This window comes from Chiroxiphia lanceolata, chromosome 6 (assembly GCF_009829145.1).
Source record: "Chiroxiphia lanceolata isolate bChiLan1 chromosome 6, bChiLan1.pri, whole genome shotgun sequence".
Taxonomy (NCBI): Eukaryota; Metazoa; Chordata; class Aves; order Passeriformes; family Pipridae; genus Chiroxiphia; species Chiroxiphia lanceolata.
Genome location: NC_045642.1, coordinates 64,681,720 through 64,803,615, shown reverse-complemented (window position 1 = coordinate 64,803,615; position 121,896 = coordinate 64,681,720). Strand labels below are relative to the sequence as shown.

At 50.4% G+C, this 121,896-nt stretch overlaps 1 protein-coding gene and 2 long non-coding RNA genes across 5 annotated transcripts; 2 read left to right on the top strand and 1 right to left on the bottom strand.

The window, feature by feature from the left end:
* Positions 1–340: 340 nt before the first annotated feature.
* On the bottom strand, positions 341–14,294 carry MIS18BP1 (MIS18 binding protein 1). Its single transcript, XM_032691302.1, has 17 exons — positions 13,693–14,294; positions 13,118–13,518; positions 11,757–11,876; positions 11,295–11,539; positions 10,093–10,169; positions 9,657–9,787; positions 8,662–8,752; positions 8,282–8,436; positions 7,442–7,608; positions 6,868–6,980; positions 5,123–6,127; positions 3,953–4,122; positions 3,511–3,650; positions 2,238–2,377; positions 1,580–1,664; positions 939–993; positions 341–796 (listed from the first exon to the last, which is right to left on the bottom strand). The coding sequence occupies exons 1-17, from the start codon at positions 14,292–14,294 to the stop codon at positions 696–698; spliced, it is 3,798 nt and encodes a 1,265-aa protein (XP_032547193.1). The 3' UTR covers positions 341–695.
* Positions 14,295–14,823: 529 nt separating this feature from the next.
* On the top strand, positions 14,824–83,054 carry LOC116788766. Of its 3 annotated transcripts, none has more exons than XR_004357759.1 (6): positions 14,824–15,042; positions 15,510–15,623; positions 42,514–42,628; positions 56,326–56,449; positions 70,909–71,023; positions 80,005–83,054. It is a non-coding gene; the product is annotated as an uncharacterized LOC116788766 (long non-coding RNA). The 3 variants fall into 3 exon arrangements; XR_004357760.1 differs by lacking the exon at positions 14,824–15,042 and adding an exon at positions 15,131–15,325; XR_004357761.1 differs by lacking the exon at positions 14,824–15,042 and adding an exon at positions 15,385–15,404.
* On the top strand, positions 72,764–75,748 carry LOC116788767. The gene is made up of 3 exons (XR_004357762.1): positions 72,764–72,788; positions 73,537–73,546; positions 75,687–75,748. It is a non-coding gene; the product is annotated as an uncharacterized LOC116788767 (long non-coding RNA).
* Positions 83,055–121,896: the final 38,842 nt, after the last annotated feature.

Below are 121,896 nucleotides of genomic sequence, written 5' to 3'. Positions count from 1 at the left end.
CCAGAGAAGCTGTGGCTGCCCCTGGATCCCTGGAAGTGTCCAAGGCCAGGTTGGACGGGGCTTGGAGCAACCTGGGATAGTGGAAGGTGTCCCTGCCCGTGGCAGAGGTGGCACTGGATGGGCTTTAAGGCCCTTCCAACCCAAACCATTCCCTGAGTCCATGATTCAAAACCAAGGGGATGAAGCCTTGAGGCCCCATCCCAAGCTGGGCAGGTCATGGATTCTGCTGCTCCACAAAGTCCAACGGATCCATGAGTAAAATAAGCTCATCCTTGTTTATTACATTAAGGAAATGTAAAAATTCAGACTCTCCCTCAGGGACAGTAAAAAGCAGTTTCAGTTACTTCCAGATTTTACCTGAATTTATTGTACATTCATATCCCAAGAGATATTTTATCTTAAAATGATCTTGCCAGTCACTGGCACCCCTGTACATTTCTCCTTCCCAGGAGAAAAAGGCAACAGGAGGAGAAACAGGAGAGGAGGAGCTGGGCAAGGAAGGGCCACTATGTACACATGGAAAAGCCAAACAGTGCCAGCAAGATGGGAATGGGGTTAAAATACATAAAAAACAGATCGGGGAAGATTTTCCAAATGGATCTTGCAATTCCAGCCCTTCCCTCCAGGAGGGGTGGCTGAACCACAGACTCGGAATGAGGCACCCAAGTGCTGAGCCAACAGATCCACAAAATTCATCACATGGAGAAATAGGAATCCTGGTCTTCCTCTTCCTCCTCTGAGGAGTTTGGTGTCTGAGCCCTGAAGAGCTTCCCCACCAGAGAGTCCTTTGCCACGTCTGCAATGGAAAACAGGGATCATCGGTGTGTCCAAGGGGAAGGCAGGGGGAGGACGCCCAGACAGCTGAGATCGAGGGCAGCCAGCAAGGTGGGGATGTGGAAGGAGCTGGGAATGCAGGAGGAGGAAGCAGGAATACTCACTGGTCTCCAGGCTGACCTTGGCCCTGCGGGAAGGTGTCCCCAGCACGGCTCCGGCCTGGGGGAGGGAGGGAAGGACACGGGCTCAGCTCGGGGTCCTGCTGGGATGGAGCCACACCAGCCCTGTGCTACATCTTCCCAAAAGTTGAACTGCTCAGCTGCCACAACTGCTCCCTCTGAACTAGGGGCACAAGCCACATTTCTGCTCCTGGGATTGTGGCTTTTCATGGAAAAGCCTGGAACTGCAAAACCTGGGCTAGTGGAGGAATCGATACCTAAATTCAGGGGGTAGGATACAAGGTGACCATTGCTAAGGCCGTGATTAGGAGTCGGGCTCCGTGATCCCTGAGGGTCCCTTCCAGCTCTGGATATTCCATGGCTACTCTTTTCCCACTGTTCAGAACAATGTTACGGGAACCTAAAGACCACAGAATTCCAAAGCAGTTACAAATCCCGACCCAAAGCTGTGGCTTTAATCCTGACAATAAGCAGCTCCTTTCTAACAAAAGGGACTTTTCCCCACAGCAGTAGAGACCAAACCCCGGGGTTTGGGAGGAAGCTGGGGAAGGTTCCTGCTCTCCATCCCAGGGATGTGTCTCCTGCAGGTCCCTGGCTGAGGTGGCACTGGAGGGAAGCAGCATTACCGACTTCTTCTGGACCTTGTCCCAGGTGCCCCTGCTGCCCTGCGTGTGCTTCTGCATCCGGAACACGTGTCTGTCCAGCTCCTTCCTGCGGGGCACAAGGAGCGCGTCGGTGGGGCTGCCACAGCCCCCGGGGAACCTGCTGGATGCAGCCACGGCATCACATCCAGCTCCAGCTCAGGGAATGGGCACAGCCAGGAAAACTGCTCTGGGTCAGCTACAGACATAGAGTCGGGTGAGATCAGTGCTGGAAATCCTAATGAAAGGGTCAGACGGGACTTCATCCTCTTCCCATATGGAGTTCCTGTCCCTCAGCCAAACCCCCCTGACTCCAGGTTTCCAGATGATTCCAGTGAGTTTATCAGAGCCTGAAGCCCTGGGTAACAGGGCCGGACTCTGCTGTGCTGAGGCCCAAAGCCCATCCCAGTGCTATCCCCAGAGCCCACACTGAGCTGGGCAGCTCCACCAGCGCCCACGGCCACAGGGACCGGAGCAGGGCCGGCAGGAGGGACACAGCTGTGTCCCACTTCCAGGAGCTGTCTCCCTCAAAGGGACCTTGGGGAAGAGCCAAAGGCCCAGGTTGGCAGACGAGCTCCTACCTGCTGCTGGGGGCCACATTCCCAGGCTGCTGTGCTGCACTGGGGGGTTTCCCAGCTCCTACCTGTTGACGGGGGCCAGCATTCCCGGGCTGATGTGCTCGCACTGGGGGGTTTTGGCCAGCGGGAACACGGCTGAGCTGGGGCTGAGCGAGAGCTCCCCCAGGGAAAAGTCCTCGGGGTCGTCGTTCCGGAGCGGCGGCAGCTGCAAAGCCACCCCAGAGTCATCAGGGACCGGAGCCAGGGGTGTCCCTGTCCCCAGAGACAGCCCAGGCTCTCCCCTCTCCACAGTCACTCCAGCCCTTCCTCACCGCGGTGGCTGTGACTCCACCCTGTCCCTGGGCAGGGACACGGACACGGCCAATCCCTGGCCCTGCCTCGCTCCACACGCTGCTCCCGCTGCTGCCCAGCCCCTGGGCGACAGTTTGGATGCCACCACACACTCAGAGAGTGAGCTCTGATTAGAATTCCCAGCTCAAAGCTGACCATGGCTGCTCAGAAGGAGGGTTACTCAGGGAACTTGTGGTCCTCGCATTTGGAACAGAGAGAGAGGCACTGGAAAGGCTCAGGGAGGAGCAGCACAGAAGATCCAAAGCACACCTGAAACTGGGAGCAGGGACAGGACAGGATCCAGGACAGGGTCCACGAGGAGAGGAGGACAAAGTCAGCAGATGGAAGTTCCGAACAGACAAGAGGAGATTGTTCACATAGCAAAGGATTTGGCTCTAGAACTTAGCACAGGAAATTCCAGATGGGAAGAGCCTGCCTGGGCTCAAGGAGGGGCTGTGCTGGTTCAGGGAAGGGGAATCCACTCCTGACTCCCATACACGGGATTTCTCTCTGGAGGTGCCACTGGACACCACAGGAGGAGTCAGGCTCTTTTGCCCAGCACAAGCAGAATGAATTTGAGGAACCCTTTGGAACCACTGGCTGAAATTATATTCTGTTAAAAGAGTCATGTCTGGAGAATCCCTCTGCAAAACCAGGGTGTCTTGGACATGGAAGCATCAATGCCCTCACAGCCAATTGCTCATCCCAGTCCCAGGAATCCCTAGTCCTGGGGATTTCTCTGTGCCATGCTGCTGGTCACAGCACATGGTGAATTTGACTGGGAGCTCTGACTTCCCAGGAGCCATGGCTGGATGTGTGCCAGGTGCTTCACCACAGCAAAGGATGGCAGCAGCACAGCAAGGGAAGGAGCCTCCTCCCCCCAGATCCACAGGGCATTGTTGCTGGAACTAGACCAGCCTGGTCCCACACCCACTGGGAAAGCACAAACACAGGCACCCCCACAAACACCCCCACAGACACCCCCTGGAGCTGTTTGCTTGGCTGTACCTTGACTCTCCTGTTCTGGAAGGGTGTCGTGGTGAACACGTCGTCGTGGTTGTCCTTGGGCAGGTGCTCCAGGAACTCCCTCATCTGCTGCTTCCGTTTGAGGGTTCCCACCCTGGCACTTATCACCAGCTCCTTCTTATCTGCAGGACAACAGTCACTGTCCAGAGACAGCCTGAGGCCGTTCCCTCTCCTCCTGTCCCTTGTTCCCTGGCAGCAGAGCCCGACCCCCCCCCCAGCTCCCCCCTCCTGTCAGGGGGTTGCAGAGCCAGAAGGTCCCCCCTGAGCCTCCTTTGCTCCAGGCTGAGCCCCCCCAGCTCCCTCAGCTGCTCCTGCTGCTCCAGCCCCTTCCCAGCTCCCTTCCCTTCCCTGCACACACTCCAGCCCCTCCGTGTCTCAAAACCATTTAACAGCTCCCAGACCCCCAGAATGAAGATGCCAGTACCTTTCTGCTCGGGTTTTCCTGCCTTGGCCTTCCTGGCCTGTGGTTTGGAGCCCTTGGCCTCTTGCTCCTGCAGGTACTTGCTGTGACACTCCTCGGCAGAGCGTGTCCCCACGGCCATGGCCACCTCCTGCCAGAAGCCGCTGCGGTGCTTGGGCAGCGCCGCGATGGCCCTGCAGAGACACAGCGGGGCCTCAGGAGGGCGAGCACTGCCAGCACAGCCCCACAGCCCCGCCCGGGAAGGGCCCTGCGCCAGGGACTGAGGGGATCTGGGCTCTGCCTCTTCTCCGGTGTTGCCCAGAGAAGCTGTGGCTGCCCCTGGATCCCTGGAAGTGTCCAAGGCCAGGCTGGACGGGGCTTGGAGCAGCCTGGGAGAATGGAAGGTGTCCCTGCCCGTGGCAGGGGGTGGGATGGGATGGGCTTTAAGGTCCTTCCATCCCAAACCAGTCTGGGATCACAGAATCAGCTGGGTTGGAAGGGACCTCCGAGATCATCCAGTCCAACCCTTGATCCAACCCCGCTGTGGTTCCCAGCCCATGGCACTGATGCCACATCCAGTCTGTCCTTAAACACCTCCAGGGATGGAGAATCCACCCCTTCCCTGGGCAGCCCATTCCAATGGCTGAGCACCCTCTCTGGAAAGAATTTTTTCCTCTGGTGTCTCCTCCAGACACTTGGAACATGCACATTCCTTAAGTTCCTCTCCCCTTTACCAAACCTGCTGACATAAACCTGGCACGTTAAACATGTCACTCCAGTCTGTGACCATGGTCCACATCGTTATACACAAATACTTCCACCATGTCATTTACCTACTCATGGTTTTCAATGTTACTCATAGGAATGAGTTTTTATTTTTAACGAGATCAAATATGTGGTTTTGAAAACCAGCAGAGGAGTAGATTCCACAAAATCCTGCCTAAGCAGTGCTCCTCTCCCTTCACACTGTGACAGGGGCTGCTGCAGGCTCACACACCTCCAGCTATTGTAGAGAATACCCAGCTTCTTTGTTTCACTGATGGTGAACTTGGGAAGAAGGAGGAACTAAAACATAAAGGAACCCTTGAAAATCACATGCAAGAGAGGGAATCTGGAAAACCCCAAAGCAGACCACCCTAACCCTGCCAGTGCCTGATGGGAACTGCTCCCTCTGAACACAGAGTGACCCCTTGCCTGTAAAGCTTCTGTAATTCCTTCTCAGACCAACCATCAGCTGCCCTGGGAAAAAGCTCCAGAGGTTTCTGCTGCTTTGCCCTCTCAGGCTCTCTCGATCTGGCTGCTGCAGACTTGGCAGTGCTGGGAACTCCAGCCCCTGGTTTTTTACCAGGTACTTTTGCATTCCTGTCTTTTGTGGGAAGTTCCTCCTTGCTGGTTTCGGGCTCGCTGTCGAAATCCAGCCAGTGCCTGGGGGGGTTGGTTCTGCTCCGTGTCCTCACGGCCTCCCCAGGCAGGAGGGAGTCTCTGGGCCCACTGGCAGGAGTGTTTCCTTCGGTGGTGAGCTCAGACTCGTCACTGGTCCCACTGAGCCTCACTGGCACATTCCGGGAGGCTTTTCCTGCCCTTGGCTCTCCCCACGCCCTGTTTGCACCATCCTGGGATCTGTCAGAGTCAGAGCGAGATCTGCAGGTTGGAGGCCCCGGTTTTAACACAGATTTATTTTTCCTTCTGATCAGCAGCGGGGTATCATCATCGCTGGATCCCTCTCCCCCATCCTTGCCTGAGGATTCCTCGGTGAAGTGCTTGTCTGGGAAAGGCTTCCTGGCTGACCTCAGGGAGTATTTGGAAGTCTGCTCGTACATGGGCAGCTCTGCAGCGTCTGCTCCTCGCTTCTCCTTTGCCATTCCCAGGATTCTGGTGCTGTGTCTGTTTGGCACTTTGCTGTTTGAGGAAGGCACCCTGGCAGGAGGCTGGGATTTGGTTTTTGTGCCCCTGGTTGCAGGGTCACTCTCCTCCTCCTCCAACAGGAAGCGCCGGGCCTCCCTGCTTCCAGCAGGCTTGGGTTCCCCTTTGGAGCTGGCTCCCTTCTCCCTGCTTCCAGCAGGCTTGGGTTCCCCTTTGGAGCTGGCTCCCTTCTCCCTGCTTCCAGCAGGCTTGGGTTCCCCTTTGGAGCTGGCTCCCTTCTCCCTGCTTCCAGCAGGCTTGGGTTCCCCTTTGGAGCTGGCTCCTCTCTCCCTGCTTCCAGCAGGCTCAGATTCCCACTTGGAGCTGGCTCCCTTCTCCCTGCTTTTCCCTGGAAGAGACAATGGCAGGGTGCAGGGTGAGTGGTGGCCGTGCTCTCAGCACAGGGCACCTGCAACCCCTGCCAGAGCTTTACCTGCCAGGCACTACAAACTCAGAGCTCCGGGAAGGGCTGTCCGTGACTACCGAACACTGCCTGGGCACACACCTCCCAAAAGCTCTGCTCCTGCTCCAAAGAGCCTTTCTGCAGGAAACATTGCAGCTGCTTTAGGAGAGAAACTTCTGCTTGACATTTCACACTCTTTGCAGGCTTCTACTGTTGCCCACATTTTATTAACAACAAATTTTTATCAAAAACTCCGTTAATAGACTTTTTTTTTTCCACGCCTACACAGGCATGTCATGTCTTTTATTTCATCCTCATTAAAAAGCAAAGCCAGGCCCCCAAGTCACTGGATTTGTGAACTCAAAGAAACCCTAATCCCTTCATTTCAGTGTGTGGAAAGAAATGTGTGTCCCAATTATGCAATTAGAGAACACTTTGACAAGCACAGTTTATATTTGGAGCTGTAAAACTACACATCAGTGCTGCTCTGATGACTCTGCATGGAAAAAGCAGCTGATCATTAAAAGACTTAAATAAATCCTTTGCATTAACAGACCCCACCCCACTGCTCCAGCACCCAACTCACAATCCCACTGATTCCCTCAATCACTTGAAAATAGGGAAAAAAAAGTTTTTACCTTTATTTTGGCTTTTTGGCATTTCCTCTGTTGTCTTCATGACTTCCTTTGGTTTGTTCTTCTTAGAGATGAAACTGGTCTTTTTGTGGGATTTTTCACTACTAAGCATCTTCAAAATAAAACAATTTAATCTAAACCTAATTTAATCTCCTTTGCTCCAGGCTGAGCCCCCCCAGCTCCCTCAGCTGCTCCTGCTGCTCCAGCCCCTTCCCAGCTCCACTCCCTTCCCTGGACACGCTCCAGCCCCTCCAGGACTATCCTGCAGTGAAGGACCTCAGGATTTGAGGTGGGACCTCACCAGCTGCCTGTCTGATACATTATCTTTCCAAAAACCCCAGTCTTTTTCCAGAACCAGTTCCCCATTGTCCCCATTTGACAGACAACAATTCCCTGATAGCACAGAGCTAAGGCAATTCTGTTAGTTTGTTCTACAATGTTTTTATCCTGCTCCCAAGGCTTCCTTCCCTTCCAGGTACCTCTGAGAGCTGCACCGGTTCCATTACACACCTTGCCAACTTTATTCATTCTATTTAAGACACACTTAAGCACCAACATGCAAAGGAACCTTACCAGGCTGAGATAATCCACTCCACCCTCTTCCAGGGTGACATTCAGGTTCTGATCCACAAAGGCTCGTTGCCCACACCAGAAGTTCATGGGGGGTCTGACCTGTCTCCCGCTGCGAGTGTAAACCCTGCTCGAGTCGTTCCCCTGGGAGCTGTGCCTTGGGGTGGTGTCTGCAGGGGAAAAGCAGGAAACAAGGGGCTTGTCCCAGACATTGCATGGAAAATTGAGCCTTGCACACTTCACAGGCAATGTGCTGTTCAAACCAGACTACACGGACAGTGTAAAACTCGGCCCAAGTGGTTCTTTTGAAAGTGTTCTGATTGGAAAAACAGCACTGAAGTGATCACCTTCACAGGTTACACCACCCTCTGTGAGGACTTTCACTCTGTTTACAAGGTTATAAATACTGGCAAAGTCATGGAGGGGGGGAGAATGATAAAGAGAAGTTGTCACACTGAACAGCTCCTCGTTGAGAGAAAAGGGAGCGAAAAATAAACGTGGATGATGAGAGACAAATAAATGGGAGTGAGGAGAGAGAAAAATAAAGGAGTTTTTATAGTGCTAGCAAGGAAATCTGATTGCAGCATCAAGAAACAGCACAGTGGAGCTTGGCCAAAGCCCACTGGACAGAGAACCCAGAGAAAGGTGTGAGTTAAAGGCCAAAGCTGTCACCATCCACAAGGCTGGGACTGCTCTCTAAGGCCGAGCAAAACCAGGGGGCTCCACAGGTTGTGGCTTTACAGCAATTCCTTGGAAACAACACCAACATAAGGAGCTTTTCCACAACCCATTCCATCCACCCCCAGTTGTCTTTTCCAAAGGAAATGATTATCAAACACTCACAAGTGTTTTCATCATTCCTTGGCAATATTTCATAGGTGGTGTTCTTCATTCCAGGTTTCTTCTTTGAGCCTTCTGCAGTTTCCAGCACATCACCTTCCACCACAGTGTCACTCTCTTCATCTTCATCCACACCACTGTTTTGTTTTCGCTCTTTCCTAATGGTTTGGAGTTTAAGAAAAGAAAGAATAAGCATCTAAAAGAGCTGTTCCTTAACAAATGATGTAAAAGTGAAGCCTTCCTGGGGGCAGAAGCCCCTTGGCACAGCACGGCAGTGGCTTCACGCACACATCTGCAGCCTTTCACACTTCTCTGGTATAATATTCTTAAAACCAAAACCTCAATGAATACTTTAAAGAACATTGCAATGAAGCAGAAATTACCTCCTCCTTTCCTCGAGGAACTCCTGGACATACTCCTTCCACCTCCTGGAAAAGCCAAACGTGAATCGTTTGATGAAGCGGTAGGGAAACCCTGGGGGGACAGAGGGGACATCAGCAACAGCTCAGCAAGACTTTTAATCACTGAGGGTAGAGAAAATATTCAGTCCAAAGATCAGAGGAACTGACCCAGCCAGTTCCATCCCAGCACAGTCCATTCACTCCCAGGCTTTAGGAAGCCTCTGCAGCACTTGAGCCACTCTGCTCACAAACCTACTGCTGTTACTTCCTCTCAGAAAGGTAAAATGAAAGCAAATACAAGTATTTAGCAGAGGAACCAACAAAAACTTCAAGTCAGAGAGCAGCCAGGTCAGGTGTTTATCAAGCAGGTATCCCAGGAATTAAGAAGGAAACACTGAAGACACAGACACATCTTTGGGCCTGAAAGAGCAGAGTGCAGGTGTGTTCGGTGAAAACCTGGGATCACACACCCAGGGCACACCTGTGTTAAGGGAAATAATGCCAAGGGCAGGGTCAGGTTGGATCTCAGGGAAAGGTTCTTCCCCCAGAGGTGGTTGGCACTGCCCAGGCTCCCCAGGGCAGTGGGCACAGCCCCAAGGCTGCCAGAGCTCCAGGAGGGTTTGGATGATCCTCTGGGGCACAGGGGGGGATTGTTGGGGTGTCCTGGGCAGGGTCAGGGGTTGGACTGGATGGTCCTTGGGGGTCCCTTCCAGCTCAGGAGATCCTGTGATTCTAAGAATTCATTCATCTGTGCTACAGCTGATCTCTGTACCCCCAGGGCTGCCTGGAAGCACTAACATGCAGCTCCTTACTGCAGAACATGCCAGAGAACAGGATCCCAGCCCAGTGCAGCCGTGCAGGTCCATCCCTCCCCTCCCCAGGGCAGCTCTGAGCAGTGGCAGTGCTGCTGTGCCCCATCCCTCCCCTCCCCAGGGCAGCCCTGAGCAGTGGCAGTGCTGCTGTGCCCCAGCCCTCACCCTCTCTCCTCATGGTGGCAGAGTCGATCTTGCCCTGCAGGAGGTAGAGGCTGCCCGAGGACGTCCTCAGCTGGTTGTGGGCCACGCGCTCGGTGATGGCATTGCTGTGCCACAGCAGGCCCTTCATGTCCCTGGGGAGAGACAGAGCCTGAGCAAGGGGAACACAACCTTTCCTTTGCAGAGAAGAAGGGGGTTCGACCTGGAGCTCTGCTGTTCCAAGGGGAGTGGCAGTGATGCACGTTTGCTGAGGGATGCAGGTGCTGGCAGGACGTGCTCTGTGCTGCTTTCCTTCCCTAGCCTGGAACAGGAACGGCTCTGGCCTTGTCTGGCCACCTCTTGCCCACACAGAGGAATTGCTCTGCACCAGCCCTGGGTGGTGGGTGCCCCAGGCTGTGCCTGTTTTACACTACACTTCAACCACAAAACGGGGTCTTACTGCCGTTTGCCCTCCAGAGAAATCGCCGTGTTGCCATCCATCACTTTAATCCTCCAGCTGCTCAGGCAGATGCTTTTCTGTTACAGAAAAAAAAAAGAAAATAAAGCATTTAAAGTTGTATTTATCAGCCAGCACCTCCTCAGTGCTCAGATCCAGTAACAACATCCCTTCTCCTTGGCTACAAATCTTGACTATTAAAGGCCATCTCATGCTTATCTCAGTCAAAGCTCACCACGAAGCTGAATTGTTTTTTTAATACAGGAGACACATCAAACACACTTGGCCACGTGGGAGAACAAAACAAGTCACTTGCTTAATTTGCAGGGACTGCAATCCCAGATTCCTCCAGAGAACAAGGGAAACTCAAGCCTCGGGCAGGTGTGCTCGTGCCAGGCTTCCAGGGAATCACAGGGATGCTTCCAGACACACTGCCTTCCATACAGAAAGGTGGGAATACTGCCAGGCTGCAGACTGCTCTCCTAGGAAAAGATTCTGGTCCCACTTGATTCAAAAGGAGTCCAGATGTTCTGTAGGAAAGCCAAGCCTTTCACCTCCTCATCAGCTGGGCACATTCATGGATTCATCCCTAGCCTAGAGCTGGGAAAGGTCTCTCCTCCTTGGGTTTGACTGGGCAGCCAAGAGCTGGAACCAACACTGGGACCCTTTCAGCCCACACTGTGGCTTGTGCACACTAAACCAAAAGGGCCTCTTTTACACCAAAAAAAACCCCCAAAACCTGACCATTTGGAGTAACTCATCTTGGAGTAAGGTAAAAAAGAAATCTTTTTGATGGGAAAATTTACCAGTAAAATCTAAAGAAATAGTAGTTTGCTCTCTTCTGAGTGCTCCTTGCTTTTGACAAGAAAAACCACAACCATGAGCTACACACAGCCCAGAGGAATCTCTCTTTCCCCTAAAGGATTAACTTCTCCCACCTCTTTGTCTGCTTTGCCAGCAGGTTGGTCGGTATGAGGTTTGTCCAAAGGGTCCTCAGGCTTTTCTGTCAGCTTCTGCTTCTTTGGAATGTGGACTGTGGGACTAGACAGCATAATGCTGCAGAAGCACTGGGAGGGCTTTGGGGAATTACTCTCCACGGTCTTTTCCACTCCCAGAGCAGCCTGTTTTTCACTGGGCTGCAACTCTCTTCTGTCTTGATGAAGCTCTGTATGTTTTGCTCCTCCATTTCCCCACTTTTCCGTTACCTGATCCTCGTTTTTCGAAGGGGTGGAATTTACATTCAGAAAACTAGTGCCTGCACTCTGAGACATTTCACCCTCGGCATCTATGGGTTCCACAAGGAAAATGTCCACATCATCCTCCTTGTTGGTGTCCACTTCCTCAGGAGGCTCAGTCCTGGGCTGCTCAGCACAGGCAGCTCTGACTAAAGGCTTCTCCGTGGCTGTGGAAGGAGGGATGTTCTGCTGGATGGGGTTTGAAGGTGTTGGATCTGCACATTAGGAAAAAAAACAAAAGGTGCAACAAAGAAGTTAGTGATATTCAAGCATTGGAACGGGCTTGTGGTGGAGCCCTTGGGGACATGGGGCAGGGGTGGCCTTGGGATGGTTGGACTCGATGGGGTCAGAGGGCTTTTCCAGCCTCACCAGTGCCTTGGTTGTGTGAGCCAAGGAAGGCTGTGAAGTGTTTCCCAGGGCAGCCCCACGTACCTTTGTGCTGCTGCTGCTGCTGCAGTTTCTCCTTTATGCGCAGGAAGAACTTCTGGGGGGTCTCCAGCACAGGGGGCTCTGTGGCAGGTGGGGCCTGAGGGACCCGTGGGAACACTGACCCTGCAGAGCAACCACAGGGAAAACCTCCTTGGTCTGGGGAACAGAAACATTCCCGGGGGGATGTGGTTTGTTGAGATGCTTATTAAAATACCCCACAAAATTCCAGAACTGTTTGGGTGGGAAGGGACCTCAAAGCCCACCCAGTGCCACCCCTGCCATGGGCAGGGACACCTTCCACCAGCCCAGGTTGCTCCAACCTGGCCTTGGACTCTTCCAGGGATCCAGGGGCAGCCACAGCTTCTCTGGGAATTCTATTCCAGGGCCTCCCCACCCTCGTTATAAAAAGGGTCACACTCAGCTCCATGTCACCTGCAAACTCCCTGAGGGTGCCCTGGATCTCACTGTGTCTGTAATGAAAAAACTAAAGGTGCACTGGCAAAGCCATCAGGGAAACACCCCAGTGGGATTTCACAGCCAAACAAGTTTTCCATGAACCTCCCTCCCTTATGTACCAGCTGTAGGAGCAGTTAAAGCAACTGTTTGGTTTGATTTTTAGTTACCAAGTAGCTTTGAAGGTGTTGCAGTGGGTCAGTCTCACTCACAGACACAAGGCAGGGAGCAGTTAGAGCCAGACTGAGGCGAAGGGAGACAGAACAGGACAGGAGGGAATCCTCTCTGTCAGGAGCAGGGAAATCAGCTGTGCCACAGACACCTTTCAGCACCAAAAATCCCACCATTCCAGCCTTTCTGTTTAACCCCAGCCATCAGGGGGACAACAAGTGCTGGTTGCCAATGTCTTCTACACCCACCAAGGTGCACTGGCACCTTTTGCAGAGCCTGGATGAGCCGTGAGCAGGACACACAGGGACAGTGTTCACACCTGGGACAGCTCTCCCGTGGAACAACCATTGTTTCCCAGGTGTGACCAGGCTCTGTTCTGCTGGTCCCTGGTTCATGGAGCTTCGCAGGGTTTGTCCTCTCCATGGTCCTTCCAAGGAGGAAGGATTCAGACCAATTGGCAAAGCATTTAGAGTTCTTCCCTGTAAACAGCTGACCCCAGTGTGTTCCAGAATAACCAAAACTCTTCTGGAAAAGGAACTATTAATAATTCCTGTCATTCAGGCTATGGATTGATGTAAGCAAATAATTAAAAGAAAGACTTATGAAAATGTGACAACCGGGGATGTCACTGCAGCACAAGTGAACTGAACTCAGAATTACAGCTCTGTACCTTCTATTCCAAGTGTTTTGAAGGAAAACAAACCATTCTCTGGGAGTCACTGAGAGCCCGTGGCACTCACCATGTCCTGGCCGGGCGGTGCCCCGGCCCTGCCCGGTGCCGGGGGTCAGGATCACGTCGGTGGCACGGCTCTGCCCGGTGCTGCGGGTCAGGATCCTGTCGGTGCCCTGGCTCTGCCCGGTGCTGCGGGTCAGGATCCTGTCGGTGCCCTGGCTCTGCCCGGTGCCGCGGGTCAGGATCCTGTTGGTGCCCTGGCTCTGCCCGGTGCCGCGGGTCAGGATCCTGTCGGTGCCCTGGCTCTGCCCGGTGCCGCGGGTCAGGGTCCCGTTGGTGCCCTGGCTCTGCCCGGTGCCGCGGGTCAGGGTCCCGTTGGTGCCCTGGCTCTGCCCGGTGCCGGGGGTCAGGATTACGTCGATGGTGCCCCGGCCCTGCCCGGTGCTGGAGGTCAGGATCCCGTCGGTGGCACGGCTGTGTCCGGTGCTGCGTGTCAGGATCCTGTCGGTGCCCTGGCTCTGCCCGGCGCCGCGGGTCAGGATCCCGTCGGTGGCACAGCTCTGCCCAGTGCCACGGGTCAGGATCCTGTTGGTGTTGGTGCCCTGGCTCTGCCCGGCGCCGCGGGTCAGGATCCTGTCGGTGCCCTGGTTCTGCCCAGTGCTGGGGGTCAGGAGGATCTCTTCGGTGGCACGGCTGTGCCTGGTGCGGCCCTGCTCAGTGCCGGGGGTCAGGATCCCGTCGGTGCCCTGGCCCTGCCCGGTGCCGCGGGTCAGGATCCTGTTGGTGTTGGTGCCCTGGCTCTGCCCGGTGCCGGGGGTCAGGATTACGTCGATGGTGCCCCGACCCTGCCCCGTGCCGGGGGTCGGGAAGATCCCGTCGGGGCCGGCGCGGCCCTGCCCGGTGCCGCGGGTCAGGATCCCGTCGGTGCCGCCCCCGCGGCCCCGCTGCCGCTCCGCCCGCTCCTTCATCCGCTGGAAGATCTTGGCCGGCGTCTCCTGCCCGGGCGGCTCCGGGGCGCGGCGCTTCGGCGGCCGCTCTGCCGCGGGCCCGGCCCGGCCGTGCGGGACATCCCGCGCCCCCCGCCACGGCCCCGCGGGCGGCGGGCCCTGCCCGGCCGGGACAGCGCCCTGGGCCTGCAGGAGCTCCTTCAGCGGCGTCAGCGTGCCCGCGGGGACGCTGCTCAAAGGCACCGAGCGCACCGGGGGCTCGCCGCGGGCGCGGAGGCGGCCGGAGGCGGCGATCATGGCCCGGGTCCTCCGGGTCCCTTCACGGCGATCGTGGGCCAGTCCCGTCCCCTCACGGTGGGTCCTTCGCGGCGATCCCGGGTCAGTCCCGTCCCCTCAGGCGGATCCCGGGTCAGTCCCGTCCCCTCAGGCGGATCCCGGGTCAGCCCCGTCCCCTCAGGCGGATCCCAGGTCAGTCCCGTCCCCTCACGGTGGGTCCCTCACGGCGGTCCCGGATCAGTCCCGCCCCCCCAAAGCGGCCCCGCGCTCAGATTCGAGCGCGGCCGCGCGCGCGCGCGCGTCATGGAGCCGCGACCATCGCGCAGAGTCAGAGGGGTGTTTGGAAAGGACCCCCTGGAGGGGCGCCATTGGAACAGCCGGGGCAGGAAGGGTCCATGCCGGGACTCCCCCCCGTTCCGGCGCGGTAGTTCGACCCGCGCTGAAGGCGGGCTCCGCGGCCGTTAGAGCTGAGGGGCGGCTCCGAGGGGCGGTCCCTGCTCTGAAGGGCGGCTCCGAGGGGCGGTCCCGGCTCCCAGGGGCGGTCCCGGCCCGGAGAGGCGGCTCCGAGGGGCGGCCCGATCTCCAGGGGGGCGGCCCGGTCGGGTCCCTCCGGCAGCGGCTGAGGCGCAGGCGGTGCCCGGAGGAGCCTTCCCCGCGGGCTGGAGCAGCAGCCGCGTCGGGAGGAAGGAGGGCGGGCAGGCGGGCGGAGCAGCGGCTGCTGACGCCCCTCACACAGACAGAGCCCGCGGGCAGCGTGTGCCGCCCGCAGGTAAATAAATAACTGACAGCCATGTGTGAGCAGCTGCCCGGCTGAGCCCACTGTAACCGCGTGTTAAAGAGGGGGGTTAATCAGAGCGCTGGAAGCCCGTCCTGGCTGGAAGATTCAGTAGTAAGGTCTCGTAGTTCCAAGTGGGAAACAAGGCAAGCTACTCGAATAATACACTAAAAACTACCCAGTACTACATGAGTAACACGTAATGAATTGGAATCACAGGTGCACCCAGCAGCCCAGCACTGACGGGCAGGCACAGTGGGATCGGCTGTGGGATCAGGTGGGTCTGGCGCTCAAATTAGTCCCATAAGTGGGTTAGAGATTCACCTCCGGGGGAGAAATTACTTTGGTGTGTGCCTGTTGGTAACAAATAGCTGCTTAAAAAAAAAAAAATAGTTAATTTGGATACTCCGGGGTGCTGTTGCAACTTTTTAGAATAATTCAAACCTTTGGGCTTCTTGCAGGAAATGCACGTGCTAATTAGCAGCCTGGTTTTCTAGAGCAGACAGGGATCCTTTCCCGGAATTCCTGCCCGGAGCAGAGCACAGGGACACGGGTGTCAGTGTTATGGATCACAGGTAGGTGTGTGTCAGGGGAGGGGGGCACGAGCTGGAAAGAGGAGAGAAGAGGTGTCTGCAGGCACCGGGAAAAGGGAAGGAGCACGTGGAACAGTTAAAACAGGAATGGAGAGGAAGGGCTGCGTTTAGATTTTACACGAGTTGTTGGGTGTCTGCCCGTGGTTTGTGATCCACTGGCTCCACACAGCTGGCACGGCTTCACTGGGTCCGTTCCTCCCTAAAAAGCACAAATCCCCCCGTTCAACCCATAATTTCCTCCTTATCTCTGGCAATAACTTAGTGCTCCTATAGTTTCTTGAGTACTTATCAACTCAGCTTCTGCCTGAATCAGCAAAAGCAAAGGAAATTTGCTTTGCTCCAGTTCTTTGCAGCAGCCACCACACTGCTTCCTTTCAGGAGCAAAAACGGATCCACAGAAAGTCAAGGAAGTGGAAATTCTTTTTTTTTCTGGTGACAGAGCATGTGTGTGAGATTTGTGGGTGTAATTTAAGTAGTTGTAGAATTCTTACTATAAATTTTTTTAGCATGACTAAGCAAGTCCCCTCCTGTTTGTACCACCTGATGCCAGTGGGGCTTCCTGTACAGAATTCCAGAATGGTTTGGATTGGAAGGGACCTTAAAGCTCATCCCATTCCACCCCCTGCCATGGGCAGGGACACCTTCCACCAGTCCAGGTTGCTCCAACCTGGCCTGGGACACTTCCAGGGATCCAGGGGCAGCCACAGCTTCTCTGGGCAACCTGGGCCAGGGCCTCCCCACCCTCACAGCCAGGAATTCCTTCCCAGTATCGCATCTAAACTTATTCTCTGTCAGAAAAACTCTTTTTTTTTTCCAGAAAGAACATTTCTTATATAATTTTTAAGCTTTTTTGCTGTTTTGTTGTTCCATAAAGGAAGAGATCAGGTTAATTATATGGAGAAAAAAGGCTAATCCAGACTAAGCAGAGAAAGCTGTTGAGGAAACAAGAGTTAATGTGATTGTTGAGTGTGTGGCTGGGGCAGCAGCTGTGTGTGCCCAGCAGAGCTGGTTCTGGGGAGAGCAGCTACACCTGGAGACAATTAGATAATCAGTAAAGTGCAAATTGGGTTCCAGGTCACACCTCCAAGTGACTTGTCAGCCTTCTCAGCTCGTTGTGCTGCGGGTTTAAAAGGAAACCCACTGTATTTTATTAGGGATGTATCCATGTTAATCTCAGGAATTGCCAGAAAGGACCTGAAATTGGGCATCCTGATGGTTCTGTTTGGGGAAACTGCTGATGCCAATCGAAATCTCCCTGGAAAAACGGGATTCATAATGGGACAGATCATGGTTGCATTACAAAGGGTTTTCCAAGGCCCTCTGTCACACTTCCTCCCTCTTCAGTTCCCAGTGGAGATGCACTCCACAGTCCATGCTGCTGGAGTTTCCTGACTTGGCTGGTGTAAGTTCTTTGGGCAGCAGTAACCTCAGTCAGGTCACTACAAGTGTGTGGGAAAACTGAAAAAACCCCACCAAAACAGCACTTGCATGCTGTTTGGCTGAGGGGTCTGTGCTTTTCCATGTTTTTTCATGGAAATATTTAAGGTTTTTTTTCTTTTTTTGGGGAGGCCCTTTTGACAGGTCCTGCCAATGAAGCAATCCTATAAATTATATATACATATAATAAGTATAGGGGCATAAGAATAAATGTCTGGAGTTTGCCCTTCTTTCAGATTTTTGAGATCTTAAATCCATTAATTGTATGGCTGGAAAAAAAAACACCCCTAATGCTTCTTTTGTTTGGGGTTGGTGGAAGAAAACCACATTTCATATATTTATACAGGTCTGTACAGGCTCATTTATTACTGGCTTTAAAATGCAGAACAGTCTTTGTTAAACCTGTTTAAACCTTTCCCTGCTCCAAATTGCTGATGCCAGTTTGGGCTCTGGTCTCACTCTTTCTGATATGACTGAGGGATGGTTTTGCTCACAGAGGTCATAATGCAGAGGTCATTATTTGCCAAACAAGCTGGGTGACTTTCTCCAAACAGAAAGAGCTGATACCTAAATGAGGTTTTATCTGTGACTTCCAACGTGCCTTTGGGATCTCCCGTAGCTGGGAGGACAGTCCTTGTTACCTTTGAGAGGTTGGATATTGTTTGTTTGGAAAAACATTGGATTTGTGAGCGGGTACAATAATTTTTATACCATTTCTTAATATTTGCTCCAGGTCTCTGAGCAGACACGTGAGGAGGCTCTGAGGCTGTGCTTTCAGCAGTGGGGATGTGGGATTTATTGTTTGGGGCATGAGTTTTGCTCTCAGTGTATCAGCAGTGAATCCATTTGCATTCATCCTGCCCCTGCTTATTTAGTCATTTTGCTGGGAATGCAAATGCCTTCGTGCAACTAATTTGTTTTGCTGTGCAAGGTTTGCCCTTTATTTGAACTTTATTCATGGCTGGAGAGATATTCTATGGAATAATGGACTGGCAGCTGGGATGCCATGGCCTGTGTTAACCCCTGAGGTCATCGAGCCCAGCCAGCACCCAGGATACGTTCACCCCTGAGCCGTGTCCTCGAGTGCCACATCCACACGTTTTTTGGACACTTCCTGGCCCAGGTTGCCCAGAGAAGCTGTAGCTGCCCCTGGATCCCTGGAAGTGTCCAAGGCCAGGTTGGAGCAACCTGGGCCAGTGGAAGGTGTCCCTGCCCATGGCAGGGGGTGGCACTGGGTGGGCTTTGAGTCCCTTCCCACCCAACCCATCCCGGGACTCTCAGCCCCGTGGCCGGGTCGCCCACTTGTCCTGCTGCCGCCTGTGGTACCTGCACTGCCGGGGGCTCCTCACTGAGGGCGTTTCCCGCTGCATCCCGGTGGGAAGGGCTGGCTCACGAGCGTTCCGGGGGTGCCGGGGTAGGAGGAGCCCCGTGTGCCGTGCGGGCTGTGTGATGTGGAGCAGAGCGCTGGTCTCCGCGAGATGGCAGGAGCTCCCTTCCCGCTTCCCGGCCTCGGGAGCGGGCGCTGGCCAGCACAGGCTCCTCCTGAAGCGCTCGTGTGACAGCATCGTTATCCACGGCGCTCACGGCTCCAGCCCCTCGCTGTGCCCCAGCTGCGGCTCTCCCAGCACGGGCGAGGCTGCGGGAAAACGAGCCGCGTGGAGCCCAGCTGAGCCCAGCATTCCCTGCCTTTGGAAAGCTGAGCCTCCTGCACACACACGGTGCAGCGCTGCTGCTCCCACTCTCACGGGTCCCCAGACCGGAGAGAAGCGTTCTGGCCACACTGTCGGAATTTTGGTGCCATCTGGGCCACAGAAGTGCCTTTCCCAGGGACAGGACCCAGGGAAGGGCTGGAGCTGTGCCAGGGAGGGTCAGGTTGGATCTCAGGGAAAGGCTCTTCCCCCAGAGGGTGGTTGGCACTGCCCAGGCTCCCCAGGGCAGTGGGCACGGCCCCAAGGCTGCCAGAGCTCCAGGAGGGTTTGGACAACGCTCTGAGGGACGGGGGGGGGTTGTTGGGGTGTCCTGGGCAGGGCCAGGGGTTGAACTGGATGGTCCTTGGGGTCTTTTCCAGTTCAGGATATTCCATAACTCTATGAATGATTTTTGATCTGATTAAGAAACCAGCCACAGCTCTTAGGGAGTTGTTCCAGTGAGTGTCACCTCAGTGCTCAAACTGCCTTCCCTCCTACCTGGAATGGCTTTGCTCCCTTCCTCAGCTGGTATGAAGAGCAGTATCCCTTAGGAACATCGAGGATTCCTGAATACCTGCTTTCAGTCCTATCCCACTGCTGCCATAAGCTCATTTTTAAACTACTTTCTTATCTTTCCCGTTGCCATACTGTTGCTGTTGGATTGCATTCCTTACTATTTCCTCTAGTGCTTGGCTGCTGCCTTCTTGTTTCAGTGTCAGTGTGTTCCTGGCTAATTCCTCCCCCTGATCTCGTGCTGGCCCTGCCCTTTCCCCCACCGATTGTGTCCCTGGTGTGTCCCTGGAGGGCAGTCACACCTGTCCCAGCTGGAAGCACTGAGCCCTGGCACTGCTGCTTCTGCACCAGTTTGTCTTGGAATTTGGGCTCTGAAGCTTTGCTTGCACAGGGGCAGGAGGAATTTCACATCCTCACGGTGAGCACCTTTCCCTGCACGCCCTCAGATGCTTGAATGAGAGTTTCCAGCTTGGTTATTAATTACAATTCTGGCACAGGATGTTTCTGTAGGGCGTTGAGGTCTAGTTTTTATTAAATCCAATCAGTTTTGCAATGTCCTGGTAATTAATTTGCCACCCAAACCCCAGCCCTCCCAGCCTGCCTCATGTTGCCTGTCTGGTTTGGCACATTAAATGTTCTGCAGCTCACGAAAATGGCTTTAAAGTTTCCTGAAAGTTATCTGTGATTAGCTGAGTTTGGGGTTGGTTCATAATCTTATTTAAACAGTCATTGTTGACTGGGAAATATCTTGCTACCATCAAAAATGAAGATCCTACTCAGCATCTTCACAAGCACAAAGGATGGATATTTTATGCATTCTCTAATACTAAAAGTTACTGTATTCCTTCCCAATAACAGATCCGAGCTATTAAAATAATTTCCCCATTATTATTCTTTTACAACATCCTTGTTGTCCTTTACCTTCTTGGGAAGGATTTATTTTTACTTGTCTCTGTCACTTTTCTTACATTTTGAGTGTATTTCATAAGTGATCCCTTTGAGTAACCTCCACTGATTGCAAGGCAACACATCTGATTTTTATTTGGGAGACAGATTTCTTATTCCTGTTGTTAGGAAACAGCACACTGGGGGTATGGAGTGTCCTGGGTTTGGCTGGGATACAGTTAATTTTCCTCCCAGGAGCTGGTGCGGGGCTGTGGTTTGGATTCAGGATGAGGATAAACCACAACACAGAGTCATTTCCCTGGGACATGGAGTGGCTTCCCAGTGTCATAACCTGTCCCAGGATTTGGCAAGAAGTTATGCAAGAGAACAAAGGAGTTTAAAAATTCTCGTGGCTCATAATTAGGGCTGAGTTGCAGAGTCTGAGTGTTGCTGCTCCTGGCAGGGTTGTATTGCAGCCTCTCCATTCATGGAAGAGAAATCACCTCAGAAGTCACAAATGTATCAAAACTCGTGTGTTTGAACAAGCCCCTGACCCAAAAAAGGGCAAACCAGGGCAGAGCTTTGGGCAGAGTCCTGTGTTTTTCCTGTCTTTTCTCTTCACTGTGGCCTAAGCCGCTGCTGGAAAGACTCCCTGTGTAATTCCCTGCCACCTCAGCTCTGCTAATTGGAAATAGGAATAAACCCAGTTTGCCTCAGTTGTTTAAGCCACGAGCTGGTAATTCCATTCTCTCTTGGAGTGTTTCTGCAGTGGTTATGAGGTTTAACCTAATCTGCATTAATGCTGCCTTTTAGCATTGGTTTAGGAAGGAGACCAAAAACCCACACAGAGCTCCAAAGGGCTGTTATGGAACAGTGGCTGGCAGAGCACTGGAGATCCATCCTTTATAGGGAATAATAAATGTTAATGCACTCCTTAGCATTTCAATGTCATGATTAAATATTCCAGAGCCTTCTTAATTGAATATTTTATATTCGTGCAAATGGCCTTGATCCTCACCACGGCATACTAATTCCAGGGGAAGGGAGGGAGCACAGGCTCCCATTCCTGCAAGGAGACCCTGCAAACAGGGCTTCTGCATTAATGTGCTCTTGGGCAAGTTCCTTTGCATGAGGCAGCGATGTGGAGGTGATGTCAATGCCTTTGCACTTGGGGTTGTGGGGTTCCAGGGCCATAGAGTTGGTTTGCTGTTGGTTCTGTCAGTAAGGAAGTGTCTGAGCGGGTTAAAATTCCACAGGTAGCAGCCACCATCCTGTCAGGGACACCAGTGGGGTGAATCTGGAGTGGGAGAAATTCACCTTTCTCCTCATGCTACAGTTTAAGGAAGTGTCAGACTTCTATTCCTCTAAAGCCACAAAGACTTGGAAGGTTTGACCTAATTCATGACCCCACTCAGGAGATGGTGGGGAGGGGCTGAGGGAGCTGGGGGGGCTCAGCCTGGAGCAAAGGAGGCTCAGGGGGGACCTTCTGGCTCTGCAACCCCCTGACAGGAGGGGGGAGCTGGGGGGGGGTCGGGCTCTGCTGCCAGGGAACAAGGGACAGGAGGAGAGGGAACGGCCTCCAGCTGGGCCAGGGGAGGCTCAGGTGGGACAGGAGGAGGAATTTCTGCCTGGAAAGGGTGGTGAGGCCTTGGCAGGGGCTGCCCAGGGAGGTTTGGAGTGCCCAGCCCTGGAGGTGTCCCAGGAAGGCCTGGCTGTGGCACTCAGTGCTCTGGGCTGGGGGACAAGGTGGGCATGGGGCACAGGGGGGATCCATGGGCTGGGAGGGCTTTTCCAGCCTCAGGAATTCTGGAATTCCAAATTTCCTAATGTAGTGCTCTCCTGGCAGAGCTCTAGTGCAGCATGACCGGGAGTAGATGATGTTATAAATTTCAAATGCATTCCTTCCTTCACTCTTCCTCTTCCTCATATTTGAACAAGAATAATAAATAAAAAATAACCAAGTCATTACGATTCTGTAGGAGGCCAATTCTACCCCTTCTTTTGTGAGGGTGAGGTTCATCCATCCATTCATGGTGAAACTTAGTGTCAGTTGTACAGTTTTTATATTCTAACCACAGTTTTATGGCTGCACCAGCTTTCTATCCAGCGAGACTAAGCACTGGTGGCATCTCCTTCCTTTCCATCTTTCCTGTTCAGATAAAATCTGATTTAACTGCAGCACTTCCGAGACAAGGAGAATAAAACCTGTTAATAAAATTATTTTCCGAGAGTGTTGACATCCCAGCTGGCTGGAGCTCCCTGGGCCTGGGAATTGCACAGGCTGATGGAAAATCAGGAGCCGAGAGGAGAGCGCTAATGCAGGGAGAAGGAAGGCAGATGGCACTGTGGGTTGCTATGGCTACTCCGGCCGTGTGGCTCCCTCTGGATGGCTGCATTCCAGAGCCGTGGGCGCTGTCCTGACCGGGAGAGGGCCGGTCCCCGGCACCCCTTGCTGCCCCAGTAGCACCAGTTAGGCTGGGAGGGCCTGGCAGGGCACTGGGGGTGCAGTTCCACCCGGGAAGGAGGAGCATTCCCGCTGAGGGTCCCTCGGTCCCACCAGTGCCACAGCGCCCTGGGGGAGCAGGGAAAATGGTCGGGTCTCTAGGACCCTCATGTTTTGGGGAACTCAGTCCTTAACTGTTCGTTATGCAGAATTTGGGCAGAGCCTGTGATTGCAGTGATCCCTGTTACTGATCCTTCTTCCTGTTAGTGCCTGGGGATCACTGTGCTGGAGGAGATAATTCTGACACTTGTGTTGCTAAAGAACTTCAGGAAGAGATGCCCCTGGGAGCTGGAGCAGTGACTTTGTCTGATATTACACTGCTGAAATACAGAGCCAGTGATCTGTGCCTTCTGTGGTGCTGACACCAGTGTGATCTTGTCTTCTGGAATGTTCCAGGCCAGGCTGGACAGGGCTTGGAGCAACCTGGGCTGGTGGAAGGTGTCCCTGCCCATGGCAGGGGTGGCACTGGATGGGCTTTAAGGTCCCTTCCCACCCAAACCAGTCTGGGATTCTGTGATTATTAAAACTAAGTAAAGAAAGAGTATCCACCTCTCCTGAGGAAACGCAAACCTATAAATTAGTTGTGAGGAAATGTCAGATTTCTGTACTTTGCTCAGCATTCTCTAATTAATTCTTGTTACTCCCTTTGCTTTCATAACTCATTTTTATTAAACCCAGCATCTGTTGTCTGTTTGAAGTTGATGAAAACATTCTTTAATTGTTTTCTAACATTGTTATTAAATTTCCAAAAGCAGCAGTAGCACCACAGAAATATCCTTCCTCCTTTTTCCTACTCCCAGGAGCCAGGAGGAGCTCCAGTGCGGGGAGAGGCTGCCCAGGGCAGGGGTGGAGTCTCTTTCCCCGGGGGGGATTTAAAATCCTTGTGGATGTGGCACGTGGGGACATGGGGCAGTGGTGGCCTTGGCAGTGCTGGGGATGATTGGACTCCATGGTCTCAGAGGGCTTTTCCAACCTGAGTGATTCCAACCCAGACCGGTGTGGGATTCTATGAAAGTCAGCACTGCTGATGGGCAGATAATCGAGAACAGGAAAGGAGCAGAATTTGAATATTAGACCAACTAGAGAAGGTTACTGGAATATTCTCTGGCTTCTTTTTGAAGAATTAGCACCAGGTGTAAAAGGAGACTGTGAAATTTTAGCCTTTCAGAGGGTGCAGAGGGGAAGGGTTCTGTGTCAGGAAGTGGCAGATGATGCTTCCTGTGAGTGCTTGTATTCTCTGGAGGGCTCTGGTGCAATAAAGCCAAGCCCTTCGCTGTCAGCAACGCCCCTGCCTGGCCTGGTGCTGCCCTTGGAGCCCCTCCCAGGGATCCCTCCTGGCCCCATCCAGGCAGGAGCTCTCCTTTGGTGGATCCAGGTGCTGACAGGTCTGGTCTGTGTTTGCCTGCCGAGCAGAGCATCCCTTGGAAGGCCTCTTTCCTCAGGGTTTGTGGGTTAAACTGGGCAAACAGCTCCCTGCCTCCACAGCTGGGAAGGATTTCAGGGTATTGCAGCTTCATGCTCCGTGCTTTTCCCTGGAATTGTTGCTTTGCAACCCCCTGAAATCTCCATGTAGCTCAGCTTTCACTCGCAGTGTTCCCTGTGAACGTGGGGAGCAGGGGAGCAGAGCTGAGGGAGCAGGAATGTGCCATTAGTTCTCTGCCCAGCCCTGAAATGTGGGATGCAGGCAGGACTGGCTGTGTGTTCCCAGAGCTGGGAGCTGAGCCCTCCCTGTGTGACAGCTGCCATGCTCTGGACTGGGATAGGGATCCTGGGACAAATCCCTGCCTGTTGGTGTCCCCCCTGGGCTGCTGGGGCTGAACTGGGTGTTTGAACATGCCAGGCCAGGCACCACTCCTGAGGGAACAGGGCCCTTTCCAAACAAAATAGGAAGGCACTGATGGGAATTGGATCTCTTGGCAGTTCTTCCCTCAGCAGGGAAAACCATCCTTCCCTGTAGTGTATTCCCTGCTCCTGCAAAAACAACATCACCTGAGCTGCACTGATGACGCTTCCTCTTCCAAGGTCTTTATTCAGAGTGACATCTGGCATGGTGAGGAGATCGTTTCATCCTTATGGTCTCATCTCAGTGTATTCTTCCTTCCCAAATCACGTGCAGGATGATCATTTGTAGGAGATCATCAGGGTGTTTGCCCCTTAAGACTGGGAAAGAGCTGTAAAACCAGTTCTTAGGGAGTGACACGGGTGTTCTTGTGGTGTGGGGAGGGAGGGGGGAACAAGGAGCTGACTCTTCCCTCCTGAAGTGCCATTGGTGCTTCTCCAGCCCCTGTATTCCCAGCTGGGCCTTCTGGAGCCTTCCTACAGCCTTGGCCACGGTAAAAATCAAAGGAAGAATCCAGTGCTCCCTGTCAGTGCTAAGTCACATTGCTGAGGGATCTCTCACCACCTCGTGCCATGAAATGACAGTAAGATCAGCCAGGTTTTATTTGCCCACTCTCTGGGAGACAAAGTCAGTTTTACTTGATATTCCATTTCTGCTGCCCACGTTGAAGGAATCATTAATGTAATTAACAGGCAGTGCTGTGGCAGTGACAGCTTGGAAATGCCAAACTGCTGAAGTTTTTATGGGAAAAATCCATCCCTGTGCAAGCTGGGGAGCTGCCCTTGCTGGCTGCTCTCCCTGGGAAAAGAAAGGCAAGAACCTGTTCTTGTGCCATAAAGGAAAAGTAGTTTTGTCGTTTGAAGGATTTGGGAGGTTTCCAAATTGTTCTGTTAAGAAGCAGGGAAAATAAATATGTATTGTAAAATGACTTGAATTTGGGCTGGCACTAAAACTCCCCATAGAGCAAGGATCCTAAAAACCTGGGAGAACTCCAAGCTGGGAATGGACAGGCATTGCTGTCTCCATGAGCTCCATTCCTCTGGGAAAAGAGGAATGATTTTGGCAATGGCACCATGTAATGAGCAGTTTATTGCTGCAAGAGCCCTGTAATGCAGATACTTGAGTGTGCATTTCCCACACGCATCCTGCCACAGGGGGATCCTGTTTCCCAGTGTCTTTGAGAAAGGGAGCCTGGTGAGGGGTACAAGAGGGACCATCCCAAATTCCCTCCACACCAGCTCCTCTGAGTCCCTGCCTGCCCCAGCAACTCCAGGATGCAATTTGCTACCAGTAAGTACAGGAGCAGCAAGTCAGCCTTGGAAGTTTATTTATAGATCCCTGAGATGCACAGTTCTTGCATTCTATTAACAAGGGCAGGAACAGGAGGAATGTTTGATCCAGGGCTGCAGAAAATGCTGTGAATTTTTCCTGGAGGCTGCACTGGTTTAACCACTGACAAGTGATTAATGATTCACTCCCGGAGCTTCACTGCTGCCTTGTTTAATGCCTGTGTGGAGCACGTGTGCTTGACCACCTCCTGCTCATGGGATACAGGCATTTGGTCTTGTTTGTGACAATTAATCCAAGTGTTCAGCACCCCCAGAGTTGCCATGAGCTGTGAAACAGGGATTATCCATCTGGAGAACATGTGCTGACACAGCCAGTCCAGCGAGGGGACGAGGCCAGTGCTTCCTTCTTTCTTCTCCTGGTCTTCTCTTCCCATTTGCAATTGTTTGGCCACTGCTTTAGGTTCCAGGGCTGAAATGATCTCTTTGGGCTTCCTGTCACTGCTGGTCCTGGGGAGCATCCACCAGTGACCCCAGGAGAGAGTGGAATTGCTCGAATTGTTGCTCCCATGGTCAGCACTGTACTCAGCAGGGTCCTGCTAACTCTTCACCTGAGTTTTGTTAACTTTCTAAAGGGTTTTCCTTTTCTTTAATGTTCTTCCCACCACTTGTTCTGCTCTGTCACAGATCTCTTGTGTAGGTGTCACAGACTCATGGAATCGCTGAGGTTTGGAAGAGTCCCCCCCATGCCCGATGCCCCCCTTGTCCCCCAGCCCAGAGCACTGAGTGCCACAGCCAGGCCTCCTTTGCTCCAGGCTGAGCCCCCCCAGCTCCCTCAGCTGTTCCTGCTGCTCCAGCCCCTTCCCAGCTCCCTTCCCTTCCCTGCACACGCTCCAGCCCCTCTGTGTCTCTCTTGTCTGAGGGCCCAGGTTGATGTGCAGTGTGCTCCCTGCTGCATCCCCCTGTGTGGGCTGGGAGGAGGAGGATGCAGCCTGAGGAAGGCTGTGAGGTCCCTCCGGGTCACTGGGGCCGTGGCTCTGGAGCAGCTCGTGGGGGTTTGGAGAAGGGAGACACTCCAGTCACACCACGTGCACGGAGACTGGGCCTCTGAAAGCCATTAATCATGTGGCATTAAGGCAGTTAATCAAGTCTCAGGAACTGACAAAAGATTGTCCCTGAGGCTTTTTACCTTGAATATCTTTGGAAAATGGTAGTTTCAGTTTTCCACTTGGCTGCTCCTGCAGCACCTTCATTTCCTCCAGCAGAGCCCAAGGTCAGCCGTGAGTCGGCACACGCTGAGCTCGGAGCTGGGGCTGGCACCGGTGTCACCAGTGCCAGCAGGTATTCCAGCTCTTTCCTGGGGGAAAAGAGCAAGTCCTGCAGCCCTCAGGTCTTCTTCTCTGGAGCCTGCAATACTTCTTGGCCAAGTGCACCACAGGAGGCGTTTTGGGCAGTGTCAGCGCTGAGCTCCAGGCACAGGCTCCGGTCATGCTCTCGCTGCTGAAACACTAATTCAGTTCATCTTCTCTCATCACATAATTTATGTGTGATTAACTCCAGATTGAATGGCTCCAGATGCTGGCTCTGCCCTCTTGGTTGGCTGCTGCTTCCTGTCCCTCAGACCCAGTGGTGCCAATGGCCGTGCCCAGGGCTGCTCCCTGCAGGGAGTTTTGGCTGCCCTGCCTGCTGCTGAACTCTTTGGAAGGCTGAGAGTGGGGAGGTGTGGGACAGCCCTGAGACCTCACTTGGTGCAGCCTTCCCAACTCCAGGGCCTCTGGAATGTGTGTAACGGGAGCCCTGGGGTCACGTCCCAGCTCTGCAGTCACAGCACAGAGCTCACTGTCACTGCGGGGAAGGAACTGGAAATGTGGAAGTAAAGAATCAGTGGAATCCTCAGGATGTCACTGTCACCCCAAAGGCACTCGGGGTGATGCTGAGGTGTTTCCCTTCACAGGGATGTGAAGCTTCCCTGGAAAATCCCACTCTGGGATTTGGAGACCTGCGGACACCATGGACATGGAAATGGCTTCCCACTGCCAGAGGGCAGGGCTACATGGGATATTGGGAAGGAATTGCTGGCTGGGAGGGTGGGCAGGCCCTGGCACAGGTTGCCCAGAGAAGCTGTGGCTGCCCCTGGATCCCTGGAAGTGTCCAAGGCCAGGTTGGACGGGGCTTGGAGCAATGTGGGCTGGTGGGAGGTGTCCCTGCCATTTCCTCCATCCCGAATGGAACGAGGAGCAGCTGGTTTGTGTCCTCTCGCAGGACTGCACCGGAGCAGGGTTATTATCCCGTCATTCCTGTGTGGAACAGGGCTCAGGCCGTTTTCTCCATCCAGTTCTGCTGGTGGCAGTGCCAGCAGCCCCGCTCCAGGTGCCCCTTTCCTGGAAGGCGGGTGGAGCAGCCCAGGGTTTCCCATCGCTGCTCCCTGTAATTGCCGCCGGGAGCAGCAGGTGGCGGGCCCAGCCTGGATTTCATCCCTGCTCCCAGCCGCGGGAATAGCCGGGAACAGCGACACGGCAGCCTTGGAACACCTGTTTAAATCGTGTTTCCTGCCTTGCATGAGCACCGCAGGGGGGTTGGGATGAGCCGTGTTGGCTCCTCGTGCGGGTCCTGGTGCAAACGCTTTCCCCGGGCAGGATATGCCATGGAATAGACCTCCTGCTGAATTGACTTCCCAGCCATGGAATAGACCTCCTGCTGAATTGACTTCCCAGCCATGGAATAGACCTCCTGCTGAATAGACTTCCCAGCCTTTTCTGCCTGGGGAGGGAATGTTCCAGTGTTCATCCTGCAAAGGACTGGGATTTAGGATCAGCCCAGGCCGTGGGTGTTCTCCTTGGCTGGGTGTCCAAAGTGCAGCGTGGTGGGTTCTGACAGATGCTCTGCTCCATTCGTTTCACCTCATGCCTTGAAGTCTGTGGCAGGGGTTGGAATTCATAAACTCCCAGAATGGTTTGGGTTGGAAGAGACCTCAAAGCCCATCCAGTGCCACCCCTGCCATGGGCAGGGTCACCTTCCACTGGCCCAGGTTGCTCCAACCTGGCCTTGGACACTTCCAGGGATCCAGGGGCAGCCACAGCTTCTCTGGGCAACCTGGGCCAGGGCCTCCTCACCCTCGCAGCCAAGAATTCTTTCTCTGTATGTGCTTCCCAGGAGAAACAGTGACTGGAAATTTGTCCCCAAATCACCCTCCTCTGGAGCAGCAGGAGCAGCTGAGGGAGCTGGGGGGGCTCAGCCTGGAGCAAAGGAGGCTCAGGGGGGACCTTCTGGCTCTGCAACCCCCTGACAGGAGGGGGGAGCCGGGGGGGGTCGGGCTCTGCTGCCAGGGAACAAGGGACAGGAGGAGAGGGAACGGCCTCCAGCTGTGCCAGGGGAGGCTCAGGTGGGACAGGAGGAGGAATTTCCCCCTGGAAAGGGTGGTGAGGCCTTGTCAGGGGCTGCCCAGGGAGGTTTGGAGTGCCCACCCCAGAGGGATTTCAAAGCCCTGTGGATGTGGCACTTGGGGACATCTGTCAGGGCAGCCTAAAGCCTGAGTGAGTGCAGGCTCAGTCCCAGAGGCCAAACCCACGCTGGTTTTTAGCACACAGTGTTTTTGTCTGTGCTGTGGCTCTGGGGAGCAGGAGGTGCAGCAGGAGGTGCAGCCTGCACTGCTCCTCACCAGAATGCCTTCCTCCCACCCCTCCCCTCAGCCCTGAGAGCAGAGCAGCACAGCAGCAGGAGGAACGGACCAGGGAGCCATTTGGAAGGATTTTAAACCCTGGTTTCACATCAGTCTGCAGTGTCCTCACTCCATTAATATTCCAGGAGAGGAATGTAACACAGCCATCTCCTGATTACGCTGCTGATTACGGGGCATCATTATCTGTCCCTCTCGGAGCTCTCAGCCAGCTCTGGGCTTTGAAGCTGCACACAAATAATGAAGGTGCAGAGCAGAGAGCACCTTCTCTCTCTGTATCTCCAGGTAAAATCCCTGCTTTGATTTATCACCTCCCCTAAGAAAAGCAGGACATAAATTACGGAGCGTTGCCGAGTCTCTCAGCTCTCACAGACAAGGCTATTTGCTAAATAGTCTATTTGAAGGTCTTTTTGATGCTGCCAAACATCCTGGCAGAGTTTACCTGGAAACAGGGGTTCTTGAGGAGTTTCACTATTAAAATATAAAGGAGTTTCTTTTCTTGCTCAGGAGATGTGTCCAAAGTGGAAAACCCAGTCCATGGTTTTCATCTGTAGCCATGGGATCATCCTCAGTGGGTACAGATTGAAAGAGGTGTGTTAAAAGCACTGGTTCTTCTCAGTTGCCTTGATTTAGGGAGAGATCCAGCCACGGGATTTCTGGAGAGGTCTGTCCCTGGGTTCAGTGTCAGCCTGCAGGACAGACAGACAAAGAACAAAGAGAGCTAAAAGTAAATTTGGAGCACGTGTTGTCCTTCGTGTGCAAGGGACCTAAAGCTGGACAGAGCCCTCAGTGGTTGAGGAACACTTGTGTGGAGCTGCTGGAACTGCTGCAGCCCAAGAGAGCCCCATGGACTCGTGTGTGTCCACGTGGGCTGTATGATCAGGGCACTGGAATGAGCCATTCCCCTCTTTGAGGGGGCTGCAGTGATGTCCTTCTGAAGCCCACAGTTGTATTTGCACTGTTTATCTTGCTTGTCCTCTGGGTCCCTTGAGCTCCACATTCTCTCGTGGTCACTGTGCCCAAGGCTGTGTCACCCAGCAACTGTCCTGTGGTGAGCAGCAGGTCCCACAGCACCTCCCCTGCTCATCCCATCAGTCACTGGCAGAAATGTCTTTAATGCCTACTGGGAATGCCCTGCAGCACTTGCATCAGCCATGGAGAGGCCCTGGCACAGGCTGCCCAGAGAAGCTGTGGCTGCCCCTGGATCCCTGGAAGTGTCCAAGGCCAGGTTGAACAAGGTTTGGAGCAACCTGGGCTGGTGGAAGGTGTCCCTGCCCATGGCAGTGGAACAAGAGGGTCTTTAAGGTCTCTTCCAACCCAACCCACTCTGGGATTCTGTTCCATGACAGTACCCATCTGTCAGCACTGAGGTGGTTAAAGCCACCCATGAGCCCAGGGCCCATTTCCCCTTTTCCCTAAAGACTGGGAATTGCTACCATTGGAATTCCCTTGCAATCCCTTGTAAGCCCAGTCCCTCTCTGAGGAGCTCCTGCTCTCCCATTTTCTCCCCAGCCTGTCCTTCTGCAGCGTGCCCTGCTCCATGGAATACTGGGCTCTTACTTGGTCATAAATTGAAGTATTTTTTGTTCAAATCCTTTTGCCACTTGTCACAATTCCCTGGAATTCTCAGTCTGTTTGCCCAAGCTGCTCACAGACCGCCCCGGGTCGGTCCCTGCTGTGCCTGCCATGCCTGGGGTGCTTCTCCTCACCCCGGCTGTTCAGGGAACAGCCAAACAATAGCAGCTGCAGGGATGTGCAGAGGCACACTCAGCTGTCCCTGGTCATGGATAACTGCTCTCTCACTGGGACGTTCTGGCTTCCTACCTCTGCTTTGTTCCATCCATGTTTCCCTGGCTCGCTCGGAAATGTCAGGCCAAAGAGCCTCAGAAGGATTATTAAAGTCAGAATAAATGACATTTACTGTCTGGTGCTTTCCCAAAGCCTGTTAGCCAGGCACAGGGAACATGAGGGATTTTAAATCCTGCCTGCCTGTTCCTTTCCCTTTTTTCTGCCGTGTCTCTTCCAAGAATAAATCCCCTTGGAGTTTTGCTGGGATAAATAATTACTGAGTTAATGTGATCATTACCTGCAGTGCTGGGCACAGTGCCCTGTGGGCAGGGAGGGCTCAACTCACACAGTGAGCTCTGCTCTGGAACAAACCCTGGGCACCCAGGAGGGACAGGGACAGCACTGGGAGAACTGGGAGCCTCACACCAAGAGCAGCCCAAGGATTACTGCAGTCGTGGCAAGTGTTTCCTTGGATGTGATTTCCCCAAAGCTTTCAGCTCTCCCGTGGCAGTTTGTCTCTAATTGCAGAAATAACGAAATGCCTTTGAGCATATTTATTCACTTGAGTTTTATTTTAGTTACTCATTACACCAGCGTTAATAACAGCCTGGAGGGCAGGAGCAGGATTGCATTTGAGCCACAGAGAGCCAGAGACAGGCTGGTTTAAAATTTTGCTTAATGGGCTGTTACATCCTCGGAAGAGTTTTCCTTTCCTGCCATTTTTATTTCCCCTTTTGCCACTTGATGTCTCAAAACCAGAAATAAAAGGCAACTGAGTTATCAAATGCCATAAGTACCAGGTTTGGTGAAAATCAGCCCTTCAGGGAAATTGCTTTTATTGCCAGTGAAATATGAAATCTGATGTTATTTGCTGTGGAAGGGGAGCTTTGTTAGCACGCTGTGGACTGGTTTCTCACGGAAACTAAAGGTTGGGTTTGGCTGCTCAGAAGCTGTTCAGAGATGGAAGAGAGAGAAAGGACTGGCTGGATACCCAGGACAGGGAAAGTGATGATGGAATTGCTGGTTTATGCCAGAAATCATTCTTAGATCCCCCCAGCCCTCATAGTCGTGATGACTCCTGTGTGTTACTGAGGGTCCTCAGTCCCTGGAATCAACCCTTGTTCCTGCTCCAGCCAGCACAGGGGAAACCCAGGATTATCCCAGTAGGTGCCCTGCCTTGCTTCTTCTTGTGCCATAAAATACGGATCCATCTGGGCAATTTGTCCTTCCCAAACCCAAAGGAGGCCGGAAGGGAGTTGCTGTGTCTGCTTTTGTTTCTGTCTCGTGGTGGAGGGAGGGAGATGAAGACAGAGCGGTCCCTGTTCTGAGGTGTGTTTCCCAGGAAAGGTGCCCTGTAGAATGCCAGGGGCTCACTGGGATGGCTCAGTCCCCCATGCCCAAGGTGGGTGTTGGGCTCCGATGCCAGGCTGTGCGATCCATCGTGCTGCTCCGCCCCCTGAGCTGACACCCAGAGGCTTTGGCACGAGGGGAACTGCCCAAGGATGCTCCTCTGGGATCTGTAAATCACATCCAGACCCCCTGGGGTACATCCTGCCCCCCTGGCACCCAGCTGAGCTGGGCCTGCTTAAGACAGTCCTGGCACCCCTTTGGGCAGGACGGGGCCCTGCTGGGATTGAAACCCGAGCGTCGTTTGCTCGGTGAGTTACGATGGTGAGAACGGGGCTGTTCATCTCCCTGCAAAGCTCCAGGGCTTATTTATTCCTCCAGCATTTGTCAGAGGGAGATTTCAGACTCGTTCGAGCAGACCTGTAATTTATTTGTGGCAGTGCAGATATTCTGGAGGTTTTAATTCCTGTGCAGATTGAACAGAGGAGGAGCCCCATTTATCAGGGTCACACGAGGGGTGATGCCATCCTGGGTTAAATATCACCCTGAGGTGAACCTGGTTTAAGGCACAAGGGCAGCAGAGGCAACTGCTGCTTGTTCCTGTTGTCCTCAAGCATTTGGAATGGGGTGGTTTTTCCACAGAGTGAAGTCACGAGTTGCTTTGAAAACAGACAGATGAATAAAGATTCCCATTTGAAACTGTCTCCAGTTAAAAGCACTTTTCTGAAGTGTATTGGTGAGGATAAGAAGCCTTTTCCTGCAGTTTAATACTGTTTTTTATTCCTGCTGTACAATAATGATTCCCCCCTGGGATATCTCTGGAGAGGTGATGGGAATAAATGACCTCAGAGGCTATAGCTGAAGCCACTCCATGTTTACAGGTGGGGGCAGATCCTTGGCACTTGCTCACTCAGAATCATTACTGAGAATTATCCTCTTTCAAGTTTGCCAACTCTTCCTCCAGCCCAAAAATGAACTGCAACAGTCAGTCCATCCCTGAGCTCTTCCCTTTGAAAACCCTCCCACTGCTGTTCCAGTGAGACAAGAGGCTCTTGGAGCATCAGAGTAACAGACTCATTTTATATCCAGCCTTCTTTGAGTTGAAATCTGCAAACTCTGTGTAAAACTCCATTTTCTGTTGGTTTGCTGGGGCAGGAAACCCTGTCAGTTTGTCCCTCCCCAGGGGTGACACAGCAAAGCAGGGTCTGGCAAAGGGGAAGCTGCAACTTGACTCTCCAGCCCTGGGAACATTTCTTCTTGTGTCCTTCTGCTGAGAAGGGCTGGGAGAAGATCTGCTTGATCCCCCCAGTGCTGGTCCAGGGTGATCCTAAAGAACCCTTGGAGATGGGGATGAGATCCCACCTTACCCCCCCAAACCTGCCGTGTCCCCTCGTGGCTCGGTGCTCTCTCTGTGCCACAAACAGAAAGGTTTTATGTGTCCTTTAAAAATGAAGTTGTTCTGGAGGGGCTCAGCCTTGGCAAAGATCTCTGAGCCTTCCAGGACATCCTTGCTGTTGATTCCATGAGGGACTTGGTGCCATCCTCCTCCTCTTGCAGGGTCAGGCTGGGATAACATCCTCCCCCCATGGATAAATCAGGATGGCTGAGAGTCTCCAAAGAGAATTCCCTGCTTACATGGCAGTGGTTCTGTGAAAGCAGGGGAACAGACAGCAGCACTCAGTAAAGATTTAGTGCCTGACAATTTTTCTGTCTTTCAAGTGGTCATTTTTCACTTCAGGTGAAGCAAAACTGGGGCTGAGTGACATTTCTCTAATGCAATTAATTATTTATGTTTTTCTGCAAGCAGCAATCAGGGGGAGCAGCTCTGCAGTGAAATTTATCTCTCAATTGATTTTTAAAAGCAAACCCTACAGTGGGTGCAGGGGCTGTGCCAGCCCCAAGTGGGGGCTCCCCGGGCACTGAACACCCCCCTGTCCCACAGGGACCCCTGGGCTCCATCACCCCAGAGAGGAGCCAGGTGGGACCACCCTGCGTGGATGGACTGCTGGGTCCTTGCAGGGCTGATTCCAGGAACCCAGACACCAAAAACTGTCATCAAATCCCAGACTGGTTTGGGTTGGGAGGGACCTCAAAGCCCATCCAGTGTCACCCCTGCCATGGGCAGGGACACCTTCCACCGGCCCAGGTTGCTCCAACCTGGCCTTGGACACTTCCAGGGATCCAGGGGCAGCTACAGCTTCTCTGGGAATTCTATTCCAGGGCCTCCCCACCCTCCCAGCCAGCAATTCCTTCCCAATATCCCATCTCTCCCTGCCCTCTGGCACTGGGAAGCCATTCCCTGTGTCCTGTCCCTCCATCTCTTCTCCACAGTCTCTCTCCATGTTTCCTGTAGCCCCTTCAGGTCCTGGAAGGCCACAATCAGGTCACCCCAAAGCTTCTCTTCTCCAGGCTGAACAATCCCAGCTCTCCCACCTTTCCTCCCAGCAGAGCTGCTCCATCCCTCTGATCATCTTGGTGCCTCCCTGGACTCTCTCCAGCAGCTCCATGTCCTCCCTGTGCTGGGTTCCTTAAGTTCATTACAAAATAATCCCAGCCTTTGGCAGGATAAATTTTCATTTCCATAGTTGAATTTGATGGGCCACTTGCACGTCTGGAGTTGAAGAAATACCATTTCTCCTCCCAGGTCACATGTTCTGCTCCCTTGGTTGTGTCTTTAACTCGTGGACTACAAGGATTTAACAGGCTGTCCAGAGAGGGGGGAATATCCTCCCTGGGGATATTCCAGAGCCCTCTGGCCACAATCCCTGTGCTCTGGGGTGGCCCTGCTGGAGCAGGGAGGTGGCAGCAGATGGGACACTGTGGGCCCTTCCAGCCTGACCCATTCCATGGTTCTGTAGGAGCTCTGGGGCTGGGCTGAAGCAGAGGGGAGGATTTGGGAGCGAGGTGATAAATCCTGACTCGGCAGCATTTCCAGTTGTGCAGGCAGTGCTGCAGCTGGGTTAGGTTTCAAACAGAGGCAATGCTGAAGGAAGGCTTAAACCCCCTGAAAGCCTAAAAGCACACACAAAAAAAGTTACATTTCTTGTGACACGAAGTCCCCCCAGCAGGCTGAGCACCTGTAAAATTCCCTTAGTTCTGGTGTTTCCACTGCCTTGCTCTGTTTCCCCCTTGTGCTTCTTTAATCTATGAGCACATTTAGAGTCATCACATTCCCTGCTGGTCTCCAGGATTTTAGGGATGTGAGGATCTCCCTCCTGCTGCCTGCCAGCCAGTTCTGGGAGCAGGAATTCTGCCACAGTGCTGTTCTGATCCTCATTGTCTGCACTGCTCTAAGGAAGGGTGAGCTCTCCTGTTTAACTGTTCTCTGGAACGGGCACAGCTCGTTCCTGTTCTCCCTGGACACAGTGATGCTGTAGCAAAGCCCACCTGGAGAACTGTGGAGGGGATAATTCCTTTTATTCCCTGAAAACGCCCTGAGCCACAATCCCAGCACAGATCCCCTGCTCCCACCATGAGCCAGGGTTTGGGTTTTTCTTTTCCCTTGTTTAAACATTTAAACACAGGCACTAAATCCCTTCCAATAAAAACTGCTGGGTTTTGGTTTTTATCTGAACTCAGTGTTGGCAGGATTAGGAGCAGGAGGAATTGCTTCCCTAAATATCTCAGAGGTTCTTCACTCACAGCCCGATTCCATCTGCATGGAGCTCTCCATTAGGGATGGAAAGCCCTGGAATTCAGTGAGTGGAGCAGGGCAGGTGTCAGGGACCAGGGGACATCTCCCCTCCCATTTCAGAGCCCAGCACTTGATTTTCAGATTCTCTTCCACATATGAGGGCTGAGTTTCCTGGGATAACATTGGTAAAACAGAAGGATCTCTTGAGGGCCAAGACACGGAGGGGCTGGAGCGTGTGCAGGGAAGGGAAGGGAGCTGGGAAGGGGCTGGAGCAGCAGGAGCGGCTGAGGGAGCTGGGGGGGCTCATCCTGGAGCAAAGGAGGCTCAGGGGGGACCTTCTGGCTCTGCAACCCCCTGACAGGAGGGGGGAGCCGGGGGGGGGTCGGGCTCTGCTGCCAGGGAACAAGGGACAGGAGGAGAGGGAACGGCCTCCAGCTGTGCCAGGGGAGGGTCAGGTGGGACAGGAGGAGGAATTTCCCCCTGGAAAGGGTGGTGAGGCCTTGGCAGGGGCTGCCCAGGGAGGTTTGGAGTGCCCAGCCCTGGAGGTGTCCCAGGAAGGCCTGGCCGTGGCACTCAGTGCTCTGGGCTGGGGGACAAGGTGGGCATCAGGCACAGGGGGGATCCATGGGCTGGGAGGGCTTTTCCTGTGCCTAGTCTGTCTCTTGCCTGGGATTGTGATCCATGTGTTTCTCCCTGACTGCCTTTTCCTCCCCCATCTAACAACCTGCATCAGCTTTTATTCCATCACCATAACACACACGTCCTGTTCTGCCTTTAAAACTTTCCAGACAATCACTTTAGGATGTCAAATTGGCAAAGGAGAGCCAATCTCCCCCTGGATTTTGATGTGTAATGTGCCCCTCTGTGGCTCAGCCTGGAATGCTGCATATGGAACCCTCAGGTTGGATAATCACTGTTGTTGTTGCGAGTGGCCCCCGGAGAACCCAAACAACAGAAGTGGGCAATTACCTGATTTTAAATGTAATTAAAAAATGATCCTCACAGGGACAGAAGTTTTCATGTGATCACAGGATTCATTTCAATAAAAGCTCCTGGCACTTCACTCTGAGGAGTGATGGGTGTTTGCAGCCTCCAGTGAGAGAGAGCTGAATTGCAGGGTGATTCCATGGCCTGGAATTAAGGAGGAAAGGCTGGGAGAGCTGGGGGGGTTCCCCTGGAGAAGAGAAGGCTCCAGGGAGAGCTGAGAGCCCCTTGCAGGGCCTAAAGGGGCTCCAGGAGAGCTGGAGAGGGACTGGGGACAAGGCATGGAGGGACAGGACACAGGGAATGGCTTCCCAGTGCCAAAGGGCAGGGTCAGATGGGATATTGGGAAGGAATTTCTGGCTGGGAGGGTGGGGAGGCCCTGGCCCAGGTTGCCCAGAGAAGCTGTGGCTGCCCCATCCCCGTGGATGCCGTGGGAGGGATCAGCTCAGACGTGGCTGTTCTGCTCTCTGAGCCCATGTGAAGCTTTCACAATTATTTTGTTCAGAAGCAAAGCTCCTTTCAGAGTTTATTCTGTCACGTGGAGCCAGTTAATGCCACGAGAGTGAGTTTAATTATCCCCCTGTTAAATTGCAGCAGAGTTGAGAGGTGCTGCTCTCTCATCCTCCCAGCCCCGGCTCTGCCCTGCATCCGTGTGACAGCGGGAAGGAGAGGCTGGGAATCACTTCTTTTGTGTCCACCGAGCTTAAATGAACCCAAAATTAACATGATGGGCATATCAGGGCTGCAGATTAATGGCCTCAGCAGCTTAAATGACAAATCTGTAAGTGAGTTAAATATAATCCAGGTTCCTTTTGCCTCTGCCCTCGGAGCCTGGTATTTTCCATCGTCTCAGGCACAGTGATTCCTGCAGCACTTAATGGAGCTGGAAGCACAAGCACAACAAAGGTGGATACCCCGGCAACCATGCTAAGTGAGGGAGTGGATAATGGGGTGGTTAATGCTGTTAAATACCTGGGGCTCAGGGCTGACAGGTCGATTGCCTTTGCCAATATAAAGTTTTAAGTGGTTGCAGGGCCTGACTGTTGGAAGCTTTCCCTGGAAATAACCCACCGACTGGGTAAATGGCACTGGAACAAACTGGGCTGGTGACTTAGTGCCCCTTCTGGTGTGTTGCTTTTTTTGGAAGGCTCTATTTCAAAACGTTCCACGTGTTCTCAGGACTCTCTGTTCTGCTGGAGTTTGGGATGAGGGTCCAGAAGTGGAACGAGGAGGAGAGTGCCCAGAGCCCTGGAGCCTCACTGGCTGCCAGGAGGGGGTTGGGACAGCCTGGCTGGGGACAGACTCACCTCTGGCTGCAGCTGCTTTGGGGGCTGGACGAGGTGACCTCTTGCAGCCCATCCCTGGCATTATTTTCCTTGGAATCACAGACTAGTTTGGGTAGGAAGGCACCTTAAAGTCCTTGGGGTGGGACTGGATGGGCTTTAAGGTGCCTCCCAACCCAAACCATCCTGGGATTCTGTGAAACAACCCCCCTGCAATTGCTGAGGGTGCAAATGTGGGAAGCTGGGGTTCAGCAGAGCTCTTGGAACAGCTTAAGCTGGGCTGAGTGGTGGTTTAAGTGCTTTGCTGGGCTGGGTGTCCCAAAGTCTGGGCTCGGGGAGACTCTGGCTGTAGGAAAGCTGATTGAGGAGCACTTACAAACGTGTCAGACCCTTCCAGCTGTTCCAGCAGCTCCATTCTGTGAAAAATGTCAAGAAATCTGCTCAGCCCTTGGTTAGTTTGTCACTGTGCTCGGAGGGGGAAGTGAGATGGGAAGTGAAACCAAGCAGCTCCATTTCCAGCTCCTCGTGCAAAATCTAATTAAGGGGTGTGATCCTGAGGCGTGGAGTTTATTGAGCACTCGGTTAACTATTCAATTAGTCTGTGTGTTTGGGATAATTCCAGTTCATGTGAGGATCAATTACTTGATTTAGAAGAAAATAAAGCATAAAACTTTAATTCCAAGAGTGGTAGAAGGTCAGTAATTATCACAGATGTATTTTGGTGCCATAATCATTACCCGTATTCTCCCAATTAGATAAATACTGCCCAGGCAGGCAGTGAGGGGGGAGCCAACTGTGTCACCTCAGAGAGGGATCAGAAACTTCCAAAACTGAAGGGTTTCTTTAAGGAAAAGGGCTCAATGATTTTGTTGGGCGCTTTTTTTTTTTTCTCTCAAGGAAAATATTGAACTGAAGGGCAGGAGAGATTTGGGAAATAATCCCCTTCTCCACAGGAGCTATTCCAGTGCTTCCTGTGTCCCAGCAAATCCCTGGGGATTAAAACCCCATCACTGTGTCAAACTTCCTTCAGGGCTTGGGCAGGAGGGATGGCTGTGACAGGTGCAATCCAGAGCTCTCCAGGGCTCCATCACACTGGGATGTTCCTCAGAGCCCCAGGATACCAGTGGCTAAATTAGCTCTAAACAGCTCCTTGTTCTGCTGCTGTGGAGTTTATTCCTGGCTGGGAGGGTGGGCAGGCCCTGGCACAAGTTCCCAGAGAAACTGTGGCTGCCCCTGGATCCCTTGAAGTGTCCAAGGCCAGGCTGGAGCAACCTGGGCCAGTGGAAGGTGTCCCTGGCCATGGCTGGGGTGGAATGGGATGAGCTTTCAGGTCTGTCCCAGGTAATCTCTCAAGCCTCACATGGCCTCTCTTTGTCAGGAGATGAGGAAGCAGATGGATTTCCAGTCTGGATCCAGTCTGATTCTGCTCCTCCCACACAAAATGATCTTGCAGCTCATCAAGGTCTCTGAGCTGATACTGAACCCAGAACCCACCAGTTTGAGGTAATCCCTTGATTAAATCTGATTACATTATCTCAGAGATCCCACAGCCCTGAATTCCTCTTGAGGGCTGGAACCCAGAAGTTGTGCTCCCCTGCTCTTCTCTTGAAGGTCAGTGACACATCAGCGAGTTGCTCTTCTGAAAATAGGCTTTAATTTCCCCCTTCAGCCCTTTGATTGGTTTGACATTTCACGGGGTGGGAGGTAATTGGGAGGTTTATTATACATTTCTGTGGAGCACAAGATGAGAACATTTAAATATCTCGTGTGGAAGGAGCAGCAAACGGAGACAGAACCTCCTTCCTGCTGAACAGGGCTGGGAGTGACTGACAGCCCTGGAGTCAGCAAAGGAGACACGGAATCAGGATACAGGGAGACTTTTCCCCCTCTTGACTGTGGTTTGCTGTCAGTCACTCGTTGCTCCTTCTGATTTGAGGCTGGGCAGAGGTGCTGGGCTCTCTCAGAATCCCTCCATCCTGCACAGCTTCTGTGACTCGGGGATTTTATTGGTTTGTTTTGATCCCACTCTTAAAAGCAATCCCTGACAAACACCTTCCTGTGACATCCTAAACTTCTGAATATCCATAAATCATTGAGGGTTCGGAAGGGAAACAGGAGAAGCTCCGTTTCACAACCCCTCTCTGCAGGGGTTATGAACCCGTTTCAATAATGTCATTGGATGGGGTTAAAACTCCTGTTATAATTACAGCTGGATGGGAGAAAACCCTGAAGATCTTTCCTTGAGCTTCAACAAATCACCCTCAGGGCAGGGGGTTGGAATGAGATGATCTTTAAGGTCCCTTCCACCCCAAACCATTGTGGGATTCTATGACAGGGTAGAATTTATACTTTTTCCTTGGCTATCAGGAGCTTCCTAAGAAAAGTGACTGCTCTGCTGGAGGAGGTACTTCCTGGTGCTGCCTGAGGTGGGGCTTTACTTACATAGAATTCAAAATCATCAATGGAGGATCACGCTTGGGGAACTCTCCTGCCTTCCCTCTCTTGGAATTCATCTGCCAAGGAAATACATGGAGAGGAAAAGAGAGTCCTGCAGCAGGTCCCAGGCAAAGGTGGCTCGTTGTTGGGTGCAAAGCCACAGCTAAAGCTTCAGCAGCTCCTTTTTTCCTCTTCTTTGGTGCAGTTGTCCTGACAGCCCAGTCAGTGCATCAGAGAGGCACAGATCCCAAGGAATGACCCCCAGGTCACTTGGACACCTCTTGTTTCAGCAGTTCCCAGGAGGGTTTGGGTTAGAAGGGACCTCAAAGCCCATCCAGTGCCACCCCTGCCATGGGCAAGGACACCTTCCACCAGCCCAGGTTGCTCCAACCTGGCCTTGGACACTCCCAGGGATCCAGGGGCAGCCACAGCTTCTCTGGACAACCCGTTCATTTCTGAATAATTTCCCCAAACCAAGGTGCAGTTTTACAGTCCTGAGCACAGCTTGGACATCTTAAAGAAGAAACCCCCCCCAGCCCCATGACAGTGTCCCCCACGTGCTGCATTTCCCACCTCGGGGTTGCTGCAGAGCCCACGGTGGGTCCTGCCCCACACACTGCTCCTGCCCTCAGGGGTGATTAATTAACCACTGGGCTGTCCTGGGTAATGAGGGCAGCTTTTAGAGTTACCTCGTGCTCCCAGAGGTGCAAACAGAGCTTCCTTCCTGCAGAGCTCAGCCCGTGGGCGGAATGGATGATCTGGGGTGGGATTTGGGATTTGGAGGTCGAGTGCTGCCAAGTGATGTGGGATTGCTCCAGCTCCAACCTGACCCCACCCCTGACCTTGGCTGCAGCATCTTTTATTCATGGCTGATGTATCTGGGAGTGACAGTGGAGGGTAACACAGCAGAGGTCCTGGGGAGAGGCTGGGAACTGAGACTGGGGTTGACAGCCAGCTCCAGTTGGAGCTGTGTGTGCCAGGAGAGCCCTGAGCCCTCTGCAGGATCCTGAACTTGTGACCCCTGGGGTTGTTTGCTGGGCAGCTGCTGAGGAAGGTTGGATTTGGTGTGTCTGGAGGGTGATCTAACACTGGCTCAGCACTGGGTCTGGCTGGTGAAGGCACCTGCACCAGGAGAGAGTCTGTGCTGACCTGGAGCACTGGGAATGTCATTGTCAGGCAGAGAAAATGCCTCTTGTAGAGTCAGGAGAGAAGATTATAGGAGATGGCATCAGCAGCCTCAAGTAATTGTTGTTTGGTAGATATTTGCCTTTAGAATGTAATGTAAGAGTTTCTGTTTCAAATAAGCTTCTTGTATGACAAGAGGTGTGTAGGGAAGTTATTACTCTCCTTAAACATTTCCATTGTGGCCTCTGAGCAGGAAAGAGAATGGAAAAAGAGAAAAATAAAACTGTTCTCAGATGTGAAATGTGGAGTTTATTGATTGTTGTTGTTACTATATTATTGTATTTTATATTATAATATTATTATATGATTGAGTGTTACTACTGAGTGTTATTGTATGTGGAGTTTATTCAGTGCAAACTGACCTGGGAATCTGTTGATCCTTCCCAGGTGCTGCTCCAGTGATCACAGCCCAACAGAAAAGTCCCTTTGCTGTGGATGGCTTGGCCTTGCTCTGCAGAGGAATGCCATGGAGTCAGCTTCCTGATTTTTCACACCTGAACAGGTAAGGGGTGTTTCTATAACCAGAACTGAAATCCTTCTTCTTTAACTAAATTCAATTATGGAAGGGCTGGAGGTACCAAGAGTCCTCATCTGACATCCTTGGAACTGGGAGTCCCCTCCAGCACCCAGCAGCTGCCTTGCCCTGCTTTGCCTGGGGTGCAGGACCCTCAGAGGGGTTGTGGAATATCCTAAAACCTCCTCTACAAGGTCCTCCTTCCTCTGGTGGCTCCTCCTTTTTCCACGACTCGCTGTGTGGGACACAGGAGTTCAGCTGTTGGGCTTGAGATCTTGTTTTATTTAGTGTTACTTGAGAGGCTTTTCAGGTGCTCTGTAACAGTCTCAAACCATTGAAGTCAACCCCCCAAAAGCCTTTGATAGCCCAGGCTGGAGATGCTGATGAGTTACAGTGAGGAATTGTGTGGGATTTGAGTGTTCCTGGTGTTCACACCATTCCAGACACAAGCACAGCCACAGCCAAGATTTATTTCCACAGCCTCAATGGCACAGTGAAGTGTCCCTTCACCACCCTGGAGTTTATTTTATTGGAGGGTTTCCATGGTGCCAGGAAGCTCCTTCCCTCCCCATTCCTGTGCACCTCAGCTGTGCTGCTTCCTCCTGGGATTCTGGCTCTACCTGACTCGTGCAGGCAGCAGATTTGCTGTCAGGGACTTGGTTTTTCCACCAGCACTGGCTGGTTCACACTCCTGGCACTCTGGGAATGCTCATGAAATCCCACTGAAGGCCAAAACAGCCTCCAGGGCTGGTGCTGAGCCTGGAGGGCACTGGGCAGAGGCTTCAAGTACCTCACACCTCAATGTTTGCTTTGTCCTCTGTGGGTGGAACTGGGCTTTAAGGTCCCTCCCAGCCCAAACCATCCCGGGATTCCATGATCTGTGGTTACAGCTTTAACAGGTTTTAGGGATGTCTGGCCAGCAGGTTCCTTTGGCTGATGAGGTGAAGACACCAAAGAGTTACCTCATGAATATGCTGCTGGCAGGAGATCCTTCAAAGGAAGGGAGAGAATCTGTCCTGGGGAAATCAATGTCCCCTTGTCCTGAAAATGCCTCTCTCTTGTTCTCCCGTGAGTCCCCACAAAACCAGCTCTGCAGCTGGTGCTCTTTTCGTGGTCTGTGACATGAATTAATCCTAATACATGTGGCCTTGGTGTTTTGCACCTCCAGTCCCCACATCCAGAGGTTTAGTTGTGGCTTCTGCCTGTGGTTTCAGTGACTGGTTAAAAACATTCATGGCAAAGGATTCTTGGGGAAGATCCAATCCTGACTAACCATGTGTCTTTAGAGACATCAAAGAGGAAACACTGCTCACTTTAATGGAGAAACACCAGCTTTATTCTGACCCTGGTGGCTCTGTCACTGTTTCAGGGCTTTTTGATTGAAAAATACATATATTCTGTCTCAGCACTAAAAAGGTTTCACTTGCTTTCCTGGGAAGTTTTTCTTCTTAACACGACTTTCTGGAGAATTTGACAGCTGAAGATTTTTTGGAAGCAAATTCCAACCCTTGTGCTGTCTTGCTGGGAATAACCTCCTGAAGTGCTGGGAACAGCAGGAGGGATTATTAATTCCCTCCCATCCTGCCCTTTCGGGAGCCTCAGCCACATTGGCTCAGTCCTTGGATTCGGTGCTTTGGCATCAAAGCAGAACCCCAGAGAACTTTGCCCACATTGTTCAGCATTCATTGGTTCCTACTCTGCCGTGGGGGTGGAGGGAGCAGAGAATCCCAGGAAATGCCTGGGAATAACTGCCCCTCCTCAGAGGCACGGAGAGAACTGCTGGGATGTGCTGGGTGAGCTCTGTGGGGTGGGTTATCTGCCCTCCCCAGGACTCCATGGGCTGGGAGGGCTTTTCCAGCCTCAGGCATTCTGGGATTTCATGCCAAAGCAGCAGTTTGAGGGTCTGTCCTCCTTCACAGAGTGTTTGAGAATGGTATTTTGGAAAAAACCAAGGGGAAAGTCTGGTGCATGTGGGTGGCAGACACTGCTGGGGAGAGAGCCCTGTGTGAGACTCGTTTGTATTTTGAGTCACCCTCTGGATTTCATTCCCACATCTTTGTCACCCTCTGGATTTCATTCCCACATCTTTGTTGCCTCTCTCCAGGCTGGAGGTGGGGTTGTGTTTGATCCACGGACTGTGGCAGGTGCAGGAGGCAGAGCTGAGTTCCACGGAGCTGGAGCAGCAGGTTCCCTTTTTAAAGAGAACAGCCACCTCCAGCAGAACTGTGCACACTCTGCTCGTCAGAAAATACACAGAGACAGGAATCTTTGGGATCACTGGCAGTTAAAATCCAGGTGTTGTTCCTGTCATGGTTAAAAGAGGGGCTGTTGTGAAATCCGAGGGCACTGGATGTGTCACTGAATAGCTCCTGGGATTAGATTTTGGAATTCGGTGCTAGGTCTGTCTGTAGTCCTGTGTTACCCACCTAGAAATGTGCCAGAGGGATAAAATGCCCTCTGGTAAGGGATTCCTTGGGTTGGATCTGCCTCAAAAGGGAGTGAGTTACTATCCAAGGCTTTAACCAGGAGGAGTTTGGTGACAGAGGAGCAGCCCAGTCCAGAGAGATGGGAAAGGAAACTTGCAGACTGGGTATACACTGGGCACAATTCCTGCTGGCAATCCAACTAAGGTGGTTATTCAGGGCCAAAAAGTGGGCAAAGCATCATCCAGAGTTGTCTCACTCAGGAGTCAGGAGTGGAAGTGCCGAGGGCTCCTGTCCACAGCAGCTCCACCAGACCCACAGCAAGGCTTTTCCTTGGGTTCCCCAGCTCAACATAAGCTACTGGAGTTGCATCTTATGATAATTTTCTGCAAACCTCCACCACCATGAAATAAATGAGGCAGGGTTTGGAATAATTGGTTCAGCTGCTGTGATTTTTAGGTTTCTAGTTTTGTTCTCTGAACAAATTCTTCATTATCTCCGGGCCATTGAAACGCTCCACAAACCTTGGTGCTGCTGGGGTTATTCCTGGGAATAATGCACAGCCCTGGCTCCTGGGAGGACATTTAGATTCCTAAGGGTTGCCAGTGGGTCATCTTTCCCACTGGAAGGTGCAGATTTATCACTTATGGCAGCCTTGCAGGACCTGTGCCTGATCCCGGAGCACCAGCAAGTGCTGCTTCCCAGGCACTGTGGCAGTGGCTCCCTGGATTCCTTCCTGGGCTGCCCTGTGGGTCTGCTGGGGGATGCCATCCAGGTTTGTTGGGCAAATCCATGGGCTCTCTGTTCCCAAAGTTAAACACTGAAGAGTTCAAGGCCAGGTTGGATGAGGCTTGGAGCAACCTGGGCTAGTGGAAGGTGTCCCTGTCCATGGCAGGGGTGGCACTGGCTTCAAGGTCCCTTCCAACCCAACCCATTCTGGGATCCTATGGAATAACCAAAGCACAAATCTCACATCTGATAGATGTGTATGGGCTTTCAGAGCATGAACACTTGTACCAGGAAAGAAAGGACAAAAATGCTCTTCCATCCAAAATCAGAGCCCATGTCCTTCCCTGCCACCAAGGTGCTCCCTCACCAGCACAGCCTCCACCTGCCCTTTCCCAGCCAGACTCACACACCTGAAGGAAATGGAATATCCTCCTTCTGGAATTCCCTGATCCAAGGAAGAGGCACCTGGAACCTCCCCCCATGTCCTTTGGTCACTGCCTTCCACTCTCCCAGGCTGCTCCAAGCCCCATCCAACCTGGCCTTGGACACTTCCAGGGATCCAGGGGCAGCCACAGCTCCTCTGGGCAACTGAGGTTGTGTCTGTGATGTAGGAAGTGTGAAAGGATTTGGGAACCAGCAGGAACTTTCCCATCTGTTTCCTGGTGCTCCTGTTGGAGGTGGACAGGCAGGGGGGGTTGGACCAGGATCTCCAGCTCCCTTTGGGAGGTGGGCTCAGAGCAGCTCCCCCATGGCTCATGCTGGGAGGGGCACAGGGAGCTCTGAGGGCTCAGGGTGGGCTCAGGGAAGGCACAAAGAGTTTGGGGTTTTCTTATCAGGAAGACAAACCCTTCTGTTCTGCAAGGCTTCCCTGCTCACCTGTACAAAGGGATGAGTCTGATCATGGAATCACTCAGGCTGGAAAAGCCCTCTGAGACCATGGAGTCCAACCAGCCCCAGCACTGCCAGGGCCACCACTGCCCCATGTCCCCAAGTGCCACATCCACAGGGCTTTGAAATCCCTCCAGGGATGGGAATCACCCCTGCCCTGGGCTGCTGTGCCAGGGCTGGACAGCCCCTTCCAGGAAGGAATTGTTCCCAATTCCCTCCCTGTTTCTGTACTTGTCCACACTTGGCCGGTGCTGCTGAAGGGTTCCCTCCTTATCATCCCTCTGGGAGCAGGAATTGGCTGGGCCTGCTCTCTGTGAGCCTCAGGAAGTCTCCTATTTTTATGGATCACTCTGTGATCTGTATGGGATACCAGTGCCCACGAATCTGCCTTTATTGTAAAAGTGTCTTCATCTTGTAGCCACTTCCTTCCTTAACTGAGGAGCAAGAAGGAAATACAATGGGCTGATTAAGAGTCCAATCCCTCCCAAATCCATCCCCATCTCTCTGTGTCAGGTACAGAGCTCATTATTTCCTGAGGGGAGGCTCCTGTTCCCGCTGATCCAGAGCAATTCCAGGGATGTGAGCGTGGTTTGGGGGCTGTGCCACTGCCACTGTGTGTGAGTGGAGCTCTCCATCACCCTGCTGGCCTCCATCCCACACGGATCCTGCTGGGAAACAGGGTGTGCCTGCTCTGCCAGGCACAGCTTATGGATTGCTCCCTCTTCAGCTCCTGTTCCCTGTCCCACCAGCCTGCCAGCCACTGGCAAACACTCAGTTTTAATTCACCAATTACCTGTCCCGGGGTTTGCACAAGTTTGTGGGATTTTGTGCTGCTTATGGTGGAGACAAGAATTTGCATAGTTGTGTGAGTGATATGTGTTAGAATTAAAGAATTATCTAGATATAAAGAATTATATCAGAGCTGCACAGAACTGCACAAGGAGTTCAATGATGGTATTATATAATTCAGGCTCAGAGGAGCCAGAATTAAATCAAATTCTAGCAAGAATTAACAACAAATGGCCAGATTTGAACCGGGTCCTGTAAAAACCCTGATTTCATCTGTAGGTTTTTCTGGGAGTTGAATGATTCTGGAGCAACCTGGGCTAGTGAAAGGTGTCTCTGCCCAGGGGACACTGGGTGGGCTTTGAGGTCCCTTCCCACCAAACCATTCCAGGACTCCATGAATGGTGCAAAGGAATTAAGAGGGCAAAAAGCACTATTTTATTGTTTTCTGTGAGTAGGACATTTCATTGCATGGAAACTGAGCTCACAGTTCCCCTAAAGCCTTAATTCCAGCCTGGAATCTCCTTGCAGGTTGGGAGGTTGCTCAAAGTCATAGAAGCATAACAGGGGTTCAGCAATAAAATAGGAAAAAACATGCATGTTATTATAACACAAAAAAAGTGCAATTATGTCTTGATCACAGCTCAGGGATTACATGTTTTTAATGAAGTGAACACTGTCAGCGTGGGAAGCAATAAAAATGAAAAAAAGCTACAGAGCTGAAAATTCAATATATATGATAATACACATAAATCTATTAGAAAAAAAGTAAAGCAGAATTAATTACATTGCAGTACCCGGAGGGTGAGTAAAAACGGTAAAGAATTAAGAAATAAAAAATTCATACTGTAATTAGAACTTTGCATACTAAAATTAGGGAAGGTGTTTTCTGATGCCATCCAGAACCTTCTTGTAGAGCAACCCCACGAAGGGAGCAGGGCATGGTAATTATGCACCAGGGCCTGCAGGTATGAAACCCTTACCCAGGCTTGCAGAGAGGATTAAACATCCAGTTAGGCTGCAAAACTTTTTAATTTTTCAACTTTTCATATCCAAATTATGAGGGGAGGGGAAAAAAAAGGCTCCCGAGCAGCACAGCAGTGCATTATTTATTTAGACATTTAATGAATAACAAAATAGTGTTTCTGTACGAGCTGTAGAAGCCAAGAAACACTTTCCCCACAGTCTCACATATCCATAAATTTAGGTGACAAACAGGGATTTGTTGAGGGAATATCTGAGTCATCTGAGAGGTGTCCTGCCCCTGGCAGGGGGTGGGAATGGATCTTCATGGGCTTTCAGGTCCCTTCCAACCCAAATCACTCTGGGGTTCTGTGAAGATTCCGTGATTTCCTCAATTCCCAAAGAACCAGCCTGTTTACAGACTCCCAGCATCCCAGACTGGTTTGGGTTGGAAGGGACATTAAAGCTCATCCCATTCCACCCCTGCCATGGGCAGGGACACCTTCCACCAGCCCAGGCTGCTCCAACCTGGCCTGGGACACTTCCAGGGATCCAGGGGCAGCCACAGCTTCTCTGGGCAAAGGCCAAATCATGGCTCTGGGGATGAGTTTGGTTCAGTGTTTGCCTCACTCTGCACAAACCTGTTTAACTGTTCCCTTTGGAGCTGGTTGGCATCCAGAGGGAAGGTGGGATTTGCTCTGTAGGAAGCTCCATTAAGAAATCCTGCAGTAATGAGAGGATGATCACAGCAACACCAATAACTGATATTATCAGTGAAGTGCCTTGGACATGGGAGGGACAAACACTGATGGCCCCAAGTCGCTCCAGGGCAGGCTTAGGTCAGATATTTGGGAAAATGTCTTCACAGAAAGGGTTGTCAGGCATTGGAAGGGGCTGCCCAGGGAGGTGGTGGAGTGCCCGTCCCTGGAAGTGTCCAAAACCACAGGGATGTGGCCTCCCCCCAGATTTTCCTGCCCACGTTGCTGTGCTGGGTTCTGGGCATTGTGGCACAACAGGGAGCACAGAAAGGAACATGGAAAGTGAGTGTCCAGGGAAATTTGTTCCGGTTTTTGGTGTGTAAGACCAACTTCATCCTTCCCTTTGCACGCTGGAGTTGTTACTGCAGGAAGAGGTGTCCCTGCCATGTGTTTCCCAACCATTTTGCTCTGACAGGGAATAGATTGTCTGCAATTAATTCTAATTTAATTTCATTACTCACACCTGGGAATGGGGTGTAGGGGATCCTGCACCAGCAAATCCTTCCAAAATAAGTGTTGAAGAGACATCCAGCAGTTTTCAGACCAGTAAAGGAATTCACTCCTTTTTTTCCCTACTTTCCACATGGGTGATATCACATTTTGCTGAGTCTTTCAATGAGACCACAGTGTGTCTGGAGAACAATAAAGAAAAAAAAGGTGTTATACTCTTGTAGCACAAACAGGCAGTGATTCCAGAGACAGTTTCTGTTCTGAGTTTCCAGCTGTTCCCCTTCCCAGCTGTGGCTGCTGTGGTTTGATGTGAACAAGGCAGCTCAGTGAAGGGGGAGGGCAGTTCATCCTTGAACTCTCCATCCTGATCCTCCAGGGAATCCCCCAGTGCAGCTCCCAGGACAGGGCTGGGAACATCTCTGGGCTCTGCTGGGGATGGGCAGCTGAGATCAGTGCAGTGTGTGTGTTGGAGTCCATCACCTTTCCCTGCTCCTGACCCTTCCCAGCACAACTCAGCCCTGCTCAGACACCCCTTGGAATGGTTTCATTGCACTGCTGGAATTATCTGCTCTGGAAGCTGCTCCCTCTGTTTCTTACCTGAAGAAAGACTCCAGTGCCTGTTCTGTTCCTCAGGGAAAGCTGTTTTCTGTCTAGACATGGCAGGGACACCTTCCACTGCTCCCAGGCTGCTCCAAGCCCCATCCAACCTGGCCTTGGACACTTCCAGGGATCCAGGGGCAGCCACAGCTTCTCTGGGCAACCTGGGCCAGGGCCTCCCCACCCTCACAGGGAACAATTCCTTCCCAATATCCCACCTAACCCTGCCCTCTGGCAGTGGGGAGCCATTTCCCCTTGTCCTGGTCCTCCATCCCTTGGGCAAGGTGGACTATTGGGAAATCCTTCCCTGTGAGGATGGGGAGGCCCTGGCCCAGGTTGCCCAGAGAAGCTGTGGCTGCCCCTGGATCCCTGGAAGTGTCCAAGGCCAGGTTGGATGGGGCTTGGAGCAGCCTGGACTAGTGGAAGGTGTCCCTGCCCATGGCAGGGGGTGGCACTGGATGGGCTTTATGTCCCTTCCTACCCAAACCAGTCTCTGATTCCATGAGGTGCCTGGAGGGAGGCAGAGAGCCAAGAAGGCAATTTTTTCAGAAAATATGGATTAAAGGGAGATTCTGGAGGTGCAGCTGTGGCACAGAGCAGAGGGACACGCTCCAAGTTGGCTCTCCAGAGGAAGGGGGTTTATGGAGGTGAAGGCCACCAGTAGGTGACAACAGGAACATCTGTGCACTGGGATCTCCTCCTGATGGTGGTTTCTGGGCCCAGAGGAGCCTGTGCTCCTGTGGCAGCACAGCTCCATGAGGAATAAACCCCAGCAAGGAAAGGCTGGAAGCAGCATCCTCCATCTACCAGGCAGTGCCACCATTGCCATTGCAGAGGGAGTCTCCTCTCAGGGAATACTCAGCCCTTCCCAGGGAGCAGAGGATGGACACACCCAGAGCTCCTGCTGAGTCAGTTCTGTCCCGAGGATGCTGTTTGTGCCTGCTGTCCGTGGGCCAGGCCAGGGCCCGTGGTCCCTCTGGGAATATCCAGCACCTGGAACTGGGCTCTCTCCTCCAACAAGCCACAGAGAACCCTCTCACCTTGAGGAGAGGTCTCTCTCCTCCTGGACCATCTGCTCCTCGGTGGGTGCTGCTCTGAGGAAGCAGAGGAGAGTGTGGGAGAAGATAAAAGAGAAAGATTAAACCCTTCCTGAAAGTTTCATCAAAGGCCTGTTTGTGGTGCCGAGGGGGATGCTGGAATGCTGCCTTACCTTCACACAAACTTCATTCCTAACCCCCACCTCGTTATTTCCCAGCATCATCCCCAACTTTGGCAGCTCAGAGAGACGAGCTCATGATTTGCTTTCTTCTGTGCCTGATCAAAACACTAAACATGGGTGTTTATGTCCCTCACATTACCCTGAGTCTTCAAGAAGGAAATTTAGCTTTGCTTGAGGGGGAAAAATCGTAATAAATAGTAATATTAGTCCTGTGATTCCTTCCCTATTCAGGACATGAAGCTTCTCAGACATTTCAGAGTCTCTGAAAACATTGAACGAAAAGCCTGAGATCAAATAACTCCAACAGGAGCCCTTTGGATGTTCTGAAAGCTGCACATGGCTGCTGCCATCATTAAATTGGGCCAGGATTTGATTAATGTCTTGGGAACAGGGATCCACTCCCCACCCTTTCACACAGTTTGAAAGGACTGTGGTTACCTTTGGATTTTTAAGAAGAAGTAATTTTGTTTACTCACAGGGAGTAAAATTGCAGAATCTTATTCCACGTGGGGCTGTTTCTGTGACATCAGTGGCTGGAACCTGATGGCCAGACACCCCAAAACCGTGGCCAGACACCCCAAACCCATGGCCAGGCATCCCAAAAACATGGCCAGACACCTCACAACCATGCCAGACACCCCAAACCCATGGCCAGGCATCCCAAAAACATGGCCAGACACCCCACAACCATGGCCAGACACCCCACAACCATGGCCAGGCATCCCAAACAGCCTGAGAGAGTTACAGATGTATCCACAAATCATGGAATCATGGAATGGTTTGGGTTGGAAGGGACCTTAAAGCCCATCCAGTGCCACCCCTGCCATGGGCAGGGACACCTTCCACTAGCACAGGTTGCTCCAACCTGGCCTGGGACATTCCAGGGCTGGGAAGCCTCTGGGCTCTCTGGATTTGCTGACTGTCATTCCTGCTGGCATTCCAAGCCTGCCTTGGGCAGTGGTTCCCAAACTCTGTGCTCTGAACATTTGTTCCTCCCCAGACTTCTGATTTCCTTTCTGGAAGAGCAGTTGTCAGGCCGGGCTTGTTTTGGTTTCCAAAAGCTGACGCCAGAAGAACTTTCCCATTCTGTTTGATTGGAGTATAAATATGGATGTGTTCTGTCCTAAATATTTCATGGGCAAAAGCTGTATTTTTTAATGCTCACCTTAGTGGCACAGCAGTTCTTCCCCCCCCCACCACTTCCCTTCCTGGGGGGGTTTGCACTGCTGGAAGTGCTAAAAGCACTTTGCTGAGTCCCTGCTGCCCTGGGACAGGGCCTTCCACAGGGAAACATCCCTGGGACAGCTGGAGAGGGAATGTGAAAATGGATCTTTTATAACCCAAGTCCCTGCTTTTTTCCTTCCTGTCTTCACCCAGCAAAGTCTCTCCTTTTCCCTGGATGCTGAGTGTTCCTGGTGAACAGCAGGGGATGAAACCTTCCCCTTCCATGTTCATTCCACGGGGCAGGACCTTGAATGACCCGAGCTCGTGCTCTCCCTGGATGCCAGAAGAGCTGTCAGGGAGGCCCAGCATCCCTGTGTATTATCCCTGAGGGAAAGAAAAGGGAAATCCTGGATTTGGATGGCACTTTGGAAGTGAGAGATACCAAGGAAAGCCCCTGGGAGCTGGATTGATCCCTGTCCTTCCCTGGAGCAGTGGGCACCTCAGAGGGTGCTGCTGGCAGGGATCTGCACCTCCCCAGGAGTTTCTCACTCAGCCTCCTTGGGGAGCTTCCCAAAGCTGCCAGAGAAGAATCCAGGCCTGGGGATTCCCATCCCAACACCCTTCCTGCCCGTGTTAACCCAGCCTAGGGCTGTGCTCTGCTTTGTGTGCCTGGAATGGAGCTCGGGAGTGGGAAGGGCTGGATCCCCCTTTTCTCTGGAGCTGGGCTCTCTCCCCTGGTGCCTGGTGGCCTGGCTTGTTCCATGTGGATTGATGGTGTACCTGGAATGCTCACAGGAGGACAACCCCCCTGGGGAAACAGCATCCATGTCCTGTGGTGCTCCAGGAGGATGCACAGACACCCAGGCTTGGTGGGACCTTCCCACCACAACATGGGATCCAGGCAATGGGTTCTGGGAAAACTGTTTCTGCTGGGGAAAACATGGACTTCTTAGACTTCCCTTTTGGATAGAGCTGGGTCTGGTTTTTCCTTCCCAGCAGCTGCTCAGAAGTACCTTGAGCAGCTCCACAGATGGTGTTCACAGCTCCAGATGCTTCACATCAGGATGACTCAGTCCTGCCCAGGTTGAGCCCAGAGGGATGGAGTCTGAGCCCAGGATGTCATTCCAAGGCTGCCTTTCCCAGTGCCCTGACAATCCCGGGCCACTGAAAGGCAGGGATGTGGTGTCGGTGCTGCTGGAAACCCGCAGACATTTCTGTCAGTTCTGCAGGGCTGGACACTTTGATCCTTTGTGCTCTCAGATTCCCACATGGAGGTTCATTCCAGCATGAGGAAGAGCAAAAAATTGCTCCTTAAAGAAGAAAGGATGAGGGAAGATAAAGAACCTCAAAGCAGGAGCCATTGCTCGAGATCTGGAGAGGAACATGAAACTCCGAGGCAGAATCTGCTCTTAAAACCTCCGAAGGCTTTCCAGGGAGAACACATTCATCTCCTGGACAATGGGGCTCCACGATTTCCCACCTCATGCCAGGGAAATATCCAACAAAAGCCACGGGCTTGAACAGGCAGACTTGTTGCTTGATGGTTTCAAATCTCTCCATGGGACCAGCAGCCAAACAGGGTCTATTGTAAGATCTCTGACACTGAAAGTTTTGTGTCACATCAGGAAACTTTTTCAAATGCTTTGTGCCCTCAAAGGGGATCTGGAAGTTCAGTGGCAGTTTGGAGATGACGCATTAGGAACTGGCCTCAAAGTCTTTTCTCTGTCAGTGGTTTTTAAGATTAATCCAAAGCCTGCAATGAATTCCTGTCTGTGCACTGCAGTTGGAGGGAATAAGGGAACGAACCCAATAACTAATCAAAGGCCCTGTGGGGGTGTGGGAGGACACCACGAGCAGGACTACAAAGCTTTTTGTGTCTCTCTGATCATCCCTGGATGTGAATTGCTGCAAGAGTCACAAAGCTGTCCCTTGGCTGAGCACAAGGTGCCACCAGAGCAGACCCACAGACTGGTCTGTCCCTCACCTGCTGCTGCAGGAGCCAGGTATTTCTGGGGCAGCCTCTTCCTCAGGAATTTCTTCCTGGAAAGGGTGGTCAGACATTGGAAGGAGCAGGGCTAGATGGGATATTGGGAAGGAATTGCTGGCTGGGAGGGTGGGGAGGCCCTGGCCCAGGTTGCCCAGAGAAGCTGTGGCTGCCCCTGGATCCCTGGAAGTGTCCAAGGCCAGGTTGGAGCAACCTGGGCTGGTGGAAGGTGTCCCTGCCCATGGCAGGGGTGGCACTGGGTGGGCCTTGAGGTCCCTTCCAACCCAAACCTGTCTGGAATTCCATGATTCTTTCCTTGACTGCTTGACTTGATTCCTCTCACTGACACCAACACAATCCATGTCAGTGCAAAGCTGGGGATACAGAGGAAAATAAGATTTCCCAAATTTGAGCACTGATTTGATTGAATAAATTGGTGTCTCTTTGACTTATTAAACCAACTTCTGAGAACCAGCTTGTTCTGAGAACTGGCCAGTGGCCCAGTGGCACTGAGCTGAGGGACCAGGGGACAAATCCAATGTTGGACTGAGCCCCCAGTTGGAGTGATCCCTGTGGATACTCCAGGGGAAGCTGGTCTTATTTTTTCAGTAATATATAACCAATTCTACCCCTTTTGTAACTATGAGCCTGCTTCTTCTTGCTTGCAAATTTACAGTTCTCTAGAATTATAATAAAATTCCCAATCTTACATATACATATAAAATACAGCCTTCCTAGTGCACTACCCGGGTGTCAGGTGGTTGCTGCATAAATGAATTTAAAAAGCATTTAATGAACCACTTGTATTTAGAATTTGAACCAGAGAAAACCAGCAAAACCAGAGGTTTGGATCCCAATCAGCCCCACGCTCTGTGAGCAGGGCACACACCATGCTGCTCCCCCAGACCTGCCCCTAAAACACAGCTCCCCTGCAATCTGCATTTATAGCTCATCATTTCTGCAGGATGGGGTCAGATATTCATTTGATCAGTGGCATCTGAATTTCCCAGGAAGGCAGCTCCTTCGTTTCGCAGCGTTTATGGACTTTGCAGGGATAACAGGTGGGAGGCACTGCAGGGATAACAGGTGGGAAGCACTGCAGGGATAACAGGTGGGAAGCACTGCAGGGATAACAGGTGGGAAGCACTGCAGGGATAACAGGTGGGAAGCACTGCAGCGATTCCCAACCGGCCCTGAGTGACCCCTCATTGAAATCTGAGCAGGGATTTGAAATGTCAGGGTGGTTTTGTGCTGAAACACAGGGAAAAAACATGACATTTGGAACGACTGAGGCCATCACCATATTTCTGCCTTGGGCAAGTCAGGGTGAACTTTCCATCCGTGGAGCCAAACCAGCCCGAGCCCTGCTGGGAGAGCCGGGTGGGCACGGCACTGGCACTGGGAACTGGGAGAGGGGGAGCCAGGCTGGAGGAGTCCTGGAGCATCCTGCCCTAGTGGCAGGTGTCTCTGCAACTTGGGAATCAGGTGATGATGGGTGAGATGTACACATGGACATCAGGAGGGGACCGAATTATCATGGAATCACAGGGTGGGTTGGGTTGGAAGGGACCTTCGAGCCCCTCCAGTTCCAGCCCCTGCCATAGACAGGACACCTTCCACTGGCCCAGGGTGAGTCCTCAGCCTGTGAAAGGGAATGCTGGAAAAGCAGCAGTTTGGTTGAATGCTGGGAAGAGACAAATGATTTGTCCCTGCTTTGTTCCCAGGAGAGGATGGACAGTCTTGGATCAGCCCCTCGGTGCCGACAGCACTTCCTGTGGAGATCAGAGCAATGAACATCTGGGCAGCACTGCTGGAGCAGCAGGGAAACCCCTCCTGGGGGATGTGGAGGTGAGCGTGCCAGCAAGGGAGAGGATTTAAAGAAAACCTGGCAGTAAAATGTCACTGGTAAATCCAAACCAGCATCAAATTCCATGGATTGTATTCACGGAGGGAGGCACGGACAATAACAGTGGGAATGGTGGCCTGGAGGTAGTTTGGGCTGGAGCAGCCCCAGGTGTTGGGGAGTCCCCCTCCCTGTGCCCAGTGCATGGCCTGCAAGTCTCCAGAAGGGGGGGATTTTGTGTCTATTTTCTTTCTAAAAGAAGTTTAATTAATCACTGACTCATCCTTTAATTAGAGATGCTGTTGCCATTGTCTGGACTACTCCTGGCTCTGCCTGAGGAATTATCCCTGTGTACACTCCCTGCCTTTAAACCGTTATTAATGGCAGGATTTACACACCTCTCTCAATAACCCACTGCTTCTCAATCCTTTCACTCTCTGGACTTTGAAGGTTTGGCTCTGCTGAGCAGCCTAATAAAGGGGCACAGGGAGATGGAACTCACTCGTTAATAATTTGTGATGGGCTCTGCTCAGCAGCTGAACACCAAGATCTGCAGAAAAGTTTTGAGACAGAATCCAAGCTGGCATTTGATTTAATCAGGAGCTGGGATGCTCCAGGGCATCCTATGGAGAGACAAAGCCCAGGTGCTCCCGTCTGCACGTGAGGTTGGGAAACACCCCCGTGAGAGCCCAACTCCCTGTGAGCCCTCAGCGACACTGGGAGTGCTGTGGGAATGGGTTACAGCTGGTTGGCAATATTAGGAGTTGCTTTCCTGATCCAAAAGTCACATGGGTGGCCTTCTGTAGTCTGGCTAAAAAACCTGGCTACCAGGGCCTGGGATCCAGTGGCATCAGAGCTGCTCAGGGAGAGGGGATTGGAAAGGGATGTGGGGCTTGGGAGACTGTGAGAGGACATAGACAGAGGAGTGGCTTCCCACTGCCAGAGGGCAGGGTTAGATGGGATAGTGGGAAGGAATTCCTGGCTGGGAGGGTGGGGAGGCCCTGGCCCAGGTTGCCCAGAGAAGCTGTGGCTGCCCCTGGATCCCTGGAAGTGTCCAAGGCCAGGTTGGAGCAACCTGGGCTGGTGGAAGGTGTCCCTGCCCAGGGCAGAGGGTGGAATAAGATGGTTTCTAAGGTCCCTTCCAACCCAAACCATTCCAGGATTCCATGATTCTGTTGAGGAAAGGCCAGTTTTCCTTGATGGACTTCTCTGTTCAATAGTAAAAAGTTTTGCATTCTTGTAATTAGTGGCCCAAACTTGTGTTTCAGAGTGAATCATTTAAGAGCTGACTATAACAAGTGTTTGCCTTCAGAATCTCATCTCAGCTGCCAGCTCTGGCTCCTCCATTCCCCAGCAGGATAATGACCCCAGAATTAGCAACCCTCCTGCTTGTGCAGTCCAGTCACTCACTCCCAGGCAATTACTCTCCACTGTGGATTCAGGAGGAGAAGAATACAAATGGAATGTGTGACCTGAAGGGCAGAGGGGAAGGAGCGTGTTTGTTTTATGTTAAAAGCAAAGAGCTCCCAGTCCTCCTGGCAGCTGTGCCTGGAGAGCACGTGCATCCCAACAGGACCATCATGGCCTGGCATCTCTCCCCCAGTCCTGCTCTATCTGTTCTCTGGAAATCCTGAGCTGCCTGGAGCAGGTCCTGGGGCTGGAATTAAGCGTTATTCAGATATTGGGAAGGAATTCCTGGCTGGGAGGGTGGGGAGGCCCTGAAATAGAATTCCCAGGGAAGCTGTGGCTGCCCCTGGATCCCTGGAAGTGTCCAAGGCCAGGTTGGAGCAACCTGGGCTGGTGGAAGGTGTCCCTGCCCATGGCAGGGGTGGCACTGGAAGGGCTTTGAGGTCCCTTCCAACCCAAACCAGTCTGGGATTCCATGAGTGCACACAAACCACATTTTGCAAGGTTTCGTTGTGCTACTGACCACTGAGATAATTGGCCTGGATTTTCAGTGCCAGGTGTAAATCCCCAGGGATTCTGGCAGGGGGTTTTGTGCCAGCCTCCCACAGGCCCCAGGGGCAGCAGGGACAGCCATGATCCCTGGGGTGGGGTGTCATGGCCTGGGCTCTTTGACAGGAAGGAATTTTGGGAAGTGATGATGGCCTGGGGCACATGGAGAGGTGCAGTCCCCATGGATCAGCTCAGTCTTCTCTGTGCTGACCAAACCAAGGTCTGAGCTCTGCTCCAAGAGCTTCTTCTTCCCTTTAGACACCTGGAAAAGGGGCTGGGGCCGTGTCTGCCTCATTCCTGGGTTTGTCCCAGCCATGGGAGCTGCCTGTGCTCGGCAGAGATGGCACAGGGACGTGAGTGCACAGCAGGGAGCTCTTTAATATTCCCAAATCCATTAGCATAGTGCCTTAGGATTCCTGTCAGCTTCCTGTGGAAAGGCCCAGAAACTGCAGCAGGGCCAGGACACTGCTTTCTCTCTGTCTCAGAATCCCAGACTGGTTTGGGTTGGAAGGGACCTCAAAGCCCATCCAGTGCCACCCCTGCCCTGGGCAGGGACACCTTCCACTAGCCCAGGTTGCTCCAGCCTGGCCTTGGACACTTCCAGGGATCCAGGGGCAGCCACAGCTTCTCTGGCCAACCTGTGCCCACCTTCACAGGAAAAAATATGTTTTCTTGTGTTCAGACAGGATTTTATAGTGTTTAATCTGTGCCTCTGTCCTGTCAGTGCTGAGAGAATCCTGATTCCATCCCCGTCATTCCCTCCCCTCAGGAATTCATCCACATGGATAAGATCCTCCCCTATTAAAATGAAATTGTGGCTTGCAGAGTGCACTGTCCTGGGGCAGGGAGTTCTGTAATGAACTGCAGAGCCACAGTGACACAGAGTTCTCCCTCTGCTTCAAAAACTCACCACGTACAACGTTTTTTGGGGGATTTTTCTCTTTCTGCCAGAAATGTCTTTGATGGTGAGACTAAGCCAGGAAAGGTTCATGTTCTGGGGCGACAGGGCAGGGCAGGGGAGGAGATGAACAGGGACTAAAATGGTGAACAGTCCTGAAAAATCACTTTTTTAATTGTCAAACACAAGGTAAGTCCTTTTTCTTGTTCGTGGCAAGAGGAAGATGAGCCCTTAAATTCTGCAGGGCTGTGATTCAGGCACATCAGGGGCAATTTTGCTGGTCATGTGTGTCCTACACTGAAGGTCATCAGAACAATTCTGTGCTTGATCCTCCTGCTACTGGCACAGGGAGTTTGTCCAGGCTGGGCTGAACTCTGTGCTTACAGCAGTGTCCAGCACAAGCAGGAAAATGTCAGTTCTCCAGGAATAAGAAAACAGCTGGGGAGGGCACAGCTCTAACTGGTGGTCTGAGTAAAACCAGGAATTTTACTTTTGTCCTTGTGGAAAGGACTGACTCGTTGATAAGTGTCAGGGGAAGAAATGTGTTGTCAAATCACCTGCAGGGGGTAAAAGGAACAGAACACGAATCCTCTGAAGCTGTGGTGTGGATCTGCCACTCTCTGGGATTGCTGGGGAAGTTTGGGAAGTGAAATATGGACATTGCCTCCCCTGGGCACAGAGGGAGGGGTGGGAGGGGGATGTGATGCTCTGAACAGACCAGAGGGATTCCAGGATACAGTGGGACAAGGTACCACACTCTGGCACTGGGAAACCATTCCCTGTGTCCTGTCCCTCCATGCCTTGTCCCCAGTCCCTCTCCAGCTCTCCTGGAGCCCCTTTAGGCCCTGCAAGGGGCTCTCAGCTCTCCCTGGAGCCTTCTCTTCTCCAGGGGAACCCCCCCAGCTCTCCCAGCCTGGCTCCAGAGCAGAGGGGCTCCAGCCCTTGGAGCAGCTCCGTGGCCTCTGGACTCGCTCCAACAGCTCCAATTTCCTCCCTGCTGGGTTTAAGGCACCAGTGGAATTGTGAGGGGAGCAAATGAAGGGAGAACAGATGTTGTGTTATCTTAGTTGGGAGTTACTGAACCCACTGAACCAGTGTCTGCATTTGTGTGCAGGGAGGCCAGCCCAGGGTTTAATGAGGGAATGAGTTTCTGGCTGAGGACTCAGGAGTCACCTGAGCTTGTGGGCACTGTGTCTACAGGTTTATTCCATGACTTCAGGGGAGCTCCAGGTTTTTGACCCTGTAGGTCTGTGCTGTTACTAGGGAAGGACAAGGATCTGATCCTGACTGAGCAGTGCCACTGGAATAGCTAAATCCAGTCTCTCTGTGGTGCTGAGGAGCCTGTCTGACTCCACAAGGGATTCTGTTTAAAAACAGAGACTCTGTTTCCTGGAGCTGCTTCATCTCAGGTCTGTGTCACTCGTCAGCAGTGACCCTGAGCACAGGTCCATTGCCCTGCACCCTGGGAGGCTTTTGGGGTTAAAACACAGCCTCCTGTCCCCTCTCCCCTCCCACTTTAGCCCCAGTGCCATCTCAATCCCAGGCATTTGGGGAGCCCCCCGGGAGCTGCCCTCTCCCAGGACCATCAGCCCCACTCCTCTCCTACCTCTGCTTCACACAGGAAAAGGATTCTTTTTGTAGGAGTGGGGCTCTTCTCCCTGCACAGCACTTTGACCCAGGGATGCTCCTGCAATCCATCCTCTCCTGTCCTGCACTGCTTTGGGCCCTGGCTGTGCAGGAGCAGCTCCCAAATGGCTCCAGGTTTGTTCAGGACTGTTCATTTCCCACAGAGCAAACACATCTTTAGGCTGCAACTGCACATGGTGTAGAATAAAGGCAGTGTTGCCTGGAATCATAAATCTCTGTGAGACAGAGCAGAGGCACAAAAGGTGTTTGAGTGCTTTGCTCTGTGTGTCAGTGATGGAGAGGCCTTGGCTTCCTTTGCCACCTCTCTCAGGGCAGAATAGTCTTCCCTGTCTTCCTCCCAGACAGAGTGTAAGACACTGCCTGCTGCAAACCACCAGTGGCTTTGAGCTGAAGGAGGGCAGGGGTAGATGGGATATTGGGAAGGAATCCTTCCCCATGAGGGTGGGGAGGCCCTGGCCCAGGTTGCCCAGAGAAGCTGTGGCTGCCCCTGGATCCCTGGAAGTGTCCAAGGCCAGGTTGGACGGGGCTTGGAGCAGCCTGGGCTAGTGGAAGGTGTCCCTGCCCATGGCAGGGGCGTGGAAGGAGACAAGTTTTAAGGTCCCTTCCAACCCAAGGGCTGACTCAGTGCCCCTGAGTTTCAGTGGCACATCCCTACATGTGTCAAAACAACCCCAAATGCACCAGGACTGCTCCAAATGCTCCTTCTGGCTGGGCAGGTGGGAAATTAAACTGCAGAAGCTGAAGGATTGGAGATTTGAAGCCTGCCCATCCTCACCTCCACAGAAAACCCTGGAGTTGATCCCTGTGCTCTGCTGAGGGAGGGGTGGGAGGGTGGCTGGGCTGGCACTGACCCAGGAGGGCCAAGGTGGAGCAGCAGGGGAGGGGCTGATGGAGGTGCTGCACAGTCAGGACTTGCCCATCCTTGTTCCCACATTCCTGTCAGCTGCACTGAAGTGTTTCTTCCCTTATTTTGGGCAATGACACTTGTTGGACACGGAGGGAAAACATCTGCCATTCCCGTTCAGATCAGCTGCTTCTCACCCTGAGCTGTAAACACCTCCCAGTGCTGTTTGCTCTCCCATCTCCCCGCTCCAGCTGCATTATTGAACAACCTGTCACACAGTTTCACACATGTGTTTGGCCTTAATTAAGGAAGAGGAGTTTTTTAATTGATTTTCATATTACATTACAAGTACAAAGCATTTCCAGCAGCCTGTCACAGGCAGTCTGGCACGAGAGGAGCTCAGGCTCTCAGCCATTGGCTGTTCTTCCAGCCTGGATCCCCAAGGAAATGGGATGTCTGGGAAAAGGCTTTTTGTCCTGGTTGATAAATGTTGAACCTTGTGGATGTTGCAGCCAAAGTTGAGCAGGAGATGAAGGACCAAATGTGGAGTTATGGCAGGGTATGGGTTGGCTGTGTTCTGGAGATACTGGAGTTCCTCTGCCCACAGCAGGACTTGATGGTAGATCTTGCCTTTTTCCTCTCTGAGATCCTGCTCTGCACAACCCACTCCAAAAATTGGTGCCCAGAGAAGCTGTGGGTGCCCCTGGATCCCTGGAAGTGTCCAACGCCAGGTTGGACAGGGCTTGGAGCAACCTGAGCTGCTGGAAGGTGTCTCTGCCCATGGCAGGCGTGGCACTGGATGGACCTTGAGGTCCCTCCCAACCCAAGCCAGTCTGGGATCCCATGATTTTATGAAAATAATGTTTTGTATTTTAGTGCTGAAGACCTAAATGAGCCTCTATTTAAAGAAAACCCAAAATGCAGTGCCAGCCTTTATAAGGTTCAGTTTAGTGCCCCTAGTTGTGCCCTTTCCCAGCACAGACCTGCCTGAATGCCTGTGGATTTTCCAAGAAGTATTTTTCAGTAGCCAGCAGTTGGTTGGAAGTGTTTGGGAACTTCTTCCTCTTCCAACAACGTGATAACACACAGGAATATACTGAGAGAAGGTGCTTGATGTGTTGTAGTTCCTCCCAGCTGTTGCATGGAAAACAATGCTTTTTCATTGGATATCAGGAAATTGTTCTTCATGGAAAGGGCTGTCCAGCCCTGGAGGGGGCCAGCCATGCTCAGTGACCCCACAAACACAGCAGGGGTTCATCCCATTCCCTCCTGGCTGCCAGGGGATCATCAAGCAGCCGGGGCTCATCCCATCCTCGCTTGGCTGTCAGAGGATTATCTTTGCTTGAGCAAGAAACCCTTTCTTCTTGTCACATTTAGGGCACAGGCAGTGGGTTTGCAGGCAGCAAAGTCCCCTAATGTGCTGCTGGGAGTGAGTCATTCATATCACCAGCAGCTTCCCTCAATCCATGTGGAATGGGGCTGTACAGGAATTTCCATATCCTGCAGCCCACTGCTGGGACACTGCAGAAGGGCAGGAGGTGGTTCCCTGTCCCCCTGGAGGAGCCCCAACCTCACCCAACACCTACATTTTGGGTCTCACAACACCCTTCCCACGGGCAGTTTGCTTTCACTGCCTGTTCATGATTTAAGGAAAGTGCTGTAAATAAACTGTTCAGCTGATAAACACCTGGGGTTCCTTTTATTAGAAGAAACCAAACAAATGAACACCCAGAATCAAGGCGAATCGATTGGCTGCTGTAATCCTTACAGAGCAAGAGATGTGGTTTGGAAGGTTTAAAATTCATTGAAATCCCTGCAGTCCTGGCAAAGGATTTATTTCCTTATTAATGAACATTGTTTACACTGTTGGTCCCCGGCTCTGAATGACCAAAGCACTCAGGAAGAGCAGCTGAAACGGGCAGGATTTAAATCACTGATGCTTTAAGGTCATGGAAACCTTATCCCAAGGTAAAAAAAAAAACAAAACAGCAGAGGCTTCATCTCCCTTGGGCCCTGTAAGTCTGGATCAGGCCCCACTTGATGGTTTGTATGCTGGTGGGATTTCATTCCCAGTTAACAGGGTTCATCTCCGGGCTCTCTGTTCATGGGATACATTGCAGTGCTGTGTGGAAGCTGTAATCCTGTTACCCTGTAATCACCAAAGGGGAATCAGGCAGCTCTGAGTTTTACAGGTCCAAAATGGACCCTGTATCTTGTAGCACCTTTATCAAAATTCTTGCAATAACCTTTAAGTCTTTCCCAGCAGCCAGGGAGGGTTTGTGCCATTGAAAGCTTCTCTGCAGTGGCTGAGCCATCAGCACAAAGCCCAGAGCTCCCTGATACAAACAGGGTGTAAAGGTCCAAGGTCAATAATCATGGAATCATGGAATGGTTTGGGATGGAAGGACCTCAAAGCCCATCCAGTGCCACCCCTGCCATGGGCAGGGACACCTTCCACCAGCCCAGGCTGCTCCAGCCTGGCCTTGGACACTTCCAGGGATCCAGGGGCAGCCACAGCTTCTCTGGGCAACCTGGGCCAGGGCCTCCCCACCCTCCCAGCCAGGAATTCCTTCCCAATCTCCCATCTCTCCCTGCCCTCTGGCACTGGGAAGCCATTCCCTGTGTCCTGTCCCTCCATGCCTTGTCCCCAGTCCCTCTCCAGCTCTCCTGGAGCCCCTTCAGGCCCTGCAAGGGGCTCTCAGCTCTCCCTGGATCCTTCTCTTCTCCAGGTGAACCCCCCCAGCTCTCCCAGCCCCTCAGGCAGAGGGATCTGGGCAGCCTTAGGCAATATTAATGTGTGAACTAATTAGCTCCAGGGTTTAAGGGTGTCTTTCATGTTGTGCAAAGAAGACACGAGGTCCCTGACAAGGAGAAGGGGAACACAATGGGATAATTGGATTAGCAACTGGTGCCGTGGCCAGCCCAGCTCAGCTCCCACAGATCACACACAGAGGAGCCAAACTGAGCCAAGACAAAAGCTCAGCCTTCCCCAGCTAATGAGGAATGAGATCCAAAGGGTTTGGTTTCCTAAAGTGCATCCATTAGAAAGTTCAAATGAGAGCTGCACAGTTGGATGGAAGAGGAAAAGGCTGGGAGAGCTTTTGTGCAGGGGATGCAGAGGGAAAGCACTGAGAGCACAGATCTTTGGGAAAGAGTTTGGAAGAGTGTCCTCAGAAAGCGCATTGCCTGAAAATGGAAATAGTTTCTGAGAGTTCTCCAAGACTGACAGAGGATCCCTGTTCACTCCAAAAATGTCAGGATGGTTTGAGTTCAGAACTGACTTTCCATCTGGAGAAACACAGTAACAGTGAGATCCCTGGTTCAGTGTTGCCAAAGTGAATGTTTGCCTTGATCCCAAAGGTGTGGTAATCCCTTGGCTCCTGAAAGCATGGAATGGTCCAGGGTTTGTGGAAGGCTGCAGCAAATGAGGTGGTGGAGTCACCATCCCTGGAAGTGTTCCAAAAACAGGGATGTGGCACTTGGAGAACGTGGTGAACACGCACTGCTGGGCAATGGTCAGACTTGGTGACCTCAGAGCTCAATCTTGGTGATTCTGTGATCAGTGAAATGGCAAATCCTGCCCAAGAAGCAGCATTTTCATCTTCTCTAATGCTGATTATCATGATCACACCCCACCACCAGCTCTGCCTGTGTCCATCCCTTCCCACAACTACTCTGCCAACAGAGAGTTTAGACAAGGAGAGCCTGAATCCCCCTGCTCACATGTCCAAGGCTTCCTTTGCCTTAGAACAGCCAAAGCTGAGCTTTTGTCTGTCACCTTCCTGTCCAAGGTCACCTTTTGCTGCTCAGGTCACCTTGAGGTTCCCTCCTGAGCTTCCACAGCCCTGTCTGTGTCGATCCCATCTGTCTGGTGTCAGTGATCCATTAACCCCAGCCTGGCAGTGCTGGGAAGCAGCAGGAGTGTGCAGGGAGCACCAGGGACTCAGTGCCACTGACTGATGGCCTGGTGCCAGTCAGGGGGCAGGAGGGGCACAGAAATGAGAAGTGCTCCATCTGCCTTTATCACCCCAGTCCTCCGTGCTCCATCATTAAAGGATGGGCAGCAAACCCTGGCAAGGAGGGAAAATCCTTCCTTTGCTCTGGAGGTCCAGTGTTTCTTCTGTGAGCAGTTTGTGATGGTTCCCTGGGTTTGAATCTCACAGCCACCCCAGGTTCCAGGGGTGGAAGCTCTGAAATGTCAACTTGTCCCTTGGAAAGGCTTGAAAGACAGGGAATGTGGGACCACAGATGCTTCCTGAGTCAGCTGTGGTGGGAGAGCAACCACAGCCAGGAGCTGCCCTGTCCACTCTGGTGCCTTGTCTCTTCCTCCTCCCCAGATTTTGTGTCTTAGAAAATGCTTAAAATGCACATAAATTAGTCTTTTGGCAAAGTCTGACTAACCTGAGCCAAGGGAGTAAGGCACAAGAGGAAAGGATGGGATAACAGCCTTACCCAAACTTTGCTACTTTATACAAAACCAAATGCTAATAATTTTGGATCCCAAAATCTCGTTTTTTCATATGAACAACGTCTATTGAAAAATGAGAAGCCATAAGATGGGATCAGCTCCTGGTTCTGACATCCCTCACCAGCAAGCTTTGTATTTTCCTTTCTTTTAGCACCCCCTTGTCTGACATTTTCATCCAGATGGGTTTCACCTAAATCAGGCCTTTTGGCTCAGCACAGTCCCTGCTTCACCTGATTTCCTTAGGGAGCCTTTTGGCCTGTAAGAGGTGCTTTCCAAGGTTTTCCTCCCTGATCAAGGTTCCTGCTCTCTCCTGCCAAGTGCTGGTTTATTTTATGGACTCCCATGGGAATGGGTTGGAGTGCTCAGGAGCCACCACAGCCCTGTGTGCAGTGTGTGTGTGATCAGGGGGGTCACTGCAATGGGAGCTGGAAACTTAATTTAGGCTGGAAATTTTGGCTGATTAAGCCCACCAGAGTTCTGCAGAGTTTTGTCCTGGTGGATCTGAGTCCTGTTCCTTCCGTGGCACCGATCCCACTGAGCTGTAGGAAAGTCAGAAGACACATTTCACTGCCCTCTGTGCATTTCCCACCATCAGCAGCCAATTCCAAACGTAGAATCCCAGAGTCACTAAGGCTGGAAAAGCCCTCCCAGCCCATGGATCCCCTCTGTGCCCAATGCCCACCTTGTCCCCAGCCCAGAGCACTGAGTGCCACGGCCAGGCCTTCCTGGGACACCTCCAGGGCTGGGCACTCCAAACCTCCCTGGGCAGCCCCTGCCAAGGCCTCACCACCCTTTCCAGGGGGAAATTCCTCCTCCTGTCCCACCTGAGCCTCCCCTGGCACAGCTGGAGGCCGTTCCCTCTCCTCCTGTCCCTTGTTCCCTGGCAGCAGAGCCCGACCCCCCCCAGCTCCCCCCTCCTGTCAGGGGGTTGCAGAGCCAGAAGGTCCCCCCTGAGCCTCCTTTGCTCCAGGCTGAGCCCCCCCAGCTCCCTCAGCTGCTCCTGCTGCTCCAGCCCCTTCCCAGCCCTTCCCTTCCCTGCACACGCTCCAGCCCCTCCGTGTCTCTCTTGTCTGAGATCCCAGAAGTGCCCCCAGCACTGGAGGTGCCCCAGCAGTGCCAGCACAGGGACAGTCCCTGCCCTGGGCCTGTGCCCACACTATTTTTGATAGAAACATTTTCCTGCCCCTCTTCCCTCTCTTTTAGTTGCAATTCTTCCTCCTCTACCAACACAGCAATTTCTTCCCCGAGTTCAACACAGTGATCTGGGAGCTGATAGATTTTCATGTTAAATGTTCTTACAGGTCCCACGTAGCAGATTAAGATCTGTTGAGTCTCTCTGCAGGTAACTCATTTCAAATCACTGGCAAAAACTGGCTTTAAAGGTGTTTTCTTACTGATTTGGATGGTTTTAAATTGAGTTCTCAGATAAGAAGTGATCATCCCACTGGATACAGCTTTGGAGAGAAGTCCCAGCATCTCCTTTACCACGGTCAAAGCTTCAGAGAGTCAGTGACCTTTTGGGTTTGACCAAAAAAACCTGTATTTACAGTCTATTTCTATTTTGATCTAAAGGGATAACAAATGGCCTCAAGTAATATTTCCAAATACTGGAATGGATTACAAACCCCGTGGAGTTGGGAATATGCACGTTCCTCTGTGTCATTGAGGATTTGGAGAGGTTAAAATAAATATTATCACTTCTTATTAGACAGCTTTTGCTTCCTCAGATTAACAGCAGAGATAAAGTAGGTATATATTTATTACAAATTGACAGGACATTTATTTCTGTTCCCAGTGGCAGAAATCCATTAGAAGCAAACAAATTCCTTGCCCTTATCAGAGTGCTTTGTGTTGTCTGTGTTTGGAGATAAAGCTGCCCCATTTGTCACGGGGAGATGGTGCTGCCTCGTGGAGCTCCAGTGCCCAGAGGAGCTGGGAGTTCACTGGGAACACCTGTGGCCTGAGGGGTTGGGGATCAAGGTTTCTTTTAGGCTTTTCTGTCACGTGTTTGTAAAACAGACTCATGGAATTGTTAAGGTTGGAAAAGACCTTTAAGTCCAGCTCTCCACCAGCACCACCACGTTCACCACTAAACCACATCCCCCAGTGCCACATTCCCATGGTTTTTGGGCACCTCCCGGGATGGGGACTCCAGCACTGAGCTCACCAGGTTGCTTTACAACCTTCTCCATGATTTTTTTTTTCCTGATGTCCCACCTGAGCCTCCCCTGGCACAGCTGGAGGCCGTTCCCTCTCCTCCTGTCCCTTGTTCCCTGGGAGCAGAGCCCGACCCCCCCCCAGCTCCCCCCTCCTGTCAGGGGGTTGCAGAGCCAGAAGGTCCCCCCTGAGCCTCCTTTGCTCCAGGCTGAGCCCCCCCAGCTCCCTCAGCTGCTTCTGCTGCTCCAGACTCTTCCCCAGCTTGAGTTTTGTGGGAGTTGGAGCTCTCAGAACTACTCTCCCAGCGGGGTCAGAGGGTCCTGCTCAGTGAGTCACACGGGGACTGTGCTGCTCATTAGGGACACTCTGGCTCAGTCACTGCTGCTGCAGCCCCTTGAAGCTGCTCTGGTTCTATCTGGGAATAACCCATTAGACTCCCAGCACTCAGAGGTTTCCCCAGAGCCCTGCAGTCAATTTGCTGCCCTTATTTCACCCAGTGAATGTGATATTCCTGTCAAATCCACTGAGAGATGCTTCCCCCTGTTAAATTGCTTCCTTCAGCCTGCCTGGGGCTCACATGTGACACAGGGACTAGAGAAGGGCTTCCAAGACACAATATTTATTCCCAGGCAGGGCACAGTGGCCATGGGAGAGCAGGACAAAGCAGTGACCCCTGCAGGGAGGCAGAGATCCAGGGCACAACGAGGACTTTCCTCCTGGATCCATGAGACCTGCAGGTTTGTTCCGAGGGCTCCCAAATGGGAATGATTGGCACAGCAGTTGTGTGTTTGTTCCTGGTGCCATCCCACAGCTCCCAAACGAGAATGATTGGCACAACAGCTGTGTGTTTGTTCCTGCTCAGCTCCTGGTGCCATCCCAGGGCATTGCTCACCACGGAGTTTGTATCAGCCAGACCTGGGGGGCTGTGCTGGGAGAGGAGCTGAACTCTGAAACAATGCCTCACCCAGTGCTCAAAAGGGGAAAAGCCCAAAATAAAATAAACTGGGGATCAAGCTCAGAGAGTCCAGCAGAGCCATGGAATCACAGAACACCTTGGGTGGGAAGGGACCTGAAAGCCCACCCAGTGCCACCCCTGCCATGGGCAGGGACACCTTCCACCAGCCCAGGTTGCTCCAACCTGGCCTTGGACACTTCCAGGGATCCAGGGGCAACCAACCACAGCTTCTCTGGGAATTCTATTCCAGGCCTCCCCACCCTCCCAGCCAGGAATTGAGACATCCTTTGATATTTCTGGTCCTCCCCCTGCCTTGGACTGGAGAAAGGGTTAAATATTCTTTTGTTTCTTTGCCTCTTTACGTTCCCAGATAACTTGTTGATTCCGGCTGACAGGGCTGAGTTATTTCCAGCCCTTAGTAAATGAGCTAATTTGGGAGTTATTAACAGTTAACAAATTTCATTCTGTACTTGCAAAACCCTCCGAAGCCCTTCAGGAAATAAATTCCTCACAGAGTCTGAACTGCGGAGGTGCTGAAAGAGATAATTACACACTGAGCTAATTATTGGCTTTGGCCTGTGTTTGAAGAATTACGTCCAGACCATGATATGGAGACAGTGGTGACGCTCAAGGGCTCCCAGCAGGAAATCTCCTGGGTGTCCTGTGGTCCCTTCTGGCCAGGAATATGGTTTGGAGGGGCTGTAATGGGATAATGCCATGATCCAGCTGTTTGGATTGTGTACATGGGCACTGGCTGCTTTACTTACTTGGTTTCCATGTCTTTCCTTCTCAGAATGATTCATTGTCAGCTGCCACCACTTCCCAGATTCCCAGGGCACTCTCATCCCCATTCATGCAGCCCCACTGTCAGTCTGCCTTGCCTTGCCTTGCCTTGCCTTGCCTTCCCTTGCCTTGCCTTCCCTTGCCTTCCCTTCCCTTCCCTTCCCTCCCCTCCCCTCCCCTCCCCTCCTCTTCCCTCCCTCCCCTTCCCAAACCCTCCCCTTCCCAAACCCTCCCCTCCCCTCCCCTTCCCATACCTTCTCAAACCTTCCCTTCTCCCTGACTCCTGGATTTATGGACTTACCCAGTTTCTTCTCCCCATGTCTCTGATGCACTTTGTGGGATCATTCTTCACTTTCTCCTTTCTTTGGGATTCCCTGGTTTCCTTAATTACATTTATCCTGGTGTTTCCATGCAGCTTTCCTGGTGGTCTCTATCCCCAGTCTTTATTCCCTCACTTGCACACTCACATTTCCCCCAAAACTCTCTTTTAGGCTCCTGGTTGTTCATGAACCTGCAGCCCTTGGCTCTAAAGGATTTCCAGGCCAGGTTGGACGGGGCTTGGAGCAACCTGGGATGGTGGGAAGTGTCCCTGCCCATGGCAGGGGGTGGGATGGGATGGGATGGGCTTTAAGGTCCTTTCCAACCCAAACCATTGGGTTTTTATCTGTGAGGGCAGGAGGGATGTGGGGCTGGGGTTCCATGAGGTCCATGATTTTCCAGGTAATTGAGCTTTTCCATTTGCATTGAATTCCACAGTCTTGGGCCCCTGAAGGCTTGGAAAAAGCCCTGAAGTTTTTGACTGACCTTGAACCAGACAGATGGGAGATGATGCTGTGTAAGAGGAGGCCTCGCTCCACTTGACCTGCAAGAGGTAGGAAAAGCTCATGTATAAGAAACTTCCTCAGAAAACAGCCTGAAAGGGGTTTACTTGGAATAACTGGGATCCATAAGTCAATTTTCAATCCTAGGGGATGTACAGAATATGAAAAAAACAAGGCATCACAGTGTTTATCTTTTATTTTTAAGAGTATAATAAAAGCTTTGTGGCCTTTGTGCTCAACAGGAGGAGGCTTTAAGGACATTGAATTTGTCAGGGCACCAAAGGAGGTCAGCAAAGCTCATCTCCCACCCTGTGCCACAGGACAGAGCCCTCGTGGTGGTTAAAGTATATATGGACGTGTTTCTCCCAAAAATATAAGGAGCCAGTGGTGGTTGGTAAAACCTTAATCACAGTTTATGACAGACAACAGAATTCTCCTCCTGTACCCTCAAATTACTCCTGTCAAATTCTCCATCCCAGAGACAGGAATGAACAGGGATGGAATTCAGCTCCTACAAAGCAGCCCTGCAGGCCATGGATTGTCTGAGCCCTTAATGAGTTATTTAATAACAGAGAGATCATCTGTTTGGCAGGAGATGGTTCTGCCACTGATAAAGGGAGAGAAAAGTAAAATATTTCCCATTTTCCACTGGAGCTTCGCAGCATTTTTTTCCATGGGTTTCTTTCCCCTGGAAATGTCCTCTGAAAGTGTGAGCAGTTGTTAAAATGACAAGTCACAAGAATGAATTGCTTGTGAAGAAACCTGAGCCTAAAGGGAGCACGGGAGACGTGGAGAGAAAAAGGAGAAATAAATTGCCCTTTTCATTGCTTTCCTTGACACCTTTTTCCACATCCCTCCCTAATTGTAGCCTGTGAGATGCCATTATCCTGCTCCAACAGCTCCATGGAGGAGCTCTTCAAGGAAGTCCTCCCCTCTCCTGGAGCATCATTAGGCTCACAGGATGAGCATTTACCCTTTGGGTTCATATTTAACTGTGAATATTTGAGATATTGGGACCAACAGCTTCAGACAGGCCCTGGTGTTCCAGCAGAAACTCAGGAATGGCCTCGCCAGTGTCTCCAGCTGGTGATTTTATTGAAATGGATATAAAGGGTTTGCTGATTGTCCTTCCTTTAGAGGAAAGGTGGCAAAAAGACACAAAATCTCTCACTGGAGAGATACAGACAATGATTCAGAGGCTCCAAAATACACATCCCCCCCGTTTCTAAGTCTAATCCTTCTGTATGGGCTGGAAATAAAACCAAGCAGCTCAGCTGTGGGTGAAGCCATTGGACAGGTGAGCCCTAAAAAGGCTTTGGGGACCTCAACCTGCTCAGGGCTTTTGGCTTTGGTGTCCAGTATTCAGGGGAAAGCAGCAGCTCTCACAGCCCAGCGCTGTTCAGTGGGAAAAAATCTCTCTCACCAATGTACAGACCTGAAAAAGTCATCCCAAAGCTGGGCAGCAACCCCAGATGTTTAATAACTGTCTGATATTCTGTGCAGCACAACCAAGTGCTGCAGAATTCCTCCCTGTGGGGGGGATCCGAGTGCCAACTGGACATTTCAGTTTGGTCTTCAGATGACTGTTGGCCCAGGGTGTGTCCCTGTGGGACTGGGAAGGGGAGGGGGATATTGGGGCGCTAATTACAGCCCGGCTGGGCATGTGAGATGGGAAGGAATTCCTGGCTGGGAGGGTGGGGACGTCCTGGCACAGGTTGCCCAGAGAAGCTGTGGCTGCCCCTGGATCCCTGGAAGTGTCCAAGGCCAGGTTGGAGCAACCTGGGCTGGTGGAAGGTGCCCCTGCCCATGGCAGGGGTGGCACTGGATGGGCTTTAAGGTCCTTCCAACCCAACCCATTCCAGGATTACTTTGGCCCCAGCTCTGGTTCTGTCTGGCAAAGATTTGCAGCTGGTTCTTTGAATGAATCAAAAAATGCAAAGCAAACCCCCCCTTTGTCTTCCAAGCATTCCCTTTGTGCATTCTGACACAGGGTAACCCACCAGGTCTCCTGTGGAAAACTCCAGATCCTGTGTTCCAGCTGCACTCCCTGCAGGAGGAGGATCTGATGAGCCCACGGGGCCCTGGGAGGTTGATTTACATTAACAACGCTCCCAGCAAGCACAGCCTGACCTTTACTTTGTAACCAAGATAATTTCCAGTGATTTGACATCTTGATTTTGGCTTCCCATAGTTTTGTTGGATACCCCCTTCCCCAGGAGCCCGTGGGTTGTGCCAGAGACCCCCCTGTGTGAGCAGGACCTGAATTCCCTGTTACAGGGGCAGGGTCTCTTTGTCCCTCTGTGATCAGTGTTGGCTCAAATGTGGCTGGTGGGAGAACTGGAAATGATGGATGAGTGGGCTGGAGATCACACATCCCATAAAACAGCCAACTCAAAGGAGCAGCTGCGCTGAGGTGACCTCGGGTGGCAGCGATTTCACAGAGTGTGTGAAGCAGCTTTTCCTGCTTCCTGACCTTCATTTGCTGACATTTTGTTTTACCAGAAGGTGCCTGGTTTGGTACCAAGGCACAGGATGAAAAGGAGACAGGTCTGTGCTGGGGAAGGGGGTAATGAGTCCGCTAATTATCCTGATCCTGAGCCTCCACGAGGAGGTCACTCCCTGCCTGTCCATGGTTTCTCCTCAGCTTTGCTACAACATGTGCACTAATGACACTGAGACTGGGGGACTTGCCAGGCCTCACCCCCATTAGCTGTGTCTGCCCTTGCTCCTCTTTGCCTGGGAATCCTCCTCCCTTTAGGAGGGAATTCTTCTCACTGGGAGCCAGCCAAGGTGCCCAGCTGGGCACTCAGTGGAGAAGGGCACTGCAGAGTGGCTCTGCCTTTGTTTAGTGAAGTCATCAGGGGTTACTGAGCCCAGGGTCCTCCCTCATCACCAGACAGGAATGGGGATTTTAGGGAGACCGAGCTGTTCCTATAGGAAAAGTCTTATTTGGGTTCCCTGAATGCTGTGGCTGTGGATGCACTGGTTACACCAGTGTGGGGGATCCCACTGTTATCCATGCAATGGGATGGAGGGATGGATACAGCAGGTTTTGGGAATGTGCTGACATAACCATGTGGAGCTGCTGGAGTGAGTCCAGAGGCCATGGAGATGCTCCCAGGGCTGGAGCCCCTCTGCTCTGGAGCCAGGCTGGGAGAGCTGGGGGGGTTCACCTGGAGAAGGGAAGGATCCAGGGAGAGCTGAGAGCCCCTTGCAGGGCCTAAAGGGGCTCCAGGAGAGTGGAGAGGGACTGGGGACAAGGCATGGAGGGACAGGACACAGGGAATGGCTTCCCAGTGCCAGAGGGCAGGGAGAGATGGGATAGTGGGAAGGAATTCCTGGCTGGGAGGGTGGGGAGGCCCTGGCCCAGGTTGGCCAGAGAAGCTGTGGCTGCCCCTGGATCCCTGGAAGTGTCCAAGGCCAGGTTGGAGCAACCTGGGCCAGTGGAAGGTGTCTCTGCCCATGGCAGGGGTGGCACTGGATGGCTTTTAAGGTCCCTTCCCACCCAAACCATTTCATGGTCCCGTGATCCAGCAGCAGCAGCAGGAGAAGCAGTGACCCAGCTGAGGACTCCGTGTTTCTGTGCATTTGTTCCTGTGAATTCCAGCAGGAGGGACACAAGTTCTGATGGCTATTCCTGGACCTGCTGCACCATCCCATGGAGACACAGCCTCTGTTTTGGGTGAGAACGTGGCACAGGAGAGCAGCCCTGGGGCAGCACGGGGACAGGGGAGATGTCCCCAGGACCAGGGACTTTGGTGTCACCCGAGACTGCAAAATAACTCCTGCTGAGCTGTTATTTGAGGGGAGGGATCAGGAGATGGAACTGAGGAGCATGGTGTGGTTTAGGGAAGGGCAATCAGAGGGGAAACAGAAGAGCTTCTGAGACAACCCCCAGGGTACAAGGGAGACAAAGTGGATGCTTGGAGAAGCCAGTGCGATGAGCTGGAAAAAGTGGAGCTGTCCCTTCTGGATTTACATCTCTGGTCATTTGAACTCGGCAGAGCTTTTGCTGGAGCACTTAATCATGGTAATGCTACATGAGTTATTATCCATTATTAAACCTCCTCCAGCTTCTGGGCAGCAGGAGGGGGGAAAGCTTGGAAAAGTCACAAATGGATCCCGGGGAGGTGCTGCTGGACAAGCACCAGGAAAACCAGCTGGGCTGTGGGGAAAGCTGCATACCACCCCTGGAATAAACACCTTGCAATATTTACAAATGGGAGAGAGCCTCTAAAACATATGTCTGCACTAAATGTGCCCCATTAGAAATGCAAGAATTCCCATTAGCCCCAGAAAAGCAATTCCATTCCAGAGCCAGGTCGTTACTGCAAAGCACTCTGTTGTAATGGCATTAATTGTATTGTTTGAGGACCCTGAAACCTCATTTCATTCAGCTTAGAGGAGCACAAAGAGAATTGAGGTCCCTAAATGGGGCTGGGTCTGTTTTCCAAAGTGCCCTTTGGAGAACAATTCCTGTTCCAGGGCAGATGACACAGCCAGAGGAAATTTCCCTTTGGTGGGGGGTGGAAGAGGGCACAGCCAGCCAGGGCTTGTGTTGGTGTTCATCTCTCTGCTGGGGTGACTCCTGGCTCTTGGAGTTTAACAGAATCCAGGTAAATGTATCACTTCAATGAAATTCCTGCCCTGCTTTGCCCTTAGGGACTCTGTTTGGGATAGTTTTCTCCTGCCCATGGCAGGGGGTTGGACCAGATGACCTTTAGAAAGTCCCTTCCAACCCAAACCATCCTGTCATCCTGTGATCCCACGGGAAGTGCTATAAAGGGGCTGGAGCATCCTTCCAAGCCTGGAGGAGACCCAGGCTCTTATCCCTGTGGATAAATCCCTGGTGGGAGGGAAGGATGAAGGTGGAGCATAGACACCCCAACAATGCCACCCCGTCCCTGAGAGCCTTGTCCAACACTTGACAGTGCCATCAGTGGCCATTCTTGTGCCAGGAGAATGAGAAAAACAATTTCCCATCTTAAAAACCTGTCTTGGCTTTTATGTGCAGCTAAAAAAAGAGATTTACGACTTGAAACCTCCCAAGAAAATCTCCCAGACACGCCAAACATCCCCACAGCTAATTTTCTCTCTGTAACTTTTTAATTTTCTCCCTACCATATGTCTCCAATTGTGTGAGTTAATATTATTCATAAATGCAGCACAAATAGGAATAAGACCAATTATAGCAAAATACTCCCCATCTTTTTAATCTCTGAGGTTATGGAGAGGCTGTTCTGTTGCAGATTTAATATCTCCCCAGAAATCACACGGGCTGCAGCGTTTGACTCCTGCCCTGTGCTTCTTGTCAAGTTTGCAGTATTTTGCCAACAAATTAACGAGGGGAGAGTTCCAGGGAATGTTGATGAGCCACAGGGAATCTGCCATTTGGCTTCAAAACCTTTGCAGCGTGCTCTGTGAGGGGCTGGGGTGTGGAAGGATCCAGCTCAGCCTTCCTGGTCTCTCCCTGGCACGGCCCTTCCCCGCTGCTGTGTCGGGAATGTGGGAATTGCTCTGGGCTGGGGGTTCTCTTCCAGAGCCAAAATCCCACCGGATTTCTGAGGCCTGTCCAGAAATGAATCCCTGCTGGACGGTTCCATGGGGTACCTGTTACATCTCGTGCAGGATCACCAGAGCACCACATCACTTGTGTGGGCACCAGAGCATCCATCTCCTCTGGAATACCCATTCCCACCCTGGCTGGGAGGAGAAGAGGCACAAACTGAGAGGGATGTTCCCCCCTCTGGCTTCCTGCCAAGCCCCTGCAGCAGAGCAGCTTCAGAGGCAAAACCTGGCACCTGAATTTTTGAATACACAGTGGCCCTTTTGAATATTTCCCAATATGCATTCCCAGGATGCTGGAAAGGGTATCACCAATTTTCCATAAAAACTTCCTTTGTTTTGTTGTTCTTTTACTTTCCCATCCCACTTCTTGCTCAGAACCTGGAGGTTCCCATCCAAGCTTTGAGGTAGTGTGGTTTGAAATGGGAAATATCCGTGTCTGCTCTGATAAACCAGAGTGAATTCCTTGTGGAGAGCCCGGGCTTGAAGAGGAACTTTCATCTCTCCTCCCTCTCCAGCTCTGGGTCTTTGCAGCTGGAGTTTTCATTTGAACTACTGTTCCCTCCCAGCCATTTGGATCCTTTTTTTCCTCTGAGTGTGGCTGAAGTGACGGGGTTTAGTCAGGGAATGTTCAGCCACCTCTGTGGAGACCTGTGGAACAGCCAGGACTGTTGTAGGGGGCTCAAACCTTCTCTGGATCCCACCCTCTGGGACAGTTTTGGTCAGTGATACCAGAGCAAAATGAAGCTGTGGACTAAAACTGGTGCTCATACTTTAGGTTAGATTCCCACTGCTAATTCCTTGATTTCATAGGAAAAGAGAATCATGGAACAAATTGGGTTGGAAGGGACCTTAAAGCCCATCCCATCCCATCCCACCCCTGCCATGGGCAGGGACACCTTCCACTAGCCCAGGTTGCTCCAAGCCCTGTCCAACCTGGCCTTGGACACTTCCAGGGATCCAGGGGCAGCCACAGCTCCTCTGGGATATCCATTCCAGTCCCTCCCCACCCTCATGGGGAAGGTAAAGTCTGATCTCATCCCCTCTCAGAAGGGTCTGACCTGACACTGTTCTGGTCCTGATGTCTCTATGCCTGCATTCCCATCCCTGCCTCCCTGCTCTCCTGGGTCCAGAACACTGCTCCTCTCCAGGACACTGCTCCTCTCTGCTATTTATTTTCCTTCTCCTTTCAAAGTGTGTCCTTTCTGCTCCCTCTTTTCTCATCTGGGCTGGATTAGAAATGCTCTGTTTGCTGCTCAATTAAAGTGCCCTCTCAGACACGGCAAAGTTCAAACAGTTTTAGCTTTTGCCTAAAATATATCTGTCTGGATTTAATGGGCTTTGCAGGCTCCACTTTCAAAGTGGTTATTAATGGGATTTGGACAAGGAACTCTTGCTTTGTGCTATTAAAATAATACAAGAAATCCTTCCATTGGCATTTAATGTCATCGACTCAGGCATGTCAAGGGTGGCACACAAAGACTTGGCCTGTCTGTGCTGGGGCTGCAGCACAGCTGGGAGATTGCACCCAGCCTGACAAATAACTGAAATCAGTGGCTTTTCCTGCTTTTAATGCTATTACTGGTGTCATTATTCGCTGGAGGATGTGTCTGTGACAAAGCTCCACTGAGGTCTGAGAGAGGATAAACTCGGCAGCTGAGGCTGAGCCTAAAGCAGGACCAGGGAGGGAGGTGGGACACAGACCCTCAGAGCATCTGCAGGGCAATTCCTGTGGCTCCACACCTGGGCCATGGAAAAACACAGGGAATGGGGCAGAGATCCATGTCAGGATGTGATAGGAAACCTTAAGAAGCCTTTTCTAGACTCCCAACTTTGGAGTGCCCAGCCCTGGAGGTGTCCCAGGAAGGCCTGGCCGTGGCACTCAGTGCTCTGGGCTGGGGGACAAGGTGGGCATGGGGCACAGGGGGATCCATGGGCTGGGAGGGCTTTTCCAGCCTCAGGGATTTTGGGATTCTGTGCTGTGCTGGCAAAGAGCCCATATCCAGGGGCTCCTCCCAGGAGGGGACGACAGGCTGGGTGTCCCACTCACGGGTGTCCAGTGAGCCCAGTTCACCCAGTCTCTACAAAGCAGGGGTGCAGTTACAATGCAAAATTCCTTCTATTCATGAGGAGAACCCACTGCCATGGTCCTGAGTGAGGGGCAGCAGTTGTGCTCTGCTCAGCTGCATCAGCTCCATCCCTCCTGCCTCTCACAGCTCATTAAAACCTGGGGCCTCTGCGAGGCAGCAGCAGCAAATTTAGGAACTGCACATTGTTCCGAGCCCAGCCCTAAGAGCATCTTCCTGAGAAATGACAGGCAGGAATAAACGTCCCTCGGGATGATTTATCCCCCGGATTAGGCTCAGCTTGTAAAAATACACCGAGTTTAAATCACTGTCAACCTTGAAACAACAGCAGAGGAGGTGCTGACCCGGGGAAGCAGCAAACAAACAACTGTGTTCCCAGTAGATTGAACTGCAAGCTGGCTTCAGAAATGAAATCTGGGGCTTTAATGCTGTCTGCCTGAAAATCAAATGGGAAAAGGGAGTGGTGGTGGCATCTCCCAGTTACAAGTCAAACCAGCAGGGTGAGAAACCATAAACTGCCCAAAGACTGGAAGGGGAGTTGCATCAGGAACTGGTGATGAACTGCTCCTGCCTGGGAAGTGCAGGGAGCTGGGAGCTGAACCAGTGCTGGGCTGGGCAGTGCCAGTTGGCAGCTGCACTCTGGGACCTTAGAGCTCTTTTCCAGCCTGAATGGCTCTGATCCTGCTTCCCAGGGCTGCTCCAGGCGGAGCATGGACTCTGGTTGCCATGGCAATGCCCTGACCCTCCCTCCCCAGGGCAGTGCCTAATTAGAGCAGTCCTGCTTTGGGTGCCTGGGTCACACCCCGTGTCCCTTCAGGGCTGCCTGGGTCATCCCTGCAGTTCATTATCAGCATTTTTCAACTGTCTCTCATTTGTGGCCAGCTGTGGCCTGGACACACAACTCATTGGCCTGAAGTTTTCTGGGTGTTTTGTCTTCTGTGGAAAAAAATTAATCAACCCCCCAGCTCTCAACATTCCTGCACTAATTCCCAGTGCTGGGGGACCCTGGCATTCGAGGGGGGTGTGACTTTAGGGGTGGGAGAGGGTCAGAGCTGCCCACAGGGATTTGGGTGGTGGCATTTTGGCAGGGGGTTGGAACTAGGTGGTTTTTAAGGTGTCTTCCAACCCCAATCCTTCCATGATATGATAGGAATCAATACTCATCCTGTTCCCCCCTCTGCCATGGGCAGGGACACCTTCCACTAGACCAAGGCTGCTCAGAGTAACCTCATTTTTTCCCCCTCCCAAGCAATAAAAGCAAGAATGAGACATCCAGGAGGAGCTGAGGGCGTGGAAGGGGTGGTGTAAATTCATGGCACGTTGTTCTGGGGGCCAGGATTTATTTCTGATCAGCTCATCCTTCTTTTGTTTTCCTCCAGCTGCTCCAGGAGGACAATCCAGTTCCAGCAGAAACCCCGAGGGACACGGGATGTCACAGCAGCAGCAGGACCCACTCCAGCCCCACTGGATTTTGGCTTCCTGGTTGTCCTGGTGCTTGGAAAACCTCTCAGTCATCCCATGGCACACCTGGCTCCTGGGAAATGCTCTGGATGGATGGATGGGCTGCTGCAGTGGGGGTGGAATCACAGGCAGGAATAAAGGCAAAAGGGAAATCTTTCTCTGGGAATCCCCATCCCTGGAAGTGTCCAAGGCCAGGCTGGAAGGGGCCTGGAGCAATCTGGGCTAATGGAAGGTGTCCCTGCCATGGCAGGGGGTGGGATGAGATGATCTTTAAGGTCTCTTCCAACCCAAAGCAGCCTCTGATCCTTCAGGGAAAGGCTGGGAAAACAATCCATGGCTGTATTTCCCCTCCCATTCCAGCTGCTGTCCCACCTCACCCCAGGCCTCGTGTTCTTATTTTAAAGAATTAAAGCCCCACTGATCTGAACAAGGTCAAGTGTTCCTTTGCCATCTCCCAAGCCACAGTCCCACCTCTGCCTCTGCTCCTGAAACGGCTCCATTTGCATAAATTCGTCTGCAAACAATTAAAGTTAATTAAGATAATTTATCACTTGAAAGTAAAGCGTTTTTATCAGCAGGTATCAGCCTGTAAAGCAAACAAAGAACCAGTTGTAGGGGAATAGCTGGGGCCTTATTACCCTGTTAGACATGAAGTGACAAAAACCTGCTCGTTATGACGCTTTTGTCGGTCCCGGTGCTTTGTTTGCAAAGTAATTAACTGCAATTAGCTAATCATCCTCTGTAGGAGCTGCATGTGTGACTCTGCACTAGCACGGACTCATTTACACTTTGGCTGCCTTCTCACACACAAACTGGGAGACACACAAGTTTTTTGGGAGCAGCCCGAAGTTCTTGTCTGTGGGCAGAAATGGGATGTTGGGAAGAGCTTTGAGGGACAGAAGGGATCTGGTGGGTGCTCCTTGGGATGCTCCTCTCCACTGCTTCCAGCGGGGTTTATTGCATCCTGATATCCAGTGTCTGCAGGGACTGTAAAAATAAAGCACTTTGGGGAAAAAAAATACCCATTATCGTTGCTCAAATCCCATCCAGCCCGGCCTTGAGCAATTCCAGGGATGGGGCAGCCACAGCTTCTCTGGGCATCTCCCAGTTCCACTGGGATCAACTCCCCTCATCAGCAAACACAAAACTCATTTCATCAAATTCTGACCCCAGCAATAACAGAGATCACATTTAACTTGGAATTTGTGGGATGAGTTAATCTGAGTACTCCCAGAGGCATTGACCCCTCAGGGTAAAAAACCAACTTCACGTGCCCCAAAACCACTCCCAGGCAACCAGGAATGGTCATTTTTTAAAAAATTCATTTAAAAAATTCCTGGCAGAGCCATAGGCTCTCCTGGCATGGGAGATCAGTGGCTTCTCAATAGGACACTCAGGAATTCCAGCCCTTCTTGACCCACAGGAGGCCCCTGAGTGTGGATTATTGTCCTTGTACCTTTGTTTCCCCACCTGCTGAATTGGGATGGCCCCTTTTTTCTGATGATTTTCCCTTTGTTTTCTTTTCCCCAGGCCCTCCCTCTTACTGGGAATTCTGGGCACTGACAAGGATTTTCACCCTGAAAAGGGCAGTGTGTTCCAAGAGTCCCCATAGAACAAACCCACCCTTTATCTTCGGATACCAGGAAAATATTTGGAGCTCTGTGAGCAACCTGGACATGCTGAACATCCCAGGGGGGTCCTGAGTGTCAGGGGGTACTGAGCACCCCTGGGTGTCCTGCTGGGTGTCTCTGGGTGCTCAGCTGCAGCGGGGGCTCCAGAAATGAGCTCTGCCTGGTAATTAAACCCAGGTGTTTGCAGTTGTAATTAAAGAGCCCATATAAGGAGGGTGGGGCCGGGCTGGTGCCGTGCCCCGGAGGAGTGGGAGAGCTGCTGTGTCTGGGGTTTGGTCCTCTCTGCTGGCACTGGTGAGTGCTCTGTGCTTTTTGTGCATTTATTTGTTGGTTTATTCACCGTTTCTGACCGAGTTTTCTCCTGTTGCTTCCCTGGCACTTCAGCTTTCCTCGTTATGTGCTAGGGAAAAAGGAATGCTTGGATTTACTGAGGGGGGAGGCTGAGCTGCCCCAGCACTCACCTCTTGCTGTTGTGGGTGTTTTCAGCGTCAGGTTCAGGGCAATTTGGGTATTACAGCTCCTTTTCCCTGGAATTAAAGGCAGGCACGTTGGAATGTTATCCTTGGTGCTTTCTTTGTTCCCTGGAGGATCTCAAAGCTCTGCTGAGCCGAGCCTGTGGCTCACACAGCCCTGGGACCTGTGCTGGGTCCTCGGGATGAGTCTCCCTCCAGCAATGACTTCAGTGCAGTGAAAATGGGTTTGCTTTTAATAATTCAGGAGGAAAATGCAGCACTGGGGAGGGCTGGGGGGAAGGTGCCTCTTCCCAGGATGCCAGAAGTGATGCTGAGCGTTTCCCAGGAATTCCCTGTTGGGGTGGATGGCTGGAGGTGGGGTGTGCTCTGGGTGGGTCTGTGCTGAGGAGCACGTGCTGACCGAGTGCTTGAGCTCTGGAGTTCGGGGTGAGTGGGAATTCTGGTTCCTGTGTTTCCAGTTCCAGGGAGTCTGTGTTTGCTGCAAACGAAGGTGCAGGGGTGAGGGGTGTTTTGGGGCGTGTTCTGACAGAATCAAGGCAGCAGTTGTTCGGTTTCTCTCTTTGGGAGCATTTTGCTGCAGCAGATCCCCAGCCCCTCGCCGTGGTGGCAGCAGCACAAAGGAGCTTCCCTTCTCCAAATGGGAAGGACTGGGATGTAAAATCCTGCTCTTGCAGGTCTGGGTTTGGGTGCTGGATTTTTGGGAGCCTCGCAGGGGCTCTGGGAGGGCTGAAAGCACCACACCCCAATTAGAGCTGAGGAGCCCCAGCTGGGCTGGGTGGGGTGACCTGGTGTTATCCAGAGCAGAAACACCTGGGGCTGCAGGTGTTGTGGATTCATGGAATGGTTTGGGATGGAAGGAGCCTCAAAGCCGATCCAGTGCCACTCCTACCATGGGCAGGGACACCTTCCATTGTCCCAGGTTGCTCCAACCTGGCCTTGGACACTTCCAGGGATCCAGGGGCAGCCACAGCTTCTCTGGCCAACCTGGGCCAGGGCCTCCCCACCCTCCCAACCAGCAATTCCTTCCCAATATCCCATCTAACCCTGCCCTCTGGCAGTGGGAAGCCATTCCCTGTGTCCTGTCCCTCCATGCCTTATCCCCAGTCCCTCTCCAGCTCTCTTGGAACCCCTGGAAGGGGCTCTCAGGTCTCCCTGGAGTCTTCTCTCCCCCAGGTGAACCCCCCCAGCTCTCCCAGCTTTGCTTTTCCATACCTGGGGACTGCCCATCCCTCTACCCGATCCCAGCCCCAGGAATGGGAGTGAGGAGGGAACAGTCACCTGGGATCTGAGCTGGGTTCTCAGTGGCCACTCTCAGTGGAAGGAAATCTAGCACAGCCAGGCCCCTGCAGGGTCAGGAGAGCAGGGAGTGGTGGTCTCAAAAAAACCCCAGAGGGAGCCTGGACAACTGAGGTGCCAAACTCTGTGTGACTGTGCCTGGGTCTGACCTCAGGGGGGTTAATTCTTGCTTGAGTCACGTTTAGCCTGACTTTTGGGTTAATAACATCAGCCACCTTTGACTTCTCTTATTCTCCAGCTTTGCTGGGGACAATAATTGGTTGTCATGAAACCAAATTACAGCTCATGAAAAGTAAAGGTGAAAATGAAAGCTGATGATATTAAAAACAAAGTCTTACTTCAGGCAGCCCCTGGAACCCGAGCAGGTGTTTTTCTCACGAGTTTTCATTTGTTATTGCCTTTGGCTCAGGCTTGTTGGTGTATCCAAGGATCCCTTAAACAATTCCTGTGTAGGATGACAGGATGGTTTGGGTTGGAAGGGACCTTAAGGATCATCTCGTTCCAGCCCAGTTTAGTCTAAAGCTGCTCAACAAATGAGCTTCTGTGACAACATGAGGTGTTTTAAGGTTTGGAATCCTCCCTCTGCACTCCTGTTTTATGTCCCTGGGTATTGGCTGTACCCTGTGTCTGTGGCTGTCACCAGTTCTGTACTAGAACATCCTAAAATCCCAAAGAAAATGGGACTAAGGATTGCCTGGACACCTCTGACAACATTGGTTTTCCCAGCACAGGACCCCTTGATCCCCCCAGAGCACCATCTGCTCCCCCCTGATTGAATGAGACCCACCAGGGGCGGTTTTCACAACTAGAATTTCCATCTGTGCAATATTTGGTAGGAGTTGGAGATGGGTTTAAATATGCTCTTTAATTTCTCCCAGTGCAAACTCTTTTTCTGATCATTTCAAGCTAAAAAAAAAAAACAACACCACATTTCTCCTGACCTGTGATCTTTTCTTGCAGCAATTACCTTGGTGACCTTTTCCTGGGGTTTAAAGATTGAAAACAATAAGGGTTTCTCAGTCTTTGCAGCTTGTAATTTCTATTTGGGATTCAGAGAGCGCCAGTAATGAACTATGATTTATTTGCTGAGCAGTTACAGTGAGCCAGTGATGTCTTAGAGTGATTTTCTTGACCCATAGTCAGCCTCCTGCCTCTCTAAACGAGCTCATTGGGATGTTGTGCAGCTCCCCTGACAGGGAGGAGGCATTTCCAGACCCAATTCCAGTCAAATGGGATGTGCTTTTAAAAAAAATTCAATATATGAGTCAAGACTGAAATTGAGGGAACCTAATTCTTGTCAAGTTCTGTTTGAGTGGAATCAAAAGCATTAATTGCAGAAGGAAATGTCCAGTTGGGAGTGTAGTTTGTGGTCCAGGTCTTTGTATATCACTGGTGCTTTGGGGTGCAAATAATAAGAATTATTTGCAGGAAATTAAGGAGCATCTTCTGGTCTGTGGAGGAAGCTGCCAAAATACAGTTCTCTTCTTTCCCTCAGTCATATTTGTCATAAAAAATACAGTTGGGAACTCGTTGTTGTGTTCACTTCTGGGTTTTTTCTCACTCAAAATCCTTGCACTGTCCAGGGCTTTTGTCTTGTGCTTTTGGATGGGATTCAACTTCAGTGACAGAAGTGAGAGGAAAGGGAATTGAGAGGGGGGAAAAGCAGAGGGTGGTTGTGTGTTGGTCAGAAGGGTTTGGTGCCACAGACACTCTGTGGGGATGGTCAGAGCATGGAGCAGCTCTGCTGGGGGGAAAGGCTGGGAAAATCAGGAATGTTCAGCCTGGAGAAGAGAAGCCTGAGAGTGACCTGATTGTGACCTGGAGGGGGCTACAAGAAACATGGAGAGAGACTGTTTCCAAGGGATGGAGGGACAGGACACAGGGAATGGCTTCCCACTGCCAGAGGGCAGGGATAGATGGGATATTGGGAAGGAATTCCTGACTGGGAGGGTGGGGAGGCCCTGGCCCAGGTTGGCCAGAGAAGCTGTGGCTGCCCCTGGATCCCTGGAAGTGTCCAAGGCCAGGTTGGAGCACCCTGGGCTGGTGGAAGGTGTCCCTGCCCATAGCAGGGGTGGTATTGGGTGGGCTTTGAGGTTCTTCCATCCCAAACCAGTTTGATTCCAGGATAACCAGCCCTCCCTCCCTGCTCTCTGTGTCTCCATGGCCTGGGGAGCCCGGGATTTCTTGGCAGTTCCTGAGGTGCTGCCGGAGCCTCTGGGAGCAGTGAGGGAACAGGGAAGGATGAGGCTGGAACTGCCCTGCTCAGAGCTGGGATTCCAGTCAGCCACAACAGCTCAGGGAAATCCAGGGAGCTGGACAGGGATGGGTGTGCCTGTTCCTGCTGGGGATGGCTCTGTGGGACCTGGAGGGCCTGACAGTTACATATTCCCAGTTAATTCCCCAGAACAGCCTGGAATCCCATGTTCTGTGCTGCCAACCTGTTGCCTTCAGCTCCCCTGGGGATTCTCTTATCCCAGTTATCCTCCAAGGATCACAGAGGGATATACTGAATTGTGGCTTTTGTATTATATTATTTATTACTGTATTATATTTACAATATATTATATTGTATTATATTATTTATAGTATTATTTATAAATATGCTTTATGCTGGTTAAAAGCAGCACCCTCAGCACAAGTGTCCTCCAAGGCTCTGGAGTCCTGTCCCCTGCTCCTATTTCAGCCAGGTGGATGTTTTCCAGAGCCTTCAAAGAAGGGGGGAAACTTCTTCATTGGAAACCTGGGCAGGGATTTATTTTTTTTTTATGAGTTACTCTCATAAATTCTGTGCCAGGGGTGTGCTCTGTTCTGCACATACAGAGAGCTTGGATCTAAACAAACCCTTCTGGAACAATTTCCATCCATGCCAGGATGTTTTTGGTACTAATTTGGAATCAAAGGAACTTCACATAATTGCTTATTCAAATAAAAGCCCAGTTGCATACAAAATATTAGTATTAATTGGGGAGTTAATTGCTTATCTAGCAAAGCTCAAATAACCATTCCATGAGTGTTAGAGATGAGAACAACCCCTCTGAGGGCTCCTACCGTGCAGGGACGGTGTTTTCTTTGAGATCTCCTTAAGTTTAAAGTCTCTATTTAAGAACTACTTAAGGAAAAATAAACTATTGTAGCACAAAAAGCCTTTTATGTGGGGAAAAAGTGGTGTTTGAGCAGATCTGCTGCTGTGCAAACCTCCTGGAACTGGAGGAAACTTGAGGATTGATGTGCTTGGGCTGAATTTGGATAAATGGAGGGACTTGCTCTGGATTTCAGAGCCCTGGTGCATTGACTTATTTCCCCCCCCCCTTCCAGACCATTCCACACAATGAGGTGCTTTGTTTTATTTAAGGTGTTGCTGGCCATTGTCGACCTTGTAAATGGCTTTTTAAGAGCAATATTTACCTGAGGTACTTGGGCTTTATTGCCTGAGATCACTTTTAGCCTCCCCATCTCGATGCTCGGGGCAAACCAGGCAGGATTAATCCAACAAAGCCCTTGGCAGGTTTATAAGTCAGGGATAAACTGAGAGAGGGATTGTTGGGTTTGTTGGGATATGGGGTGAGAATAAATATCCAGGAACTTTAATGTGTTCTTGGAGAGTCTGGTCATCTCCCCTCCTGATTTCTGGAGTGACTTGGACAGCAATAATCAGCTCAAAAGATTAGGTTTTGGGTATTTTCACAGGCATGGGGTTGTAAGTGTGACTGGTTAAAGGAAGGTAAAATTAGATGGGATATTGGGAAGGAATTCCTGGCTGGGAGGGTGGGGAGGCCCTGGCCCAGGTTGCCCAGAGAAGCTGTGGCTGCCCCTGGATCCCTGGAAGTGTCCAAGGCCAGGTTGGAGCAACCTGGGCTGGTGGAAGGTGTCCCTGCCCATGGCAGGGGTGACACTGGGTGGGCTTTGAGGTCCCTTCCCACCCAAACCACTCTGGGAATTAAGGGCTGAGAAAAGGCATCATTCCCACTCCAGACTTGTTATTGCCAAGCAAGTCTTACCCTGGTCTCTTAGGAAAGTGTCATCAGAGATGGAAAAGGAGTTTTATCTGGATGGCTCCAAACTCAGGTTTCCACCCCAGACTCCCTGATGTCTCTGCTGGGATTTGAGATTCCTGGAGCTGCTCCTCTTTGCTGGAATTAAAGGTGCTCCCACCCCAGCAAATTGTGAAATCCAGGATTTTCCTGTTCCCTCCCATCCCAGGGAAGGAAACTCTCCCTGCAGAGCCTGGGCTGGCTCAGAGACTTTTCTGCCTTTTCCAGCAGCTCTGGGTTTCTCTCCCAGAGCTCTGCCAGAATATTTAACTCAGGAATTCATCAGTCATCCCTGGATCACCACTTCTATTCCTGAATATTGTCATCTTCCCTCCCGGGGAATACTTTGCTCAGGGATTTAAGCAAAAATAAGAAAAAAAATAATAAGGAAACTGGGATGAGGTTTAAAAGGAGGAATAAAGGGAAATATAGTTGTGAAAGTCTGTCATATTATGCCAGAAGTATACTATGGACTAAAGGTACTGTTTGCACCTAATAAAGCCGTTTTTCTTTCCTTATTTTCCCCCCTTTTGCATTGGGAAGGCAGAGGAGAGGAGAGGGAATTGCAAACAAGGCTTTGCCTCCTCGTTCTTGCATTATTATTATTATTGTGCTTTTGTTTGTCTGAGCCTGGGAAAGGCCCCTTTGCTGGAGCTGCTGTTGCGTGAACTCAAGGAGGGAAGGGAGGTGTTTGTTTGACACTTCACTGACTGGAGAACACTTAAAAAGTTCATACAGGGGCATTATCCACTTGGAAATGTTCCTCTGAGAACATTCCTTGTGCTGCTTCCAGAGGCTGGAGCCAAATGTGCCAGTGAGAGGAGTTTTAGTGAGGAAATCCCAGAATCCTGGAGTGGGTTGGGTGGGAAGGGACCTCAAAGCCCACCCAGTGTCACCCCTGCCATGGGCAGGGACACCTTCCACCAGCCCAGGTTGCTCCAACCTGGCCTTGGACACTTCCAGGGATCCAGGGGCAGCCACAGCTTCTCTGGGCAACCCATTCCAGTCCCTCCCCACCCTCCCAGCCAAGAATTCCTTCCCACTATCCCATCTCTCCCTGCCCTCTGGCACTGGGAAGCCATTCCCTGTGTCCTGTCCCTCCATGCCTTGTCCCCAGTCCCTCTCCAGCTCTCCTGGAGCCCCTCCAGGTCCTGGAAGGCCACAATCAGGTCACCCCAAAGCTTCTCTTCTCCATGCTGAACATTCCCACTATTCCCAGCCTTTCTTCCCAGCAGAGCTGCTCCATCCCTCTGTCAGTCCTTGACCAGCTGATCCAAGGTTGTTTATCAGGCAGAGAGAGCCCTTTGGTTTCGCATGGAAGCCTCTGGAATTCTGTGAGGTGGGAAAAAACTTTTTGTAAACAAGCAGGAAACCAAAGTCAAAATTAATTCCTGCCTTCAAAGGGAATAGTCAGGGAACCACTGGTGCATTTTAATAACTGCTAAAAGGAAGGAGATAAATACAATATTAATTTCATGACTTATTTTTTCACGCTCCAGCGAACGTAAATTTTTTGTAATTGTGTTTACTGGGCTTGGCTGTCTGGGAAGATAAGGAATAATTACATCCCTGCCTGGTGGGAAGGAGCCTCCAGAATGATCCTGTTTTAATGTTAACAATCCTGTAATATCAGGGAGCTCAATGTGCTATTAATTAGTGACAAGAGACGATGCCATCCATGAGCGAGTTGGACCGAGCTGATCCATGTTCTGAGGGGTTTGTTCCCGCTGGAATTACAATTTTGGCCAGGCCTGAGAACCCCCAGCCCATTCCCTTGCCTGGGCTGCCCTTCCCATGACTGGGACTGAGTTTTTTCCTGCTTTTTCCGGTTTTTATTGAGGTTTCCCAACAGTTTTCTTGACTCTCCTCATTGTTCCATCTCGGGGATTTCTGAGCACCAGCAGGAGATGGGGGTGAATTGTCTCTCAGCGCTGGCTGGCCTGGAAAATTCCATGGAAACTCAATTTTTGTGGCTTTGGTAGTGAAAGTATTAAATGTAGATCTACACCTTTTTACATCCAGCAGTGTGGGACGTGCCTGCCAAGGTCTGCTGCCAAAACACTCTTTATTTCTCTCATTTCTCTTGCCTTTATTGGCCACTTTGCACCCCTCGTGAAGACAGTGGGTTGTTTACACCTTCACTTAAGTGTTGTTTGCCGATCCTGGCTATCCAAGGCTTGGTTGGAACAGCTGGAATTCCTGCAGAATTTCATAATGTGCTTCCCAGAGCAGCTCTGGGGTCCCTGGTGTGTCTCTGTGTGTGAGGGGCTGTAAACACACACAGCTCCAAACTTATCTGTTGCTCTCTAGTGGGACTTCACACAATACCTAAATTTATCTCCTGTTATTTTAGCAAGAATTGGAACCAGCTTTGGCTTTTAGTTTTTGTCCTTTGCTCTGTTTTAAAGTCTGCACGAAGTGGTTTTTAACCAATAAATGCAGATAAGTGTTTAGAAACAGCAATCTTAGGAATATTTTTATTATAACGAGCGTTAACATTTTGATTGCCAGGAGGAGTAACTCACTGAAATATATTGGTTACACAAATCTGTTGAACTGCTCTGTGAAAAGAGGGGAAATGGGGAGTGATGTGATGAGGGGAACTGGCCTCAAGTTGTGCCAGGGAGGTTTGGGTTGGATGTTTGGGGGATGTTTCTTCCTGGAAAGGGCTGTCCAGCCCCAGGTGTGGAATCTCCATCCCTGGAGGGATTTCCAAACCCTCTGGATGTGGCACTTGGGGATGTGGGGCAGTGGTGGCCTGGGCAGTGCTGGGTTGGACTTGATGATCTTAAAGGGTTTTCCCAACCTAAACAATTCCCAGAGGTGACTCCACCTGCCCTGTTCCAGAACTTGGGGATTTGCCTGCGTGCAGAACAACCCTGATTTTCTCCCTCAAACTGCCTTTTCCAGGCTGGGACAAACCCAGAGCTTGCAATGGGAACTCCTGGCAGGGCCCTGTTGGGAGGGGGAGCAGAAATGACAGAATTTGCTGCAATTTGGTGAAACCCAGAAGGCAGAGGGAGATTGAGTGCCAGAAAATCAGTATTGACATTAGCTGAGACCTTCCATTTGCTGTCAGGAAGCCAATAATGAAGTTTAAAGATCAGCAAACTCCTGCTCTTTAAAAAAGGTGCTGAACTTCATTCAACTTCTTCTGACAGTGCCAAGGTCTCCTCCTCCTCTCCCCCCGAACAGGGGCTTGTCCAAAAACCAACAACCTCTCAAGGCTTGACCTTTTAAAGCTGAGCTTTCTCCTCCCTTATCTTCCAGTTTATTTGTATGGGAAAGAGCACCTTGGAGTTCATCTCTTGTTTCCCCTGCCCAGGGCTGTAGCTGGGGAGACAGGCTGCAAAGGTGATTAATTAGTGTTAATGAGCAGCAGCAGGAGTCCCATGTCTGAGTGGCAGGACAAGGGGAATGGCTTCCCACTGCCAGAGGGCAGGGAGAGATGGGATATTGGGAAGAATTCTTGGCTGGGGAGAGTGGAGAGGGACTGGAATGAGTTTCCCAGAGAAGCTGTGGCTGCCCCTGGATCCCTGGAAGTGTCCAAGGCCAGGTTGGAGCAACCTGGGCTGGTGGAAGGTGCCCCTGCCCATGGCAGGGGGTGGCACTGGGTGGGCTTTGAGGTCCCTCCCACCCCAAACCATCCTGGGATTCCAGGGTGGAAGCTTCTCCGAGCACCCACTGGCCAAACAACAATTCCAAGAGCTTACGTGGGGGAGCTGAGGCAGGGTGTGGGTTCCCCCTTTCCTTTGTGTCCTTTCCAAGGGATGTTGGTTTAACTAAATGAATTAAACTCAGAATGGGCAGGGAGCTCAGTGGGACGTTGCCAAATGTCTGAAGGTTCTGTCATCCAACACACAAATGGGATAAAAAACGAGTGTATCACAAGTGTCTTACAACTAATGGACCAAATCCATCCAAGATGTGCTGAGAGGGAAGAGGGAGGGCAGAACTGAAGCAGAGGGAAGGGCCCAGCTGCCCTGCCCAGCTCTCAGGCTGTCACAGAGCTTTTGCTGCTGAGGACACACAGGTCTGTGAGGCCATTTGTGCCCTTCAAAAACTCATTTCTGTGCTTCTATAAATCCTTGGTTTCTCCAAAAGTACAAGTACTGTGAGATATCCTTCACCCTTGTAACTTTATTAGGAAGCAGAAACAAATCCTGGACCCTCACTCCCCTTCTCACCAGCCCTCTGATGCTCTGAGCCTGATCCCTCACAGTGTTCAATAATCTTTTAAAAGGGAATCTTTGTCAAATTAGTTCATCTTCTAAATCAAAATTAAACGTAGGTTATGTATTTTGTATATTTATATTATATATATGATATAATATATTACATATACTATACATTATATATTTATATATTAATATATATAATATATTACATACATTATATATTATATTATAATATGTATTTTATTATATATTACATATATATTAATATATAATATATATTTTATATATTATATATTACACATATATAATATATAATATATTATATAATATATATTGCATATTTAATATATGTAATATATAATATAATATATATGTAATATATGTTATATGTATGTGTTTTTATATGTATGTATTAATATATATTTATGTATCATATATGAATACACATATATTACAAATATAAATAAAAATAGAATTCAAGTCTTTTTTTACAAAAATCCTTTAAAAATCTTAAAGATTAGGGGTAGAAATTGTTGCATAGAAGCTTTGGGTTTTCTGTTGCTCAGGCCACTTGCTGGGACAATTCTGTGTATTTCTAAGGTCCTTCTGAATGGCCTTGATAAACTTGTGCTCAATCCCAAGGAAGTGTGAAATTCCCAAGGGAGTGGTGGAGTCCCCACCCCTGGAGGTGTCTGAGGAAGGACTGGATGTGGGGATGGGTTGGACTCTCAGCTCTCAGAGAGCTTTTCCAGCCTCAGTTATTCCATGATTTAAAAATAAAGCAAAAATGTAGTTGTTAGTGCAGTTGAAATCTGAGCAGCTTAATGAGGATAGTAGTGCTTGAGACAGATCATTATTCTATCAGCCTTTCCCTGTAGGAATGTTGGGAAGAGAGGGAGACTGTGTTTTGCAGAGTTAAGTTGCTCTTTGGTTCCTTTTTCTTCCCAGCTGATTGTACCTGGTGCTGCTGCAGTTGGTTCATGGGAAGTGCTTTGGGAGAAAGTTGCTGTTATGATCCAAAACCTGGAAATGGCTCCTGGAATGGCCCTCCTTGGGAATTTACAGGGAGATTTAAAGGTTCTGGGGAGTTAAAAAGCTTTCAGAGTGGGGAGTTAGTTTGGTGGGTGGACTCTGGGCTGAACCTGCAGTGATCCCACTTGCAATCCAAGAGTTTTCCTAGTCTTGGATACCTGTGGGAGAAATGTGCTTCAGTGTAGCCTGGGAATAACAGTTCTGTTGGCACATGGGCAAGATAAGGGGGGAAACTGTAAAACTGTAAAACGTGGGGTGTTATTGCTATTTTTATCTCCCATCCCACCTTTTGCAAGGTCTTCTATTGCACAATCACAGAATGGTTCGGGTTGGGAAGGACCTTCAAGCCCATCTAGTTCCAGCCCTAGAATTTCTTCCTAACACCTGATTTAAATCTCTTTTAGTTTGAAAGTGTTCTCCCTTCTCCTGTCAGTCTCTGCCCATGTACAAAGTCCCTCTCCCTGTCCTTTATAAGCCCCCCTCAGCACTGGGAGGCCGTTGGCTTGTCATGTTTTCTTGCTTCACAAACTAGAGAAGAACAGTGGTTATTCCTGTTAAAATACAAAAGCAACTTTAAGGTCCCATCCCAAAATCTTGCCTGGAGTCCAAACATCCTGACCAAGAACCCATTCAGACTTTTTTGCTGCCCTCAGTTCCACATCCCTTTGTTGGGTTTATTCCCAGGACTGGGCTGCCTCTGGCTGATGTTTTACAGGATCTTGGGAGCGCTCCTGGTTTTCATTTCCTTCTCAGTAGATAAATAATGGCCATATGAGTGGGCCAAACTTTTCGTTTTTTTATAATCCTGTATTAAAAAAGAACCTTTTTTCCTTTGGCAAAAGCTCCCTAACCTGTGTCTCCTGATGGCTGGGGGCTCTTGGCACAATCCTGAGGCTCGTGAAACCATCTGTCCTGTGGTTTCTCATCCTTCCAGTGTCACATTTGAGCTCAAAATTCCACTCAACACACAGAACTTCCTCTTCACTTGTTGTTTTATGACAGTGAAGACACAGAAGGAGCTTCAGTGCTTCCATAAAGTAAGAGAAATGAAGTTCTGGCCATAACAACAATGTGTTGTTTCAATATCCCCCCAATGTCCTCGGTAAAACCGAGCTAAAAACACACATGTCACAAATACCAACCTTTGCCTTTGGTGTGAAGACACAAAACTGGTGAAAAACAAACCCAAAAAGTGGCTGAAAATAAAAAGTACCACCTTGTAAGAGCAAAGCTTTCAGGTCAATCCAAGCCCCATAAATACAGGACAATTTGGAATGTGATTCCAAAGGCACAGAGCAGCAAACCCAGGGAGGAAGAGGCTGCAACTCTTAAGATCATTCCAGTACTAAAATAACTGAAGCTTATAAAAACCACTTTAGGTTGAAAATAGACACAAAGTCACATCCTACCTCATCCAAGAAGTAAGAACTGGATATTCAGGAGCATCCAAGCCACTAATTTCCTTGGAAAGTCTGCTCATGTATCCTGGAAGTTTAAGTAAAAACTAAATTTGCCCCCAAAAAATTAAAAGTTTGTCCCCTAAACCCTGCACCATTTTCCTCTTTTTTTTAATTTGTTTTCTTGGTAGCTTGACTTTCACAATGATTTGAAACTAAAAGAGCAGAGATTTAAGTGGGATATTGGAAGGAATATAATATATTATAAACTGGGAAAGTGTCTCCATGTTTGTGTCTTGTTCCCCAATCCCCCCTTGTTTACAAATCCACACATCAGCAGAGTTAGTGACTCAAGGCTGGGTTAATGAGATGTGGCCCAGAATGTTCCAAAAGGCAGCCTCCAAACCTTTTTGCTAATTAAGCACTGGAGCCACTAATCTAATTTTAGCCAGTGACTGGATTTATTCCTGGTGGAATAAAACGCACTTTAAATCTCATTTAAGAGCCGCCGAGATGCTCTTGACAAATTAAAATATGAAATTAAAAATATATTTAGCTTGTTGCTGCATCATTAAGAGAACCCTCGGTGCGGGGGAGTCGAGCCTGGAGCCTCTGCCTTGTTTTGGGGGTTTTTGCTGCTGGAATGAGGAGCTGGAATAATGATGGAATGTGTTGGGAGAGCAGAGCCCAACCTTCCAACCATCCCCTGAACCCAGGGCAGGAACCAGCAATGCAGTGACAGCTTTGGGGGCTCAGCTTGAGAGAGAATAAAGATAGGAGGGAAAGGAAAATAAATATTCCCATTTAATTGTATATTTAGATACATAATTTTATATTTATATGTTATATATTTATATATATATTTATGTTTTTATATATATTTATTTGTGTTTGGAACACTTCAGTGTGAAGAAATGAGTAGGTGTGGCACTTTTTGGGATGTGGTTTAGTGAGTCTGGTGGTGTGTGGTTGAAGGTTGGACTTGGTGATCTTGCTGGCCTTTGAACTGTAATGATTCTATTTATATTTATAATATAAATATAAAATATATTTATATTATACTTAATATACTTATATATATTTATATTATAATATATGTATATTGTTCTTATAAGTATATATATAAATATATATATAAGCATATATATGAATATATTTTATATTTATACTTTACTCAATATACTTATTTATAAAGATTTATACTATAATAAATTTATATTGTACTTATATATGCTTACTATACTCAATATATTTATAATATACTAGATTTACACTATATATTTTTATATATTAATATATATGAATATATAATATGTATTTATATAATACATAAATTTATAGAGCATACAAATATATAGAATATAAAAATATAATAAAATATATTTCTATAACGTATAAAATACATTAATATATATTAATATATATGAATAGGTAATATATCTATATAATATATACATTTATTTAATATATTTATTATATTATATATTTTTTATATATTTACATATGGCATATATTATATATTAATATACGTTAATATATATGAATAGGTAATAGATTTATATAATATATAAATTTATTTAATATGTAAATATACATAATATAAATATAACAAATATATTTATATAACATAAAATATATATTAATATATAATATATACACTATATATTAATATATATTTATATACATTAATATAACAAAAGTATTTATGTATTAATAAAAATACATTATTTATAGACTATCTACTCCTATATATTTTTTATATATTAACAGTATATATATTTATTGACTAAAATAACCTCTTTTACTCCACAACATCTGTCGATATGCACCATGGCACGGCTGAAACAAATGATCTGTTTTTTTCCCCTGGAAGGCAGAGCTGTTCCAAGCCCTGTGTGATGTTTGTCAGTGTGTGCTGAGCCACAGCTGGATGGCACAGTCCCCTCAGCCCCGGCCCTGGAGCATCCCGGGGGATGCTGGGCCCCAGCCTGGGTTTTTTTCTGGAATTCCAGGTGTAAATCAGCTTCTCTTCAAGGCAGGAGGAGCCTGAGGTGCCCTCAGCCTGCTCTGGGCTGGGGCTGCAGCCTCCTGCTTTTAACCCTTCAGCTGTGTTTTAATATGTCAATGTTAAATAACATTGGTGTCAGTTTTAAAAAACACAGGTTTAAAAGTTAAGATGAGCAAAAGGGTTTGTTTTTTCCTCCTGTGATTCTGAGGTTGCAGGATTGTTTGTGCCTGAAGGAAAATGGGGCAGGGGGTTGATAAGTTGGAGTTGTGTGGAAGGAAAGGCAGGAGTGGGCACTGGAATGCTGGGGCTTTTCCTGGTGGGTTGTGTTGGGAATACACCTCCCTCCATCTCCTCTTCCTCTCCAGGGCAGGGACCGTGCCCTGCCCCCGTGCCCTGCCCCCGTGCCCTGCCCCCGTGCCCTGCCCCCGTGCCCTGCCCCCGTGCCCTGCCCCCGTGCCCTGCTGGTTTTCCTTTGCTTTCCCACCCTGATCCAGCTGCAGGGCTTTGCTTTCCCACCTGGATGCCGACCTTTGGTCCTCCCCCCTTCCTGGAGACCCAGATCCCACCCTTGGGATGGTGGGAACCTGGTGGATGCAGGTACCATTATTATTATAACACCTACAGAGAGAAAATTCCATCTCTTATTTTTCTTAGGAGTGCCCAGGGATGTGGGAAGCCTGGAAGCCACTGAGAGCTCCTGTTTCTGCTCCACAGCCTCCTGTGGGAATCGAAGTGGAGACAGGAGGAGCTTTTTCTCTATTTTTTTTTTTTAACTGGGTTTTGAAAAGAAAAGCACCAAAGCTCTGAAGTCCTGCTGAAAGCTGAGCCCTGAAAGGCTGCACGTGCTCCTAACTCCCTGATAAATCCCTGTGCTCAGAGAGGGGAGGCACCTCTGTGATGGAAGGAAGAGCTGGATGGGGTGGGAGAAGCATCCCAAAGGTCAGGTGGAGTAGGGAGTGGGAGAGGAGGAGGCTGGGGAGGGGGAGAGCAGCCATTCTGGTGGGATATCATAAAAAATACATTAAAAAAAAAAAGGGGGAGGTATCAGGAGTCAGAGAGTGCTGCTGGATGGATCCTGTGGGCTTTTCCCTCCTGGTACCCACTGGAGAAGGATGTGGGTGGTGGGTGAGTGTCCCTGCCCAGCCCTGTCAGCCTGTCCCTGAGAAAAACAGGGATGAAAACTTCCTCCAAAACCTCCTGCTGAAAGGTTTTGCTCTCCCCCAGCACTGGAGGAACAAATTGGCTTGTCCTTGGTCTCCAGCAGCCACCCCACCCACGTGCCAGTGGGGATGGGCATCTCCTCTTCCTTAATCCCATTTCCAGAGCTCACAGTCGATGATGGGTGTGTGATGCCTGGAGGAGGTGCCATTCCTGGCTCTTCTCTCCCAAATCCAGACTCCTGCTTTGCTCACTCTGTCCATGTTAATTAACACTTCCCATTGTGGAAGGGATGAAGTTCCTGATGTGGGAGATGTAGGCTGTGAGCTGAAATTCCATCCTGGATGTGGGGCTGTGGCTGTGTGACTCTAAATGCCAATTATGGCTTTTTTAACTCGCTGAGCTGTTTGCAGCCAATGGGGTATAAACTGTGTTTCATTAAATGAAGAAACCTCATAAAATTACTGGGGATGGCAGCACCATCCCTGTCCTTTTGGAGTCTTTTAAGTGGCACTGGGAGTTGCTTCCAGAGCACAAGTAGAGCTGGGTGCAGAATCCAATCCCAGCCAAATTCCTTTCCCAGTGTAGCATGGGAACAGGGAAAGCTGCTTTGCCTCTCCATGGGTACAAGCACAGAGCAAATGTGGAACTGCTGAAGATCTGCCTCTTAGTTTGGGTAAATTACAGGGCAAAGTGAGCATTTATTGATGCTCAGAAGAGTTTGGAGTACCTGAACTTGCTTAGTATTGATTCCCCTGCAGTCACCGCTCAGCTGCTCCAGGCACGGAAAAATCCTGAGTCAGAGCTGAAAACCCACAGAGCTGCTTTAACTTGTGAAGTAGCAGTGATGCCAAGGCCTGGTTTGGTTGGCTTTCTGGGTCCTGGGGCTCCTCCCTGGGTCTAGGGTGTGTTTTGGAGGCGTTGGCAGCAGGAGGTGCTGAGGGGGGTACGGGCAGTGCTGGGCACGTCTGAGCTTTGGGATCCTCCAGGGGCACCTCGAGCTCTGTGTGTGACACCCTGTGCCTGCAGGACTGGAAGGGCCGTGCTGGTGGTTTGTGTCCTTGGATTGGGGTGTCCTCATGGTACAGCAGAGCCCCTGGCAATGTGCCCAGGCCGTGGCTCCTCTCCCAGCTGGGCTGTGCCTTTAGTGGCACCTTCTGTGCCAGGTCGTGCCTGGGAATGTTTCCTCACCTTTGTGCTGTGATTCCAGGGGTGACACTGAGAAATGTCCTTGGCAGTGAGCTGGACATGGTTCACTGGCACAGGCTGCCCAGAGAAGCTGTGGCTGCCCCTGGATCCCTGGAAGTGTCCAAGGCCAGGTTGGAGCAACCTGAAACAGTGGAAGGTGTCCCTGCCCATGGCAGGGGTGGGATGAGATGATCTTTAAGGTCCCTTCCAACCCAAACCAGTCTGGGATTCAGCTCTGAGATGTGGTTTTGACCTCAGAGGCTCATGAGAGTTTGTCTGTGTGTTTTTGATCCGTGTCCATTTTGAGTTGAGATGTTTGAATAATTGATGTTCTGACAGCTGTGGGAGCAGAAGACTCAAAACTCATCACTTAAAAGTCTTTCTCTGTTGGAGATCTCAGCTTGAACAGTTCAGTGGTTTTATCAACCACGAGGGTGAGGTCCCAGAACAGCCTCAGTGGGAGCAGCAGGGTGAGAAGCTGGAGCCTGTTGTAGCTGTGAGATGGAGCACAAGGAGCTTGTGGGTGGGACTTCATGGCACAGTGTCCTGTGATAAGCCAGGGATGGGATTTAATGACCTAAATGATCTGTGTGCTCCTAGAAGAAAGTAATTAAGGAGTTTGCAGTGAAGTGTGATGGACACAAGGTGGAAACTGCAGATTTATTGATTTTTGGTGACTCAGGTGTGGAGGGTACCTCATGTTCTGTGGCTGGGTGAACCAAGATTGTCTCAAAACAACCCTGTGGGGATTGTTCTGCCTTGGAGGACGATAAGGGAGCAGGTTTATCCCAGAGGATGCAGTGCCAGGCAGCTCAGTGCCCCTTCTCTGGGCTGTGGTGGGGTGTGGGAACACCTGAGCTGCCTCACACAGCACTTGTGCTGCAGGAGCACACTGGCTCCAGCCACCCCATATTCCATGAGGTGGGTGATCCCAATCTAAGCTGGGCACTGTCCCAACCAGGCCCTTGCACTGCCCAGACAAGGTTTTGAAGCTCGTTGCAGATGTTGGGGTGTGTTCATTGGGATGCCTCAGACACCCCGGCGGCTGTTCCAGGGGCTCCATCTGAGCCCAGCACAGCCTCCCTGGGCACTGTCAGCCTGACCTCGGCATTTATGGCAGGCAGAGGCTCGGGAGGAGCACATGAATTCACCAGCCATCTGCTGACACAGCAGGGGTGATGTCCCAGCTGTCCCTGGCCAGAGCAGGGACGTTGTGTGGCTGATCCTGCCCCGAGAACCTTGGATTTTCATTTTTGATGGCATTTCCTGCTGCCACCGGGGTGCTGGAGCCAGCAGAGCCCTGCCAGTGCTCTTGGAGAGTGTTTGTGTGCTGGGATGGATTGTGGTGAAAACCCTTTTGGTGGGAATGTAAAAATTCCTGGAAGGCAAATACGTGGTCTGGTGGTGTTTGCACTGCAAACAGGAGCAGCTGTGCTGGCTGTTCTCCCCTGCTCTGGTCCCAGTCCCTGTTTCCAGGCTGGATGACATTGTCAGCCTGTTGTTTCCTGCTCGTGCTGTGCAGGTGGAGATGGACCCTCCTGTAAAAGTCTGTATAAATCCTGTTACAGGAGCTCCTGAGCTCTCCTGATCCTTGTGTGCTCCATGCTGGGAATGTGGGACGTGGGAGGGGGGACCATGTGCTCCCCTGGCTGAGGGGGATCAATACTGAGTCAAAGTCAAAGAACAGGTGTGTGCTTTTGCCAAATGTGAAGGAATTCTAGAGGACTTGCTTGTGGTCTTGGTTTAGGAACATGAGTCAGATTGATCCCTTCAGTGCTTGGCCAAGGACTCTGGAGTGCCAGGACACAGGGAATGGCTTCCCACTGCCAGAGGGCAGGGAGAGATGGGATCTTGGGAAGGAATTGCTGGCTGGGAGGGTGGGGAGGCCCTGGCCCAGGTTGCCCAGGGAAGCTGTGGCTGCCCCTGGATCCCTGGAAGTGTCCAAGGCCAGGTTGGAGCAACCTGGGCTGGTGGAAGGTGTCCCTGCCCATGGCAGGGGTGGCACTGGATGAGCTCTGAGGTCCCTTCCAACCCAAACCAGTCTGGGATTTTGTGACTTCTGGTGGCTCTGATCCCCTGGATTCTCTGCCCTCTCCCCTGTGGGTGTCCCAGGCTTGTTCCCTCTCCATGAGGTGTTCCAGGAGTGCTGGACAGCTTTGCTGTTCTAACCCAAATTTACGGACTACACTTCCCTCAGCTGCAGATCAGGGTTGATTCTCTGTCTCTGCTTTGCTCCCTGCACTAGGGGTTGGTTTTCCCCCGTTCAGCCACAGCTTTTGCATTAATAATCTGCTGGGATGGTGCCAGCTGGGGCAAAGGAAGCTGTCACCATGTGAGGTTCCTTTGTAATGTTTGGTATCAGTTCTGTGGCCCCACGTGTTCCATTCCTCTTTGGAGCCCTTGTCCTGGAGCAGTGGGGTCACAGTGCTGGTTGTTAAAAGTGCAGGATTGAGTTGTCATGGGATGTCCTTGGAGTTGTCCCTGAGAGCAAATCTCATCCTGCTGCCTCAAGAACCAAGGGGGTTCCAAGGGGGAACATCCTCCTCCAGAACATGCAGTTGTGGGTGAGGGATTCCTCCTTCAGTCTCTGGGAAATCTTTATTCTTCTCTTTCTGAATGTACCTTTAGCTATGGGAGGACATGTGATATATTCTGATTTCTGAACCTGGTCCTGCTGGGCAGTTGTATCCCCATATTAATTATCCTGCCCCTCCCACCCCTGACAAATGCTGCTGCCACTGTCTCATTGTCTCCACTTTCCTTTTCTCTCTCTTCAATGAGCAAATTCCCCTAATAGCTCCATTAAGCCTTAGTGCAATCCTGCCATTAATTCCACTCCATAAGGCAAGTCTGAATGATTCCTTAATTTAATTTCGAGGTATTTTTTTGAAATTCTGATCCAGGTCTTTTCTGTGTCCTTCTCTTGGGCTTTTTGCTGAGTGTTCTCTGTTCATCCTGCTCAGTCCCAGTGAAATGGGGGTTCCTGGGATGGTGCACTTGCTCTGGGACACAGAAATAACCAAAAGAGAGGTAATAAGTCACAGAAATAATGGGGAAATGTTTAAAGAAAGAATGTGAACCTCGTGGTAAGAGAGTCCAGAGCTGAAATAGTTTGTTAAAGCAGAGATTTTTTTTTTTCAGAAGGGCTTTTTAAGGTCCCTTCCAACCCAACCCAGTCTGTGCTTCTGTGACAGTTTTAAGGGGAAAAAAAGTAAGAACAACAAATGACACTGACAGATTATTTTTTTAAAAGTTTTAATTTCTCCTTGTTTCAGTCACATCACTTGCATCCCTCAGGATCCCTCCCATGGTACCTTAAAGGAACAGGCAACTCTTGGGGGGGCTTTTCATGAGTTCCACATGATTTTGAGGGACCCAAGTGGACTTCACTGGGTGAGAGGCTGTTCCTGCACCCAGTGATGAGCCATTAGAAAATTCAGATTATTATATTAGAAAATATTTGTTCTTTGTTCCTAATCTGATTATTTCCCATTATTTCCATTGTCTGGAAGCTCATCCTGGTATTCCAGTGCCTCCTGTACAGACACCCAGAATGGTTTGGGTTGGTAGGGACCCCAGAGTTCCCCCCTGCCATGGACAGGGAACAACCCAGGCAGGAAAACTGTTCAGTTTGTCTTTTCCATGCTGTGCTGGGGCTGTACAATCTATATATAGATTTATAGGCTATAAATCACTGTGGCTGTGGGGAAGGGAGGTTAAGCATTATGTGGAACCCAGCACCAGAGAATGCTTTCCACACATCTTCCCAAGTCAAGGAACACATTCCCTGTAATACTCCACTGGATATCAAGTGTTCCTCCATCCCCTCTGTTTGCTGTGTCCCGTAGCACTTCCACAACCAGCATTTAAGCACCTGCTTATCATTTTTCTGCAGTCAGAGATGTAAAAAATGCTCAATGTGCTCAGAAATAGCCCACATTTCCAGCAGCTGCTGTGTAAACATTCCCAGGAAAGGCATCTTAATGTACGGATTAGGAGGTGTTTTATAATCCTTTTTATTGGATTAGCCATGATAATATTATTATTATTATTATTATACATTGCCACCAATATTTTTTTTTAAATGATGTGACAGAAATGGGCTGGGAGATCCATCAGGGAGCAGAGGACATTCCTCAGACCTGGAAGTGATTTGTGGTAATTGCTGCTTTAATTCAGTGTATTTTCCCTGCTGGGAGGAGGATGAGTCACACCAGCACAGATATTTTCCAACTGCATTAATCTGAGCCCCTAGAAAAGCCCAGAGTTCAGCTGCTCTCTCCTGCTGGATGTTCTCCATCTGGGGTGGGATTTACTTGGCCTGGGAAGAGCCTTTGCCTCCAGGCAGCACCTTGTGGGGATGCTGATGGGTTTGGGATGGTCCTGATGGGAGGCAATTATGGGAACAGCAGAGTGCAGAGGGACTTGGGGACCTGCCTGAGCACTTATTAAATATTCTCTTCCCTTGGAGGGGAGGGTCTGGCACCAAAAGGCCTCTTCATTGCTGCAGTGGGATCCCCAGAGTTGTGTCTTGGTGTTTGTGTGGTTGGAAGTGCCAGTAAACTTTGGCTGTGTTTGTTTCTTGACTCTCCCCAAACGCTCTCCGTGGCTTTCTCACGGATTTAACGGAGCTTGATCCGAGCAGGAGAGGAACAGCTTGGCTGCTGAGGGAAGGAGGGGTGTTTGAAACTCAAACAGGGCAGGTTAAAGTAGGTTTGAAGAAGGAAATTCCTGGCTGGGAGGGTGGAGAGGGACTGGAATGGATTTTCCAGAGGAGCTGTGGCTGCCCCTGGATCCCTGGGAATGTCCAAGGCCAGGTTGGAGCAACCTGGGCTGGTGGAAGGTGTCCCTGCCCATGGCAGGGGTGGCACTGGGTGGGCTTTTTAAGGTCCCTCCATCCCAAACCATTCTGTGAGTTCCTGATTTTCTGGAGTATCATTGGAATGGTGACCCCAGATCCTGTGTCATGTGATGGCAACACAACCACGGGTTCTCCTGGAGCTGCTCTCATCCTGCCTTCCCTGATCCCAGCTGGGCTCATCCTGCCTTCCCTGATCCCTCCCTCAGAGCCAGAATTCGTGGCTGGTTTAGTGTATTCTCAGTTCACCAGTCACAGTTACCTTAGAAGGTCTCTGAACCACCTGCCTGCCCTTCCCAGACACCAACAGGTCCCCGGGATCCGATCCCGTCCCTTCCAGAGGGGCCAAGAGAGGAAACAAAACCTGTTTCTCCTCATGGGCCTTTTAAAAGCTGTGCTTTGGGGCCGAGGAGAGCAGGTTGGATCCCCTGCCCCAGAGCAGGAGGAGCAGGAAACTGGGAATTCACATTTCCCATGGGGTGAGAATGCTCTTTTTCCTCACTCCTTCCTCAGGGCTCTGCAGGCAGAGGCACCACCTTTTCACCCCTGAAGGCACCACTGTGTCACCCCCACAGCATGTTCTGCTCCTCCTTCCCTTCCAGCTTCTCCAGTTCTTCCCTGGCACTGGGAATGAGAGGAATCAGGCTGTGCTGGATCAGCAGATTCCTCCCCACACCCCTTCCAGAAGGGACAGCAAAATGCTGATTATTTTGATTTATCCCTTTGAATTCTGCACAGTTATCTCGCTTGAAAGGAGCTGTCCCACCTGTTGAAGGGTTTTCTGGCCACTCCAGGCAGTTTGGGCATTGGGATAAGGAATGGCTGGTTCTGCAGGAAAAAGGAGATTTGGCTGCAAAAAGTGACATTATCATAAATATGCATAAACCACATGGAAAAAAAAAGGCAATTACTGTGGCCTTAAAAGCTCGAAACAGTTTAGCAGAACAGATGGGTTGCATAAATCTGGCAAAAATGAGGGCAGGAGGGATTTGTGTGTGGCAGGAAGGGATCAGAGCAGGGTTTGCATGATAAAGAATTTACTGTGGCTTGGAGAGGGTCCATTTTCCTACAATTCCAGAGTAAAAGCAGTGTCTGGGATCACAGGACAAGGTTCCCCTCAGCTGGGTGTGGGGAGTTACCTGGGGATCTCCCAGCACCAAAAAGCTGCTCTGCAGAACCAGGAATGTTCCCATCTTGGGAAGTTTCCTGTTCTTCTCTACTCCAGCTTCTCTCCCAGTCACAATCCCAGACTGGGTTGGGCTGTAAGGGACCTCAAAGCTCATCCAATCCCACCCCCTGCCATGGGCAAGGACACCTTCCACCAGCCCAGGTTGCTCCAACCTGGCCTTGGACACTCCCAGGGATCCAGGGGCAGCCACAGCTTCTCTGGGAATTCTATTCCAGGGCCTCCCCACCCTCCCAGGGAGGAATTCCTTCCCAATATCCCACCTATCCCTGCCCTCTGGCAGTGGGAAGCCATTCCCTGTGTCCTGTCCCTCCATCCCTTGTCCACAGTCTCTCTCCATGTTTCCTGTAGCCCCTTCAGGTCCTGAAGGCCACAATCAGGTCACCCCAAAGCTTCTCTTCTCCAGCTGAACAATCCCAGCTCTCCCAGCCTTTCCTCCCAGCAGAGCTGCTCCATCCCTCTGACCATCCTGGTGCCTCCTCTGGGCTCTCTCCAGCAGCTCCATGTCCTCCCTGTGCTGTTCCCAGGGCTGGAGGCAGCTCTCCATGGTGAACAATTCCCATCTCTCAGCCACAACCAGCTCCTGTTGGTGTGGATTGTGGTGGGAATTTTGGGAGCTCGGTGGTATCACAGTACTTTCCTTGGGTGCTTCTGTGTTTGAACTGGAGGAGGGTTTTCCTCCTGTTTTATGAACAGCCATTAATCAATATTGATGCCTTTAGCTCACTGGGAAGATGCAGCCTTTGGAATAACAAACAGGAGGCAAAACCTCTTCCCCGTGTCCTCTGAGAGACAAGTGAGAACACTGGACATCATCCCCGTGTTCCCCCTTGTGCTCCTGTGGCAGAGCAGTGCTTGCAGAACTGTGAAAATATCCACATTTTACCCAGCTGGAGCCTGCAGTGAGGATTGTCCCAAATTCCTGAGGATGGAGAGGCCACTGCTGACCAGAAGTGCCAGTCCCCCTGGTTTGGGTGTTTGTGTGGGGGATGATTTTGTGCAACCTCGATTGAAAGACTCTGGAGAGGCTCAGCCCATCTTGTCCATGAGGAAATTCCAAGTCTTCTTCTCTTTCTGTAGGAAATATCTTCCTGCCTTTCCATCTCAATGTGTAGGAATGTACTCCAGGGATTTTGTGACAAAATATTCAGCTTTTCCTGTGTTTCCAGCATCCTTACTGTGAGGTGGGGGATACACAGGATTCTGTGCTGTATCTCCACATGTTTTCTGGAACAGGTTGGTCCAATCCAACCACTGCCTGGGTGACATCCCAAGGGAAATTTCCTGAATTAATTTGTGATTTTTTTTTTTTTTTTTTGTGTGTCATATATTTTTCCCTCAGATCAGCTTCAAAATCCCTCCAGGGAACTGCTCCACCACTTAAGTGGTTTACAAATAAACGTGACCTTTGTTGTAGTTGTCAGCAGCTGATGCCAGAGCAGCCTCTCCTGGCAGGAACAGCTTGTTCCTTGTCAGTCTGCAGCTGTATTTGGGAGCAGGGTATGGATTAATCACCAGAAACATGGTTATGTTTTAATTTCTTCTAAGAGCTTTGCAGTTTTTCGTGTAGTTTGTTTTTCCCGGTTTGATTATTCACTGGGTTGAGCTGAAGTGTGAGTTTTTAGATGCTGAAGAGGGCTCTAATTTAAGTTTAATTTTATATCACATAAAGTGTATGAAAGAAGCTGAATTCCAAAGGAAGCAAATTGTAGGATAATCACAGAATTCCAGGATGATTTGGGTGGGAAGAGACCATAAAGCCCACCCAGCTACAACCCCAATACCTTCCACTATTCCAGGTTGCTCCAGCCTGGCCTTGGACACTTCCAGGGATCCAGGGGCAACCACAGCTTCTCTGGGCAACCTGTGCCAGGATCACCCTCCCAGCCAGCAATTCCTTCCCAATATCCCACCTATCCCTGCCCTCTGGCAGTGGGAAGCCATTCCCTGTGTCCTGTCCCTCCCTGTTTTGGTGAATAGTCTCTCTCCTGACTCAGGTTTTATAAACAGTGAGTCTGTTACAGAATCTAATTCTGCTGCTAACAAGCAAATAGGTGGATTTTGTGTCCTATTGATCTCAGAATTACCTGACTGATGCCAAAAATCAATCACAAACCTCTTCAGAGCAGCTCCACAACAGGATCCTTTTTATTAAGCCTGTCCGTGATTTATAGTTTTGTCATTAGTGTTAATGCAGAGTTAATCTCAGTCCTTCATTGTAACACCTTCACTGGGGCATTGATCCTTCCTCAGCTGAGCTGCTCCTGTTCCACGGGCTCTCCCAGAGCAGCTGTGCTGCCCTTCCTTCAGCAGCATGGAAGGAATGACCCAGGATCACCAGCCCAGCAGTCTCTGGGAGGGTGGGGAGGCCCTGGCCCAGGTTGCCCAGAGAAGCTGTGGCTGCCCCTGGATCCCTGGAAGTGTCCAAGGCCAGGTTGGAGCAACCTGGGCTGGTGGAAGGTGTCCCTGCCCGTGGAAGTGTTTGGAATAAGATGGGCTTTGAGGTCCCTTCCCACTCAAACCTTTCCACTCCACTCAGATGACCTCTTTAAAGAGTCTCTGCTCTTCTGCACCCTCAGACATGTGAGGTTGGCTTCAGTCTGCAAAACAGGCAAACCTGCTGGCTGATGAAGGCAGAAGGATGGGTAATATTTGGAGGAAAAAGCAGTGCTCCCACTTGGGCAGTTTTGTTGGCAGCACTCTCCTTTCACTGCTGGTTTTGAAGGTTTGGGGGAATGGCACAGAAATGGGTTTTGATCTTGAGATCTTATGGATTTTTTTCTCCCTTCAACATTGCAGAGAACTGAGGAGCCTGTAAATGATGGCAGGTCAGATGGAAAGAGGGAGTTAAATACGTGTTTAGAGCTGCACTAACTTGCTTTGCTCCTGGGATGGGCTGAGGTGCTCCCTGGCACCTGTACCTTGGGTTTCAACTCCAAGGGCTGCTTGGTGAGGTTTGGGCAGTTTTACAGACTGACTGGGCAGGAGGGAGAATTTCTGTACCAAGGGGGGGGGGACACCCCCTGCCCAGGCTCCCTGGAGAGGTGGGTGATGCCCCAGGACTGTCCAAGAGACATTTGGGCACCGAGGACATGTCTGACCCTTTGCTCAGCCCTGGCACAGCCGGGCAGTCGGAGCAGGTGGTTGTTGTAGGTCCTTTCCAGCTGGAATAATCCATGGATAGAAAAAATGGTTTGATGAGGGCTCTTCAAGGGATGTTGGTGGTAGAAGTGGGAGGCCAGCTTGGGAATCAGTGGAACTATTCAAGGGAAGCATTCAAGAGGCACTTGGGAATGACCCACAGCCAGGTCTGGAAGGGATTTAATAAATGACTGTACAAGAATTTTGTTCAGACACAGGTGGTCACCTCCCCTCTCCACCACTGGAGACCAGGCTGGGCTGCACAGCCTCTGCTTTGGACTCTTGATTTTCCATCCCCAGGGAGCTTTTGGCTCCCTCTGGAGCGAGTGAGGCTGAGTTGTGCTAGAGCAAACACCTTTTAGTTTGAGTGAACCTTGAGGGTTTGCTCCTGGAAAATCCCAGTGCTCCATCTGTGCTCTAGGAGGGTGAGTTGTTTGTGCCAGTCGGGAATTCCAGCATGCAGCAATGATCCCACTCTCTGCATGATTTTTTTAAGTCAATGGAGAAGAAACACTGTTTTGAAAAGCCACTTGGAAAGCTTTGTAGTTGATGTGGATCCCTCAGCTGGTCACAGAGGGCAGAGCCACCAAGGTTTGACACCTTCCAAGGGGAGTCCTCCATGGTTCTGATCCCTCGTGGTCTCTGGGTGGGATTCTCAAACATCCCAAATCCAAAGAGGAGGGGTTTTAAGCCTTTCCTACATCCCTTTAAAGCCCAGGAGTGCAGTGATTTGCAGGACAACTTGGGCTCAATTTCAGCCCCATCTCCCCCCCTCTGCCCCTGCCCATCACCCCTCAGGCTCTCATGTCCTGCCTCCCGGGGTTCTGGAAGCTTTGGAAAACATCCTCCTGTTAAAGAGGCACTTCTCCCTCAGTGTGATCCCTCCCTCCAGGTCTGATGGCTCACACGGGGATGTTTCTGTGCAGCAGTTGTTTTACACTTCCCTGCTGTGCCCAGGTCAGTGGTCACTCTTTATCTTCTGTAAACATTCAATAGCTGCTTTTCTAAACTCTGCCTGATTCCTGTAAAAATGGATTTCTTGTCAAAGACTCTTTTACTGAAAAAAAAAAAAAGAATAAATAACAAAAAACAAACTCCACAACAACATCAAACCAAACAAAACCCCCCTAAGGGTTCACTTTTATTATTTTTTTCTTCCCAGTCTCTGTCATTATCTGCTGCCTGCTCCTGGATTTCATTTCCAGCACTCAGCTGTTACTCTGACTTTATTCCTAAGAGGTTCTGGTTGCAGCACTGCTGGATTAGGGCTGGCCTAAAACCCCCTCCCCGTGGCCTGTGTCCCATCCTCTGCTTTTAGATGCTTTTCACACAACTCTGACTGGCTTGGTTGTGACCAGAGGGAGGTGTTGGGATGGAGATCTCACTCCTTGGAGGAGCAAAGAGCTCAATTTTGGGAGCTTTGGGCTGGGAGGTGGGTTTTTGGGGTGGGATGAGCTGGGCTTGTGCCAGCAGGAGCAGTGAGGTCTGGCCATGGCAGGGGCAGGGAATGAGAGGAGCTTCAAGGTCCCTTCCAGCCCAAACCACTGTGGAATTCTGGGTTTAACACAGCACAGAACCCTAGGCTGGATATATTTTGGGTACTGAGCTTCCCTTTGGGTCTGGGGGGGGTGGAAGGAATTCTCACCTAAGAGCCATTAACTGGGAAATGTCAGAGGCACCGTTGATGTTGCTTAATGATGCACACGAGGCTTAAAACCCCTTAGATCTGTTCAGCAAAAGTAAAATCAGTTTTGTTTTTTCTGTTGTTTTTTTTTTTTTTTTTTTTTCTCCTGCATTTTTGCATCTCGTGTTTCAGGCATTAGGAAGTATTTCACGAGTCGTTTATTCACAATAAATTAAAAATCCTGAAACATGACACTGCTGTGAATATAAAGTGGGTTTTATTGCTGATTTGCTGGGTGACTCTTCCTGCTGCAAGAAGGGATTAAGATCAGAACTAGTTTACTTGGTGTGTTCAAATATTTCCTTTTAGGGGTATTTACAGTGGGTTAAAACAAACTAATTAGTGACCAGCTCTGTTCTGCCATGGCACTTAAAATCAGGGGCCGATTTATTCTTGGTTTGGCACGGGGCACAATGGAGATAAAAATGGCTCTGGGGGATGAGAGCAAGGAGGGAAGAATGGGATAAGAGTGTCCAAACTGTGGCTTGGTGGTGTCTTGGAAATGCAGATCAGTTGTTGTGTTGATGGAAATGAAAGCTAAAAATAATGTAAAATATATATTTATTAATTTATGTTTATTACAGTGAATTTATGTTATTAAATATATATTTAAATAATATTTATTGTAACATTTTATTATATTTTATTTTGTTATTTATTAGATAAGTTCAGTGCACATCCTCAGTTTTTATGTTGGGGAGGGCAAGGAATAACTGTTCTTTGTTCAATCTCCACACACCTTTTAAGACTGAAATGGTCTTTGCCATATAATCCTCTCCACTGGCCTTTTGCTCAATCCAAGGAATCTCTGTAGGTCTTGTAGGATCCTTCACTCTGTCTGGTTCAGGTGCATCTCCTTGTTCCAAGGGGTTTGGCTGCCATGGAGGAACTGCTTAGGATGTGGAAAAAAAAAAAAAATTAATTTATTTTTTGTTGTTTGATCTTTGGTCCTGCTTTTGATGTCCTCCTTGTCATTGTGCTGCTGTGTCAGAGCAGATCTCCCCAGGCTCTCTGCAGTCCCTGTCCTGGAGAACAGGGTGATTTAATATCTGTTCCTGTGTCCACGAGCTACAGACTCTTATTTCCATGTGCATTCCCTTGTAATGGCAGCTCTGAATTCCATCCACCCTTTTATTGCCCTTCAGATCTTCCCCAGCAGCAGTAATTGGATTATACTGGTTAAATTCCCTGTCAGCTCCGTGCCTGCCCCCTCTGCCAGAGCTCCTCTCATTATCCCTAATATCGTTTGCAGGGCCTGGTTTAAGGGGTCAGAACCTGCCAATGTGCCAAGCTCCACTTGCTGCAGACTCAGATGGAAATATGTGTTTTATGGCACCAATGCCTCTTGTGTCTGGATTTTTTCCCCCCTTTTTAGAGTCGTATCTGCTCAGTGTGGAGGGTGGGAAATAAAGATCTTGGCACAAACTGAAGTAAAAACTCAAAACAGCGACAAAAAACCCCCCATAAAGATGGGAAATGGGTAAAGGATGTGGCAAACAACTGGTGGATATAAAGGGTAATGTTAGAAAAACAGGAGCTGTTTTAAGCTGAAGAGACAAAACTGCCTCAATATCTGATGTAATGACTTGGAATAACTCAGGGATTTATGAGGATATGATGGTGTAGGAAAGGGTGGAATTATTAATGCTGGTAATGATGGAGAAAGAAATGCTAAGAGCTGGGCATAAATAGGAAATGAGCCAGGGCTGGAAGGGCATCCAGGGAATATCAGGGATGGGGTGAAAACATGGGATGGGGATTGCTGGGAGCTTGTAACCATTGATGTGTCACTTGGGTGAGTTCAAAACTGCAGGAGGCAGCTGCTGGCACCTCTCAGTGGCTCAGCACAGCTGCTCTCATGGAATTCTGGAATTCCTGAGGCTGGAAAAGTCCTCCCAGCCCATGGATCCCCCCTGTGCCCCATGCCCCCCTTGTCCCCCAGCCCAGAGCACTGAGTGCCACGGCCAGGCCTTCCTGGGACACCTCCAGGGCTGGGCACTCCAAACCTCCCTGGGCAGCCCCTGCCAAGGCCTCACCACCCTTTCCAGGGGGAAATTCCTCCTGAAGAGTTCCTTGATCTGTGGTTCCCTCCTCCCTCCACGCAGGAGGAACATTGTGGGGTTGGAGGTGGGGGAAGAGCCACGTTGGACCTTGGGGACATGCAGGGAATCCACACCCTGCTGTGTTTGAGACACTTGGAATGGAGAGCACCAAGCCAAGGAGGGGGATGTTGAGTCTCCAGGGAAATGAGATGGACACCAAAATCTTGGCTGCTCCATTGCTTTCCAGGGAAAATGGACTTGAGGAACAAGGAGAGGGCTCAGAAGCTCTTTGCAGGAAGAGAATGGAGGAATCCCAGAATGGTTTGGGTTGGGAAGGGCCTTAAATCCCATCCAGTGCCACCCCTGCCCAGGACAGGGGCACCTCCCACTAGCCCAGGTTGCTCCAAGCCCTGTCCAACCTGGCCTTGGAAGCAGCAGTTTCCCTCCCATTTAACTTTGAATTCAGCAAAGGCTGGTGTTACTCAGCAGAGGAAGAAGGTTTATCACGTGCAATAACCCTGGGTTTGTGAGGTATCATCATGTTCAGGAACATTTCTATAATCAAAACCCAGGTTTAGTACATTTAGTACCTGTTTGGCCTCTCCTTAAAGTTATAGACCCAGCCCTGGTTCTGCCAGTGAAATGTGGGGCCTTGAGGTTTTTTTTTTTTTTTAGGGTATAAAACCAAGAGCTTTGGTTGTAAAACATAAAAACGGGGAAATCCTGCTCGAAACACTGAATTTGATTTTGTGCTGAAGTGGCAGAGATTACACTAGATGTGTTTTCACAACGGTGTGTGCACTAAAAGTGGTAAAATTCCCCCCAAAGCTGGGAGTGTGTGGTGGAACCCACAGGCTGGGCATAAAAAGCAAGAATTTGTGACATGAAACCACCTGAGCTCTACAGGCCAGTAAATCTGCCGTAGTATAAGAATTTTCTTCCTGGATCTTGACTTATAAAACAAGTAGAAAAATCCCTTTCAGAAGCTCATGTGAGTTCTGCAAATCCATGGGCAGGCATGGATTTATTTCCCAGGCCTTTCCCCACCCTCTCCCTTCATCTGTGTGTTTACAACCTCTTCTGTAATTATAATCATTATCTCTAATTAGCCTTTGAGTACCTGCTGAGGGTTTATTGTCCTAAACACCAAATCCAGGTGTAATTAAGCCCCCAGCCATGCTGAGTGGCCCCTGGTCTGGGATTTCCTGATCTCCCAAAGGAATGAGCAGAGACCATGGGTTGGAAGAGCTGAACGTGTTTAAGGTGTCAGGAACCAACAATGGAACTGAGAATTTAGGAGGATTTCCAGGGGGCAGTAACAGGAATCACATACTGAACCTGGCTCGTGTCACCCACAGGTTTTATTGATTTATTAGTGAATTTTCTGCACAGCCACAGAACAATTTCAGCTGTAAAAGTTCTGGAAGTCCTAATTCAGCCCCTGCTTCCAAGCTGCATTAGGTTGGTGATTTCCTTTCCCAGCTGATTTTTGTCCAGTTTGAGGGTGGAGGTCACGTCTTTTTTTGGAGCCTCTCTCAGTGCTTAAGGAACCTCAGTGAATTAATAATTTCTTTTTCTTCCAACATCTCGGAATTTTCCTTGTTGCAAACTGAACTGGTTATAATTGAGATGTGGGATTTTTTTGGTCCTTTTTTTGGTCCTTTTTTTACTTTTTTAACTTTTTTACTTTTTTTTACCTCTTTTTACTTTTTTTACTCTTTTTTACTTTTTTTACTCTTTTTTACTTTTTTTACTCTTTTTTACTTTTTTTACTCTTTTTTTACACTTTTTCTTTTTCTCCTTTTTTCTCCTTTTTTTCTCCTTTTTTCTCCTTTTTTCTCCTTTTTTTCTCCTTTTTTTCTCCTTTTTTTCTCCTTTTTTTCTCCTTTTTTTCTCCTTTTTTTCTCCTTTTTTCCTCCTTTTTTCCTCCTTTTTCCTCCTTTTTTCCTCCTTTTTTCCTCCTTTTTTCCTCCTTTTTTCCTCCTTTTTCCCTCCTTTTTCCCTCCTTTTTCCCTCCTTTTTCCCTCCTTTTTCCCTCCTTTTTCCCTCCTTTTTCCCTCCTTTTTCCCTCCTTTTTCCCTCCTTTTTCCCTCCTTTTTTCTCCTTTTTTTCTCCTTTTTTCTCCTTTTTTCTCCTTTTTTTCTCCTTTTTTCCTCCTTTTTTCCTCCTTTTTCCCTCCTTTTTCCCTCCTTTTTTCCTCCTTTTTTCCTCCTTTTTTCCTCCTTTTTCCCTCCTTTTTTCCTCCTTTTTTCCTCCTTTTTTCCTCCCATTTTCCTCCTTTTTTCCTCCTTTTTTCCTCCCTTTTTCCTCCTTTTTTCCTCCTTTTTTCCTCCTTTTTTCCTCCCTTTTTTCCTCCCTTTTTTCCTCCTTTTTTCCTCCTTTTTTCCTCCTTTTTTCCTCCTTTTTTCCTCCTTTTTTCCTCCTTTTTTCCTCCTTTTTTCCTCCTTTTTTCCTCCTTTTTTCCTCCTTTTTTCCTCCTTTTTTCCTCCTTTTTTCCTCCTTTTTTTCTCCTTTTTTCCTCCTTTTTTTCTCCTTTTTTTCTCCTTTTTTTCTCCTTTTTTTCTCCCTTTTTTCTCCTTTTTTTCTCCCTTTTTTCTCCCTTTTTTTTTTTTGGGATTTTTCTGTTGGTGTTTTAAGTTAAAGCCTCACCTGTCCAGCCTTGACCTTCACAAAGACCACGTGGAAGGGGAAGGTGTGGAAAGGATTTTCCTTTTCCCTGGAAGTGTCCAAGGGCAGGTTGGACAGGGCTTGGAGCAACCTGGAGTAGTGGAAGGTGGGGGTGGGAATTAGATGCTCTGGAGTATCCCTCCCAACCCAAACCAGTTTATGATTCCCTGGAGTATGTGGGGGGCAAAAGGAAAAAGCCTTTTCAAGGTAAAACTCATTGAAGAGCTGGGCTTTTAATGCACTTAGACTGAAATGTTCAATTATTTTCTTGCTGTTCAAGTAGTAAAACTCAGTCATAAAACTCTAGAGCAGTTTTTTCTACTCTGGAGAAATTCAGGGATGGTGGAAGGAGGTGTCTGATGGGTTCTAGTGGGAAGATCCCTTTATTTTGGGGCAGTTTGCTTTTTGTTTGTTGGGTTCCATCAGTGTCAGCACCAGGGGCTGGTGGGACCTGCCTGATCCTTGGATCATCCCAACCCCAGCTGGAGCTCCTGGATGGAGAAATCCTCCAAGAAGCAGCACTAAATACCCCTGCTGCTCCCAGTCTGGAGCTACACGCTCCAAATAAGGCAAATTTCACACAGTTTTTGTGGGGGTTTGTGTTCCCTGCTGAATTCCCTACTAGGTTCCCATGAACCCTGGTTCTAGAGGCAAAGCTTTCAGTCCCTGTTGTGTCAGGAAAGGAGGTGGCCAGTCCTGGATTCTGGGAGAGCTCCCACTTCCTGGGAATGCTGGACAGCTCCTGGCCCCCTTAACTCCAAGGTTTCTGCAGGATAAGTCTGGTTTAGATTTTTTCTTCCCTCTTCAGTTCCTGATGGCAGGGAATTGGAACAAGATGGCTTTTTAAATCCTTCCCAACCCAAACCAGAGGCTTGGAAGGAGATGAGCTTTAAATCCTTCCCAACCCAAACCAGGAGCTTGGAAGGAGAAGATCTTTTAAATCCTTCCCAACCCAAAGCAGGGGCTTGGAAGGAGAAGATCTTTTAAATCCTTCTCAACCCAAAGCAGGGGCTTGGAAGGATCTTTAAATCCTTTCCAACCTCAACCACTCTGTGATTCCATGATTTCCAAGGCCCCAGTAACTGAAATATCCTGAAATAAAACTGCTGCTGCTTGAGCCCTGGGGGACAGAGTATGAGAGTCATCCATCCTCCTGTGCAGCTGGAAGAGGAGCAGCTCCTCCAGTAATGATCCTGCTAAAGGGGTGTATCCCCCCATCCCCAGCCTGGAATAAATCCCCGAGATATTGTGGTGGTGGTGTTATTGAGCTGTAACCCCAGGATCCATCCTGGGCTGTTTGTGGCCTAAACACACACTAAAATATCTTCAGATTGTTACAGGGATCGGTGAGGGGCTGGATCCAGGGCGCAGGGTCAGGTTGTTCAAGTTGGTGATTTATCATGTGAGAGGGGGAGAAACAACTGCCACAAACTTGATTTTTCTGGAGGAAATCCTGAGTATTTCCCATGTGGCAGTGGGCTGTTGGAGAGGATACTGCAAAATCCCTGTTTTCCCTCTACTCAGCCATCCTTTCAGTGGTTCCAAGGCAGTGCCAAAGGTTGTGGTTTCAGGATTAACTCCTTTGCCAGACTCTTCTCCCTTCCAGTGGGAAGCCATTCCCTGTGTCCTGTCCCTCCATCCCTTGTCCCCAGTCCCTCTCCAGCTCTCCTGGAGCCCCTTTAGGCCCTGCAAGGGGCTCTCAGCTCTCCCTGGAGCCTTCTCTTCTCCAGGGGAACCCCCCCCCCCAGCCTTTCCTTCTGAATTCCATGATTTTTGGGGCAGGCTGTGTGTGTTTGGGATGGAAATGACTCATTTCAAACCAGCAAATCTGTTCCTCCTCCTGGAAGCACAAAGAACCAACGATTCCTGTGGTTTATTTTAACTTTAAAGGTTATTTAAGTGTTTACTGAGCTGGATTCAAAGCAGATGCTGAGAGAGGACATGGAAAAGCAGTAAGAGAATAGAAAAGGGATAGAAAATCTTAAGTTACAGTGAGTCTTTAGGCTGGAAGCACATGACAATGAGCTGCTTTATTGCTGCTCCATCCCAGTCCATCCTGGGCTTTTATGGGAACATTTCAGTGTCTCTGCTCAATATTGGCACCATCAGAGCAGCCTCCAAACTGCTCCTGGTGGATGAAGTTTTTATTTGAGTTTATTGTGGCGTTTGCAGCAGAAATCCAGCATTCAAATGTCAGGTGCTTTCCCTGGGCCACCTCTGGCTCAGGGTCTGCAAAGATTATGGGAAAATAATCCTCCCCGAGAGAGAGAGGGAGATTCTGGAGGTGCATTATCAAATATCCTCCCTGTAATTACCCGGCCTGGAAATGGCTTTCCCTGTGCCCATTTGCTCTCTGATTATCCTGGTGGGTTAATTGCTGCCTCATTAGAATCTCCTGGGTGAAATCCTGACTGTTTATGGTCCTGGACATTTGGACACAGCTCAAGTTCTGCATCTCAATTCTTTTTTTTTTTTTTTTTTTTCCTCCTGCAAATTCTTTTTAATGTTCTGGATAGATTTAATCTAATTCCTCTGATATAAAAACGAAGAAATCTGTGTTTGAGACACTTCTCGACTCGAAAGAACATAAAATCTCTATTTCAGGGCTTTCAGAGCACAGCCTTTCTGTTATTATTGACTTGTGTGTAATAAATCATTACAAAGCCAACTTCAATTTTGTTTGGAGGTGCTCTAATCTCAAATACAACATCTAAAAGAAACCAATAACAAACACAGCATTATTAGTAGTAATAGTTTATTTTCAGAGCTTTGTCTCTGCAGTGGGGCCTGGTTAAAGCTCAGGAATATTTTGATTTACTGTAAAACTTTTCCTGCCAAGTTTGACTCGAACCATTCCAGGCCCATCCGTTGGCAGAGCGTGGGATTCATTTGGACAGTTCAAAATCCTTTCCCGTGTTTCAGTTGGGTTTTGTTCTCCTGGATATCCCTCCTTTGCTGTCCTGAGCTCCCTGAATTTTTGCTGAGCCACCTCTGTCCTACAGGCTGGGAAACAAATGAGGGGTGAGGTCAGAGGGGTCAATTAAATCCTCTGAATGACTCCTGAAAAATGTCCTGTTGTGACATTTCCTGTCCAAGCCCTGGACACACCAGTAGCTTGGGGTTTTTTTGGAGAAGGTAGAGAGCATAAAATCCACTGGCTTTTCCCCCAAAAATTAATTCTTTATTCCAGAAATTTAATTATATTCCTTTATTTTGGTGTAAAGGCTGGTCTGTTTTAGTAACACCCTTAGAGACAGTGATGCTTTCCCTGGGATGAATTTCTCTGGTCTCATGCTCTTAAAAACTTTTATTTCTGTTCCCTCCTCTTGTAAAACCCCCTGGAACCAAATATTTTTAACTCCTTTGGAGGTATTTACCCGCTTAATCAAATATATTCATCCTGCTTTTCCAACAGCACATCCTGGTCTCTCCAGATTCATTTTATTTAACAGCACACCAAGCATTGCAGAGGTTGAATAAATCCCTCATTTGCTCTCTGTAGTTGACAATAACGGGGTTGTATTTGAAGTTTTATTATCCCATCCAGGACCTACCAACAAATAAAAATATCCTGAATCTGAAGAGGGAATTACATCCATTATGGGGGGTTATGGAGTATGAATTTTTAGAAGTGCTCCTCTAAGGTTTTTCTTATTCTTGCAGAAGGAATTCTTTTGGAAATGCTCCTTGGAATTATGTTGGGCTAAGAAAATATTCCATGGGACTATTTTTTTTTAGTCTAAAGGAATGAAACGGAATTTGGGAAAAGGACAAAATGCTTCAATATGAAATCACCCTTCTGAGTCACCCTATTTAGAGGTAGTTGAATTATTTAAATGACAATTCTTTATGTTTTAATATGAGAAAATGAGTGAGGTTTTTAGTCTTGTTTGCTGAATGTTGTTTGAGGTATAAAGTGAAATTTGTTACTGAAAATTGAAGAGGGAAGAGGGGAAAACTACTGAGGGTGACGGAAGAGAGGTTCTTGTTCTATGGAACTGTAAAATGGAATATCTTGAGCTGGAAGGGACCCCCAAGAACCATCCAGTCCAACCCCTGGCCCTGCCCAGGACACCCCAACAATCCCCCCCATCCCTCAGAGCGTTGTCCAAACCCTCCTGGAGCTCTGGCAGCCTTGGGGCTGTGCCCACTGCCCTGGGGAGCCTGGGCAGTGCCAACCACCCTCTGGGGGAACAACTTCAGTTACTCTTAAACTCAAACTACACTTGATACAAATATTTGGATTCTCATTTGCTGTGGAGAACTATCACAGAGGACATCCAACAGCATGGAGAAGTTGTGGCTGCCCCATCCCTGGAAGTGTTTAAACAGGTTGGACGGGGCTTGGAGCCACCTGGGCTAGTGGAAGGTGTCCCTGCCCATGGCAGGGGGTGCAATGAGATGGGCTTGAAGGTCCCTTCCAACCCAAACCAGTCTGGGATTCCTCCTCCACCTGCCAAGGTGGGTGCTTTAGGAGCTCTCAATGCTGAGTTGGCTCCAGAATCAACTTCACAGAATCTCAGAACCTGCTGAGCTGGAAGGGACCCCCAAGGCCCATCCAGTCCAACCCTCAGCCCTGCCCAGGAACATCCCCAAGAGTCCCCCCTGTGCCCCAGAGGATCATCCAAACCCTCCTGGAGCTCTGGCAGCCTTGGGGCCGTGCCCACTGCCCTGGGGAGCCTGGGCAGTGCCCCCCATTCCCTCCTTTCCCTTGGGAGCAGGTTCCCAATCCTGTGTGGCTCCAGTGGCTCATCCTGTCGTAGGGAATGCAGGTGGGAACTGTGTTAAAAGGGCAAAACTTCCCCCTGTGCTGGTGCAGAGAGAACAGCACTGCCTGTTCCCTGACAGATCCCACTTGGGAACACTTCACACTGAAAGCTCCTGAGCTGATATTGGAAAACTGGTGCTGGAATTATTACCAGGATCTATTTTCAGCTCCCTTTCATTGTGGTGTTGGCAAAATGTCCCACTCCTCTGGAATCACAGCAGCAGGGAGGGGGGGGTGGGATTCACGGGGCTGCAGCTCCCAGGGGTGGGCTCTGCTCTGGTGGGAAAGTACAAGGGAAGAAAGGGAAAAGGATGAGAACAGGGCTGTGGAAGCAGGTTTGCCATGGTGGTTCCTACCACCACGTTCCCAAGGAAGGGTGTCCTGGATTGGGATCCCGTGGGGGGGTGACAGCCCTGAGCTGGGCAGCTCTGGGGAGCAGGGAGGGGGTGAGGGAGTCACCTCGTGCCCAGCTTGCCCTTGAGGGTTTTTTTTTTAGGGTATAAAACCGGGAGCTTTGGTTGTAAAACATAAAAACAGGGAAATCCTGCTCAAAACACTGAATTTGATTTTGTGCTGAAGTGGCAGAAATTACATTAGACATGTTTTCACAATGGTGTGTGCACTAAAAGTGGTAAAATTCCCCCCCAAAGCTGGGAGTAATTGATGTAACCTATAGGATGAGCATAAAAAGCAAGAATTTGTGACATAAACCCACCTGAGTTCTACAGGCTGGTAAATTTGCTGTAGTATAAGCAGGGGGGAGGTGAGGGAGGCACCTCATGCCCAGCTTGGCTCCTGCTTTATTCCCAACTGCTGGTTTGTCTTTGGGGATCCCCAAACAGCAGGGAAGGGCTGTGGGGTCAGAGCTGTGAGGGGAGAGTGGATTATCCTGTGGAAGGAAGGGAGCTGCTCCTCAGTCCCAGGATCCCAGACTGGTTTGGGTTGGAAGGGACCTCAAAGCCCATCCAGTGCCACCCCCTGCCATGGGCAGGGACACCTTCCACCAGCTCAGGTTGCTCCAAGCCCTGTCCAGCCTGGCCTGGGACACTTCCAGGGGGTTCCCTGTTGCTCCTGGTGCCTGTGCTGGAGCTGCAGAGAGGGACAAGCACTTCCTTGGGCTGGAGAGGACACAGGGCCCTCATCCCTCAGGGTCTGCTGCTCTTTGTCCTGGAACTTCCAGCTCTTTGTCACCTCAGGAAAGACTAAATAAGTCCATCCTATCCCCTATCCCCCCTTCTGTCCTGGAAGCAATTTGTTGGCATTTTGAATCTTCGCAAGAGAGATCTTTTACCAACATTCCAATTGTCAAATAAACATCTCTTTTTATTTACCAAACACTCCTTCCTGCATAAAGCAAACAAAGCCAGCTGGTAAAGGGGGGTTGTGATTCCAGCACGTGCCAAGCACTCCCACACTTTGTTCTGGCTTTCAGGGAGCTGCTGTTCCACGTTTTGCATGTTTTGGTGATTTTTGGTTGAGCATCACGTGTGTTTGTACATCCTGGATTATAGGGAATTCCCTGGGAACACCTTGTTCCCAGGCTGCAAATGGGAGCCGCCTTCCCACTCCTTGATATTCCAGAGGAAAACCTGGGTGTTGTGCAGGAACCACCTGATTGTTGTTTGCTTTGTTGTGATATTCAGCTGGAAAAAAATTGGATAGATGTAAAATATTGCTGCATCCTGAGGGGAACAACCAGTGATCTCATTGGGAAAATGGGATTCCAACCCAGCTGACTCCGTGGATGTTCTGAGGAGACTTCTCAAGGCTGGGTTTTAGGACTGCAAGGGCTGAATGAGTTCCCTGGGTGTGAACAGAGTTTTTCAGTGTTTTATCGTGGCACAAAATCCCAGGAATCCGTAGGAACAAGTGCTGATTCCCTCCTTTTCCCCCTCAGCAATGCTGCAGAGTCCCTGCTGGTGGAAACTAAGCCCCTGGAGCTCCCAGCTGCTCCCACAGGTGGGTATGAGCTGGGACACAGGGACAAGGTGTCTCCTGCAGGAATTGGGGATGCTCAGGATGGAAAAAGCCTCCCTGGCATTTGGCCCCAACATGCTGCGGATGTGAGGGACTGATTTTTCCGAGGAGTTGGAGTGGGCTGAGGGTAATTTCGTGTAATAATTTGTATTTGAGCGTCGTCTCCACATTCCCGTCTCCCTGGGCTTGGCTGCAATCCATCACTCTAATTGCCTTCCCCTGCTCAGGTGGATTTATGTGCTGGTCCCTCTCACACTTAAAACACTGTAGCTACAACCTTTCTTTCTTATTTAGATTAGGACCCTTTTTTTTTTCCCCTGCTCCTTGGAAGGTCACCGTGTCCCTTTTCCCAAAGATGACGGTACCTCTCAATTTTGGAGCCTTAGGCCAGAAATGGGAGGCAGGTTTTTCTTCACTTTATTGGAATATTAGTCCTGGTATTTGGGGCTTGGCTGATATTCTGTGAAGGGTTTTTTGGGGCTGATCCTGAGATGTTCAAACCAGTTTGGATCAGCCCGTGTTGTCCAAGTGACTGTGGTGTGGATTTAACGTGGAAAAGGAAGGGAAAGGTGCAGAGCAGCTCATTTCTCACCCTGTGTGAAAGTGCTCTGCCCTCAAAGAGGTTTTACAGATCTATCTGAGCACTCCGTGGTCCTTCCTGGAGGGATTTAGTGCTGGAATTAATACTGGCTTGATTTACCCATCCAAACCACCCAGTTGTGAATTGATTCAGCCCTCACAAGACACTGAGTTGGTTTTAAAAAACTCCATTTAAAAAATGAGCTTCCTAAACTGTTCTGGATGTGAGGTGTGAGCAGGAGCTGAGTGGCTGGGAAAGGGAGGGGGTTTGACAAGAAAATGAAGTGACCAAGTGAACTTTGGAGTTTTCACTTAGCAAAAGTCCCCCTCTGGGAGTTGAGCCTCGGGCTAAGGATGAGTTCACACTGTGGTTGTGGATTCAGGAGTGACATCCCTGTCCCTGCTGCAATAAACCCCCAGTGCAGACACAGAGGAACCTGCTGTACATTGCTTTATTGTTATTTTATTTGAACTAATAGGTATCAGCTTCCAAATCACTGGAAGCATTTGGCTGCT

Excerpts from the sequence above, each read along its gene's own strand:
- MIS18BP1 (XM_032691302.1), bottom strand. The coding sequence starts at position 14,294 with ATGATCGCCGCCTCCGGCCGCCTCCGCGCCCGCGGCGAGCCCCCGGTG. Across the intron at positions 994-1,579 it reads ACAAGGTCCAGAAGAAGTCG|GCCGGAGCCGTGCTGGGGAC; the intron begins GTAATGCTGCTT and ends TCCCTCCCCCAG. Across the intron at positions 797-938 it reads CAAGGTCAGCCTGGAGACCA|ACGTGGCAAAGGACTCTCTG; the intron begins GTGAGTATTCCT and ends TTTCCATTGCAG.